Consider the following 125,873-nt stretch of genomic DNA (forward strand, 5'->3'; position numbering starts at 1 on the left):
ACTTTCTACAATGGGGTCCATTTTTCAGTGATCCAAACCACACACTTTTTGGGCCCCTCTATCTGGGTTCCATGCACTAAAAATCTCCTTGTATGGATAAGATTCTGTATCTCCATTCAACCATTCTCCATTGAACTTGTATTAATAGTCATTATCCCCACGATTTCATGTGGTGTGGTGTGGTCCACTTTGGCTTTGATTATGCTTCAATTTTGGCTCATGCCCTAAAAAGATATGAAAATATGGGTGGACAGGGTGGGATAAGACATACATCCATGGTGGGCCCAACAGAATTTACTCAGTACGTTATAACCTACTGAGTTACTCAGTAGTAGAGCTGGGCATGGGACAACTCGACTCGGCAAACTCATTCAGACCCGACTCGGTCCAAACCGAGTCGACGTCGTCCAATGCAATCCGAACTCAAACCGAGTCAAATTCGGGTCACCCAGTAACTCGACCCAACCCGAAATCAAACTCAGTACTTACTAGACTGGATTCGAAAGTCAACTCATACGTATATATAATTCCTTTTTAAAAACTCAGATATGATGCCATGTGGCTGATGGAGAGGCTGTGATTCTGGCAAGTGCACCCAGCCCGACTCGGCGCTTCTGACCGGGTCGGACTCGGTCCGGATTAGTCCAGGCCAAACCAGGACTCGGATCTGGTCAGGCATGCTGGACTCGGTACTGAGTCGGGTCGAGTTCGGGTAATGTCTATTTCAAGACCGGGTCCGGATCGAGCCCTAACTAGGTCCGACTGGACTTGATGCCTAGCTCTACTCAGTAGGCAATCCGCTTCCCTCAATCCCCAGTGTCCCCCATTGTTCCTTTTCGTGCGGCCCACCTGAGTAACAGATCAGGAGGGATGATCTAGCCGAGGGGACACGTCATGGTGGGCCCCACACAGCTCGAAAGTACAGCAATTACCGTACGTTGTATGTAACCATTTCCCAATGCATTACAACAATTCTCATAACAAATTACAGTAGGAAGCTTTCATTCTTGCTGAGATCAGACTAGAAATTAGTTTCCTCCGTCTCATAACCAACAAAACAAACTACATTTTTTAGAATCCAAACGCATAAATCCCATTTCCCAAAATCGCCTTAAATCGTTCACCAAGTATAAGATCGATTTCACAGTAAAATAGAATACAAGATGCAGGAATTACCTCATCGCAGCCGTCGAAAAAATATGGAAAATGCAGCAGATTTCTCGAACTCTCCTACGTTTTGGAGCTGCGAAAATCCCTTTTCAGCTCAGCAACCCTCTTCACACAGCAGGCCTTGGATTTTCCAGGAACTGCAGCTGCAATCTTCTCCCACCTCATACTCGCATCCTTCGGAAATGCTTTCAATGCATTCAGCAATGCAATGTCTTCTCCAGAGCTCCAATCTGAACTCTCTTTCTTCGAATCTCCTTCGTCCATTTCGACGGATGGCGACGGATCTCCATTAACGCTCTCCAACTGCTTGCTCAACGGCTTCCTCTGCTTCAAAAACTGCGCGAACGGATCACCGCCACCCGATCTCTTCTCCGCCATCGATTTCGCCGTCTTGATCACGCTCTCCAGCCCGTGCCGCCCATGGAATGCCTCCGCGATCGATTCCCACCGCCGCGGCGCCCCGACCGGATGCTTCGCGATCTGCTTCTTCAGGAGATCGAAATCCTCATCGTCCCATTCCCTCTCCTCTTCGATCCTCGGCCCTGTCTCGCCGTTGCGGGCCGGATTCTCGATCTTCGGCTCCTCCGGCCTTTCCGTGGGTACCTGAGATGGAGAATTTAGATAGGGATTGTCGGATCGTTGGGTTTTCGGCCTGCGATTGGGGATTTTCTTCCTGGATTCTTCGAGGGGCGTCGGATCGGGATCTGACGGCTGGAGAGGCTCACCGATGCCGACGCGGATGTCGCCGCCCGTGAATGAGGTTGGGGCGAAGGGCCCGAGTGCGAGAGAGATCGAAAACCAGATGAGGAGGAATTGGAGGGTTTGGGATTGAGAGAATGAGGAGAAGAAAGCGAGGAAGATGAGGAGAGAGGAGACGGAGATGCAGATTAGGGTTAGGGTTTTGCTGGTTTTCTGGATTTCGTCTGGTTTGGGGATTGGAGTCGAAGAGATGCGGGTTTGGAGAAGGAATCTGGGCCTCGTCTCTTCGTCTATGAACTCCATTGATGAGGCCTGTGAGAGGAGGTGAGGAAGCAGGGGATAGAAGGGCTTTTAAATGGTGCACTGGGAGTTTATTATAGTGCTGTTGTTTGAGGTGGCGGGTAACGTGCGCCGGTGGGGTACTTGGAGTAGGTTAGTGTGGGAAATGGGGCTGGTCTGGGCTTGGTTATGGCATGTGCAATCCAGTCTCCAGGCCCAGGCAAGTACAACACCTATTTCACGCCACGCGTAAAACACCGATTCGCTGTGGGGCTCGCCATATTGAATATATAAAATCCACTTCGTCCACCAGGTCCCCGTCCTTGATTCTAGGCCACGGGGCAAACGATCAGCGAGATCCACAGTTCTTGTGGGCCACACCAGAGGTAAAAATGGGGATAGAATGCCAACCATTTGTTTGTTTGAGGCCACCATAGTCGGTATCTTTCATCAAATCCGTTAATCAGCTATAAATCATCAATATTAAGTAAGAATATTAAAATCAGCATGATACAAAACTCATTCAGGACACAACGCATAAACTAAAGTAAGAGTTCTAATTTGATTGCCTGACTTCCAAATAGAGTTTGGGTGTGTTACGACTGAGTATTCCAGACGCGGACTGCGTCCTATCCGGCCAGTCTCTAGCCACGAGCAGGCAGTCTTGACTATCATGTATCTGTTTATCTATGTCATTCGTCCCTTTTCTATAGTATCATTTGAAGGTATGCAAACTTGAGGCAGATTCGAAGCTTAAGTCCAACTAATAAGTTGTGTTACCTTAAATGCCCATGGCATTAAATGAAGTTGCATTAAATGTAAGATTCATCGGTTGATGTGCGTGGTTCACTTGAGCTTGGATTTACCTCATTTTTTCTATTCATACTTTAAAATTATCTGAGACAAGGGATGGACGGCATAGATAAATAGATACATTACGGCAGGACTTTCGACAAAACTGTCCGGTTGTGGCTAAAGACGGGCGGGTAAAGCAATCCGCGTCCGAGTACTCCAGTCTCATATTCGGCATGCACGGTCGGGCTCAAGAGAGTGAGTCCCGCATCACGATCCATGGGAGCCATAGAGGCTTGCCCTGGCCTCTACGGATTGGTTCTAAGCAGGGGCTCTATAGGGCCCACTGTACTGCACGGGTGTGGATCTATCTTTTAAATCATTTTAACATATGAGCTCAAAATTAAGCAAATTTAAGCTTCAAGTAGACCACACCACAGGAGGCAGACCTTCCTAGGGCACACGGGGATGATGATTTGCCATCCAACCTGTCCACAGGTTCACACGAAGAGAAAACACAAATATCACTTTCTTGAGCTCCCAAAAAAGCTTTCAATGGTGAGTGTTCAATTCCTACTGTGGTCCATTGGAACCTTAGATCGGGCAAAATGGATGGTGCCCCCTTGGTCACACGTGACCTGAAGGTACACTGATGTATATGATGTATATCCATGCAGTGTAGCAGTTTTTTTCAGCTCTTTCGAGCACATGTTAAAACATATCTAAATTTCAATTATAAGCGTTTTCCTTGAGCCATGTAATATGACCGTGGAAACAAGTGAAGATGTACACGAACTGAGTTGGCACGGTTAACTTATTTGACTCGACTTGAAAAAGCTTAATTTGACTCAGTTCAAAATTCAGTTTGAGGTGACTCAAGCTAATTTTTGGAGCTTGAAGAAATTTCCAGTTGAGTTTGAGTTCATCGGAGCTCGAATCGACTTGGATCGAACCTCAATTCAAATCAAACCAATTCGGTAACTCAATTATTTTGATATTGATGTTGTTTACCAAGTATTTTATAAAACAACTCAGCGTAATATTGTTTCGGGTGCATACATTTCCTGTAAGATCAGTTGTTGCAAGGAAGGTATGAATAGAATCTTTACTCTTGCTTGGTTGGTAGACTCTCGGGAGTTTCAACACCCAGTCACGGGTTCGAGCATCCATAGGTGATAAAATCCCACTGCAACGTGAGTGTGTCGGGTGTGTGCATGTGTGTAAAAATTTTGAAAAAAAAAAAAGAAAAAAGAAAAGAAAAGAGAAGGTATAGATATGAAACAAATCACTATCAAATAAAAAAGCATTATATTATAAAACTATTCTTGTATATTAAATTTGATGCTGCCTATTGAGTGTTTGATGAAATACATGTAAATTATCGTTCTTGTTTTTCATACCGTGAGAAATTAAATGTGTACTTTGTGTTAGAAAAAATGCTGCAAAAGCTTGAACTAGCCTAAGTTACTGACGGAATCAAGTTGATCCGTGTTCAAGCTCATGTCAGCTAGTAGCTGAGCCGAGTTGAGCTGTGCCAAGCTTGCCTCAGTCCAACTCACATACAACTCTACTAACAAGTGGATGGCTAATAAATATTATAGTCGGCTATGGAAGTTTCAAGTGATGAGGGTTCAATGACCATTATTTCTCCAGGTGTGGTCCAATTAAGATTTGGATCTGCTTTATTTTTGAGGGCATTAAATCAAATGGGCTGACAAAACTGATGGATGGTGTCCATATACAACCCACATCAAGGTGGGCCCGACGGTGAGGGCAGCACCTGCTAACGTGTTACTCGATTAACACCTGATCCGCTGCCTCCGCCAGACGGGGCAGGCTGCAATCCCGTTCCGGTCTCGTCCCACACGTGTGTTCCATGGCAGAAGTGAGTGCCAACACTAGGAAGCTTTAACGGTCTTGGATCATTCTCCCGCGCACGTGGCAAAGCGTGCTGCATTTAACCTGCGCACGGCTTCCCGTTCACTCCCTCTTTCCGGCGGGGCTCTGCTTCAGCCCTAATAACGCCCACCGGGCCAGCTTCAGCTCCAGCTCTACTTCGAAGCCTAACCCTAACCCTAGAATCACAAAACCAGTCCAAAACCCTCGTCATTTCATCTGCTCTTCAACTTCAACTCCAACTCCTCACAATCCATTGGAGAGAGAGGGGCTGACAATGGGAATTCCTGCCTTCTACCGATGGCTGGTGGAGAAATACCCCCTGTCTGTCGTGGACGTGCTCGAGGAAGTCCCGATCTTCGCCAATGGCGTACCGGTCCCCGTTGACACCAGCAAACCGAACCCCAACGGTATCGAATTCGACAATCTCTATCTCGACATGAACGGGATCATCCACCCCTGTTTCCATCCCGAAGGCCAGGTATTGTTTCTGCCACCATCTTGAATTCTTGTCATATTTCATTGAGAGAAGCTCATGTGGACACTGGCAATTGAATCTGGAGGCTCATGGTGATTGGATGATTCTAACCTTCAAAAGATCTGTTTGCCAAGCTATCGGCGGGATGGTTATGGTCATCGGATTGAAATGGTTTTGTCCAAAGTCGACTATATCGGATGGAGCATTCACATTGATCGTTGAACTTGTATTTGATAAAACATTATTTGACCTTTTTGATTGAGAACATAAACTTCATATGGTAGTGTTTGGGTCGAGAAGTTCCTCTGATCCGTGTGAATTTTTCATGGTGGCCCATGAAAAGTGGCTTGAACCCAATGGATGGTCCCCATTGATGATTTGAATATCCAAGTGGCTAAAAGCACCAGTGCGCACCAACTATTCATGTGCCTGGAGTCTCCCTCTTTTCTTTTATCACTTGGAGTTGATTTGATGTGTTCTTGTGTATCTCATCAATTTTTTGTATTTGGTTCAGCCTGCCCCAAAGAACTATGAAGAGGTTTTCAAGGCTGTGTTCAAGTACATAGATCGCATTTTCTCGATGATTCGGCCTCGAAAGCTCCTTTACATGGCTATTGGTAAGTCAAACATGTCTCCAATCATCCTTTCTCTGCTAGTGAAAGAACTTTCGATACTCGTTTGCTGTACCAGACGCCTGGATGATCCAATTGTCAATTTGGGCTGTCTGACCGTTGACCTGCCATTGAATTACCACTGTAGAAATATCACATCAAATGAACAAATCCTAATCATTTGCATAGCTTGTTCTCCCATTTGATGGTTGATAAAGACTACCTTTTTAGTTACAATTCGATCCTACCATCTGGATGGTTGGAATTGTATAATCATGATTATTTTTTAGTTAGCGACAACCCATGGTCAGGGTTTCCATATGGATGGTCTAGATCAATGATAGTGGTCCATTTATCCAATAATATGTCTCATGGTGCAAATGACTTGTGGCAGATAGTTATTATTATATGCATGGATTTGAGCAACGGTCTCAGAGTGTGACTCAGCTGGGGACCGAAACTGGTCCAACTTGTCGGTCCCATTTTGGTCTTGTATTGGTCTGGTGATCATCTCATTTCAGACTGAAACAGATAGGACTCGGATGATACTGAGTCATATAGGTTGATGTTTCAAACTATGCTGATACATGTGTGCGAGTGCATATGTGTAATCTGCTTTCTCTAATTTGGTTATGTTTGTGTTGAATTACACATAGATGGTGTTGCACCTCGAGCTAAGATGAACCAGCAGCGTGCAAGACGATTCAGGGCTGCCAAAGATGCAGCAGATGCGGTGTGTTCACCATCCACCACCACCATCATTATCCTTGATGTCTTATTATTTGGAATTATGGGTTTCATTTCATGATGGATTAATTTCAGGCAGCTGAGGCAGAGAAGCTAAGAAGCACATTTGAATTGGAAGGGGAAAAGTTAGCTCATTTGGAACAAACTAAAATGTTAGACTCTAACGTTATTACGCCTGGAACCGAGTTCATGGCTACATTATCATCAGCTCTTCATTATTACATACACCTGAGATTGAACATGGATCCAGGGTGGCGTGGCATCAAGGTACACACAACAATCTATCTGTTACCATTGATTTATTCTCTCCTATTTCTTCTTTGGCTTTGGAATCTTTATGCAACTCTGACTGCATGAGAATTTCAAAGGTTATTCTTTCTGATGCCAATGTGCCGGGTGAGGGGGAGCACAAGATAATGTCGTACATTCGCTTGCAAAGAAATCTACCAGGGTTTGACCCGAATACACAACATTGCCTGTATGGGTTGGTAAATGTCTCCACCTTTTGTCTTAGATATCTAGCCGACTGGAAGCTTTTATGTCGATTTTCTTGGCTTCTTGACATGACTTTCTGAATTTGTCATTTCAGGATGCTGACTTGATCATGCTTGCACTGGCTACACATGAAGTGCATTTTGCAATTCTTAGAGAGGTTGGTATGTTAGAAGCTTTGCTCATTAAATTTTGGTCGGTCGATTCCGATTTGAGTTTCTTGTGTAGGATGTACGTACATTCCGTCAAAATGATAAGAGCCAAAAATTTGGTAAGAATGCCCCTCCGATAGCTCATCAGCATGGGAAGCAGGAGGTAAAGCAAAAGGAAGCTGCAGGCACAGATGTTAATGATGATGGTCCAAGGCAGAATTTTCAGGTTGGTATTGTTTTTCTTACAAAAAGGAAAGGACTCCAATCATCCAGAGATGTCGCTCAAAGGCAAAGAGGTCTTCAACATCATTGCAATGTTAACCAGTGTTGAGTTGCTACAGCTCTTCTTCTTCTCTCTTAATGAATAACAGAGAATTTATGAAGAAAGACTAGAAGTACTTTAGACTTTAGAGGGACTATGATACATGCAGGAAAAGGAAAATTACAAGCCAAAAAAATTGGAAGTAATAGTCAGTAAGCCAATTAACTGCCAGTGGAGTTCTTGTTTTCGTATGTATCCGGCACTAGTACTCTTGAGGCATGCACTCAACTCATCGTCGAAGGGTTGGTCCAGCCATTGTGTCTTTGGCTTGGCCTATAATGTGGCTTGCCTAGGGTCCTAGGCTTGCCACACCTATATTTTGGGCTCAATCCTGTTTGTTGAGATCAAATATGCCAATATTGCAGTGTTAAACCTTTATTTTCCTACATCTAACTGGTGATCACCATTTTCTGTTACAGTTTCTCAACACTTGGGTTCTCAGGGACTATTTAGAGCATGACTTGAGAATACCAGATTCAATGGTGAAAGTAGATCTGGAACGATTGGTTGATGATTTTGTTTTCATGTGCTTATTTGTGGGTAACGATTTTCTTCCCCACATGCCTTCACTGGAAATTTCTGAGGTGTGTATTGCTGCTGCACTTGAAGACATTCTGCTGGGTTTCTAAATTTGTGTGCATCTCTGAAATATTTTACATATTTAAGCATGACATCAATTTTTGTGCAAATTATGACTAAATATTTATTGTTGCTGATTTTGTGATAGGGTGCGATTGACCTACTAATGACTGTGTACAAGAAGGAGTTTGTTCGAATGGGCGGTTACCTGACTAATTCTTTTGAGGTCCTTTGAGCCTTTGCATTGCCTTCAAATAATTCAACATTTTGGGTTTTCATAATTGTTGCAATGCTTGCCTAACTTTTGTTAGTCCTACCTTGTCTAATGGCATGGAATTATGCCCCTCTTCCCCCATCTATTTATTGCCTTTTGATTTTTGAATCCATTTCTGCCTCATTGTTGTTTGAGGCATCCATGGTTTTTTTGTGTCTGAGCCTGCTTGGAACTTAGTGTCATTAATATTATGTTAGTACAGCAGCATACAGTGAGGAAATGCCTTTTATAATGAGTGTATTTAAATGCACATATGTGAGCTTCAATCTTAATATGAATGCATCTCCGTGGTTGCATTGCAAAAGGGTAAACTGTGTGCATGCATATTACTAAAATTTTGCATGCTAATAGTTAGGCTGTAACTGTTTAAGAAAGAAAATTAATAATTTGGTTGCAATCAATTCTGTGGGATTTGTGGGCCCAAATAGGAAATAGCAGAAATTAGTAAGAAGATGCAGGTGTAGTTGAATCATATATATAGAGAGAGTAATCACGTAGATGATTCCGTTTTGAATCTAGCCTGTGATATGTCAGAAGCTAGCTTTTATTTCAAGTACAATCCTTCCATCTTGGGTTCAGAGAACTGTCTTTTGGGATAAATTGGGTAGACACGCCGATATCTCATATTCAATTCGCTGACGATACGCTGATCACATTTGAAGCGGATTCTGAAGCCATCATAAATCTCCACATGTCTATTAGATGTTTTGAGGCTGTGTCTAGGCTGCACATTAACATGGCCAAATCCAAAGTCTTTGGGATCAATGTATCCGAGCTAGATCCAAATTCTTTTGCTCGGATTTTGGGTTGCTTGACTACCCCGCTCCCGACGTTCTTCGTGGGCCTGCCGCTTGTCATTGGTACCCCTCCATTATCTATGTGGGACAAGGTGGTGGAGAAATTCCAAAAGACGTTGGCCAGATGGAAATGTAGGTACTTGTCTATGGGGGGCAGGCTCACGCTTATTAAAGCTGCATTGTCGAATATTCCCATATATTTCAATTTTCATGTCCTTCTTTATCTGTCTGTCAGCTGTTCTGCGCTGGATCGACAAGCTGAGAAGAGATTTTTTGTGGAGCAGCAAGGAAAATCAGAAGAAATTCCATCTCCTGAACTAGCAAGAGGTCTGCGGACACTTCCAAGACGGAGGTGCAAGCGTCAAAAACCTGAAGGTGATGAACAAGGGTCTCCTGTACAAGTGGACCTGGAGACTCGGATCGGAGTAGGAAGCTTTATGGAATAGTGTCATCAAAGGGAAATATGGGTCATCGTCGGGAGATTGGTGGACCAGGGATTCTTCAGCCTACAGAGCTTCTCGCATTTGGAAAGGAATCCTTCGTTCCAAAAATTCGGTAATTGAGAATATTGCTTTTCATTTGGGGAACGGGTCGGTGATTCGGTTTTGGGAGGAGCACTAGTTAGGGGAAAGGAGTTTGAGGGATAGCTTCCCATCTATTTATCGCCTCGTTGTCAAGAAGGATAGGTCTGTTGACAGCTTTTTCTCTCAAATGGAGTCTGGTTTAGTTTGGGATATCAGCTGCTGTAGAAATCTTTATGACTGGGAGGTAGTTCATTATGCTGAGCTTCTTAATTGTTTATCCAGGGTTAGCCCGACCCAGTCCGAACCGGATAAAATTATATAGACCAAAGAAAAATCCACCCATTTCTCGATGAAGTCCCTCTACGCTACTCTTCTCCCCTTGCAACGTTGGCTTCTCCATTTATCTGGAAATATCCCGTCCCCTCAAAATATATCTATTTTGCTTGGCTGACCTCTAGGAATCGGATTCTTACCTTAGACAATCTCATGAAGAAAGGTATGCAACTTGCCAACATCTGTCTATGTTGCATGGGCTGTGATGAATCGGTTGATCACCTCCTCGTGCACTGCCCTTTCATCTCTCAGATCCGGTAGGACTTTCTTTCAAGCTTCAACGTTAGCGGTTATGTGCCAGCTTCTGCCTCCTCTTTGCTCGGTTACTGGCACGGCTTTAAGTTGGGTAAAATCAGATCTAAGGTTTGGAAAATGGCAGTTATGGCTATTTGGTAGGCGGTTTGGAAGGAAAGAAACGATAGATGTTTCAACAATGCACAAGCTTCGGCTCAAGTTGTGGGATCGAGAGCAAAAAAACTTCTTATAGAATGGGCTTCTAATGTGTCTTTTCTTAGAGATTTTAACTTTCTCTTTTTAGGCTTGTAGTGTTTTTTCTTTTTTGGCTTCGGTTCTGCTATCTCAGCAGCCCCCGTTGTTCTCTTCTTTCGTTTTTAATTTAATCCCGTTGCTTTAAAAATAAAAATAAAAATTGGGTATTCCTTCATTTAGAAATAAATGATGGTTCAAGCTGATACATTGTCTCTTTCTTTAGGTTGTTTTGATGCTTTTATTTTTTAAGGTCAGGCCTAGCCCCCTCACTTTGCTGCTTCTTTTTTGTGATATTGATAATAGGAAAATTATGGACCAGTAGCTCCCTCCTTTTGATAAAGGATTCCTATAATATGAGGCATTGCTCTGTTTTTGGTCCTGCATTAATCTGAGATTATTTAGTAGTGTACCTTGCCTTCTCTCTCTGTTCCTAAATTTGTATTTTGTATCTAGTTTATAGATACAAGCATATACACACAAGTTAACAAACCCATGACTTATTAAACTTATAGTAAAATTTCTTACTGGAGCTCGGGGACTCGGCGAGTTATATGTGTCACATTTGATAGAATTGTTCTATGCTTGCAAAGAAGTGTTGCATTAATTGAAGTGCTCTAAAAATGTTATGCCTTATTCAAACATTTTGTGATATTCATTTTTGGTTGTTCATATTCTACAGGTGGATTTGGAGCGTGTGGAGCACTTCATACAAGTAGTTGGCTCTTATGAAAATGCCATCTTTAGGAGACGTAGCCAGGTTCTGCCGCTTGCTACTCCCTATTCTTGAGACTTTCAAACACTGTGTGCCACTTTAAAATAGAAATCAACATTGCTTCCTGCTAACATATGCATTTACTATTGCAATTTCTTTAATTGGTAGAATTTCTTAGAGGAACGTAAGGAAAAAAATAATGCAGCGGCTGTAATTCTCTATGTAAATCCCATACTACATTTGGAAACTGATCAGTCCTTACAAGGTCTTAAATCAGGAGGGAGGATAATGTCAAATTGGACTTGTAATTTTCGCCTAGAAGCTTATTGTTAAGAAACTCATCTCATTGGTATGCTTTGTGCATATGCTGCTAATTGAAGTTGCTTATTCTGTTTTTTTTGGCAAACACGAAGGAGAATGCATATTTCTATTTTGTTTTATTGTTGATAGGTATCCTTTTCCTGTAGCTGTTTAATCACCTGGTTGGTTACTAAGTTTGGCAATGATTTGATTTATTTTTTTCAATTACAGAAGGAAAAAGAGATCCACTTTCAGAATTCTTCAAATACCAGGCTTGGCAGCAATGGTGGCTCTTCATCACAGCAATGTGTTGAGCAGAGGAAGGCATCGAAGGATTTCTGGTCATCTCTTAAGCACACAGGAACACCAATTGCTCAGGCCTCACAAAATGTAAGTATTCAATATTAAATTACAGGCTCTTATTTGTGATCCATCAAAAGAAATTGTGGGCGGTGAACACGTATTCAGTATTCTTCATGCTCATGGCATTTCGTTGAAGCTACAGCCTGAGGCGAAGGAGTTGCGGAGCTCAGTGAATGGATTTCATCATGTGATTTCAAATGGTTCAGAATCCAGCGAGGCGATAGTTGACAAGGTTTGTCATGTCATTTAAGATCATGATACCCAATTCCTGGTGTTCATAATTATGTGCTCATTCAAGCTTAAATTTAACAGATAAAGCTGGGAGAAGAAGGGTGGAAAGAAAGGTACTATGCTGAGAAGTTTCACGTTATCAGTGAAGATGATTATAAGATTCTCAGAAGACATGCGGTACGCTAATTTGATGATAGTCACATTTTATCATCCATTGATTTTGTACTGCATTGTACAACCCTGAATTCAAAGGAGTTTCCTTACCCATCTTTGAGTGCAATTGGGGGTATGGTGAGGAGAGGTCCCTAGTCATCTTCTTCGCTCTTTGGTTATGTTTGGGTTCCTCTTAGCTTCTTGAGGGCAGGGGCCCTTTGTTTCAGAAGGTTTCTCATCATCTCTCCTCTGTATTGCTCTTTCTTTTTGATTGGTTGTAATAAAATTTGAGTTGCTATTAAAAAATAATAATCTGTACTGCATTGGTTGATTGAGATTTTTTGTTACTCGACTTCAATTTTGCTACCTTTCTGTCCCGACTGCCTTGCCACAAGGCTCAACTCTGATGGCTACTGTTGTATTCATTTTTATCAAGTGTTTTTAGTTAGGCTTGCTCATGTTGAATGCATGTTAAATAGGCCTTTGGTTTACCAACATTTGATTTGTAGTTGGACCATTTCTTTTGTACAAGGATTTTTCATCTGCAGATTTATCATATTTTTTCTTTCTTTTCTCTTTAACAAATATAGACTACAAACAGTCTCTGGCTCATTAGATGAGCTGGAAGAGATGTAGTGTGTGTGAGTGATCCAGGGTTCAATCCTCAATCCCTGGTAATGTTACCTTTCAAAAAAAAAAAAAAGAAAAAAGAAAAAAGAAAGAAAAGAAAAAAGAAGAAAACAAATATAGAGTATATCAATCAAAATGATGCATGTGAGTTTCTGCGTGTGTGCTTCTGTCTTTTTTTTTTTTTTTTTGAGAAGTGACGATTGTATTAAAGAGAAAAAACAGCAAAACAGAAACAAAGAGATCCGCTGAGATAGCAGATCAAGGCTAAAAACCTAAGAAGAGAAAATCTCTATCATTAAGAGCTTCAACATGAGAGGCCCATTTGATTAAGGCTCTTTTAGCCTTGGACAAAACACAGTCTGCAGAGTTAGCTGAGTCATGAAAACAGCGGTTATTCCGTTCTTCCCAAACAAACCACCAGACCGCGAGAACAGCCGTCCTCCAGAGTTTTGTTTTTTGTTTTCCGATTTGCACCCTGTGCCATGCTTGGAGCAGAAAGTCAGCCTTCTCAGGCAAGCACCAAGAGATGTTGAAGGAGTGAAAGAAGCCAGCCCATATAGATGAAATAAAAGAGTGTGTGTGCTTCTGTCTAAGTGAGTTGCATGACAATTTGTGCATCTACATGCATATATGCAGGCATACATGTATCTCATGGACACAGATAGTCACACTACTGGGTACACTTGATATGTTTTCAAATGCTGTACACTTGATCTTGAGCATTCACATACCATGATTTTGTGCACACATGATAGTGTATCTGTATGCATGAATGTCACCCACATGCATGACATACTTTCCTTTATAGTGCAAGTGTACACATGCAAATGGAAGTGCATGGCAGCACGTGTATGATGTTCATTTATTTCCAGAGAGGACTTACATTTATTGCATGCAGTGAGAGTTCACAACTTTTTTCTTTTAAAAATAATTTTTGTGTGCATATGCAATTCTAAGTACATGTGCAGAATCGAAGGGGTGTGCATGGGGTATTTCTGCACAAGCGACTCCCGTCCACACATGGATCTTTATCTAGCAAGCATCTTCAACCTCACATTTGTTTGTAATCGTACATCGATGTAGAGGTTGACATGCAAATCCACAGTAATTGTTCGAGGCATGTGCATGGCCTTGTAGTGTAGGTCCATGCAGATGCCCACGCATGTGCATTCCTATATATTTCATTCTCAGCATTGGAACTCACAAAGCATGGGCAGAGTTAAACAAAGGTAGAAAAGGTATAGCCTTCATTCCTAGTGGTCAAGGGAATTTGTAAAGAAAGATCAGGAGCGTAAATTGATATTAAAATCTCAGCCCAATGATAGAATTGAAGGTCTCTCATAGCCACCTGGGAACAGTTCCAACTGGAGATGAAATTATAGCGAGCCACTTGAGATGGTTCGGCCATCTGCTAAGAAAACTGGAAATGGTCTGGTAATAAAGGGGAACTATGGCTTTTGGTAGAGGTCATGAGAAGGGATGTGATGGCTTTCACTCACTGAAGATTGGATAAATAGGAATTTTTGGCAAAATAGGATATGCGAAGACCCCAATAGTTGGGACAGGGCTGATGATGATGATGATGAATGGTAGGATGGAAGGAAGTTGTCTTTTGTGTGTGTGTGTGTGTGTGTTTTCTACTTTCAGTCTCTAATTATACAATGAAGATTCCACCTGCTAGTTGCCTATTACTTCCTAGTGTTGGTGAGTTTCCTTGCATGCAGTTCTATTTTGGTCACATAACCGCTGTTAATTAGAGTGGCTGCTTCAAATGTGTTTTCCAAAGTTTTCTAGTTAAGTGAAGCTTGTGACTTTGTTTTAGTCCTCCAAGAACTTGGACAATTATAGGCTGCTTATGTGATTACTTGCATTATTTGTAGGTCCTGAAGTATACTGAAGGGATTTGCTGGGTCATGCACTATTACTACCAAGGAGTCTGCTCCTGGCAATGGTGTGAGCTGAATCCTGTTTTGTAGGCTTTATGGTTCTATTGCATACCTCCGTTTCTCTCCTCCTTTTCTTGGCAAGTTGTGATTTTTTTTCATTGGCTGATAGTTTTGGTGACTTGAAGATGGTATTCTGTTTGTTATATTCTTGAAAAATCTGTTTCACCTCGACCATGCCTTTTTTTAATTATTTTTTTGGGCTGATTAATGGATGCTTCCATTTAAAATAATATTTGGTGTTTGCTCTTTTTTTTTTTTTTTTAAATAAAAAAAATCTGATTTAATCCCCTCACTTATTATGTAAATCTCCATTCACAGGTTTTATCCTTATCATTATGCTCCATTTGCTTCAGACTTTTATGGCCTGGATCAGTTGGACATCCGCTTCACACTTGGGGTTCCTTTCAAGCCATTTGATCAGTTGATGGGTGTTTTGCCTGCTGCAAGGTTGGCAGTTTAGTTCATCTTGTTACAAGGAGCAAACCATTGTTTTCTTTTACTTATTTTTTTAGTTATCAACTCAGTGTGTGATTCAAATGGTGCATCTGCAGTGCACATGCACTTCCTTTGTTTTACAGGAAGTTGATGACGGATTCATCATCGCCTATTGCTGATTTTTATCCTAAAGGTGGGAGTGTGCTGGAACGTTTATAACTGTCCTTAAATGTTAGTGATTATTCTTTCGTAGCTCTTACATTGTTCCCTGACTTGGGACAGATTTTGAGCTTGACATGAATGGAAAACGTTACGCATGGCAGGTAATGGTGATTTCCTGAAAAGCCAATGGGGTTGAACTCTAGTTTCATGATATTAACCTAGGTTGGTACATCCTATAGCCTTGTATACACATGCCTTGAAAAGCATTGGTGCCCAGCTCATGTGCATGCTTGCATGCCTGTTGGTGCAAATGTGACTGTATGTGCATGCATATGTTGGCTGGAGATGTCAAGATCTACCCCACAGGGCCCTCTTTGATTAAAGTGTGGATGCTTAACTAAATAGGTACATGATTATATCTTTTTCTCTGGATGGGCAGGCTGTTTGTAAACTACCATTTATCAAGGAGTCCCGCCTTCTTGCAGAAATCACAAAGTTGGAAGACACCTTAACGGTAATACTTTCTTTTGTGGGTGGCTGTTCATACCTGATTCTTCTAGTTAATCTCTTTGCATTCTTCTGAAGTGGGCAATCTCTTCTACCTGACCAAGTTTCTTGCTTCTAGGATGAAGAAAAGCAGAGAAATAGTTTGGGTTTTGATGTACTCTTTGTTCACATGTCACATCCTTTATCAACAAAGATCATGTCATCCTATAGGCGTAAAAAGGATCACCCGAAATTGCTCAAGGCCAAAATCAAAAGAAAAATCAATCCGACTATCAGGTTTGTAATTAAAACCATCACCACACTGGGCATGTTAACCACATTCAAATCCAACACTTGCTTAGCTATTGCTGTTGGTACATGAAACAACCATGCAGCCTTAATTGATTATAATTATGTAATTTCATTTAAAAATAATGCTTGTGAGAGATTTGCACTCTTATTCCCGGTCCAAAGCCTGGATAGAGGAGGAGAATTGTGTGAGGTTGGCAGTTGGTGTGAAACTCTGACATGCAATTTTGCAAACTAATGAAATGAGTCCATAGTCCATACGCATCCGGTGGAGCCCTAGTGCCTGTCTAGGACAACACCAGAACTCTTTTGCAAGCTTCTGTGCTAGGCACAAAGCTCCCTGCATCAGTTTGCCAAGGCACAGGCGCTTAGTTTCTTCTACAACAGGTGTTAGTTTGCCTGGTTCCCAAGATTCCACGGAATTAAGCTCCTCTCATCTAACGGGAGGCTGATATATGTTCATAACCATGTAAAAAAACTTTTGGAGTGAAAGACCCCATGGACTATAAATACCCTTAGCGCATCATTTGTGGGGCTATTCTCCGACTTTTGGCTGTCGAGACTTCAGACACTGGCGTTCATCTCCCAATGGAGGTGAACCTTACTAATCTGAACATTCCCATTCCTGCTGGGAAGGCTTTGCACGAGGTGTAGACCTCCCAGGAGAAGCCTAAGCACCAGGCAATAGACTTCCTAGGGATAGGACTCCCCCCCCAGAGGAAAAGATTTACCGGATTCCATTTTCCAGAGGCCAAAAGATGGTTATCGGTTCAAGGACGCAAGGTGACCTTGCTTTTTCAGGGCAGGGTAAGAAGGGGTAGAGGAAATGCCTCCGGTCCTCTTCCCCATTACTTAGAAAAAGTGAGCCACCAGTTCAGGTACAAGATGCTATCATTACCGCCTGGACAATTAGACATCCAACCCGTAATCGCAACGACCCAATTGCAAGAGCGGAGCTCTACCAACTGAGCTATATCCCCCCGAGCCAAGTGGAGCATGCATGAAGGAGTCAGATGCTTCCTCGATTCTTTTCCCTGGCGCAGCTGGGCCATCCTGGACTTGAACCAGAGACCTCGCCCGTGAAGTAAATCATCGCACCTACGATCCAACTGATTGGGACAGAATCAATCCCGATGCCCAGTTGGTTATACAAGGACACTTTGAAGACAGAAGACCATAGATTAGGACTGATATGCATCATTTACATTTGCTATTATGTACCATGTAGCAGATTGTTTTTCCTTAGAGATTATAATCAAAGGCATGTGTAGCTTGGAATGTTTTTCGTTTCCTAGATCAATAAAAGCCTCTTGACGGAGCACATTTGGGTGCATATCATCTATGGAGGAGTTAATAATTTCAAACACTATCGTAAGTTAGACATTTCAGATGATGATCATGATGTTGATGTAATTGCATTTAAAACTTATTTTCACAATACATGTATGAGGGTGTAGCAATCAAAACCCTAAAATCCATGAAATAAAAATGGTAACCAATTTTTATTAATCAAGATTGCTCTGCATGAGAATTGGCCAGTTAAATAAAAATACCAACAGGAACATGGTTGGTTCAAGAAGTATGAAAATGATTAATCTATTTTCTTGCTATGAGTTTCTTCCCTCACAAATTGATGTCATTGAGGGTTTACTTGCAGTGGAGGAATGAATGGCTACATGTATATTTCTGATAAATCTGCTTGCCCTCTGGAAATTTGTTCCCCAATTAGAGACACGGAGAAGATTTCAAAGAACCAAATCATGTGAGTTTGCTTTTTGTTTCCCGTTACATGCCATTAAACTTGAAATATATCACATGTTTGATCGTTATCTTTCGGGTTCTTGCAGAACTGTGTTTTACAAGCACCCTCCTATCCATCCCCACATCCCCAGGCCACCAAAAGGGGTCATCAAGACTGGGAAGGTAGACAATCAGTGTCTTCTTTCTTTCTTCTCATTGTAGCCAGGATTTCCAATGATTCATCCACCTTGCTTATGGTCTATTTGTTCTTGTTTTTTTTTTTTTTGAACTCAGTCGGTTTCCAAGAGGGACGTGTTACCAATACCTTTGTTATGGCATGAGAAAACAGCTGTTCTGGGACGTGTATTTTCTGAAAGGTGATCATCTCCCATACAAACCTGTTTATTTAGTGAGAAAAACTTTGATACTTGGGCTATGTGATGGATGATACCCATGCACTTAGAAATTACTTAAATATTGCACACATGGCATACAAGCTGTCAAATTAAGCATTCCAAATTATGACATCCAGTGTAGATGTATCATGAACCAAAAATAGAGGTTATTTGATTATCTGATTATCTGATTGGTAGACATTTATGGGACAGCTAAAAATGAAAAAAATAAAATCTAATGGTCCTATTTCCACAAATAAGTGTCCACGGATCAGAGGCTACAATTGTTCAACCAATCTGATCTTGGGATTGTGACTTGGTGACAGTGGACTGCACAATCTAGTCAGCTTTGTTTGAGTTAATACATACCACCTGTACAATTTCTGAATGCCTGTGTACCAAGCATCATATGTGACCTGAGTATCATATAACTCTTATTTACTTCCTTTCCCCTCTCGTCTAATTGGGCCGTATAGATTGGTGACGTGTTCTCATAATCTCATCTGGTGCATGCACAGGCCTGTTCCCAATTCTATATCTGGCTCCTGCCTGGCAAAGTTGGCGCACAAGCTTGTATCGGAATACTATCTTGCAAACAAGAAAGACACTTCGGTTGCATGCAGAACCGAAGTCTCAACTGAAGTTTCGCCTTGGCACTCGAAAGAGATGGACGGAAAGGGAAGCTGCATGAATGACACAGGCAAGAGAAGGAAGAAGTGGGATGATGACAGCAAAGCCAAGAAGAAAAGGAAGCAAAGGGACGATGACAGCAAAGCCAAGAAGAAAAGGAAGCAGAGGGACAATGAAGGCAAAGCCAAGAGAATCAAGAAGCGAAGGAAATTTTCCCACAAAGCCTAAGCACGATTACCGGTGAATCTTAGCCTCTGAAATTTTGGTAGGGAGTGGAGGTATGCAGTTCAGAGCAAGATGCTATCGGTGTTTAAGTAGCCAAGCTTTTCTTAATTTATGCGATGATCCCCATGTATTACTATTCAAGTAAATTGTGCATTCTTTTCTTGGCCTCCAATGAAAATAATTGAAAGGTTGTTTGAGTGCATATGGGAGCAGATCCCATCTGCCTGGTTCAGTCCTCCCGCCTCCTATGCAATACACAAGGGCATGTCTACAATGATCTGGACCATTCATTTTTTTAGGGGGACGTCCACAGAATGGTCATGGATCAAAAGTCACGGTGATCAGACAATCCTCAACAATGGTGTCAAACCATGTGCGGGATCTGGACTTTAGCACAGTGGATGAGACAACAGCATAGGTGGGGGAATTATTGCACGATCCAACGCTCCCCTGTTTCACCTTCCAAAAATGTGGATGATAATATCAAGCAACTAGCTGCATGTGGGACCAAGTGGTGTGTATGGCATCCGAACCATACAGCAGGTTTGCCTCACCAGGAAAGTGGGGCGCCCCAGAAATCTTGCTGATCCAATAATCAGGTGGAGCTCACGAAATGACCAAATTCTCCTTCAATTTCAACAAATAACAGAAGAAAACATGCAATCCTTCATCAGCATTGTGATGCAAGTTCAATTCAGGAGTGGTTTTCCACATTCTCCATGAAAGTCACAGTACAAATGCATGTCACAATGATTTTGCAAACAAGTCTGGCTTATTTCAGGCATTAAGAAACTGAGGAATCACATCATTTTATTTTTTATTTATTATTTTTAAAGAAATCGTGGAGATCTTTGTACTTAGCTCCAGTCTGAGAATGTTATGATATCGAGCTGCAGAAATGCTAATTTTATGGTATCTAGCAGGAGTAATGCTATGGTGAGTCGCTCGGGGTGATTCACCTCGCCCTGTTATATCAATCAAGGCAGCAGGTATGACATGAATACCTATGGGGCCCATCGTGATGTTTGAATGAAATTCACTCCAATTGGTTCGTCATTTGCTACAGATCATTGTATGACTCGATTCCAGAAATGAGGGCCATCCAAAACTCATGTGGGCTACCCAACGGGGAACAGTGGGATAGGACCCACACCATTGAGATCTTCCTAGGACCCGCCATTTGGTTTCCCTGCACTCACCTTATGAATGGGTTGGATGTCATGCAAACATCAAAGTGGGCCTCTGGAAGATTTCAACTGTAGATCTGTATTCCAATATTTGTAAGTAGTGTGGCCCACTTCAATTTTGGATCAGCACGATTTTTGGTTTTCAGGCTTGCCTCCCATGATGGGCTTCCTACGTGATGGACAGATTGGATGCCACACATACATCATTGTGAACCCCATGGGGATTTATGTTGACTGCGCTGGCTGTATTACAGGGAATCGGTTTTCAGCGAATCACTGTAGCACTGCTAGTCTAGAAATGCAAGGAAATTTTCAGTGATTGGCTACAAATCTAACAACTTCAGTAAAAATGATTGAGAAAGCTGTTCCAATAAGGTAATTCTCAAAGTTCTCAATGGGCTTCTCAACTTAATCCAGATTATGTTTGATATAACAGTACTAAGTAGCCTGTTCACACATGTGAAGCCACGTCAGCAGAATGCATGAAATGTGTGGCTGTGCACGTGTGAGTCAGAACGTGTGTTTTACTTGGAAGGGTTGAAGGATTACCCAGTGTAAACTTGATAGTCATTAAGATGATTGTTTGAATTTTTTAATCAGTATGATTTTAGAGATATAAGCCATTAACACTGGGAGTGGCAATTTAGATGATGAATATGGTCGTACACCACTGTTTTAGAAACATGAGTTTAGACCCTCATCTTTATTGTCAGGTTTTCTTTCCTCACTGCTAACATGACAGACAAGTCAACAATAGGACAGTTTTATGAGGTGTCCCATTTCTATTGATGGACATAGTCATGCATTTTCCAATCTTATGAAGTGCTTGAGTTATCTCACTAACCCCTTCTGCTGCGTGCCATGAAGAGTGCTTGTAGGGCTTAGAAACTTCATTTTTCTTCGGAATACTTGGATTTTTTCATCACAGTGGCCCACACTCATGGATCCAATGAATCCGCATTATAGAGTAAACATCAAGTGAGCTAGATATCTTCATTGAATTTGGGCCCTTGGGAGTTTTTTCTTAACAGCCCATTTTCTTCAACTGGTATGATCTCTTGATCAGCAGGCTGATGCATCTTTCACTCCAGGATAAATATCCCTAAAACTAAGCATATTTGAAAGGAGAATTTCAGACATTCCTGGAATAAATAAGAAGGAAATTGTAATAATTACATCTTCTCATTATAAAACTACCATTTCTATGGTGATTTCTCAGTAAAACAAACAATAGTAGCAAGAACTCATCATTGCAATTAGATGTAGGAGAATTGTAATCATATGACATATGATTTGATTTACCAAGAAATTTCTTTATCTAAACTAGCAGCTTGTTTGTATAGAAGAGTTCTATGGTTAAAGTATTCACTTATGTAACAATTACAATTTCTTTTTTCACTGTTTAGGAGATCTCCTAACTTCCTTTCCCGGAAATCTAACGGACTTGTTGCCATCCAAATCAAGAAGAGTTGTGATCATATCAATTCTGATTTGATTTGCCATGAAAATATCTTATCCAAATTTCGATGTCCCAGTGGAGGGTTGGGTGGGTTATTATTTGAGGAATAATAAGCTGATTTTACTAAAAAGTCCATTGTAGTTATGATTCCAATGAACAAGAATTTGGGATCAGTAACTGTGCGCATCTCTCCTTCTTCCTCTTCTCTTCTCTTTGTATTCTCCTTTCCCTTGGGATTAGATTGCTTTCTGCGCTTGTCACCAGGAATATCCCTGCAGCACCATGTGCCCCAAGCTTTGTGGGGTCCACCATTATGTATGTGTTTTATCTACACCATCCATCTTTTTTTCCAGCTCATTAGATGCAAAGCTCAAGTGCCTCCCCACCACTGGAAAAAAGCAGGGATTCAATGCTCACCATTAAAAACTTCTTGGGGGCCACAAAAGATTTGGATCAAGATGATATATGCGTTTTCCCTTGATCCACGTCTATGTGATCTTTATGAAAAGGTTGGATGGAAAATAAACATTATGGTGGGCATTATTATTACCACTGCTTCCTGTGGTGTGGACCACTTGAGCCTTGGATCTGCCTCATTTTTGGGCTCATACACTAAAATGATCTGGAAAAATGGATGGAAGGCATGGATAAAACCCATACAACACAAGTGCAGGACCCTATTCGATTCCTTCCCTAACCACACTTTGGCTGTGTGCTTGAACAGTCTCTACTAGAAGTCCAGAATTATCACATGCATTCTAAAGTATGATAATTACAACATGTCCGAGTTGTGTGGGACCAGGGGGGGCTGACAGCCCGGACCAGGCCAGGCTGATGGGCCATTTGACACAACCTGAGCTCGGGCGAAAAATATATAGGCCTGAATTTTAAGCACACAGCAGGCCATCAGCCCTCAAATGCCAAACCAAGCCAGGCCCAAAGCAGTCCAAGCTCAGAAGCTCAACAGGCCAGCCTGGCTCATTGACAGCCCATGTATAGTTGGCTTCACACAAGCGCATGCATGGAAGTAGGGGCCATTTGAGAAAACTTATTTTTGGCACCTATCATTGAACAACTGATAAAAAAAATGATGTGCGTTCATGATGATTCAAACAGTATCTTCACTGAGGAATGACAGCATTGCTACCACCACACCAATGACAACTGCTTGTTTTTATTTTGGATATTTCATGTCCATTCAAGTTGACCTGACCCGGCTAGACATTGACCGAAGAGTTTTTTAGTTTTTGATGTGTCTCAAAGTTTTAATAAACAACAGCAGACACTGACAAAAGAGTTCCCCAGTTGAATGAACAACACAATTGAAACAATGAAATGCTTGTTCTCTTTAAATATTTCTACCATGCAGCTTCGAATGTGGCAGGTCCCGCTCCCATTTGTGCTTGATTAGCTGTGTTTGTCTTGCTTTTCTTTACTTGTATCTCATCTTTTTTGGCTGTCCTCTTATGGCCAGCTTCTCAATTTTGTTCATGTGGGGCTCAAGCTTTTCATCAATCAGACCATCCGTATGTCCATGCTTGAATCTATCCTTGTGAGCATGATGATGGTGATGATGGTGATGATGATGATGATCATGCTTACGGTGACTGGTTCTTCGTCTGTTCTTTGCATCGTAGTGATGATGCCTACATTCCTGATTATGATGGTGATGCATGTGAGGTTGCCTGGTTTCTTTTCCATGCTTAGGATCAACTCTGCTTCTTTGTGTGCTTCCTTCAAATCGATCCTCCCACCAATCATGAATAGGATCGAAGAATCCTTTCTGATGTAACAGCCACAGGAGCACGGCCGCTGAAATTCCAGATGTAAAATATCATCCTTCTTTGCATTTAAAAATAAATAAAAATTAATTAAAGACGATGAACTCATGCATTGCCAACTATAGAAACTTACCCGTTGGGAAAATTGCCAGAAGCAAACCGAACAATGCAATCCAACTCAAACATATGTATTGTATGTGGCAACTGAAGTCGAAGAAACCTGAGCATTTGCTTCTGCACATAAAAGATGCCTGATCAGTAGACCATCAGCCAATGACAAATGAGGAGTGCTGCCACAATACTTTATATAGAAGAACTATACCATAGTCAACCAGAGGATATGATGTGTCCTCAGCATAGTGGGACCCAATGGTCCAATTATCTAGAATGGGTGGGGTGGAATGCTGATTAAAAGAGGAAAGGCTGAGGATTGGATGGCTAGAATCTTCTAATCTTAGAGAATATGTGGCATGATGTATCCATGGTGGGGCCCATCAGATGCAATAGTATGGTTCACCATATCATAGAGACAACTTGTACAGACTAAACACCCAAGGAGAACATGTCCTAGGATCAAGTATCATACAGCTCCTCATTTATCTAACTCAGAGAACATCAAAAAGAACTTATACGGAACATCCCATACCTGCATGTTTTTCCAGTAAAAAAATCTATCAAACCTTTCCACATGTTATTCCATAGGCTTTCAATGGATTCAAAGAAGCCATTTATGCCGGTCTTTGTTGATGATGAACTAGGAGTAATCTGTAACATTTTAAAGAGTTAAAACTGATAGAAAAAAATCATAAATGCAGAAATTTCATAAACTGATGTGATGTTACAAGCACATGTTAATAAATGATACAGAATTAATTCTCTTCTATCTACTATTGGCTACAAATGGTGAAGACTTTGAGACCCGCCACCAATTAACAACTCTAACCCTCACCCTTTGGAAACATACATCCCGCAGTTCTGCTTTGTTAGAAAATGTCCTGTTGCTGTGGTCCTTCCATGTAGACCAGCCACATAGGACGTGTTTAAAGAGGAAATGTAAAAAAATGGCTCAATCCTTCTCTATATAGAGTTTAAATATAACATGGATGGTGGGAGAAAATCAGTTTTGCTAACAGAAACTTAACAATCAAAATCGCGATTGCTTTGGTGATTCTTTTTCACTATGTAGTTGATCTATTTGTTGTGTGAGATTCTGAGTTGGGATTCACAGTCAGATATCCTATTACGGGCATAATCTTTTTCCTTCCCTCCAGTCACTCATCCCAAACCATGTATTGGATCCCGAATACCAATTTCAACCATGATATTCAAATTGCATTGAACATCCCATCTGTTTCTTTGTTCCATAAAACTTCCTGTCTTGTTTCTTGTAGAACATTTTTCTCTTCTATATCTATTCTGGCTGAAATTTGACCACTTACAAGACCTGACGTGATTTTTAGTTTCACAAATTTTACAATATTGCACATTTGATAATCTAAGGAAACAATTTAACGATGGAAAAACAACAAGGAATCAGGATTCTAGATAACTTTTGTACTGTGTCCCAAACCTGAGTCCCGTTGTCAAAGATAGTAGCTGTAGTAGTGAATTGGCATTCTGCTCTATCAATTTCATTAAAATCAGAGTCCTTCATTATAGCTGCACTCAAGTACAAAGGAGGTGAGCAACATATGCCATGTAATGAACAAAACCAAGGAACCATAAAATCCATTGCTTTTCCTTCCAGCAGTTAACTTACCTGCACACAGATATTTAGCAACTTGGTCTGTTGTTGAATAGACTTTAAATGTTCGAGTAGTAACCTCTCCTGGTTTCAGTATAAAGAATTGTTCCTGCAGACATGTGACATTGCATTTTATAGATAGTATCCTTTCCATCAGAGTAATATTACAGGGTACTGTTGCATGGCTGAGGAGCAGTTCTTGGACTTTTTGATTGGAACAAGAGACTGAGCTTATCAGCCCACTCAAAACCAAGTAAGGCGTAAACATTCAGGCCAAGTTAAACCTTTGACTTGTGAATATGGGCAATGCTCTTGGCGATTTCAGAGCTGTTATACTGTTGCTAGAAACACATTTTATCAGCTTTTTACTAGAACAATTGTAGACAGGCAAGTGATGGAATTATTCAGTAGGGCTAAATAAAATGTAATGGAGTGGGCAAGAGCTTCTAAACTCATTATTCAATTTCTGGAAAGCTGGCTTGATTTCTATCGATGCTCTAAAAAAAAGAAAAAAAGAAAAAAAAAAACATTGTTGAGAATACAGACTCACTCTTTTATTGTGTGGTGTCTTATGTTTGTTGTCTTGAGTTTTTGGTCTCACATCCGATACTTGTGGAAAAGTGGGTGTAACTTGTATGCATATAAAGGGGTTCAAGTCATCAAGTCTAGAGTGGACTAGAGAGTGTAAGCAATGAAGCACCTTCTGAATTTGGAGCACCGATTAAGTAAGACTGCCCTGATACCTCTCCTAATACAAATCTCTTATGTTTTCTCATCATTTACTTTGTTTAACTAGCATTAATTAGCTGATCTCATCATATTCATGCCAAAATAGAAACATATAAATTTTGTGCACTTACTAATTAAATTGCTCTTGACATTCCCCTTTGGAGCAAATGAACTAGCAAGGAAAATGCCCTTGTTTTTTTTTTTTTTTCCAAAAGAAACAATCAGATAAAACTCAGCCACTGAACCCTTCATGGCAGCGATCTCCAGCTGATCCCCAGCCTAGGGTAAAGGAGGGTTTATTTCAGGTAGGCAGCCGGGCATTGAACTTTTGCTTGAGAACTGCTGGTCTGAACACTTGTTCTGACGATAATAAGAACTATATGTAGTGGCAATCCCTGAAAGACCTTCATTGTTGCCATAAGTTTGCAAATCTACAAAAGTGAATGGTTGCTCATCACTCAGATATTGCAAGTTGAGGATTATTATAAGATTCCATAAGATATCTCCAATCTAAGTCTAACAGGTGTTTGTTTGTAAAAGGACAGAGGACTGCATGGAGCACACAGTTTATCAATCCAATTCCACAATCACATTTTGAAATCACCTGTTCAAGAGGAAGGAAGAAACGTGTAATGCAAGACAAGTGCTCAAAACTGTGGAAAGAAGTAAATAAAAGTGACATTGAAGATGAGAGATACCTCCATGCGATTGACACCCTTGGAGCATTCGAACTGCAGGATGAAAAATTGATTAGGGACTGAAGTTAGGATATGTCAGGAAGCTGTTATTTCGTAAATGGTTAACCAGTGGTATGCACCCATGAATATATATACATTCACCATTTGGTCAAATATATAGCTTTGGCATGCATTGGGAACATTTGCTTCATGCCAAATCAAGATTTCAGTTCCAAAGTTTTGTGTGGTTCTTATCTTTCTGTGGTTTATGGAAATCAGCATTGTGTTCCTGTTCCAGCGTTTTCTGAAATTTTAAAAATTACTCTGATTTGCAGATTCTAGACTTAGCATGTCAGTTCTCTGGTTTATCATTAAGGATAGGAATCATAGGATATATATGTATATCTTAGAATGATAACTATGTAGATTTAGGAAGATTAGGGTAAATTCATGCATATCTGTATTCTGTACATACATATCTCATCCTTAACATCACCCACAAGGGCTCCACATTATACAGAATGAAGGACCCCAATCACCTGATCCTCACAGAGGGTCTCGATGCCACCTAGGAATGTCACAATATAGAAGATTTAATGGCTGAGGGATTGGCAACCATGGGGGATCGACCCTGAGCAGCCTTTAAAACTTGGATTCTAAGATGATGTCATGGACGTGATCCATGGGATTCGACTGTGCTATAGAGAATCATTTTTAAGGTTTGGCTAAGAATAGCATTAACTTCCAATTAATGGTTCATTAAGAGGTTACAAAATGGAGTGACATGTGGCATGTTTCAGTAGAAACTTTGAATTTATATGAAGTTGATTGACAGGCACATAACACATATAAATAAGAGGTGCATTCACTACCTTAACCACTCCTCTTTAAGCCATTGCTGCTCAAAGCACACTCGGAGGTCCTTGAAGCTTAGAGAATTGTTCAAACGTCCTCCCTTCAATGCACATTGGCCCAAGGGGCCTTGCCCTGGCTCCTTTAGGGTGCCTCTTTATACATCCTGTTGGCCTGTGTATGACCAGTTGCACTGTTCTCTTTTGTCCTTGTACTCGAGGCCCAAGCAAGCCTCTGCCATTGCATCCAAAAGGCTAAGCTTGGGCATCACAAAAAGGCAGGACCCACCAACTGTATGACATGTCCACAACATGGTGTTTTGCAAGTTTGATTATCCAAAGTGTTTACTCAATGTATTAGTGCTTTCACTCCAAGTAGCTTTTCCCTTCCCCCATTTTGGTTGTTTGACTAATCACCCAAACATTGGGTGCCAAGCCAACTGAAACATGCCACCTGTTGCTCTACTCTGTAACCTCTCAAATAATCACTAATTGGAAGTCAAAGCCCAACTGAGCACAATCATAAATAACCATTGAATTGATGTATGATCAAATCTTGCAATTGCGTCGATGACATAAGCTCATATCCGAGTTTCAAGGCTGCTTGGGGTCAACCCCCTCTGTCACCAGTCCCTCATGATTGTCAAACCTTCCATATTGTGACAATATTAAGTGGCTCAACAACCCTCTGTGCAGATCAGGTGATCAGGTCCTTGGTGTTGCACAATATGGAGCCCTAGTGGGTGAGTCTTACGAACAAGATACTATTGATGCTTGGCTGAAGACCACCCTTGCTTCCTCAGCTGGCCAGTACCATCACAATATGGAAGATTCAACGATAATGAGACACTGGCAACCGTACGTGTTGACCTCAGACAACCTTGAACTTGGAACCTTGGAAGATGTCATTGATGTGATCCAAGAGATACAATTGGATGATGGTGCAACAATTATTTATGATTTGGCTTAGAACAACATGATCTCCAATTAGTGCCTTTAGGAGGTTATGGAGTGGAGCAACATGTGGCATGTTTCAATTGGACCTTTGAACCACACAAGGTTGACCGACAATCGCCTTCCACCTACAAAATAAGAGCCATGTTCACTGCTTCAACTTGCTAGCCATTACTACCGATGGAAATCATGTAGATCTTAATAGCTAGATTGGTTGTTCAAGCGTCTTCCCTGCCCTCACTTTTTCCCTCCTTCAGGCTTTATAATTTTCTCATTGACTACCTTTCGTGGGAGTTCAGTGAGTCTCAGTCAGTCAATGTTCAACTGGTTGTATTTTCTCTTGACCTTGTACTAAAGGCTGAAGCAAGCCTCTACCTTTGCGGTCGAAGATCTTTCCTTGGGGAGCAAAAATAATAGGCCTGAACATCTGTATAAAACTTGTCATTGCCAGGGTATTTACAAGTCTCATTAAACAAGGTTTTTTCACTCAATGTATTCATGTTTTCACTCCTGGTAGCTTTTTCCAGCTGTTTGACTGAAAACCCAAACAATGAATGCCAACACCTAAGCACAAAACACCCTTACACTTAATCACCTTGACTCACCCTGTATGAGAAACCGCACAAACATAGGGCATGGACACTTTGTTACCAGTTGCTCGCTTTAAAGTGCTTGAATTATCAATCTGACATGTAAGTTTTAAATCTGGTCTTGTACCCTCTCAAATGGGCCATGATTTTAGATGAGTATATTTGAAATGTTTTGGTCACAATTTTGGCAATGGCTCTCAAATGCGGGTTACCTTACTTCCTACACCCTTTCTTTTGGACTGATTCTTTATTTCCCATTTAAGTAAAACTCAGGTTGCATATTTACCACCAGCCATACATTTATTATCAAGCATTTATAGAAACTTCATAGTTCTATATGTGAGCCATATTTGATTTTATCATTCAAATACATGAGAAAATAAAAACAGTAACAAAAGTATACTTAGGTTTTATGATGTCGTAGGGGATGAATGTTCCTCTTTTTATCAGTAACAAATTTGTAATTGAAGAGAAAAGCAAGTTAAAGACACAAAAAGGGATGGACGTTAATGGACATTGGCATTACCGTTAAGCTGTATGATGCTTCCAATTGACCAGTGTTCTTAGTCGTGATTGTGGCAGTCCCAAACTGTGTCAGGGCTTCAAATGTTGGGGTGGTAACACTTATGATTTTCCCAGGACTCCTAAAGAAAAAGAAAGAAAGAAATAGACACTTTTATAATGTTACAATGCAAACACAATAATATTATACTCACGTTTAGAAAGAAAACATATCAGTTCCTTATTGGGCAGCATAAACCATTAATCAGATAACTAGGTGTTTTAAAAGAAATTTATATTATAAAACATAGTATAAGTGTAGCATTGTTTTCATGCATTTATGTACAAAAATTGAACATATGTATCTAATCATGTGTGTATTAGCAACTTATTTCCTATGTTAAGAAGTAAACAGTTATTCCCCTTTATTTGTAATTGTGTATTAGCTCAAATGGGTTCCTTGATGAAATTCAATCGCTTAATCTCCACTTGTTTTTCTCCTCGGACTTCACACGCTATCATGGCATCAAAGCCAACATCAAGTTCCAAAAATCCCAAGGTTTATTGCACTCTAGAAGATCAACTTGAAAACATAGTTTCTACAACATTTGGATCAATATCAGCAACCCCTTCTGTGACCTCAACCTTCTTGGTTCATGACTGGTATTGCCTAGAAGCTCATTATGTTGGAAGAGTTATGATCATTATTTTTCTGACTTTTCTGGCTTTTGAATTTGATGCATGTCTTAGTGTTACATTAATGATGCTCCTTAATCACATTCGCTTGCCTTTTAATTAATTTTTTAAAATGAATTAAATCTATCAATATTAACCAAATATCGTTTGTTTATGTTTTCTTGACTTGATTGTTAAATTCTTCGTAAACTTCATCTTTTTCGAACTCCTTATATCTTATAACTAGATCATAATGTTATTATAACATTCTGGTCAATTTGTAATTTACAGATAAATTTTTTATTTGTACAAACTTATCTAATTCTGAAATCATTATAGCCAGTTAGTGTGACTGATCTCCATGTTACTTTAAGTGGTTTAGGTTGTTGACCAAGTAGTGAACCAAAAGTTCAATGTGAATGAGCAATATTAAATGCTTGAACGCTTGGATAAAATGGCAACCAGTTGTGAAAGAACTAGCCAGTTACAAAGAATATCATACATAAAGTTCACAAATCTTTTCTTTTATATCAGGATTTTCCACTCTATACCTGGTTTTTAATGATATATATCCATGTGATTCAGATATAAATTAAAATTAGAAATTCCTGCATTGGAATAAAATGCATTTTCCCAACATATTATATTCATATGGAAATTGCAAAAGGATTACCAAAAGTTCCTGCATAGTCAGCCCCTAAGTAATAGTAAGGTATTTTGTAGAAATGTCATCTGAAAATGACATAAAAGTATCAACTACCTTTGATAGACATATTCTATGTCATCAGCACTGAGTTCTATCAAGAGATTTGTATTAAGAACTTCAGTGATTCCTATGGAGAATGAATGTGTTCCTGCATCCTATACATAGTTGCAAAGGTTCAACAAAGATAATGTTTTGAAGTTCAAAAGATATAGAGCAATGCGAAGAAACAAAAGATAGTAGGAATGTACTGGATGTTGGTTGATTCTTTCAAACCTTCCTTCTATGACATATTGGGGCATTTGCTTCTTACTGATGCGGTTTTGGTCAGACTGTCAGAAAAAAAAAAAAAAAAAAAGAAGATTACTAGTTTTATTTTTCTATAGATATCTAAACAATAATAAATGTAATGAGTTATGAACTTTAGTGCAAAGGATTTTGATATGGAATTATTTAATTTACTGTGGAAGGAAAAAATAAAATCATAATGACTCCTCAATCTTCAGAAACAACATATATGGAAGAAATACAAAAAGAAAAAAAAGAAAAAGAAAAGAAAAGAGGACATGACTAGATAACAACATGTAATAAAAACATGAATTCCAATATAGCAAAAACCTAATTAATTAATGGTTGGCATACTTACATCCCAAAACTTCCATAGTTGATTTTGCAAGCAACTCTCCAATGGTGAAGAGCAAAAGTTTGGCTGTGCATTAAAAGCCTCATAGCTGACACCAATTTTGTTGCATTCAAAGCCATCTAAGGTAAATCGTACTCTCTCCAACAGCATCCACTTAGAAAAATTCCTCCCAAGATTTTGTGGTTGACCCGGCCCGCCCTTTAACAAACATAGACTCTCAGCAACAGAAATTAAGTAATATAAATCGTATCTACAGGGGTTTTAATATTGAAAATCTTCCTTCTGCTATTTGCCATCTTCAATTTGTAGATGATAATCTCGTCCTGTGAGGCGGATGAGAAGATGGCAGATTTTTTTTAGCATGACTATATGTTGGTTTGAAGTTATTTCAACTTTGAAAGTGTACCTCTCTAAGAGTGAATTATTTGGTATTAACATGAACTTGGGGTTAGTCTTTCTTTAGCTGCTTCCTTTGGATGTAAGGTAGGTATTCTTCCAACCCTTTACTTAGGCTTACCCCTGTGCATTGGGAACCTCCCCTATTGTTGTGGGATAAAATCATTGAAAGAATGGAGTAGAATCTTTCTACTTGGAAGCTTAATGTGTTGTCCTTTGGTGGCAGATTGAACCCTATCAAGGCTTCTTTATCTAATTTGCCTATTTACTTTCTCTATTCCAATGTCCTAAGTCTGTTATCCTGAAAATTGACAATTTGCATAGAGATTTTTTGTGGAAAGGAGGAATGTCTGCCAGAAAATTTCCTCTTCTAAAATGGAACGAGGTTTGTACTCCCTATTCTAAAGGGGGTGCGGATATTAAACATTTGGAGGTGGTCATGAAGCTCTTTTGGGTAAGTGGGTGTGGAGATTTGGAGTAGAGAATGATAGTTTGTGGCACAAAGTCATGGCTGCCAAATGCAGGGTTTCTAATGAAGGATGGTGGACAAAAAATTCTTCTCTTTATAGAGCTTCTTTCCTTTCGAAAGGAATCGCGAGGGTAGCTCTGTTTCTTTGGGACAAAATTCATTTTTCCCTAGAAAATGGCAGGACTATTAAATTTTGGTTGGATGTTTGATGTGGTTACCCTTCCTTGGTTGAATCCTTTCGGGTTTGTTTTCTATCAGTCCAAATCTTAATATCTTGGTTTGTCAATGCTATGTTGGGGATGTTGATGGAGGGGCCTGAGCTCCCCCACTAACATCTCTTGTTCTCTGCCCAAATTGCCCATAGACCAGTAAGCAAAAAGAGCTTATGCAACTTCCTTTTTGACCAATGCCTCCTCCATGCTAGGTGAGAAGGAAAGAAATATCATATGAAAATAAACGAGTCAACAATGAGATGAAAAGAAATGTCATCACCTAACATCCATCCAAATCTATATAGACAAACATTTGGAAATTAGAAACAACTATGACAAAACCTCCAACTTCTTTATCAATAAAATATCATTATGCAAGGCTGTGTTTTTTCTGCAAATATTGTGTTATTAGGTAGGGAGATAAACTTTCAAAGCTCTTTTTAGATTGCAAAACTAAATCTAATGCTATACTTGCCATCACAAATATCTAGTACCGGTAAAAATTGGTGAAGAAATTTTAACTCGTAAACAAACTGAAAAGTTAAAGAGAGTAGTTAATGCATGAGCATTTTCACACCGGGCTCAAGTGGGGTGGCCTGTGGGATGCAGGGGCACACTCGGGGTGGGCGGCCCGTGTGAGGTGAGCCCCACCCGTGTGAGGCGGGTGGCTCGTGTGAAGCAAAACCCATGTGAAGTGGAGCCCATGTGGAGGGTTTGGCCAAGATCCTAACCCATGGGATGTGGGGCTTGGGCTATGAGATAAAGGGATTGATTCGCCGTGCTCTATCAGTTCGAGCTTTTAGAGCAAGTGGTTAATTGTCCTGCATCAGAGTGGTATCAGAGCAGGAGGTCTCGTGTTCGAGACTCCTCACCGGGGGTGATTAATGCAGGGGCATTTTCACACCGGGCTCAAGTGGGGTGGACTGTGGGATGCAAGAGCACACCTGGGGTGGGCGGCCTGTGTGAGGCAGGTGGCTCGTGTGAGGTGAGTCCCACCTGTGTGAGGCGGGTGACTCATGTGAAGCGGAAGCCATGTGAAGTGGAGCCCACGAGGGGGGTTTGGCCGAGGTCCTAACCCATGGGATGTGGGGCCTGGGCTATGAGATAAATGGATTGATTCATCATGCTCTATCAGTTCGAGCTTTTAAAGCAAGTGGTTAATTGTCCTACATCAATAGTTTAATTAGCAGTGCACTTACAACAGTCTTATATCATGAAAAATTGCTTACAACATTGTTATATCGACAATGACAACATACCTGTCTTGGAATTACTAGATAAAATTCTTCAAATGATGGAAGACTTGTATAGCCAACAAAATCTCCGATAAGGTTAACTCTTAAAAAATTATCAGTTGATAACACCGTTCTATTTTCAGGACCGACAACCACCTCCTGCAGGCAATGCATTTTCCAAGATGGAGAACATCAATAGATCAGTAACAAACTCAGAATATCGGAAATAATTATAGATCCATTTGATCAGTAACAAACTTAGAACATCAATAAAAAGGCATACTTAATGCTGATAGCCTGATACCTATGAAAATGTTAGCAGATAAAAGCTAAACCATGTTATATGGACTTCTTTTAAAAAACCAAATCCACATAAGCCAACAGAGGGAATGAAGAAATCTTACAGATCAACTGTTCTTGTTATATATTTGTTGCCTATTTTTTGTTGATAAATTTCTTTGGTATCGATAAAAAAATGCATCAATCTTCTTTTACAGCCAAGGAATGCAGTTTCACACAGATATCAAACTGATCACAAAGTTACATGTGCATCAACAAAATTTCAGCTAGTGTTCAAAGCCGACAGTTACAAAGTAATCAGTGAATTTCATCTTCTCCATCTATCTAGAATAGAATTCGTGCATGTTTAAGGAAAAAACATGGCAATGGAAATGGAAATCAATGATTCAAATATTGACCAATTCTCAAAGAAAGAACTCTATACTGATAGATTAATGCATCTACACATTAAGCATTTCAATCCTTTACACAAGTCTTCATCAACAAATTATTCTTAGAAATCTGTACTTTTTATGAATGGTTCTTAGAAATCTGTACTAATTATTTTTTATTTATTTTTATAGTGCTTCACTTTTGAAATTTTGGAGGAGCTCTACTTTTGAATAATTGGAGACCCATGCTTTTGAATAATTGGAGAGGGGAGGTACAACACATTTGGGTGTCTCTCTATCTATGCTATCTGTTGATATTACATGTTTTTGCATGGTGTTTCAAGCAACTGATCATCCTCCTTGAGTGTGATGTCCTAAATATCAATCTTTATTATGCTAAGTTTTGATGGTAATTGTGGAGAAAACCCACGTTATGATAGGATCCAACAATGTTGTTCTTGTCCTTGCTCGATAATGGATATATGCTCCGAGCATTTATCTGATCTTTGGAGGGTGTATGATGGTACCATGCCCTTACACAGTGTATATAGCTATATGCAAACATCAAGGCCCATAGGGGGTGTTGGGATTTTAATTTTAATAGGATCGATCCCACAAAGGTAACAAATATCCACAGAATATAGGAACAGTTTAGATTATACCTTATGGCCATGTGATTTGGATGTCATAGATCAATGCCATCCCTTCTCGAATTGAGGTCTCTCCTAGATCAATTTCCAATAAATGAATAGCACCAAACTCTCCAATTCTTTTATCTATAGAGCCGTAGAAATTGGATGGAGAAGATAGGCCATCAATCTGATGGGCCAAGAAAATGAAAGGATGACTCTCTCTCTCTCTCTCTCTCTCTCTCTCTCTCTCTCTCTCTCTCTCTCTCTCTCTATACAGGCATCACTAGAGAGGGAGAGGGGGACAACTACATTTGGGTCCTACTTATTCCCCTTGGTAATAGGATTTATTTATAAGGAGGAGCTGCTCTAGGGTTTCGGTGGAGCACCTGTTTTGGTATATGACTTCAAAAGCCCATCATCCTGCCTAATCCACACACCCAAATAGACCTATGTCCTTCCGCTTAACTGTAGCCACAAATCCAGGCCTTTAAAATCCAATGCAAGATTTTTAAATTGGACATCTAAAGATTTGACTACTGAAATTGAAGCGATCCAATGGCTGAAATTCATCCAAAAACCATTTGAAAAAATGTGATGGTGTTGTTCACCTTTTTTAAGCTTGATGGAGCATCCAAGAGGCAAAGTCTAGCTACTTTACCATGCCCCGGGCGACGAGTGGATTCTTTTTGAAGTACATCAGGCCTCAACTGAATCTTAACATAGAAGCCCAATAACACCTATATGTCAGCCACTAATATAGCATAAAAAAGGTGCATCAAAGCCCTAGATCAAGATCCCTGAAGTCCTTTTGCAACCTCAGTTCACAGGACAAGTCCAAGCTGGCGAGTGATCAAATCTATTGAATCGAAACATAATTTCTACTCTTGGTTAGGAGACCTGATACCAATCCATCCAATCCAAACATTTAATTGATCCTAGAACTATATCCCGATGGCTAGATGAACATCTATGCTCCCATGAGCGAATGGCATGTCAACTTCATGCCCAATGGTGGAGATTAACCCATTCCGATTCGTCATTAGTTTGTATCACATAGGATGACCATAATCAAGTCACAAAAATCCATTAAGATGGTCATACAAAATTTTGGGAATTCAAGAATATGGAACATCAACTCTCCAATGACCCATTTCACCCGTTATGTCCATTTCATTCTTCCCCAAGGCATAAAAGAGATCTCCAAAGAAATCATGTAACCCATTAAATCGCCCAAGTTTCCAATCACAACTAATTAATAAAGCACGTAGAAAAGGTGGGTTACTAATGACCCATTCCATTCATCAAAAGGAGGTCACTCATGACCAAGTTCTAATCAACAAAATAATGAAATTGGCTTGAGAGGGCACACGTAACACCAACAAGTGGAAATTACAATGTTTGAGGCATCCCCATGTATGGTCTCATGTTTGGGAGGTCTCACCTCAAGTTTATTGGTTTCGTAAGGACTCTAAACACTTAAAAGTCATAATGACATCTAGGCTATTCTCTTTTCCTAGAAATCCTTTGCCATGATTATCCATAAGAAGCTATCTGCATTCTAGATGGTTAGCTAGCTGTTTTGTCTCTCTGATAACATCCTGGCTGTTCCAAATCAGTCTTGTAGTGGTTTTAAGGCAGAGGATTACCCCATCTTTTCCTTGCTCTCTCATTTAGTAAAACTTTTCCTGCGTCTCTTCAAAAAATAGAAGATACAATTCATAAATCAGATTATGTTAGTTCAGAAACAATTACACAAATTCCATATCCCACATGAAAGTCCAAACATTCAATTAAGGGGAATCTATGCGGGTCCAGGCCTACACATGATAGGGCTGGATCAATAAAAATTATGAACCAAACGATACTCAAAGATAAGAAATAATCATCCACACATGCATAGTAATCAGTCCCTAATCCAAGTGATTCACCAATTTCAAATCAAGGAACCCTAGGGTAAGAAAAGGGGCATAAAATTAGGGATTTGAGTAATTTAGGGTTAGGTTTAGGGATTTTGGGTGAAAACAGAGTGAAAGAGAGGAGAGAGACGAACCAGAGAAGTATCGCACGCGTGGACAACAACAATGGCCCAGACGCACGTGCGTGTGATCACGGCCGCACGTGTGTGGGGCCCACTATTCAGAAAAAGGCCACCTTGGCCCTGGTCGGCTAGGGATGGACTCCAAAACTCTCAAATCTCAGCTCGATCCGATGTACGGTTTGTGCGTGGTGCTCCGTCGAAGTTTCAGCCCTCCTGTAGGGCCAGATTCTGAAATTCTGATGTGGGGAGGAGAATTGCTGCAATAGATGATTGATTCGAAGTGTAGATGATGGGGTGAGATGAGAAGAAGGGATGGTAGAAGATGGGTAGTAGAGATGGCGATGGTTGGGGGCGAATTGGGATAGATGTGGCTTCGCACCACGGTAGTTAACCCTTCGATGAAGGGAGGGCTTCGCACCCAATTAGGCTTCACAACTCAGAGAGTAGGAAAACGCAGAATTTTTATTAATCTTCAATGAATGAAAAAAGCTACAAAGGGTGCCTATTTATAAGAAAACCCTATATCCCAAAACTCGCACCATGTGCGGCGCCTATTACTTGGTGATGAAGTAAACTAAAATAAAAACCAAACAAGGAAATCTAAAGCGTTCACGATATTCTAAATAATAACAATAAACAAAACCTAAAATATAAAATCAATCCGACGAGTGGGTCATGATCATGAGATCCCATGGTGGGCTTTTCTTGACTATCGGGCCACTTTTCTAAACCAAAATTTGACTTCTAGTTAGGAGGCCCTCACTGGACGTCGTCATCGAGCCAGATTGATGGTGGGGTCCTCCTTCTACGTACGTACGTGCAGAGGATTACCCCATCTTTTCCTTGCTCTCTCATTTAGTAAAACTTTTCCTGCGTCTCTTAAAAAAATAGAAGATACAATTCATAAATCAGAAAGATATTTATGCACTTGACCAAACCTAGAATATAACTATAATCATCTATCCCCTCAGAGGAGATATGCTGGACCCATACTAACCCAAAGGTGGGCCCAACACCATTTTTTTTTTCGGAAAACATCCTAGGATGTGGAAAAAGCCTTTTTGGGTGTGTGTGTGTGTGTGTGTGTGTGTGTGTGTGTGTGTGTCTAAGGGCTACAACCACAAAATATGTGGCCTTGAACATAGGAAAGCTTTTCCGCGCCCAAGGCCAATTTTTGAGCCAACGTCAAGTCTTAATTTCTTAAGTTTTTGATGTCCAAACCCTATGATCCATAGATCCATCTTAAAGACCATCAAATTTCCTTTCTGATGAGCCAAATTTAAGCTCAACCCAATCTTCGGCAATGAAGTTAAGGTCAAAATACCAAACAGTGCACATGATCATTGACAGTTGCAGAACCTGAATTGGACCTTAGTTATGGATTCCACATGTCCCTAAACCCTCAGAATTTTTCCATGCGGACCCCAAGTTACAATCAGAAAACTGAAAGCCAAAAGGTGAGCGTGTTGGATGTATATAAGAAAAAATATGAAAATTACCATTTTGTCGTTCCATGAAAATCCAAAACCCAATTTTCATTTTCCATTGACCATTTGACTACCTTTTTACCAAAACACACCTAAAAGCCTTAGGTCGACCCTAACCTATCACCTTTTTACAAAACTACGCCTCTAAGTGAAAACCCAAAACTGCCCCTCTTTCAAACCATGAGATTCTCCCAAGTGTCTTAATCCCAACTATTCATTTGCTAGCCTCTAGAAAACTACTAGAATCTTCCTTAAACCCAATTTCCCTTCAATTCTCTACAATTTACACCTGAACTACCAAATTAGCCTTTAAAATCTTGCCACTTGTCAATCATCCATAACTGGCCTACCCTTAGAGCACTCTCAATTCTCAACCTTCCTTCAATTTTAAATTGCCACCCTCTCCTCTATAAATAGAGGCCTCTTGATACAAGAGAGGAGTCTTTGCCTCGAAATTCCTAAGCCCCAATAGCCTATTTTTTGGAGCCCAATCCCAATACTTAGAGAAATTCTGCAAATTCCATGGAGAGACAGAAGAATATGAGCAAGGGGCTAAGAGCTTGGGAATTCCATCAACCCCAAGGCCATGGAGTACAGTTCTACTCTTAGGAGTGGTGACAAGGCTTCAACAACCTTGAGAGGCAAAGGAATTCACCTATGCTTTACCCTACTTCTCTTATAAGAACATACATGGCAAGACCTTCCTTCATCAAGAAGTGAAACTTCAATCCAAGGAGTACAAATTCAAGCCTCAAGCACAAGAATTCTGAAGATCAAAGCCTCTTGGCCCCTCATCCAAGCCAGGAGAAGACAAGCAAGCCATCAACCTGCCACATTCCCAAGCCTCCCTCTTCTTTCCTTCTCCTTCTCTATTCAAATTCTTTTTTCTTTTTCTTTTTTCCTTCTACCCTTGGGGTGCAAATAGTAGGGTTTTAGCCATCCTTGAACCATACAAAAGAAATTAGCTAGTGGTGACTCCAAAATTGACCTCACAAACTTGGTAGACATTTGTCACTAATCGACAGAGATGCAAAGATAGTCGTGGGTACGAAAATGTCTCTAATGATAATCATTAATATAAGCCTCCCTCTTCTTTCCTTCTCCTTCTCTATTCAAATTTTTTTTTGCTTCTACCCTTGGGGTGCAAATAGTAGGGTTCCAGCCATCCTTGAACCATACAAAAGAAATTAGCTAGTGGTGACTCCAAAATTGACCTCACAAACTTGGTAGACATTTGTCACTAATCGACAGAGATGCAAAGATAGTCGTGGGTACAAAAATGTCTCTGATTATAATCATTAATATCCATATGATGGTGCAATAAAGGTTGGTGCCAACTTAGTATTTAAATAATGGGAACACTCTCACTATACCTACCATTTTTTGTCATCAATTTAATTTACATTAATATGCAATTTTTATATTAAATCAAATAACAATTGTGTTTATCTTATATTAAGAAATTTATATCATATAAATGGGAAAAAAAATAGAGGAAATAGATTTAAAGCATGTAAATGCAATTACTACAAAAGATACAATTGTACAAAATTGAAAAAGAACATGACAACAAAAAATAAAAACTCAATACATACAGATTGTAGTAGAAAAATTCAAGATTGTTGAGACTCAACGTACTGATTTCTTTGATCCTGTCTTCACTTCAATTCGTACACTGAAGCCTAGTGATCGCCTTCCAATACCAAAAACATGGTACCTTGAGAGAGAGAGAGAGAGAGAGAGAGAGAGAGAGAGAGAGAGAATCAATGGGATCAGTTCACAATACCCGAAGAAAAAGAGACTGAAAAGTGTGAATGCCGTAGTCAACCTCTCATACCAGGTGTAAAGGACAAGTAATGGGTTGTTGGGATCCATTGGAAGGGTGGGAAGAAACCATGTACACCATCCCCCTAGTGCACTTTCCTTTCCCATGAGGCTAACTTTATTTCCCTCAACCTACATTCACTTGTTCCCCTCACGGGCCACCATCCATCTTTGCTTGCACCTCACATGTGCCAAATTTTCATGTTCCACCATCCATTTTCCAGCATTTAATACGTGTTGCGTGCAATCGGTGTTTTAAATATCAACGATATTAGCCGATATATCCCACGATATATCTTGTATCCCACCTGTGCGATACGAAATGCATAGGCAGTGCTGATATATCCCACCTATTCGATCCAGTGAGCATTTTCAATTTTCGATACATGTTTTTGTTGTAAATCACGTTAAACCAATGTCAAATGGTTACAAATCTATGATTCTTCATGTTTTCCATGAAAATTATAGATTTGGAACTTCAATTTCGAGATTTAGGGGAAATGGGTCAAGTTGTGCACAATGTTCGAAATATTGGTATCACGTTACATATTCCACCCTTGGGATACAGATACGTATCGGTTATCGCAAGTGATATATCAGTTGTATCACGTAATGTATCATTGTTGTTCGAAACATGGGGAAATTGGTCAAAATTTACAATGAAACTTTAGTTATTGTTAAAAAAGACATCAATACACACTTCTAAATCAAACCATTACAAAAAATAAGTGCACATAATAAGTTTTCTTTGTATGGGGTCCTAATCTATGCATTGTCTAATTGAATTGATGCAAGTATATTCATATAATTTATAAATGTAAGAAGACATATGGAAACACATGCAAAACATTCAAAAGAAAAAAAGAATTACTGTATTAGGTTACATACATGTTTGATACAAAGATTACACCCAATTTGTGAGAAATTGGGAAATTTTGAGTTTTTCCAATTTTCCGCAATTCGTCCCATCTCCTCCAAATATCGAAATTAAAGCTCTAAATCCATGATTTTTATGCAATTTGACACTGATTTAACATGATTTGCAGAAAAAAAGATCAAAAATCGAACATGTGGGATATATCGCACTACCTGTGCATTTCGTATCACACAGGTGGGATACAAGATATATTGTGGGATATATCGGCCGATATTGTCGACACTTAAAACATTGGTTGTAGAAAATTGAGAATTTTTTTTATTATCAATTTCTCACAAATCAATTGCAATCTTTGTACCTAAACACAAAATTAAACATGTATGTAACCTGATCTAGTGATTCTTCTTTTGCTTTTGAATGCATTACTTGTGTTTCCATACATGTCTTCTTATGTTTATAAATTATATGAATAGACTTTGAATATACTTGTATCAGTTCAGTTGGAAAGCACATATATTAGGACCCCATACAAAGGAAACCCATATTATGTGTACTTTTTTTGCAATGTTTTTATTTCTAAGTGTGTATTGATGTCTTTTATAACAATCCCTGAAGTTTCATTGAAACATTCGACCAGTTTCCTAATGTTCCCATGTTTCCATATCCCAAGGGTGCAATACATAACGCGATAACGATATTTAAAACATTGTGTGCAATGTTGTCAAAATCGTTATATTGAATCGCAAATCATATCATAAATCATAAGATTTTTTTTACGATTTTATTAAAAATATGAAAAATATAAATAAATAAGAAAAAAAAAAAACTGAGCAACCATCCTTTTTTCCATCAATATGCACCAAGTAATACCATGTCATGATAGTATTAAGTGATTCTTATCTTTCCCTCTTCTTTTTTTCTGGTTTTTTAAGAAAATTTCCTTAAAATACATACAAGGATCATTCAATGATATATGTCCTTGTTACCTTTCTTGAATGTAGAATCACATTGGAAAAGAGGCGTTTGATTTTGTAGACCAATGAAAAAGATATTCTGATTTCTAACCATCATTCCACAATACATATAAGTCAACATGATTGTAACCAATGTTTAAAGTATCCCTGTTACTATCGAAATATCCTCAATATTATCCGTATCTCCAACTTGGCTATACCGATAACGCTGGAAGCGATACCAATAATACTGGTAGTCTTAGAAATTCTAGGTATCGGTGATGTATCGCCAAGTATCGCCCAAATATCAATATCGTCAATTTATTGCCAATATTTTCGACTGTGTAAATTCAAAGTGTTACTTGTGTCGCCAATGTATGATATCGCCAATATTTTCAATTGTGCAAATTCCATATGTCACTTGTATCACCAGTGTAGTGACACTATTTTGATAATATCGCTAGTATATCAATATTGCCAAATTTTTGTTTATTAAAAGAATTTCCATTTCAATTTTTTATGGGCACATGGCTATATGCCGTGTTTACATTGTTGACGATAATATTGATCATATCACGATATTATTGTTATCGCAACATGGGCGATATCGAGACCAAAGTCTTTCATTTCCTTTCTAATTGTTAATGATTTGTTGGCAATATATCGTGTAGTCATTCGACGTTTGCGAGCAATCCTAAGCCGAGACTTGCATACCGAAGTCGGCTCAAATAGAAACCTGTACCTTGGCAACTGCGCCATCACCGCGATTCCAACGCTGTGACTCTCGCACTGAACCGATACACAGGGTAGAAGATGTAGGCCCATGTTCAATTAAAAAAATGCCGCGCATACGAATTTTGAGAGAAACTCTACAACCTATCCCATCAATCAATCAATTAATCCCATCAATCAAGTACACATCACACATCAAGTCAAGTACAAGCAACCCATACCCTATCCCTACCTCTCTCTTACACAAGCTACCTAAAGTCAACCCTCACATCACTTCATCCATCACTCAACCCATCACTCCATCACCTCTTATCATTCCCATCACCTCACTCTCTCTCTCATTTCTCAATCTCCCAAGCAACCCAAACTCCATACGTCCAAGCTCTCTCCCTCCCAAATGCCAAGTGTGGCCCACTTTCCCTACTCTCTCATCTCCCATCTCAACCGTTGATCCATCATCTACCACCATCAAAAGTGAAGGCAAGGAGCATAGAAGGCTAAGGGAGCAAGGAGGAGGCCTAGAGGTGGGTGATCTTTGAGTATCTACGGTTGTTTTCAATTTTAAAGGCCACTTGTTGTGGGACCCACTTGATGTATGTGTTGTATCAATGGAGAGCCCATAGTGGCAGGGTCCCTCCTCTCTATCATCGTATCTCTCTCTCTCTCTCTCTTTCTTTCCTCTCCCTAGAATGAAGTGGGCCCCACCAAATCATGTTAAATCCACTCCATTCATCAATGGTGTGGCCCACCACATTTTAGGCAAATCCACCATCCGGTGGGAAGTCCCACATGCAGATATATATATAGATATATAAATATATACAATATATTATATTTATATTATGCTAATGTTATGCTAATATATGAATATATATATATATATATAGTTGGTGGGCCACGTCCATGTGGGACCCACCACCATGCATGTGTTTATCCATGGAGTGTGTATACTAACAGGGGTGTGTACTTACAAGCTAATAAAAACAAAAAAAAATGAAGGTAATGGTGGGCCACTCATGCAGGCTCCACCTTGATTTATGTATACAATCCACACCGTCTATCTCGTTGCTCAGCCTATTTTAAGCGTTGAGCCGAAAAATGGAGTCAATCCAATAATCAAGCGGGTCATACCATAAAGAATGGCAATAATACCGTTAAAACCCACCTTGATCCTTCCATTCACCAAAAACGGGCCGCATATTGGACTCATTTGGTCGGTCTTGGACCGTGGAATCCAATGGTTGGAGTGAATTCATCTGATGTGGGCCCTGCAGGGGAAACACTATAGAATTTCATATTTTCAAAAAAAAACAAAACAATAAAAACAAGCAGCAGCAGCGCTGCACGCAGGCGCTACCTGCTCCGGCGGATGGTTAGGCTGGCCCTCACGGCCCCAGTTGTGGGCCCCACCGTGATGCGTTTCGAACATCGACACCATGCATTTGATGGGTCACCTCGGACCAGGAGGCCATCTCAAAAATCAGCCGTATATGGAACTTAGGTGGGCCACACCATCTAAAATCATGTGAAGACATGCCTAAAATATATAAAATCACTTGGTGGGGCCTACCTGAAATTTGGATGCGGCTGAAACTTTGTCTGAACCCTCAGCCAAGTGGGACGCACCTAATGAGTGGGCTGGATTTGTGAACCACATCACGGTGGGCTCCCTATCCACATGATAAAAATATATATATATATAATAAAAACATATCACGGTGAGCTCCCTGACCGTCTGACCCTGTCAACAGGTTGTATGGCAAATAAACGTTACGATGGGCCCCAATCCCACCCAGGTCCACGTGGCCTTGTGAACAGATTGGATGTAAATAAACGTTATGGTGGGCCCTGGTCCACGTGACCTTATGTACAGGTTGTATGGAAAATAAACATTACAATGGGTCCAGGTTGGGGGGAAAATAAACATTACTGTGGGCCCCAAGTCTGAGTGACCTTGTTAATGGGATGGATGGAAAATAAACATTATGGTAGGCCCCACATGGGACCCACTTGTGTATGTATTGTAATCCACACCCTCCATTAGTGTGGGCTCCATCTTGATGCATGTGTTTCATCCAAACCATCCAACCATTTTGGAGATAATTTAAGGCCCATTGTTGAGGGTCACCTTAAATTGTATAAGGCCCATATTATAAGGCCCATTGTGACGTATGCAAGGCTCATGTGATTAGGCCCAACTTGATGTATTTGGGCCCACGGTTTGAGGCCCATTTGATGTATTTGGGCCCATGGGTCAAGGCCCTATAGGACGTACATAAGGCCCATTGTAGTATGATTCCACTATGGTATATGTGTTGACCCTTATGGCAGGCCGTGCCTTGGGAGCAATGATGGTTTGATGTCCACATTGTAAGGATGATGTTGGTTAAATGTCCGCATTGTCACTCTTTCCCTAGGGCCCATTAATAGGCCCATACCTGTAGCATATAGTCCGTCTAGGCCCATATTCGTTTTGATCAGAACCCATCACCACGTAACATGCTTAGTATAGATTCATGATTCATGATTATACGCATCATATGTATGCCTGATGTGAGGATTAATTGATCATTACACATGCCTTCGGTTAGATGGTTTATGGACTCCCTGATAGGCGGAGTTACCCTACATGAGTGCGCGGTATGCGCAGGATTATTGCATGTCTGATGGTATGATTCATGCACTTGCATTCGTGTGATTGTGCTCATTGTATGCCCTAGTGACATCGGGCCATAGCCTCCACAGACATATCATGGGTGGCTAGATTGGATACCGAAAATGTTTGGTTCTAGCATACGAGCGCCATAGATGTCCCTGAGTGAAAATTCCTAAACCCGATGGTACAGAGGATGACTCTAACGTCGAGACCGAGTGGATATATGAGCGCACGAGCGCCGAATACTAGGAGGCCACGTCTCTCACTATATTATGGTCGGTTGGAAAGGGGTGTGGCCTTACTCGCCCGAGAGTAGGAGGCAATATTAGGCTGAGTTTGACCAGCTCGTGAATGTGTCCGCTATCGACGTGTCGGATAGGTATTGGCAGACTATTGACCAGGTGGATAGTGAGGTTTCTTACGCTCACTTAGACTGTGCGGCTAGGAGAGCAGCAATATCATTTGGAGTGTACTAAACCCCGGTGATTATCTAGAATAAGAAGTGTACTGATATATGATGAGGATTGGCATGCTTGAATTGCATCTCGCATCGCATGGTCTTGACATGGCCGATAGCATTCATATCTTGCACCGCATAGCCTTGGTACGGCTGATTGCATTCATGTACTCATCACCATGATTCCGCATTACTCTGACCTTGTATTCTAAGCACGCTTATATTGCGCAACACTTACACTACTCTCTAAGCTTTTTATAAGCTTATGTACGATCGATGCGTGCAGGTGACGCCAAGATGCAGTTGCAGCCATAGTCTCGCCGCAGTTGGAGTGTGCAGCTGAGCTTCTGGGGTTTTGTTACTTTCGTTATATTGCATTTCCATTTCATACGCATTATACTCAAAAGTTTTGATCATAGTGGATTTTGTGATGGTGTTTTTGTGGTTATTGTTCATGGGTTATGCTTTTGGTTATGCTCATTACGAATTAAATTGATATTAGAAATCCTCCTTATAGGATCCTAGGATCGGAACCTGGTAAATGGGTGCCGGGAGCCGAGAATGGGGTTCTACGGAGGCTGTCGATCATATCACGATATTATTGTTATCGCAACATGGGCGATATCGAGACCAAAGTCTTTCATTTCCTTTCTAATTGTTAATGATTTGTTGGCAATATATCGTGTAGTCAGTATTCTGAAATATCAATGAATGTTTGGATGGAAGGTTGGATGGTTGTGATGGATGGTTGGATGGATAGATGGGATGGATGAGATGGTTGGACTAGTTTCTTACAACAACACATGCTTTTAGGCCCCCCAACAAATGGAAAGTTATTATGTATGCATTCTTTTTGCAAATTTTTTAATTCCTCAATATGCAAATGATGCGGACATCAGAGTGTACCAGTGTCGCCGTAGGAGAGCCCCAAGCCCTGGCCAAACCCAACCCACACTTTATTTGGGTGATGACTACTTGGGCTTGGCCCGTGGGCTACTTTGAAGACCCCATGTGCATAGGATGAGCATCATGAAGGCCCCAAACTAGGAGGATGCACATGGGCTGCATTATTTGGAGTGTCAGGATAGTTTTTGAGAGTTTTGTTGAGATCTGACCGTTGGATCGCGTCCGATCACATGGTGGCCCACCATATGAGCAAGTCCTTTTTCAGTTGTTAGTGTCCATTTGTGTTTTGTTATTTTTCTGCACATTTTGGTTGGTTTGGATTTCTTAGTGGGCCCCTACTTTGTTAGATTTTAAAAAGGGGCATGTTGGTCATTTTACTCTTAAATGTAAAAACTCTATTTAAGGGGGGGGGTGGGGGACGTCTAACCCTAGGGGTAATAAAGAGTACACGTTTGTTTCCTAAAGAGAAGCCTTTCTTTCTTCCATGTGACTTGGAAGAACCGTCCATGAGACTAGGAGCAAGGTGGTGAGATTTCATCTTTTTGTAGACGTGCGACTCGCTCACGTATTTATCTTCTGCAAGGTATAGTCTTTCTTTCTCCTTCTACTCCTTTAAAAACACCTCTTTGATCCTATCTAGCCTAAATCCTTCAATCCATTGCGCCTAAAACCTCGACACCCTATGTCCCTGCCTCCCACATAAAACCTACCCTAGACCCTCTCCCAATTTCCTCCCACGACCCTCAATTCCCAAATTACAAATTTATCCCACCCCATATCCCACGTGATCTTCATCTCCTCTAAACATAGTTTATGTGGTGAATGAGTATGGCAAATTCTATGTGTGTATGAATCTGCCCATGAGTATTTTGTTGATATTCTGTGCTAAGGGGTTGTTCTAACAACCTTGATATCCTGCGATTAAATCTTTATATGAACGTGTGCATGTGGGGATGATTTTTAATGAAATGACATGCATTTTTTGCTTGCTGAAATTACTGTTTGGTGAACTGTTCTGCTGAAATTATTATTTAGTGGGCTTGGCCCATAACCTGTATGCTTTGAGTTGCCCTTTGAATAATCTCCTGTGAAACATGACATCCACACATGTATCCTACATCAGCAAATATGTGTATTTTAGCATCTCCTGAAGTTTTAGTAAAAAATTCTATTGTTATCCCCATATTTCGGCAATGTTTCCTTGCATTTCTGGTTTTTGGCGATATCGTATTTTTTCCGCATCCCTGGCCAATGAAACTTGTAGCGATACCAACACATCGAACACTGATTGTAACCATCTATAAAAACATTCCAGATAAGTCATCCATCAATTTGGTGTTTTGACTAATTAAGAAGTAAGAAATCTTAAAAAGAAAAAGCTTTACAATTTAATATTGAAGAGAATATATACCAATACTGGAAGGATTGCTTTTTGGGTCACCACAAGTACAAAGCAAGGCCCACCTAATGAACAACTCATACCTCGAACATGTGTGGGGTGTCTCCTTGGTGTGCACCCATGCATCGCATTGCTTTTCTAACCAGTTTTCCCCTATCCTCTATAATGAGGACACCAGACACTTCAAAGTTTATCAAAGATGAAGGCGGCCAACGAATACATCTTTATGGCTTGATAATGGTTCATGGCACAACCAAGGTGATTTTGAAGACCTAGTTAATGGCACACCTAAGGATGATTTTGAAAACCTTACACGTGTCCTTGGATTAATTGAAGGCCTCATATTAGGAGGACACACGTGTAGGATGAGTTAGAGGACTGATATGTTATGCGGGATTTTTATTTTTTATTTTTAGAAAGCTTTGTTTTGCGCATTTTTTTTTCTTTTGTTATAGGGGTAGTTTAGTCATTTTTTTTAAAATTCGAATTTTATAAATAGGATGCTTTCTACCCTAAACCTAATAATATTTTTTAATGAAAGCTTAGTGCCTCCTTCCCCTCTTTCTTTGTGGTAAGTTCTTCTCTTCCCCTAATATCTTCTCTTCTTTTAACTTCTATTTCTAGCCCTCTAACATTCTTCTTCTCTGTCTATCCCTAGTCTTTTTCTTTATTGTTATTGACCCTGAAAATCTAAGAATTGATCCCAACCCTCTCTCAGATTTTCCAGCCGTCCCTATTCCAGAAATCCTCTTATTTCCTAGACTAGAGAAGCTGCATTGATTGTTAGATTGAAACCATGCAAGATCGGGAGACCCCATCTCTCGCCGGATCCAATCCATGCATTATTTGAATACAGTACCGCAAGATTGTGATGATGGTCTGCAACTATTGCATGTTCCCTTTATTATTATCTTTACTATGATGTGGAATGTGAATATTTCAATTGATTTGCTTAGTTTATTTCGCTGGATAATTTTTGTGCTCACACATGCATTGTAGTTTAGACCGTCCTGCATCACTCTACTTAAACATGCTTAAGATCAACATCAACATAGTTATTCATTCCATGCACATCAATCATTCCTTCACCTACTATGGGAATTACCAATGTTTTCTTTAGCCTAGTTTGTGGGTCTTTTATGTTACAAGAAATTAAGATTTATCCATAGACAACTGATGCAGTTAATCAGCAAAACAATATCACACAAATAAGATGTTAATAGTCGTACCAATCACCTGGAAATCGAAGACAATGTGCAGTGTTAGCCTTCCCCTTCAACAGTTTAGAAACTACTCAAAAGCAACAAAAGTCATGAGAAAGCAATGCGCATGCAGATAAATGCTAACAGAGAAAATTTTCATAGTGCAAAAGGTGAACATTGACAATAAAACACTTACGAAAGTTTCCACATGAGGAAGGCGCACGCCGCCATTGCCCGCAAGGACAACAAATTGGCTATTAACAAACAAATAAAAACGAAAACATAAATACCTCATTCAGAATAAGAAGTATAATGCCAAATATATTAGTCCAAGTAACATTAAAGAGGACATCAAAGCACCATTCAGGGTTTACTAGGGGAGGAGGAGATCATCATCAATTTCCCTCTGGATGGGTGACCACTACGAGGGTCCGAGTGGATCGTTTTGAAGACCCCATGTGCATTTCATGTATCTTCGAAGACCCTACACTAGGAAGATGCATGTGGGCTGCATTCTTGAGGAGTCTGGACCGTTGGATTGAGTGCACGCATCGATCAGACCGTTGGATTGTGTACGGTGGGCGTTTCGACCACTCTTAATCATGGCCCATCTTAATCATGAAGCACCTCATTGGCCACGAATAGTTTAGGATCGTTTAGATTTATTTGTTTTGAGTAAGTTTTGTCATTATTTTATTATTTTTGGATTTATTTTATGTTTTACTTGAGGTATGATTTTTCTATGAGAATTCTTTCCTTGGAGGTGTTTTTTTTTTTTTTTTTTTCTTTTGTAAAAGTCTCTTTCCATTCCCCATTCAACGGATGTATATGACTTCCCATCTATCATTTTCCTTCTCTCTTCCTTTCAATTCAAAAGATGTATTTTATCAAAACTTCAACTTTCTTCTTCGCTTCCTATCCAAAACCATATAAATCATCTTTTTCTTCAACTTTTAATCATCCAACTTCAACCCCAACTAGACCGAATCATTGAGGACCACAAAACCCCAGCCAACGACCCACACGTGTGACCATACAGCCACACGTGCGAGCCTCTAGGCTGACCGTATGAACAACCCCTCAATCCCTTCATTTCCCTTTGATTCCCCATCCTTAACCTACCTAAACCCTAAACCCTAAATCCCCAATTTCCTATTTTCCCCAAGTTCTAAAAATCCTAATTCCAAAATCACCAAACTCTAGAATCCCAATTTCCCTGATTAACCTAAAACTCCTAACCTCCAACTACTTAAATCCCTAATTCCCCTCAAATAATACCCATGCCCCAAAATCCCTTAGCCAATTAAATTTCCCCCAAATTCCTTAAAAGTCTGGGTTAGCCTACGTTCTAATCGAGCAAACCCTAGGTAGTAATAGTCCTTCCCTTTTGAAATAGACTTATTCCTATGCTAATTGGGTGTCCTTACAACCATTAGATCCTAATTTCTAGAATTCAATAATTATGCATGGAGTAGTTTCTTGATTGTAGCCTACACTGTTCACATGTTAGATTCTTGATATATTTAATGATTTTGGCGTGATTTGTGATTTTGATTATTTAATTTAATTTGCTGATTGATCTCACTTCACCGTTTATCCACATGCATGTGTGTTGCATCAACCTTTGATTTAGATGAGTAGATAGATGGTTTCAAGGATATGGTGGAGTTTCAATTCATTAGAAGTTATGAGCATAAGGTTTTTTTTTTTTTCTGATTGATATGAGCAGAATCTTAAGAATGGTAGGACTAAACAACTCTTAGATGAGGATAGTAAAATTAAAGTATCATAGAACTAATTAGCATAACCTGTTCGCCAGATAAGTAGAAGTTGGAGTTATGGTTTGGAAATAGAGAGGCATGGAAGAGGGAAATGAAAGTAAGAAGAAGTTAGGATTGAGATAGTTATGAGAGATATAAAAGGCAATGTGCTGAGCTTTAAATGGCCTGATTATAGCTGGGCCTAAAGATTGGTCCAGGACCAGACCTTCAACTGGTCCTAAAATTTCAGGCTCAAGCCTGCCCATTGAAGCCATGATGCATGTTCTTGGGTTGAGGCTGGGCCTTCATAGAAATTTTGCAAGTGGTCCGAAACTATTTATTAATCGACCTCAAAATGCGGCCCAATTTTGACCAATATTAGGTTGGACTCAATCCTAGCTTTAGTGAAGCCTGCATTACAGGGTAGAAATTTATATTGGGTATTACTTTGTGAACATTTGAAAATGTCCATAATCCCACAATGAGGAATATCAAATATGAACAAGCAAACATAACCAATAACAACCATTGAACAAAATCAACTGCAGAAAAAGGCTGCAAAATAGTGCATGTCTCACCTTAGTATGCTCAATGAAGTGACCATTTGCATCTCTCAGCCTACAGAAGTGTAGATAAAAACCATTTTCTCAGACCAAGATCAATAGAAGAGATGGCATTAGAAATTATTGCACTAAAAAGTCATTCTTCAACAAAGATCATGCGGACTGCTCAAAGAAACATTGACCCAAAACAAATCATAGTTAGATAAATATGGTTCAGACCATTACCAAATTTTCTTTGTATTGGGAAGCCAAAGGAACTTCACTTATGATAATAAACTGAATGTAATTATCATCGTGATAATTTTCTCCCAGTGATTTGTGATCAGCTAAACTGTAATTATAAATAGGGAAAGACTTCTATCTTGTTTTTGCACAATCTAAAAATTTGTGGTGACTCATCCTCCTCACAATCCTAAGTTTCTGGATGGAGCATATCCCTAAGATCACACTGATCAATCAATCCTATGTTCCTAATCATCCAATTACTGGTTCTCAAATGGATGGTTAAGAGTAAAACAGTGAGTCGTCCAAATTCTAAGAAAAAAATCAGATATTTCATATCATCACCAATGCAATTTTAGTCTATGCACCATCTGCAGTTCAGCGATTTAGACTGTCTGGATTGCCATACAACTATTCCATGTATATGGTTGAAGTCTCCACTCATTTTTTTTAAGTTGTGGAAAACTAACATGCAAGTCTAAAACAAAATCATGATATAAAATCACCATTGTCATCATAGCCTTGCCCCATGCTATAAATTATTAAAGAAATAGTATAAAGCTGTGTGCTATTGTTGTAAATAAAGTAAATATTGGATTGCACTAGAAAACCAAATTATATACCCCAGGGTTCAAAATATCTTGAGAGTATCCTATAGTGTATGTATTTATCATGATATATTACGGATACAATACCTTCTGATATTATCAACCTTGGTATAGTAGTATTAAATCCCATTAAAACTACCTTAGGGATGTATTAACAATGCCATTCCAATATTGTGCTCTTGTTTCAGCAATATTCCATAACAGTAACAATGGTGATGCAGGATGCGTGATCTAACTATTTGGATGCGGGAGATTATTAACAGATTAATCAAAGTAAATCAAATATGATAACATGCTATCCTACTATGATTAAAAGAATACAAAAGAGGTAATAAAATTCAGATTTATATTAAATTCACAATCCCACACAAGAATGAATCATGTAAGCATGAAAACCTAAGGCCCAATGAGAGATTGGAACTTTCACATTAGCATAGGCATGGTTCTAATTCAAGGGGCAGATTTGGCGCAATTCTAGGTTTGGAAATTTGGGGATTTGGGAATTAGGACCAGGGAGAATTAGGGTTTGTAGAGAAATAGGGTTTTGAGAACTAGGGTATTGGGTTAGGGTTTTAGGCTTAGGGAGCAAGGATTAAGAGGGAGGGAGGGAGAGAGAGAGAGAGAGAGAGAGAGAGAGAGAGAGAGAGAGACTGGTCGTACGGTCACACTTGTTCGGATGTACGGTCCAGGGTTTGGTCCGTATGGTCGTACAACTTGAATGGGCTGGGTTTAGATGGTTTTGGATGTGATCAGGATGAGTTTTGGTTGAGAATAAAAAGAAAATGAAGAGGTGGAGAGAAATAAAGAGGGATTGAGAGAGATGGAGAAGGAGAAAGTACAAGAAAATACCTCAATTGTCGAGAATGAGAAAGAAGAATAAGATAATGGGCTTCACACCCTTGGATTCACACTAAAATAGCCTCTTTTCACAAGAGATTCTCACTTTTCACATGAGAGAGGATGCTTTTTCTAAGTAAAAGATAGTTTTTTTTTTTTTTTTTTCATTCCAAAATCTAAGGGTTAGGGTTGGACCCTTTATAAATAATGCATTTTTTACAATAATGCCCCTCACTTAAATAAAAATGTCTCACATGTCCTATGACGCCATAAAACATAAATATGCTAATCCTAAGCTATGAATAATCAATAAAAACATAAAATATGCTAATCCAAGCACTCATGATCAAAGTGATCAAGGATCACAATGGATCCAACCGTCCGATCGAAGGATCCACATGATCCAATAGTCTAATCGTCGTGTCCTCACGATTTAATAGTCAAGACTCCTTTCAACTAAGCAGCCCACATGCATCTTCCTAGTGTAGGGTCTTTGAAGATGCACGATCATGCATGTGGAGTCTTCAAGGCCGTAGTGCGGCCCACTCGGGCCCATGTACAAGTCATCAAGTTGAAGTGAAGGCTAGACCGACCTCCTCCTCCTCTGGTACACTCTAAATGGTCAGATGTCCTCATCAAGTGGCCATAATAGTCACCACCATTACCTTTATGATATAGGTCATAATGGCTGTTACGACTCATGTAACAACCGTTACAGTCTCTTTTTTATTGAAAGAAAAAACCCAAAAAAACATGTATCTGCCCTGTAACATTGGAAAAAAATAATCCAAAAAACCTATATTTTCCCTATAACAGACCATTACAGAGCTATTACGGCATGTATAGGGGGCATAACGGGCCGTTAATGACAATTACAGGTTATTTTTCAATAACGGTTGTTATGACCCCATAACGTTTAAAGGTTGCCACCATTACCTTTAGGGTGTGTTTGGTCCGTGGGATTAAATGGTATTGAATTGTATTAGATGGGATTAACACCATTATTGCATAATGATTGCATGTCTGGAAATACCAGGTTATTTTGGCCATCCAATCCCATGTTTGGGATAAAATTCTTGCTATGGGAAAAACATTGGATTAAGCAAAATCCTATTTGGTGGACCATGGAATTGTAATCAACAAACCAAATTCACAATTGATGTCGGTCACTTGTACACATATAAAACCAGAATGTCAAGTGTAAAGGGTGTATATGGATGGACGGCATGGATAAACACATGCATCAATGTGGGGCCCACATGTGTAGTAGATTTCAAAATCCACGGAAATCCCACATGGGACCAAATGCAATTCCATCCCAACCTTTCCCATCCTCCCCAAGCGCCCGATGGAATTTGCACGGGACCAAATGCAATTCCATCCTACCTAATCACATCTAATACCATGCGCCAAACGCCCCCTTACGTAATGGCCTTCACAGCCCCATAATGGCCTTTACAACACAACATGAACAATACAAATCAATCTAAAGGATGCTTTTCAAAACAATTTGTTTTTTTTTTAATTTTTTAATTTTTTTTTAATTTTTTCATTTTTTAAATACAATCATTTTTGTGGTATTTCCAAATGAATTTATCGCAATAGAATCCAACACAGTATGATACATTCAAATATGATAAAAAAGCAAACTACGCCCACAACTCAGAACCAAGATGAGATCATTTTTAGTGTGGCATTAACAAAGAACTCTGAAATTGGGTAGGAGACCAAATAGCTAGAGTCTCCAGTTGAAAATGACTCTTGTCATTAAGGCAAGATGGTACAAGGCAAAAGAGACCTCCAAATTTTGAGTTCTCCACTCAAAGTTAAGGGTATTTTAGTAAAACCCTCCACTAAATTAGTACCAACAAGTCCATGCTAGTCATGCTAGTCAAACAACTAAAAATTACTTCTTCTTTATAAGATATCAACTCATTGTCACGAATTAAGCCTCTAGAGAAGGTAGATTTCCTTCAAGAATTTGAATGTAAAATTGTGGCAAACCAACTGGATAATGAAAATAGAAAGGTCGGTCACAATATCAACACAATTAAATTCAAAAGCTAATTATCCAACACCATAAGCAAATCAGAAAACATAATAGACAGAATTACTCACCTCTCGCATATTTTAACAACATTAGCGCCAGCATCTGGCTCACATTTGCGTGTCTTGACAAAATGCTCCACCGGCTTATAAGAAACATCCTGGAAGAATATATTAAACTGGATGGACTAAGCAACTTCACAGGTGACTTGAAAAGAAAGGGTCAATGGAAACTGAATTATGATGTACAAAGTAGGACTCGATAAATACTAACACAATTGACAAATTGTTGACAACTATAACAATGAATTGTGTCCTATCACCTAATCAATTCCCTTGTGCAGATAAAGAATGATAAAAAGCAAAACACTGAAGGAAAGCATCAAGACCATAGCTTGAAACATGAATAAATGAATGATTGATTTAGCTGAATGTGTAAACGTGCACCTATTGCAAATCAAGCCACTAAAAATCTGTGAAATGTGCTGAAGGATGTAACTAGTTTACTCATATATAAATGCAATTATGCAATGCAATCATTTAAAACAGTCAACTACATACAAAAGCAAACAGATAGAGCAATAAGCGACATGGCAAGGTCCAACAGTACATAGCACTAAACATATAATCAGTGATTGCCAATTGTCGAGAGTAAATGATTATGCACAAGGAAAAGCAATTAATGCCAGAGAGTGATCCAAACTGCTGATATGATGAGGCTCACCTGGATGGTCCATGCACCAAAAATCCCCTTGACTGGAAGATCTAAGGCATCAAATATTTGTCCTTTCTTGGAAGAATGTGGACCATTGATGTATTTTCTTTCTTAATTGTCCTGCTGGCCACCGATTGAAGACTTATAATTTCCCATTTGGGAGATTCTTGGTGCATGGGCCATCCACAATGGAGCCCATAATTTAAATGATTTATTGGTTTGAAATCTTTGACTCACTGAAACATGGATTCCACTTGAACAAACTGAAAAACAAAACATGCTGTACAAATTTTCAGCATGAGTGGTGTATAATGCCTCAGTAAGCTGTATATGCACAGTCATGTTTTCTTATGAAAGTGAAATTAAAAGGTGACAATGAAAAAAAAAACCTACATAACTCAATGGAACTGCCGCTTAGTTTTAATTCTTCTGGCCATGTCTCAAAGCCATCTTGCTATGCAAGATTTTAAAAATTCTTGTCAATGTCAAAGAAAGCATCCAAAACTATTTCACATGCTCTAGCATATCATCCACACTCAAATGTCAAGAAAATGAATTAAAAGGTGCTTAAAAGCAAATGGTTACTTGATGAAAGTTACAAGGCACACATAGATTGATAGGCTACCAACTAGTTAGTTATTCGTAAGATTACCGTACGCGTATATATGTTATCTCATACAGGGCATATGCGGCGGATTTGTTGACTGTTATGACTGGTGGTGTTCGTATGGTTTTCATCCTGCGAGTGGTGTGCTCCTCCTCTGCCTCCACTAGTTCTGCAACAATAGAGGCCTCTCTGCCACTCTGAAAATAGGAAATGTGTCATATCTTTACATACTTTAAAGTAAGCAAATAAGGGGAAATATTATATGCACCCTGTGGTTTTTTATTTTATTTTTATTTACACCTTTACTTTCTAGTTTCGGTATTATATTCGTACAAAATTTTACTATTCTAAAACCAAAGAACTGAGCGGTGTGTAAACAACTTATAGAGTTTTGAAGTAAAAGTTGCAGTAAATTAACATTTTGAAAGAAGAAAGAAAAAACAGGCACATTTGAGCTATCTAGGGAAAAAATGCCATCCATCATGTGCGCAATGCACCATCATACATATCATGTACTCCCACAAAAATCGAACACATGGCAAAGCAGTCAGGTGGACCAGAAAGTTCATGTGGTTGGCCCCAGCAGTTGTAGGCCACGGTCCAAAAATCACATGAATCAGACTCTTACTGATGCATTCAAGCCACACCATATAGATTGAAGATTTAAACAACTTTGATGGTCTAGATTAATCTGATGGAAGACCGCTAATGTGTTATGGACCACATTAGTAGTTGTCCTTAGTTGTTGAGTTTGATTATACTAGTTTTCCTCTATTATTTCGTCATATTTTGGTGGGCCACTTTCCAAGTATCAAACTATGTCCAAATGATATGAAATTGCTCAATTTGAAAGCCTATTGGGTTAGCTTTCAAACGAGCCCAAGATCTTGTGATTTTGATACTATTTGAGTGAGTTATGACTAATTTACATAGAGCCTATAGTGGTATGATGGGATTCAATGGTATTTTAGTCATTTTTAATATTTTAGTGAAATATATTGTTAGGATTAGAAGTAATAGATGGTTAGGATTATATTAGGAATTCTCTTGCTTTAGGAAAGATTCTATATACATGTAAAGACTCTTTTCTAAGGAGTGATGATGGAATTAAAAAAGAGATATTTCTCTTGTTCTATAGCATGTGGTGCTTTCTCTTTAGCATGCATTGCCTACAATAGAAGAAGAGTGGGGCTTGATTGCAATTACAGACATAACTAGTACGTTGTTAGATATTAATCCAAAACCCTTATTTTTATCTTTTTCTTGTGCCCGTGAAGAAATTTAATGGCTTGATATTCAAGATAAAGGCACATATCCAAATCGATATTATCTTTATTCAATTTGTTTGCGTCTTTTTCCGTATTAGAGCAACTTCCATTCCTTACGATTTCTTTTCATCTGTTTTCCTTTTCTAATACCCAATTCTTCCACATCTCCAAACCCTAAAATTTTTCTAATTTCCAATTCCCTGTTTACAAGTTTCCCAATTTCCTTCACCTAAAACCATCATTTAACAAAACCCCAAATTTCCCCATTCCCAAACCCTAAATTTCTTAATCTCCCCAAATTTCCTAATCTGACATCACAATTGTGCCAAAATACCCAAAATTTCCAAAACCCAAATTTTCAAAATTCCAAAATTTCTCTCAACCCAAACATCCTATTTTTCAAAATCTCCAAATTCCCTGACCAAAAATAACATTTTCTCTAGATTTTCCCCAAATTAGAACCCAATTTCAACCCTAAATCCAAATTAGTCCTTTATCATCAACCAAACCAATTTTAGAAACTCAGGTGACATGATGAAGACGCTCCAACAGATGATAGAAGAGTTGGATGTCGTGATGGGTCGGGTGCCTACTAATTCCCTGCTCAATGAAGTATTTAAAACGAAAGTAGCAGTGGATGGAAACGTTGTTCAGATGATAATCGATGGGAATAGTCATGAAAGCTTTGTAGCGGAGAGAGCAACCAGAAATTGTTGTGGTTGGGATATTTTCCCAAGTATGAAGAACACACTCTTTGACGATATTTTTTAACCTATTCCTTCCAAGAGAAGTATTCTAAAGATGAATGGTGCAGAGTTACTCCCAAGGACCATTGTCACCTAATACTTGGAAAACCATGGCTAAGACATCAAAAGGCCATCCATGATGAGAAAAGAAATACATATAAATTTGTTAGGGATGGAACAAAATTCATGATAAACCCGATGTCTAAAGAGCTCTAGTCATCTTCCACATCTTTAGGAGAGGAAAGAAAGAACTAGAGCTAGAACAAAAGGAAGTGAACCAAGTGAATGAAATCTAAGGAAGCGGTGCAATTCAAAGGAAGAGTTTGCTCGTGATGTCCCGATCCAAGGTTATTCTCATGAGGAATCAACCATTGAATTGATCAATGAATCCACGAATAGCCTTACTGATGGATGAACAACAGAATCAGATGAAGGATAAACTGAAATAAAAGAGCTAACAAATAAAGAGCCAATGGATTGGAATCAAAGGATAAAACGGTAGAAGACTCAAGCACCTAGGTGACCAAAAGGATGAATTGCTCAATGATTGTATTAGCAAATTCTAGGGTGCATATCAAAGTTGCGATGGATGCTTTAGTCCTTCCTCAATGATGATTGAAGGACACAGGTCAAAGGCAAGCAGTGACAAAGATGTTACTGAGACGACCAGAAGCCAAACAACAAATGAAACCGTGATTGACATTCCAACCAGGTCTACAAATCCACTCTTGCAGAAAAAGTGGAAGTCGACGCCCAAGACATGGAGGACATCAAACAAGCAAATGAAGGAATGGTGTAGTATATGACACTACTACATGAACAACATTCTGATTCAGTTCAAAGGCCTTCACCATCAACTATCACTGAAGTTGAAGAAGACACGTTATAAGCTGGGTAATTGCAATTAAGTCTGCCTACTTTAACTCAAGGACAAGTTTTTTCGAAGCCAGGGGGAATGATACATTCAAGCCACATAAGCTGGCCGATCAAAGATAGGACCCATCCAAGGGTCATGATTAAAGAAGATATAGACAATCTAACCGCCTAGATTGAAGATTGAACAACTTTGATGGTCCAGACTGATTTGATGAAAGACTGGTGGCCTAATTTGTGCTATGGACCACATTAGTAGTAATCTACTTAGTTGTTAAAATTTGGTTGTACTAGTTTTCCTTTATTATTTCATCAACATATTTGGTGGGCTACTTTTTGAGTATCAAATGATGTATGACATTGGTCCATTTGAAAGTAATTTGAGTTATCTTTCTAACAAGCCCAAGATCTTGTGATTCCATTATTGTTTGAGTTATGGTCAATTTACATTGAGACTATGGTTGTGATGGGATTCAAGGGTATTTTAGTCATTTTTAATATTTTAGTAAAATAGATAGTTAGAATTAGAAGTAATAACTAAGATTATATTAAGGTTTTCTTTTGCTTTTAAGAAAGATTTTACACACACATCTAAAGACTCTTTTCTAAGGAATGACGATGGAATTAAAAAAAGGGAGATACATTTTTCTTGGGCATTGGCATGTGTTGCTTGCGGTAGAAGAAGAGTGGGGTTGATTGCAATTAGAGGTGGGCAGGATCCGACTCGACCGAACCGGTCGGATCCGATCCGACCCGAACCGAAAGCCAAGGTCGTGTCGGATCGAGTCGACCCACTCGGATCCGACGCCAAGCCGAGTCGAGTTTGAGTCATGTAGTAACTCGATCTGATTCGATCTGGTCGGATCCGGTCGATCCGATCCGATCCGATCCAGACCGGAATCGGGTAGTATAAAGTCAGATTTTACTTTCTTTTTTTTTTTTGAAATTTTTTTACCTTTACCCTTCTTCTACCCGAACCCTAACCCTACATGAGCCTACAGATGAACCTACGCGGCACTGCAGCCCGAGCCGACTTCCTCTCCTTCCCTCCTTTCTCCCTTTTTCTCTCCTCTCCTTCTTACTCTCCTCCTTTTTCTCCCTCTTCCTCTCCTGATTTCCCTTCTGTTTCCTTCCTAGCACCAAAGTCTCCGGCTCAGCTTGACTCAACCCAGTCCGAATTGACCGAACAGACTCAACTCGATCCGACTCGGTTTCCCTGACCGAGTCGGACTCAGTTCGGGTCAGGCCAACAAGGAATCGGTTCGGATCGAGTTAGCCTTGCTGGACTCCGTCCCAAATCGGCTTGAGTTTGGGTTAGGTACTTGCAAAAACCAGATCGAGTCGAGTTGGACCTAATCCGGTCTGACTCAACTCGATGCCCACCTCTAATTGCAATTATTGGCATAGTGGCTAGTAAGTTGTTGGTTGTTGGATATTAATCCAAGACCCATATTTTTATCATTCTGTTGCGTCCATGAAGAAATTTAATAGATTGATATTCAGGTAAAAGGTATGTATCCAAATATATATATTCTCTATATTCAATTTTCTTGCATCATGTACCCATAGCGTTTGCACAATTGAGAATGTCCAACTGGTTAGATTTTTTAGCAATGGTCCATTCACAGTGGGTCCCATCACACAAACAGTCTAGATCGACAACTGTAGTTCCAGAGGTACTGTTCTCATCAGAGAACATGGTGAGCAGCATTACACGATGAACAGATATTTCACCTAAAACGAAAGGAAAATAGTGAAAAATCAACAAATGAACGGTTTGGATCACTGAAAAGTGAACCCTGCATACAGAACCTATTGCATCCTAAAACACTGATCAGGTCAGGCATTTCGTTTTATCCCCGGAGACTCACGATAATGATGAATAGTGTAATTATAAATCATTTCAACTGCAATTTAAATATTTCCAGTGGCTGAATGTACACTCACCGATTCGCTCGGAACTGCCATGTTTACAACGATCTTCTTACTACAATCCAATCTGTCGGAACCCGAAAGCTTCTGGCATTTCTCGATCTTTGATTTCGAAAGGATCTCAACGGATACAGCAGATTTGGGAGCGAGGTAGCAGAGGACAAAGAAGAAAATCAGGAGCGTTTGCCTTCTTGGCCGCGTCATTCTCCAAATTCGTAGAGAAAATGGGAGAGATGTGAGATTTGAAGAGATTGCAGTAGTCTTCACGAAGATTCAAACCCTAGGGGAAAAAAGAAGAAGAAGATGCTATTTCAGTATTTCTGAGAGAGAGGTAGAGATGGCAGTTACGAAGTTTGAGAGTGTGCTGGTGTTGGCGGTTTTTTTTTTTCTCTCTCTCTCTCAAGCGAGTAAAGCGACGCACTTAAAAACGGGAGCGAATTAGGTGTGCCCCTGCCCGGGGATATGTGGAGTCCACGTAGATGTTCATGCCAAATCCACTCCGTCCATCTGTTTTAAAATATAATGAAATATAAAAATCAGGCGGATACAAAACTCAGGTGGGCCATACCATACGAAAAAATAGGCATTGAACGTTTGGGATGACAGAAGTCTTGTATCAGGATGATAATTTTGATTAAAGTTTATCTGAGTGGTAATAACCCAATGAACGGTTTGGATGGCATATAAACGTCATTATCAGATCCAGGAAGGTTTCAATGGTGGACGGTTATGTTTCCGTTATTTCGTGTGGTATGGCCCACCTGAGTTTTGTTTCAGTCTGATTTTTAGGATACCAACCCATTCTAGTCTTTTAAAACAGATGGACGGAGTGGATTAATCACGAACATAGATGTTGGCCCCACAGCTTGCCCGGGGTCACAGGCAATCCGCTCTCCGCGTATTAGGCACTGCCCCCAACCAGGACCTAGAGACGAGCGGTCGTGTCAGGGGTTCCGGGGGGCACCGTGATCTATATGTTTTATCCACGCCGTCCATCTATTTTGACAGATCAATCTAGGGTATGTTATAAAAAAGAGGCAGATCGATGGCTCAAGTGGATCACACCACACGCAGCAGTGGGGATTGAAATCTTACCATTGAAAACTTCGAAGGCCCACCGTGATGTTTATCTTCCATCCAACCTGTTCATAAGGTCACATAGATCTGTACGAAGAGAAATCATAATATTACCTTCATCCAAAACTTCTGTGGCCCAAGAAGTTTTCAACGGTAGGCTTTAAATCGATACTGCTTCATTTATGTTGTCAACTTGACCTTTCGATCTACCTATTTTTCGGGCTGATGCCATAAAATGATCTTTCAAAATAGATGGACGGCGTGGATAAAATAATATAGATCAATTTGGGCCCCACAGAGCCCCTGACATGACCGGCCCTCTCCAGCTAGGTCGCACCCCTTGAAATCGCCCTCTCGTACGTGCCAAGTTGGCACGTGTGATGGATCCCCATTGTTCGTAAGACGGTCCTCTGGCTCTCAGCATCATGGCTGTTGTCTTCTTTTACAGTTTGTGAGTAACCGCGTATCAACCATCATACCCTGCAGGAATATCAAATGACTCGCCATGAAGATTTTGTAGCCGAAACAATATTAAACCGGCCCAGTGATTTCGGGACCTGATGCATCAGAACGCGAATGGTGTTCGGGAGAGGATTAGGTGCGGCCCTTACGGCCACCTTGATGTATGTATTCGGTATCCACGCCATCCATCGGTTTTGGCATATCATTTTACGGCATCAGCCCAAAAATGAAGAAATCGAAATATCAGGGAGGACCGTATTATGGGAGATTTGGGACCGTATTTTGGCAGGCCCAGCATCAACGCATTCCAGCAAAAGGCATTTCAATTAAATTGTCCAATCGATCAATCTGAGCTGTACATTAAGTTGAGAAAATGTTCCATCTGCCGCCATGCAAAAATCACACTGATTGGGTGATGAATCCATAAAAACAAGTAATTCTTTAGAAACATAAACAATCCATAACGAATAGATGGATCGAATTAGTGTTTTGTGTAAACCATCTTAACTGTCCATTTTTAATGACACTGATCAAATGGTCTATGTAACATTATGAACAGGTTGGATGGCAATTAACCATCACAGTAAGCCCTAAGAAGGTTTCAACAGTGGGTGTCACACTGCTCTCTCTGTGGTGTGGTCCACTTGAGAATTGGATCTGCCTCAATTTTCTAAAATGATATGGCAAAATAGATAAACGGTGTGGATAAAATCCACACATCACGGTGGCCTCTCAAAGGTCTGTCCATTCCTAGCTAGATACGGGCAGGGTAGTACCCAATCTGCGTCTCTACACATTCATGGCATCCAGCTCGATGGTGGAGCTAGTTGAGATATATCCTTGTAGAGGAATGATTTTAGATGGAGCTCACTTAAACGAGCCAGAGCTGATTAGTTAGACGGTCAAGACTATCCCATTGATGCATCTTTGTGCTGTGAACCGTCCATCGTGTCCAATCTGGCTTCCCCAGGTGGCCCATGTCCAACTTGGCCAGGAAGGGAACGGATTAGGTGCGGCCTGGGCCTCACCCAAGAAGACGCGGATTAGCTACTTACAGGTTGAGGAGTCAGACTCACTACTGAAGTAACGTAACCGAGTTGAGGGATCATCTTAGGACGTGAGCCAAATAATGAGTAAGATCCAAAGCTCATATGTACCCCACCACAGAAAACAGTCGAGGAAGTACCGCCCACTGTTAAAACCTTCTAATGCCACAAAAGTTTTTGATCACGTTGAAATTTGTGTTTTCCCTTTTTGAATGTCTTTTTTAACTTATGAACTGGTTGAATCTCAAATAAACATCATGGTGTACATTACGCAGGTTTCAACAGTGGACATCACTCTCTCCACTGTTTTCTATAGCTGGGTCCACTGCAGATTTGGATCTGCCCCATTCTTTGGTTCGTGCCCTAAAATGATCTCTCCAAATGGATGGATGGTGTGGATACAACACAAACATGGTGGTGGGTGTAATACTCCGTTTAAAAAAAAATAAAAAAAAAAATAGTGGGTTCCACTGTTGCCTATGGTGTGACCCACATGAGCTGTGGATGGCCCTCATGTTTAGGCACATGACATAACTTTGATTGGCAAAACTAATGAACGGTGTGGATTTATCACGAGATTACTGTGGGGCCCATTCTCTTAAACAAAAAAAATAAAAATCAAATCACAAAGTGATGTGCGTCACCCCATGAAAACGAGTTATCCTCCACGACTCTCTCTCTTTCCCACTTCTCCACGGTATGGTTGCAGATGTGAACCCATCCATCATACATGCCATCATCATAGTGGGACCCACTCCTCAATCTAAACCACCAACTCACTTGACATTATTTTTATATCCTATTTTTCATGCTATCTATAAAAAATTATAGAGAAAATCATAAAAGAAATATTATGAGAAGAAAAAAAGAGATTTAGAGAAGGGAGAGTATCCGTGAAGGTTCAACATCGAGTTCATGACTCACTGACTCAATCCTCAATGATGCGTTGTCAGTTTTTCCAGCATCCCTTGCAACTATTCTAGAGAGAGAGAGATCCTGAGTGGAGGTAGCGTATATCGAGTCGTTCCACCAAGTTAACTGAATCTACCGAGTGTAACTCAGCTCGCTGAGTACGGGCTAACCTGAAGATCCTTCTAAAACATTTGATTTTTATGGAGATGGATGCATTTATATGAAGTTCTACTTCCCAATTCGGGTCGAGTTTAGAGTTGGTCAATCCAAGTTAGTACACGTAGAAATCAGCATCACTTCAGATTATTTTTATCCCATCATACTATTTTTTTTTATAATAGGTGGGTGATCATTCTCTATTGAAAAATTCATAAGTAATTACCTTATATAATCTGGACATTGAGATATTCTTTATTTGACAGAACTAATATAGATATTATTTTTTTCCATTTAATATTATCTAGTGGTGATAATGAATATTCATTCTTTGAACATAGTCACTATATCTATCATATTTCCTTGTAAGTTAGATGCATTTTTTGTGAGCTATTTTTTTATGCAATGATTCTTACGGGTGTTCTACCCGGGGTCATTCCCGAAATGATCAGCACGACACAGGTGCTCTGCCCAGGGTCATTCCCAAAAGGATCTGCATGGGTGAAGGACCAGTACACACGGGTGCACTGCCCTGGGCTTTTGTCCCTAAAAGGTTATACCGGTGCTCTGCCGATGGTCATAACCTGAAAGGATCAACACCGGTGCTTTGCCGTGGGTCATCCCCTAAAAGGATTAGCATACATGAGTGTTTTGCCCACTCCAAATCATAGTATTTTTAGAAAAGCTATGTTAAACAATTTATTCGTTTTATATTCATGTATGTCAAATTATTAATTATGATTTTAAATCCAATGCTCGCCTTATTTTGATTAATATGTCGAGGTTAAATTTGGTAATATTTGTGAGGCTTTCAACTCGAGATTGATGTGATCCTATTGAGTTGTCAACTCATTATGTTTTAACCATTTCAGGTTATGAATATTTTGAAGATGTAGGATACTACTATTAGTAGTGGAGTATTGAATATGGTTGGATGCACGTGGCATGTCATTCTACATAAAATCTATTTTATTTTATTTTAGAACTCTGAATGTAGTAATATTTGACTTGATTTTCTTACTTCAAGTTAAGTTAAATAATTATGCATCGATGTAGTAACAGATTATTTAATTAGTTATCTTAGCATGTGTTTGGATTTTAAAATTGTGGGCTATGATGGGAGAAAATGAAATACATATATAACTATCATACTTTATATTTATATTTATATTTTTTTTTATAGGTCACGTGTCTGGAATTCGGGTCCTGGACACCCTATTCGGGTACCCGAATTTTAGGGCGTGACAGTGGGACCCCTATAACTCAGTAACGTCACTTCATTAGCCAGTCTCTACTCAACCTGTCAGTAGTTAATCCGCATCCCACCCAAGATGGTTCGGTTCTTACCGTAGGGCCCACCCGAAAATGAAGAAGAAACAAATCTCAAGTAGACCATACAATAGGAAAAAGTGGGGATTGAAGGCCTTACATTAAAAACTTCCCAGGGCCTACTGTAATGTTTCAGTAGTGTTTATTTCCCATCCAACCTGTTTGCTATAGTCGATTAGCTTGATCCAAAACTTTCATGGCCCATTAATGGTCAATCACAGTTGTTTCGTATCGAATGATCCATTTGAGAATTAGATCTACTTCATCTTTGGGCCCATACGCTAAAATGTACTGGCAAAATCGATGGACGGCGTGGATATAGCATTCTTACATCAAGGTGGGCCCACGTGCGTCTTGGGTAGACCGGAGCCGCATCTAATCTGGTAGCGCCCTTCTTTCATTCAAGAGAAATTTGCGACCGTGGACCCCACCTTTTATCCAGTGATTTTTTTGAAGCAATACAAACTTAACTAGAGAACTTAGACCTTCCCATACGGACAATGAATTTGAGGATGAAAATACCCCTCCTTTCATGGAAACGGACTAGGTACTCCGCCTGTCACGAGCCAATGACGGATGGTCGGTGGTCTATGGGCCCCATCATGATGTATGCTTTTCATCCATGCCGTCCATATATTTTTCCACATCATTTTATGGTATGAGACCAAAAATGACGTATATCCAAATCTCAAGTGTACCACATTACAGGAAACAGTGTTGAATGAGCGTCGACCATTAAAAACTTTTTGGGGGCCCACTATGATGATTGTGAGAAATCCTCCCCACCTAAGTTCATTCATAGGGTCACAAAGACCTGGATGAAGAGGAAAAACAAATTTCATGATGATCCGAAACTTCTGTAACCCCTAAAAGGGTTTTAATGGTAGACGTTCAATTCCCCACTGCCTTTGACAGTGGTCCACTTGATAGTTATATCTATCTTATTTTTCGTCTCAAGCTTTAATATGAGCTCGCCAAATAGATGGACGGTTTGGATATAACACATATCTCATGATGGGACCTACAAAAGTAATACAAAAGGAAAAAAAAAAAAACACAGACGATGGCAGTGTTGCAGTAGTCTGGCAGTTTTTTTTTTTTTTTTTAAGGAGAACTTTTTGCCCCTTACATTTTTCTCTAATACATAATTATGTAAATATGTATATATAAGTATATAAAAATATTTTTTCATCTTTTAATTCATTTCTTTGTCTATTTATTCAACAAGCATATCTCCTGAACTAGAATGTACTTAACGTACCACATATGATTTTGGGGTAGGAGAAGCTAAGTTAGCTAACCAAGCCTAGTTATTTTCCAAGATTCCATCAGGTCGATGGTTGAAAATCCATTTTATTCACTTCGTAGTCAATTTCAATCACTTCGCGGTCAAACTAGAAATTCAGCGGGGCAAAAATGAAATTGAGCAGGGCAAACTAGAAATTAAGTGGGGCAAACTAGAAATTGAGCGGGGCAAACATGAAATTGAGTGGGGCAAACATGAAATTGAGCAAGGTAAACTAGAAATTTAGCAGGGGAAACATGAAATTGAGCGAGGCAAACTAGAAATTGAGCGGGGCAAACATGAATTTCAGCAGGGCAAATATGAAATTGAGCAAGGCAAACTAGAAATTTAGCGAGAAAAACTAGAAATTGAGCGGGGCAAACATGAATTTCAGCAGGGCAAATATGAAATTGAGCAGGGCAAACTAGAAATTTAGCGAGAAAAACTAAAAATTGAGCGGGGAAAACATGAAATTGAGTGAGACAAACATAAAATTGAGCGGAGCAAACTAGAAATTCAGCGGGGCAAACATGAAATTCAACGGGGCAAACTGGAAATTGAGTGGGGCAAACATGAAATTGAGTGAGGCAAACTAGAAATTGAGTGGGGCAAACATAAAAATGAGCGGGGCAAACTAGAAATTAAGCGGGACAAACTAGAAATTTAGTGGGGCAAACATGAGGTCTGTGTTAGGGATCAAATGCATTTTATATAAGGGAGTGGCTATGGAAGAGAGTTCACCCATTGTAGAACTCTTTCACTTACGTCTTCCCAATCTCTCATGTACAAGGAGAGAAGTCATTCTTCAATACAATTCTATCTTGAGTTGTCTATAGTACTTCATGCTTATAAAATCGTATATACATAATGTGATTAATTTAAACCAATTATTGCATTACCAGGTGAAAACATGCCATACATGGCCGATGATTCCAACATCCTCTAACTTGGGATAATCATGATATTCTTCAATGTACAATGTATTATATGGTAATTCATTAATGATCGAGATTCTATTAGATATTTTAATGGATCCCATAAAGTATCTTGAATTATTTGGTCGATTGGAACTATCGACAGTAGACCACAGTAATCATCACCTCATTTATCAAATTGGGACTAGGCGTGATCACAATGTTAACATTTCCAACGACATAAATACTGAAAACATTAGTGTAAAACATGAAAATCTCATGCTAGGTGTAACTGGCATGCACACTTTTAAGTGGTCTAATTATCTCTATCAAAAGATGTCTTAGTTTCAATCATAGCCATTCATAACTATTCATTTCACCTTATACATGCATAATGAGTATATCTTAATAAACAAAAATTGAAACTTGAATCAGCAGTTAAATCTTAATTTACTGAAATGCATATGCCAACTTAATATTTGTACTCGCACTGAACATGAGCATCCTACGATACAATTATCAGATAGGGTTTACAAACAATATTTAACGATGACAGATCATCTTTCTTTAAAAGAACCTTAGTGTATGCTCATTTACACTGCATTATCGATTTGAAAACCCATGAGAAAAATCCTATCTTTTTCTTTTTTAAAAATCCTTTCAAACCCTCCTCTTTTTTTTTGGGGGGTTAGCTTGTTACTACAATCCAATGTCAGTGCACACTCCACTATTAGCCACCCCCACTAGGGAATCGATACCAAGACTTCAACGTTGAAACGAGGCATCTTCACTTAGTCTACTACTTGAGATATGGTCCAGGGTGTAATCCTTTCAAACCCTTAAGCATGTCTAGCAGTAACCCTAATATCGATTACACCAGTATATATAATCAAAACTAGAAATAGAAACAAATTGTATAAAAACAATCAAAACTGTGTAACTTATCTATCCATCGAGTCAACTGGTCAAAATGCTTTGATCAATCGGGTCGACGTGTTAACTAAAGTTTTCGATATGTCGACAACTCCAAAAATTGTCTACATTTTTTTATCAAAAATTTAAATTCTTTGATAACCTTTAACCTTCATGTTTGCCCCGCTCAATTTTCGGTTTGCCCCGCTGAATTTTTAGTTTGTCTCGCTCGATTTCATGTTTGCCCTGCTCAATTTCTAGTTTGCCCCACTCAATTTCATATTTGCCCCGCTCAATTTCTAGTTTGCCCCACTGAAATCATGTTTGCCCCGCTGAATTTATAGTTTGTCCCACTAAATTTCATGTTTGCCCCCTCAATTTCATACTTGCCCCACTCAATTTCTAGTTTGCCCCGCTGAAATTCTAGTTTGCCCCACTGAATATAATGTTTGCCCCATTGAATTTCATGTTTGCCCTGCTCAATTTCTAGTTTGCTCCGCTCAATTTCACTATTGTCCCGCTGAATTTTCAGTTTGACCACAAAGTGATTGAAATTGACTACGAAGTGAATGAAATGGATTTTCGACTATCAACCCGATGGAATCTTGAAAAATAAGTAGGTTGGTTGGCTAAATTAGCTTCTCTTACCTTAAAATCATATGTGGTACATTAAGTAAATCATTCTAGTTCAGGAGATATGTCTGTTGAATAAATAGATAAAGAAATGAGTTAAAAAATAGAAAAATATTTTTATATACTTATATATACATATTTACATAATTATATATTAGAGAAAAATGTAAGGGGGGTAAAAAGTTCTCCTTGAAAAAAAAAATAAAAAATCAGCCTTTTTTTTTCCCCTTCTGTGTTGGTTTTGTGGGTCCCATCATGAGGTCTGTGTTATATCCAAACCGTCTATCTATTTGACGAGATCATATTAAGGCTTGATACAAAAAATAAGACAAATCTAAGTATCAAGTGGACTACGCTGTAAAAGGCAGTGGGGAATTGAACGTCTACCATTGAAACCCTTTTAGGGGTTACATAAGTTTTGGATCATTATGAAATTTTTTTTTTACTCTTCATCCAGGCCTTTGTGACCTTATGAATAGATTGGATGGAAACTAAATGTTATGGTGGGCCCTACAAAATTTTTAACAGTGAAAATCAATTTTCCTGCTGCTCCGTGGTGTGGTCCAGTTGATCTTTGGATATGATTTTTTTTTTTTTTTTTTTGATAATGCTCGGAAATGATCTCGAAATATGGATGAACGTTGTGGATATAATAAATACATAGTTGTGGGGCCATGTAACTTTGATCTCTTTTGAGCCGTTCGTACAACTCTCCGTTGGAGGAGCGTTAGCGCTCGCCTTCGAAAGGGAGGGAGGGGTATTTTCGTCCTCATATTAGATGACCGTACGAGCAGGTCTAAGTTCGCAAGTTAAGTTTGCATTGCCTCATAAAAACCGCTGGATAAAAGGTGGGGCCCACAGATTTCTCTTCATTCAACGGTTCACATAGGGCATGTGCAGTCCCTCTAAGGTATGCCGCCACTCTCTCCTCCTCCCCTTTTAACGACACCCTGAAACTTAACCTCCGCTCAGCCCTCCAACCCAAATGCTAATAGGGCTCCCCTAAAACAGAGAGCCGCTAATGCTAAAATACGCCGCAGTGCGCTGTTTGCTCTCCCCTATCGTCAGCCACAGGCTACTCCTCATCTCCACCTTCTCCTCTTCCTTCCATCTGCCCTTCCTCCCATCCATCGCACCGTCCGTCGCCCCCGACAACCATCACCTCGACCTCGATCCCAAAGACATCGCCTCCTCCTTCAAGGAATGGTTCCGATCCCGCGACGAGGACGATTCCCTCTTCGATCTCATCTTCAAGATCCTCACCACCCACGACGATTCTGCGGCGGGCCCCGCGCTCTCCCGCCTCGGCCTCTACCTCTCAGAGCCGTTCGTCATCCGAGTCCTCAGACACGGACGGTCCGACGTCCTCCCCTGCCTCAAATTCTTTGACTGGGCGGGTCGCCAGCCCGGGTTCCGCCACACCCGGGCGACCTACCATGCCATCTTCAAGATTCTCTCCCAGGCTCGCCTCATGTCCGTCATGCTCGACTGGCTCAGGGCCTTCGCTCACCAGACTCAGCGCTCTCGGGTCCGCTTCTTCGACACGCTCGTCATGGGCTATGCTGTTGCTGGCAAGCTCGAGGTTGCACTCCAGCTGTTCGGCAGAATGCGCTTCCAGGGCCTCGACCTTGATATCTTCACATACCATGTCCTTTTGAATGCACTCGTTGAGGAGAAAAGCTTCGATGTCGTTGACGTTGTCTCGAGGCAGATTACGATGAGGGGCCTCGAAAATGATGTCACGTGTTGTATCCGAATGAAGAATCTCTGCAAGCAGAACAGGCTTGACGAGGCTGAATTGTATCTGCGTGAGTTGGAGACAAACCATGACTTTATCAATGAACACATCCTCAGCGTGCTCGTTGAAGCCCACTGTAAGCAGAAGAAATTTGAGAAAGCGTGTGGCCTGATTGAGGAATTCGGGAAGTCTGGTAAGGTTCGGATGGGACCCGCTTACAGAGTTTGGATACAGGAGCTGATCCATGCCCGGCAGGTCGATACTGCAATGGATTTCTTTCATAGTAAGAGTAAGATGGAAGGTTATGTTCCTGAGGTTTTCTGCTATAATATGCTGATTTGTGGGCTATTGATCGAGAATAGGCTTGATGAAGTGTATGATCTGTTTGTTGAAATGAGGGAGGGGCGGATATCGCCAGATAAGCTGACCATGAATGCGGCTCTATGTTTCTTCTGTAAAGCTGGGATGGTTGATGTGGCAATTGAATTGTATACTTCAAGGCTGGAGATTGGGCTTACACCAAATAGCTTGGCGTTTAACTGTCTGATCAATGCACTTGTCGGGGATGGGAGCACCGATGAGGCCTGCCATGTGTTAGAGGATTCTTTGAAGCAAGGGTACTTCCCTGGAAAACGGACGTTCAATATTCTTGCAGACGCGCTGTGCAGGGAAGGGAAGTTGGATAAGATGAACAAGCTGGTTGACATTGCTCTGCAGAGGAATATCAAGCCAAGCAATGCTGTTTGTGTCCAGTATATATCTGCCCTGTGCAAGGCCGGAAGGGCAGAGGAGGGCTATATGGTGCCTGTGAAATTTAATCAAACAGGTAGTGTCCTGAATAGGTATACTTATGTTAATCTCATACGTGGCTTTAGCAATTTAAGAAGGGGAGATATGGCTTTGAGGCTTCTGCTTGAAATGCAAGAGAGCGGTCATGTTCCAACCCGGAGCTTGTATCGAGCTGTTATTGGTTGCCTTTGCGAATTGGGTAATTTGGATCAGGTTCTGAACTTGCTTGACATACAGTTGTCATGCCACAAACATGATCGTCGCATTTACAACTACTTCATCGGCGGGGCTGGGCACGGCAGGAAACCTGAGCTGGCAAGGGAAGTGTTGGAGAGGATGGTGAATAGAGGCATCCAACCCAATATAGAAACCAACATTCTCATGCTGCAGAGCTATTTGAAAAGCAAACGGATTGCCGACGCTCTGAATTTCTTTAACGACTTGTGCAAGAAACAAGAGCCCAGCAACAGGCTCTACAATATTATGATCGTGGGTCTTTGCCAGGCAGGCAGACCAGAGCTGGCACTAATGCTGTGGGAGGAGGTGAGGGAAAAAGGAATAATCCCAAGCCTCCATTGCTATGAGGAGCTTGTACATGTGTTATGCACAGCTGGGAATTATGATATGGTTGTGAAGGTCCTTAAGGACTTTGAGGAAACTGGTCGTCAAGTCTCTTCTTTCATTTGCAATGTTCTTTTGTTGCACACTTTGAAGAATCGAGAGCTTAACAGAGCTTGGGTTCAGTCAGGAGACATAGATGGGGCAGCGGCTCAGTCGAGAAATTTGATGCTTGGGCAGCTTGTGGGTGCATTCTCTGGTGGTATCAGAATGAAGGAACATCTTGACAACTTGGAAGAAGTGGTCGAACAGTTCTTTCCAGTTGATATTTATACTTACAATATGATAGTGAGAGCACTAACAATGGAGGGGAGAATGGACTATGCCTGCGAGTTATTTAATAGGATTCGGAAGAAAGGTTATGAGCCTAACCGATGGACTTATGACATTATTGTACATGGTTTCTGCAAACATGGTAGACGAAAGGATGCTGAGAGATGGATGAAAGAAATGTACCATAATGGATTTTACCCAACTTGGTGCACAATTGAGATATACAATAACATGGAAATCAACATATGATTCTGAGGATGATCATTGTCATGCTTTTTACAACCTTTCACTGTTTGAATATCACAGCTCGTGGTGATCAGCTAGAAAACAGGTAATCCCAGACTTGTATATTAATCTTTACATGATTACTCCAGTTCTCTTTCAGCATTGATTGAATACAGTTCATGATTCATTGATCGTGGAGAGGGAAACTTCTTACAGTCTGGTGCTTTCTTTGTCCATGATTCTTTGTAAAGGTTTGCTAGCCCCACTTGCACCTTCACCACACACACCTTAGCATGCGGCACATTGCCAAACTGGCAACTGCAGTGGACATCCGGGCAATTCATAAGGTGGGTCTCACAGTGGAAATGAACCTGGCAGAAGAATCAGGCCAGGCCAGTCCAGTCTAGTCATCCAGCGGGCCAGCCTAGGGTTGCAACTTGGATTGTGTGCATGGTCATCTTCGCTGCAATACCCACCTCACTCACCTGTTAGACGTCTCAAACCTAGGGTTGGGTTCAACCTGAACCTGACTGGCCCAACTCAAAACTTTGGGTCAGAGGTTGGCTTGGGGGCTGAAAATCCTTGACTCAACCCCAGGTTTAGTTGGGCTTGGGTTGAGGCCTCGTGCAACTCCACCCAATCCAAACCAACTTTACATGCATTACATATAGATATAAGTTATGACTTATATACATGATATAGAAATAAAATCATGGCCTGCATGGAAAATAAGGATCATGATTGGAACTGTCCATGTTATGGATTAAACAAAGAAAATCAACAGAAAATTGAAGGGGCAAGATAACCGAGTTAAACGAAGTGTTTAACCAAGTCGATTCATTAAACCACAAAGCTAACCAATCTCACCCAATCTGTGAAGTCGACAACCCTGCAAACTTAAGAGATAATGTGGCCCAATCGGAAATCGCCCTTTCCATTTTATCCAGCAGGGCAGCAGTTAGGACAGTCAATGGGCTGAGCAGGCTTGGCCTACTTCGGGCCAGGCTGGTTTTGAAATACCAGGCCTGAGGGCCAGACTGGAGCCTAAAATGTAAGCCCATTTACTAATCAGGCTGGGCGTAGACTGCATTTAAGAGCCATCAGCTTGGCCTGGCTCAACCCATTTTAGGTTTCAATGGCAATTTGTCAATACCATGCATGATTGGGTACGCCAAATGAACATCCTAGATCATGCACGAAAGAGGGTGGCCAGCCTTAGGCTTGAGCTGGACTGGGGTCTGGGCCTGGCCCATGCACAATCATCGTGGGCCAGGTTCGCCTGTTTGTCTTGGCCCATCAAGGGCCTTGGCTGGATTTGGGCCTGGGTTTTACTTTGCAGGATGGGCTTGGACAGACCTCATTCTGTCCCGAACCTGGCCTGTTGGCAACCCTAGCAGTAGTGGGGATCTGAATATCTTTGAATATTCTGGAGTTCATTTATTTTCCAAATCTCCCAGCAGATAGCAAAAGGCACCATGCACCAACGAGTCTTGCCCCTGCCAATAAGAGGACTGGACTCCAACTGAAGAGCTGCTCCTCCAAAGTGAAGGAACAGACGATGACTTCTTTCTTCGCTTCCTTTGCACATAATACATCTGGTCGGGAGGAGCATACCAGGGCATTGCAGTTTTTTGACTACTAACTTTTGTCGAACTGCTAACCCCATAAATGCTGCACTTCTTGTGCACGCGTGGGGTTAACAGTTTGGTGCAGTGTACTTTCTTGTCACTTGATAAGTTTCGAAGGGATTATCTAGCTATGAACCTGCCGGAAGATCCCATTTCCAAGATCTAGTGTCTACTAACAATGGTGATAGGTGAACCTTGCTGAGCAACGCATGAACTGGAGGGCATGGAAATCTTCCATTTCTTCATCTTCCAAATTCATTCTTAGAATGATTGGAATAATCATAGGAATTAACTAGGGCCTGCATGCTGAGTGGTCAAATGATCGGAATCATCCATGTTGAGGACTTTATGCCATGTTGCCCACAGTAACAAAATTATGCTGAACGGATGATTTTGACCATCACCATCTTCAGATGAAATTTGAACATTAACTTTTCTTTCTAAATGGCCATTTTTTTTCATGCAAGTTTAACTTGCCTAATTAGCAAACCAACATTACTTTTGGTTAATTGCATGTTCATATTGTGCACTAGCTAGCTGATGAATGGCCTGGATGGCTGACACATTAATTGATTTCCAGATGTTTGATTTTATTTGTCAGAGTACTAGTTGCTGGTGTCAACCCTCCCCAACCCAAATTATGTTAGGGTTGCCTCAGATTGGGTAGCTTGGGATGGGTTGGACCTCAGCCTGTCCTCTTGAGGTTGGCTTGGGCTCGGGTTTACCCTCACGCCAACCCCCGACATGCCTGAGTAGCATCCCTACCCACACCTGCCAGATTGGCATCTGTACCACCCGTTTTGCCAGCGAACCTCTTCATTTGCATCCATGGGTTTGTTATCATTTTCCCTAATTTTTTAAGTTTATAAACGTATGGTATGGGACTGTTTTTAGTCTCTGTAGTTGGTTTCATGTCAAGAAACCTGCAATATCACTGGTTGGAACTGCTTTTTTGCTTGAATATCCTACTGTTATAGTTTTAACTGTGGAAAGCATGTGCATGGTTTATTTTATTTTATTTTATTTATTTTTATTTTTTACACACGCACACACACGCCCACACACTCACGCCGTAGTGGGCTTTCACCACCTATGAATACTCGAACCCTTGACCGGGTGTTGAAACTCTGTCAGCTAACTATAATGATGAACTGTTGAGGTTTCAGCTCCCGATTCTCTTTGATCTCATGATATCTACACTGTTGATGTGTTAATACCCATCAATACTGATTGCTATGACTCTTCAAAAAGCCAATTTTTACATGTGCAACCAACTTGTTCATTTATTTATTTATTTTTTTAGACATGAATTTCTTTTAAATAATCAGCTAAGCTACCATCGCAAGTGTAGTTCTTTTTTTCTTTTCTTTCTTTTTTTCCCCTGTAGTCTGGATTACAGTGTGTTCATGCAGGACAGAAACCAGTGCATCAGCAAGACTCAAGCCTGGTTCTCACATCTAGTAGGGGCAGAACCAGTACATCTTAGCGGGATTAATTCTTGCATGGGACATTATCAATTTCTCTGTTATGCCAATTTGCTTTCTAAACTTCCTGCGGAACAAGGGAGTCATCAAAGTTGATTCTAGGGTTGCTCTTGCATGGCCGTCAGTGGGCGCCCATGTGAGGTTGAGGATCTGATGGAAGAGGTGAGGGACTTTTGCGCAGGTGGTGTGTTCGCACATTCAATGCGATGCAACGAGAGAGCGGATAGATTGGCTAAAGGGAGGTTTCAGAAGAGAGGCAACTAGCATTATCAAATTTAGTTGCTAGGTGGGGATTATCCCTGCGACTTCAGGAAATGCAATCAAGCAATGAGATGCGTTGTGTGATGTATTAGGGATGCACCCTTGTTGTACTTCATGTTTTCTGTTTTTAAATAATAAAATGACCCATTTATTAAAAGAAGAAGAAGAAGAAGCTATTTCTCACAGACAAACACGCAAGAACAACGAAGAGCCATGGTGGATAGGTTGTATTCAGTTTGTATTATAATATTCATTCATAGGATTTTGTAGAAGCCTCTTAAGCTTTGACACCTGATTCTGTTGTCATATGTGGTGCGCCCCGCCCCCCTGTTGATGATTGTTTCATTTGTGAACAAAAGAGGGGGAAAGAAAATGATGACTCCAACCACGAAAGCTAGAGGTGACCATCTCATCACCTTGCCTTGCACAGGCAGCTACATCAAGTGCCACACAAAAAGCCAAAAGACAGCCAAATACAAGCCAGGCAACCCCATCTGGCTACCCCACCAGGAAATCACCCGAAGGCAAGAGCTTCCCAGCCTCTCTGAATTGAAGAAACCAAGAACCCAATAAAGTCGGGCAGCCCTAAAATCCATTAAAAAACCAATGAAGCATTTTCCAACTGAGGGAGGTATAAGAGGAGACTGCCTTCAAAGATTGTAGAATTTCTCTCTCCAAATACCCCATAACACAGCATTTGGGATCAGTTTCCAGACAAAGCTTACCCTTTCTGAAATTGGACCAGCAGTCCAGCCTGTAATGGCATCAAAAGATCAATCTTCCTGCTAACCACTGAATTCTGAACAGCTGAAAGAAGAAATCCCAGATCGCTTGCTCTGACCATGAATGCAGAACATCTGAACTCTTTCTGAGTGCTGCAATCAAGAAAAAAACATCCTCTGTTGCAAACATCTACTGCGTTTCTCACACCGTATATGTGGATGTTAAATGGCTGAATGCTAGTCATGGTTTTACTTCATCTGAATCATGTCCTGTGTGGTTTTGGTGCATTGTTCAGGTGCTGATTTTTCATTGCAGATTCTTTTCGGAGCCTTTGTTTTTTGTTTGGTTGTTGTTGTTGGTTTATTTTTTTAAAAATCCAGGGGAACTAGATTAGCTGTACCTTTGCTCTCTCTGATATTGTTGTGAGGATGTACAATACAAGCAGCTACCTGTACCCACTACATCAATCTGAGTTGGCACTAAATTATGTTAGAGGCAGTCAGAGCTTGTGGGTCGCAGTTTTAAGTGTTGGAGATTTCATGTGCCTCATTTTTACAGTGTTTGCATTGACAGCATGCTGTATCATACTTGATGCAAAATCATAAGCAATCAAATGCAAGGTTAGAGAACTACTATCATTACCTTTATTCATCAATAAGTAGAGAAGTGAAAATGTTCCAGCAACGTAATCCTTGTGTGGCCGTTTGGTTATTATTAGAGCTGTACATGAACCGAGTTAGCTCGGTTAACTCGCTCGACTTGAATCAGAAAAGCTCGATTCCACTCGGCTCGAAACTGAGTTTAAGTCGAGTTGAGCTGATTTTTTGAGCTCAAAAAAATTTCAAGCCAAGTCCGAGCTAGACCAAGCTTGACTCGACTCGAATCGGAACTTGACTCGAACTTGATTCGGTTCCAATCAATTTGACTCGGATAGGGTTCACTTAATATAAATATTTGTAAATATTTATGTTTAAATAAATTATATAAAAAATATCTATATTATATATTATATACATTAAAAATCTTAAAATCTAAACTCGAACTCAACTCGTAGGCTTGAACTTGAACTTGGCTCGAGCTGGTCTGAGCCAAGCCAAGCTGTCCAGTCAAGCTTGAGCACCAAGCCAAGCTGCGTTCGAGCTGGGCCAATCTTGACTCGGCTCGTGTACAACTCCTGTCATTCTATCCTTGGCTGCAGGCAAGCCAAATTTTGTAGCTTGCTATAGTTGTAGGAATGTCGGTTGATGATAAAACTGATTTCTTATTTTGAATTCATTGCACTTCTAATCTTGGAATTATTCTTCTTCTTCTTCTTCTTATTATTATTATTTTTAATGCTAAGCAGAAGGTCACATAGCTAGATAATCTATACTTTCCATGCATGCCAAAAGGGGAAATATCATATTTGGCCAAAGCATCAGCTGCAGGTTGTCTTCACAGAAGATGTGAGGAGCACATCATTTTGTAATTTCAGGAGATGCACTACAGTGTGTAGTGGCGTTTGGATCGGTTCCTGCAATTGCAATTAGGAGTCACACTTAGTCCTAGATTTTACATGCAGAGCTTGTGTCTAGGAGAGACCCAAAAAATAATGCTGTGGCCTTGGCGAAATTGAGAGCTTCGTGCAAGTGTAAAGACATTGGGAAACCCGCGATGTATTTTGCATCTTGATCTGATCTATAAAGTTCTGTTGGAAATTATACATAATAAAATATTTATGTAAAATATGGAAACCGAAAAATCAAAGATGGTCTGAACTAAGGACAGGCTGAAGCACGTCTAAAACGCTGTCCTTAAAGCGTTATTTGCCCCTACTCAAGTGAATTGAGTATGCTGATAGGTTACAGGCAAACTACTTCTAAGATACGACGAGCCTGGTGTGGGTCTGCATTCAGCAAACACGAAGGCCCACCAAATGGAACTCTTGTACACACTATCTGACAGAATTACAATAAAAGAAAAATCTCAAAAGAGAAAAGAGAAGAGAAGAGAATTAGTGATTTAGACCACTGCACTGGTCAGTTCTTCAGCCACTGGTTCAGTTGAACCATTCTAGACCACACCATTGGTCTTTTCTTTAAGCAATGGTTCTGATTAATCCTTGCTATATTGCTGATATTTTGGTCTGTAGGAGAGGAGATGCTTTGATTCGTATTGGTATTGCTGGAGTGTGGTGAGATGGTTTGGAAACCCACCTAGACATTGTTTATATAGGCTGTAGTGGTTGGGGGTTATGATCCAGGGAAATAAATCCCATAACTGTTTTCTAGCTGCTAGAGAAAACTAGTCGTTTTATGGCCGTTTTCTGACTGTTGCGCATAGGCCATTAAGCTGCTGCATGCTGACTGTTGTAAGACAGTAGCTAGCCGTTTTCTAGCTGTTAGGCTAGCCGTGGAGCAGTTACAGCTGGACCCTGCACTAATTGCACAACTGTTGCAGATCTGCTGGAACAACTCTTTTTTCAGCTTTCTATATATTCAGAGGGACTCTCATTCAGTCCTCTAGTTTTCATCCAGCCATCCATCCTCCTTAGCCACTTAGTCGCACCGCGACTCGCACACGTCTCACTCTAGTTCGCTCAAGGTTGTGAAGGAGGTGCGCACTAGCGCCTTTACAACCACACTGCCTCACATGCACATGCCCTCACACCGAGCCTGTGACCGTGACCTAGACCGAGACCGAGACCAAGACCGAGCCCGAGCCCAAGCTCGAGCGTGTGCACACGGCACGCAAGTTCCATTCTCCTTTGGATCATGTGGGTAAGTATTATAATACTCCACCATTTTCATATAAACCACTTTTTCTTCTCTCCTTTTTCCAATGTGGGAATATTCCCAAAACCCACAAAAAGGTGTTTTTCAAACACTTTTTATATATTATATTAATTTTATTTTAAAATATATATTTATAAAATCAATATTTTTTGCAACAATCCGCCACTTGATTTTTAAAAAATATATTTTCTCGATAAAACATTTATACTAGAATAATTAACTTATATGCATAAAAAAAGATATTTTTCGATTTTAATCTTCCCTTAGTGTAAGTATCTTAAAACTCTATCGAAATGACTGGTAGCTGTAGCGTTGAACCGGTTATTCCTAGATAACAGAGGCGAAGAAACCACACACATATTTGCTATGTGTTTGTTAGAGTTCCTACAATCTTGCTCAGCACAATTAATGGACATGTGCTTATCCTAATTCATAAACGATTCCGAGAGAAAACTCTTAACTCTCATGAGAGACGGCACCATCTCTACATTCATATAGGTGAAATCCTTCCAGTGTCTTCATTACTATAAGACACTTGTCCTTTAGACTGAAATTCATTAAGAGTTCTAAGACTCAACTCTCTCTCGTAACGCTCAACACTTATTTATTATGGATGAGGCTTATAATTTAGTACTGAAACTTTCCACATATCGGTGACTTGATCTTACCCATTAAACCCAAAATTAGAGATTTTCTGATTTTAGGTTGGGTTACCATCACTGGTGGAACTTTGGTTGAAGAGTTTTAACCCCATCCTTCTAAATGTAACCTTTACTACCTCTCTCGGTAGAGGTTTAGTGAAAGGATTTGCCAGGTTATTGCTTGATTTCACATAAAAAATAGCAATGATTCCATCTCGAATTAATTGTCTAACATAATTATGTCGAATACTGATATCTCTAGACTTACCATTATATGTGCCGCTATATGCTTTAGCTAATGTGGCTTCACTATCATAATGTAGTGACACAGCCGATATAGGCTTTACACAGAAAGAGATTTATAATAGAAGATCCCTTAATTACTCAGCTTCTTTGCCTGTTGCAGCCAAGGCTATAAATTTAGACTTTATAGTCGAGTGCATTATGCAAGTTTGTTTCTTGGATCCGCAAGATACAGCTGCACCTCCTAGGGTGAATACACACCCTGTAGTAGACTTGTTGTCCCCTGCACTCGATATCCAGTTCACATCAGTATATCCTTCCAATACGACAAGAAATTCTGAATAAAATAGTCCTAAGTGTTTGGTTGTTTTTAAGTAACTAAAGACTCTATTGATTGCATTTCAGTGTTTAGTATTGGGGTTACTAGTAAACCTACTGAGTTTACTTACATCATATGTGATATCAGGTCTAGTGCATTGCATAGCATACATAAGGCTCCCTATAGCACTCGCATATTTTAATTGTGCAACTATTCTTCTGGTATTTTCTTTTAGCTTCATACTTGGATTAAATGAGGTTTTTACTTCCTTTATATTTAGATGGTTAAACTTGTTTAGCATCTTCTCAATATAATGAGATTGACATAAAGCATAACCCCCACAATGTTTTTTAACTTTGATACCTAAGATGGTATCAACTTGTCCAAGATCCTTCATTTTGAATACGGAAGATAAAAACATCTTTGTTTCAGTCACACCTTCTATTTTATTACTTATTATTAATATATGATTAACATACAGACAAATAATAACGATACAACTACCATATACTTTAGAATATATGCATTTGTCAGCTACATTATGCAAGAAACCATGAGATAGTATTTTGGAATCAAACTTCTCATGCCATTATTTTAGTGTTTGTTTTAATCCATACAAAGAATTGACTAATCTACATACTTTGTTTTCATTTCCTAGTAGAACGAAACTTTCAGGTTGTTCCATGTATACCTCCTTATTTAGGTCACCATTAAGGAATGCGGTCTTTACATCCATTTGATGGATGTGAAGATGTGTATGGAAGCTAGCGCAAATAATATCCTAATGGATGTTATCTTAGCTACAGGAGAGTATGTGTCAAAGTAATCTATCCATTCTTTTTGTATAAAACCCTTAGCTACTAGTCGAGCTTTAAAGGTTTGGATAGTCCCATCAGTGTGATATTTATTCCTAAATACCCACTTACAATCTATGGGTTTAGAACCTGGAGGTAAGTTTACTAGTTCTCATGTTTGATTTAATAATATGGATTCCATTTCATCATTTATGGCTTCTTTCCAGAAAGCTGAGTCTCTAAAAGATACAATCTCTTTATATGTTTTAGGATCATCTTTTATAGTCATCAGTATAGGTATTGTTTTTATAACATTTTTTCTATCTCATTCTGATAGAAAATGATGTGTTGTGAGTCTATATAGTTATCTTTTAGACTCTTTTCTATTCTTGTCCTTTAACTCCTACAAGGTTCAACAGGAGTTTTTACTATCTGTGGTTCTGTGCTATCTAGTTCTTTATCAGGAGTTTGGACTTCATTATCATTTGACTCCAAGGATAGTGAGTTCTCAAAGAACTAAACGTCTCTTGATTCTATTATTGTATTAGACTCTATGTTTAGAAGTCTATAAGCTTTACTATTTTGTGTATACCTTACGAACGCGCACTTAATAGCTCTTGGTCATAACTTAATTCTTTTTGGATCAGGGGTTCTGCAATATGCAAGACACCCCCACGCTTTTAGATATCTTAGGTTAGGTTTTCTACCTCTCCATGTTTCATATGAAGATTTTTTATATTTTTTAGACGGAATTATATTTAATATATGACACGCTGCAAGTAATGCCTCACCCCATAGACTTAGTGGTAACTTTGTTTTTATCAGTATTGAGTTGACTATCTCTACTAATGTTGTATTCTTTCTTTCAGCTATTCCATTTTGTTGAGGTGTGTATGGCGCAGTACATTGATGTATTAGTCCATGTTCTTTATAAAAGTTATCGAATTCATTTGAGAAGTATTCTCCTCCTCTATCACTACGGAGAATTTTTATCTTCTTATTTAGTTGATTCTCTACTTTTGCTTTATATATTTTAAATATGTTCAATGCTTCATCTTTGCTCTTTAATAGATAAACATACACATATCTAGAGCAATCATCTATAAAGGTTATGAAGTACCGTTTACCTCAATGAGTAAGAATGCCGTTTAACTCACATATATCACTGTGCATAAGATCCAATACTTGAGACGATCTTTCAACACTTGGAAAAAGTTTCTTCGTCATTTTAGATCGTATGCACACTTCACATTTATCTGTGTATGAGATTAAACCATTCTTAGCCAAGAACTTCAAGGTATTATACCCTATATGGGCAAGTCTATCATGCCACAGTCCAGCGGATTCAACCATATATGCAGAAGTGCTACTTTTATTCAGAGAAAACTTAACCATCCTGTTATAAGCATATCCTTTTCAGACAAAATTCTCATTCTTTGACAGAATCAGTTTACCTGACTCGTACACCACCTTTATGCCTGGTTTACCCAGAAGATCCCCAGAAACTAAGTTTTGCCTCATGTCTGGGACGTGTAGTACATTAGTCAGAATCACTTTCTTCTTAGAGGTGAATATTAGTTCGACAGTTCCTTTGCCGACGACCTTCGATCGGACTTCATTACCCATTTGGACTTCTTGACCATCGGTCAATTCCTCATAGGTTTTGAAGGTTAATTTGTCGTAACACACATGTACTGTAGCGGCAGTATCATACCACCAATCTGGAACTTTGCCTTGGATGATATTCACCTCAGTGATCATAGTCACAATATCCCCTTTTTCTACCTTACTTGTCTCTTTTTTAGATTTGCGATATCGGCAAACTCGAGCATAGTGCCTAATTTTTCCACAGACATGACATGGGCCTTTGAACTTTTCGTTCTTCTTTTGGACGTTTTTCTTGAATTTTCCTTTATTGGGTTTCAGAAAATTGTCCTTCTTGCATGCTAGTTAATGCTTCTGTAAAAAGGCTCATATTGAGTTGCATGCTATGATGCTTATGATGCAGTTTTATCCTTGAAGAAAAAGGGAAGAAAAATTTGTCCACATAGTTATAAAAAAAAAATTCCATAGCTATTCCCCTCCATCTGCTAGTTACAGGTATTTATTGGTTCCTTTTATTTTATTTGTTTTTTGGTTATTTTTTTATTTTGTTTTGTAAACTTTTGTCTTTGCATTGGTAACTGAAGGTGGAGCAGGTGGAGCATTGGTAACAGAGGGGGGCTTTGCTGCTTCATATGGGGATGGATATGGACTTTATTCGGTATAGTTGTTTTTGCAGGAAATATTTATGACTGAAAATTTAATTTTAGATAGTGTAACTTAGATTATGAGTGTATATATTGTTATATTACTCGACCTCTATACATGGCAGGGTGTTGCTGACAAAGGTCCTCTATATGACATGAGTTCTGGTTCTTGGGGTGCATTTAAGAAGTCTCGTCTCGGGCGTTGTTGAAGTCCGTTGATTTTTTTTTTCCCTTCTGCTTTTCCTTGTGTCTCAATCTGTAAATTTTTTGTCCATTATGTAACCTTTCATTCTCAGGCCCCTATAAATGATGCTGGTTGTAAATGATTTATAGGTTGTGTTTGAATGCTAATTTAATCTTGTAAAGGTCTTTTGATTTAGAAGATTCAACTTAGCAGAATTTTTAATCATTTCTATTATTTTTTCTTTTACAATGTAAATGATTTACTGGCGTTTTAAATAGATTTTAGCAGCGTTTTTAATCTCTTATTAGCATTGTTACAGCTTTTTACTGGCATTTTTAAAGTTTTTACGGGCGTTTCGTACAGTTTTTTCGGCGCTTTTATAATTTTTACCGATAGTCTGCAGAGTCGCTAGTAAATGATAATAAGCACCGGTAAAGGCCAACTTTTAGCGACGCCCCCTTTTTGCGACAGCCGCCCGACCGCCGGTAATTCTTATATCGGTGTTTTTTTTGGACTTTTAGGGGCGGGTTTTCGCCGCCGGTAATGCCTATTTTTTGTAGTGTCCCATAATTGTTTTCTGACTGTTGTGCATGGGCTTTTAAGCTGCTGTATGTTGACTGTTGTGAGATAGTAGCTAGCCGTTTTCTAATTGTTAGGCTAGTCATGCAACAATTACAGCTGAACCCTGCACTAATTGCACAGCTGTTACAGATCTGCTGTAACAGCTCTTTTTTCAGCTCTCTATATATTCAGAGGGACTCTCATTTAGTCCTCTAGTTTTCGTTTAGTTATTCATCCTTCTTAGCCACTTAGTCGCACCGTGACTTACACACGTCTCGTTCCGGTTCGCTCAAGGTTGCGAAGGAGAATGTGCGAAGTGCAAAGTGTGTCACTAGCGCCTCTACAATCACACTGCCTCACATGCCCACGCCCTTGCACCGAGCCCGTGCTCGAGCGGGTGGACATGCAAGTTTCATTCTCCTTTGGATTATGTGGGTAAGTATTATAATACTCCACCATTCTCATATAAACTATTTTTTCTTCTCTTCTTTTTCTAATATGAGACTATTCCCAAAACCCACAAAAAAGTGTTTTTCAAATACTTTTTATATATTATATTATTTTTATTTTAAAATATATATTTATAAAATTAATATTTTTTGCAACAAGTTCAGTATGAGAGAGTTGAGGCATGGGAAGGACCATTTCACAATTATCCCTGGTGTGCCCTTTGTTAGTGTTATGTCCATTCAAAAGCCATTGTGATGATCTTGACCATTGAGTTAATGATTTTGTTTGTAGATCATGATGATCATGGTTTATGTATGGACATGTTATTAATGCCATATTTAATATATGGATCTACCTTAAGTGTATGTGAAAATCAGTTAAAGGAGGAGAGGCTTTCCTCTGTTGAGTTGGAAACTTGAGTCTGAGTAAAACCACTGGCTAAGGGAGAGTTGTGTTCACACACGCATGTACTAAAATGCTCTCCCGGAGCCCGTTCTCATGGGAACTTTGTGAGAACTTTTAATATGGGATGTGCATGATTTTATATATATATATATATATATATATATATATATATATATATATATATATATATATATATATATATATAGATATATATATACACACACACACACACACACACAAACACACATGAACTAAAATGCTCTCCCGGAGCCCGTTCTCATGGGAACTTTGTGAGAACTTTTAATATGGGATGTGCATGGTTTTATATATATATATATATATATATATATATATATATATATATATATATATATATATATGTTTGTATATATGATCATGGTTTATGTATGGACATGTTATTAATGCCATAATTAATATATGGATCTACCTTAAGTGTATGTGAACATCAGTTAAAGGAGGAGAGGCTTTCCTCTGTTGAGTTGGAAACTTGAGTCTGAGTAAAACCACTGGCTAAGGGAGAGTTGTGTTCACACACGCATGTACTAAAATGCTCTCCCGGAGCCCGTTCTCATGGGAACTTTGTGAGAACTTTTAATATGGGATGTGCATGGTTTTATATATATATATATAAAACGGTGGGCATTCAATCATCACTCATCCTTGCGGTGTGGTCAACTTGAGATATGGGGATTGGCTTTATGATTGGGTCCATCCCCTAAAGTGAGCTGTCCTAGATATAGGACCCATACATCAAGGTGGTCCCACTTCATGGCCGCCCCGAAGTTGGTGTTTACCAATCCTCACCGTGTATCTACTTTTGCTGTATTTCTTTTCAAATACGTGGAATCTCTTCCCCATTGGAAACTCCCACCTCCCTTTCTTCTACTTCAAGCTGTTGGGAGGAGAGTCGTTGAAATATAGTAGAGTGGGGCCAGACATACAGATGGAAGGATGCGGTTTGGCTGGTGACCCCAACACCAGCCGGCTAGCTGGTGTCAAGCTCTATGGGCCTCACCATGATGTACGCCTTTTATCCACACTTTCCATCCATTTGCTAGATCATTCTAGGGCATGAGCACAAAAATGAGGCAGATCCAAAAAGTGGGGATTGAATGCATACCATTGAACTTTGGATGTTAGTCTTTGTGGCAAAAGTGGACCACACCACAGGAATCAGTGGGGACGCAGCAAGAAATCCCGATACACAACTCCCCCCATGTCGGGTCACATCACAAGTCTGTCTGTCGCGGTAGGGTCTCCACGCAATCCGCTTCGGGCAAATAGGGGGTATTGGGTCTTGGATTTGGTGGATCCTGGGAACCACCGAGCTTGATGGATCCGTGACTGTGGGCCCACAGTGGTGTATTTGTTTTATATCCGTTTTTTCAACTCATTTTAGGGCAAGAGCCCAAAAATGAAGCAAATTCAAGTCTAAGGTGGACAACAAAACTGTTTCCTATTACTATTAAAAACTTCTTAGGAGCTGCAAAAGTTTTGGATCAAGCTGACATTATGTTTTCCCTTTCAACCAGGTCTGAGTGGCCTTATCAACAGGTTGGATGGTAAATAAATATTACAGTAAGCCTTGGAAAGTTTTTAATGGTGGGCATTCAATCAACAGTGTTTCCTATGATGTGGTCTACCTGAGATTTGGATCTTCATTTTTGGGCTCATGCCTTAAAATGAGTAGGAAAAATGGATGGGCAGAGTGGATATAAACTCATGCAAGATGGTGGGCCCCACAGTTATGGATTCAATGATCGGTGATTCCCAGAATCAATTGAATCCACATTCAGGAATTGCATGCTCCCTTAACTGGAAGATAGTGGAGCCCATCATAATGTTTCTTAAATCCCCCCTTCATCAGCTCATTCTATTACCTGAGCTAAAAGGTGAGGCAGATCCAAAACTCAAGTATGCCACATTATAGAAAATTTAGGGAGGGAAATACCTAACGTCGAAACCTTTCCTTAGTCCACCGTGACATTTATATGCCATTCAAACCGTTCATATCATTCCAAAATTCTTTACCATAGTTTCCTGTCACATGATCCTCTTGCGTTTTAGATTTGCTTCATTTTTGAGCTCATTGTTAAAATAATATGAGCTGAAAAAAAATGAATAGACAGGGTGAATTTCTCACAAATATTATGGTGGGCTAGCTTTTGACCGAGGTCGGTGTGCATGTAATCATTGTTGATTTCGTAAATCAGATACGTCCAACCATTGATTTGAAATAGGCATATATGTGTTTATCACCAAGTGATAGTCTGCTAAGATGATGGGTGGATGGGATCTTTCAGTCTAGGAGAGTATTTGTCCACGTCCAATCAACGGTGGCACGAGATCAGATCTTATTAGAACTGATCTATCTGGCCTTGGTCTCTATCTTATGAGAACTAAAAGTCATTCTCCTTTTAGCATCAAAAGAGGAGAAACCCGGATTCATAGAAGTGGTAGACCGAGTGAAAGATGCCTTGTTTCAACACTGAGGTCTTGGTACCCTCTGTTTTATGAAAATTGGAAGTTAATTCTATTTTAGATGAAACAATGCTTCTAAGTTTTCAATTAGGGCCTGTTTGGAATTACCACAAATTAGATAGTCGAAGGTGCGTCGATGTGGCATAGTTTTGTGGGGTCCACCATGATGTATCTGTTATATTCATACTATCAATCTGTCTCGTGAGATCATTTTATGGAAAGAGAAAAAAAAATGAGGCATATATAAAGTGAAAATTGACTACATCACGTAAAGCACTGGGGATTAAACGCCTGCCATTGAAAACTTCCAATGATCCACGAAAGTATTGGATGAAGCTTATATTTGTGTTTTCCCTTCATCTACGTATGTTTGACCTCATAAACCCGGTTGGATGGTAAATTAACGTCATGGTAGGCCATAAGAAAGTTTTGACGGTAGGCATCATTGTCTCATTGCTCCTTGTCATGATGTAGTCCACCTGAGATTTACATCTTTATCATTTTTGGGATCATGTTCTAAAATGATATTGTAAAATGGATGAACAGTGTAGATATAATGCATGTTGGACAAGTTATATCCACATGTATCTAATCATGGTGAGTATTACATGCATTTCCAATGTCAAAATTAAAGCTGGAGAATGGTATTACATAGAACCTTACTTTGAGCTATTGTCGTAGCGATAATTATTACCAATTCACTGAACATTATAGCGCATTACTATTGTAGTCACTAAAACAAACAAGCCCTAAAGGATATTTGTAAGAATGTCAATAAATTGAGTTTGGGCCTAACAAATGCAAAATTTTAGATATGCTCAACATAAAAACCCACCCAAATAGTTCAAAATGCAGCTAGAAGCTCAGCCTATAGAATCATAAATGCCTCCCTTTCATTGTTTGATAACTAGAAATTATTCTCTTTTAAGCAACCAAAAGAGAAAAGATTATTTATAGGTTTAGGGTTAGGGATAATTGGAAGTGTTAATTTTCTCTCTATATTATGACAAATGTAAGCCATTCTCTTTTTAGCAACCCAAAAAGTAAATGGTATTCACTGGTTTTCAGTTAGAGAAAATCGTCAACGGCCACCTTTATTTTACGACTTACTTGTAAGCTTTTCACTTTTCGGGAACCAAAAGAGGAAATGTATTTTTATGTTATGCCTCCGATTGTTTCATGACATTTGTAAGCTTTTCACTTTTCGGCGGCCAAAAGAAAATGATGTATAAATGTCTTCAATTAGGAATAACTGTAAACATATCCACTCTGTTTTGTGACCGTTGAAAGCCATTCTCACCTTAACGAACACAACATGTAACGGTATTTATAGATTTTTAGTTAGGGATAATTGTAAACACCTCCCTCATGTTTTTACGACAATAATTTTTAGTGGCCAAAAAAGGAAATAATATTGATAGGTTTTTAGCAGGAGATAATTGTCAAAACCTCCCCTTTGCCTTACAACAATTGTAAACACCACTCCTCTATTTTAGATCATTACATGCACCTTTTATTTGTTAGAGGTGTTAGAGGAACCTTTATAAAATGATAAAAATACCCTTATTTAAGTTGTTCTTGCTTGCATGTAAGGGCCATCATTATGTATGAATGGCATCCAACCCATTCACAAAGATTGCTAAACCATAAGAAATTCCAAAATATCTAGCTAATCTAATTATCAAGCCGAACATACCTTATATTGCAATAGACAACCACCCAAAAACCTTCAAATTTAAGTGGTAGTCCACATGATGTTTGAATAAGCTTAATTTTTAAGATTTCTTATTTTCATGGTGGAGTGACCATGTTACTAGTTTGAATAGCATGCTGGTACTATGGTAAATCCATACCTTAAAAAAAGTTGTATAATGGGTGAAATGCACAACTAAGATGAAGGTATTATTATTATTATTATTATTTGCGGGAAAATGGATGAATCTTTAAATTAAAGGGGATGTATGTAATAATCCAAAATATCAAGGGGGTGTTTACAATTCTCTTTAAATGTAAGGCACAAATATTCTTTCAATTCTGACAAGTGGGTACATGTTTGAGGACGGGATTAGGTGTTACCTGGGTCAAACTTTAGTGGGTGTTACCGTTTCCATGGGCCCACCTTGATGGTGTGTTATATATCTACGCTGTCCATCCATTTTTTCAGATCATTTTAGTGGGTGGTCCCAAAAAAATAAGCATATCCAAATCTGAGGTAGACCATACCACAGAAACAGTGGTTATTTGCCCACCGTTAAAAACTTTCCCAAGCCCACTATAAGCGGATCTGTCATGTTTGTTTGCCATCTAATTGCTGATAAGGTTAACCAGATCTAGAAAAATGGAAAATAGAAAGATCAGATTAATCGAAAACTTTTGTAGCCTACAAAAAGTTTTAAATTATCATACATCACTTTCTCCAGTGGTGTGGTCCACTGGAGATTTGGATCTGATTAAATTTTGGTACAACGTCTTAAAATGATCTGAAAAAACGGATGAACGGTGTGGATATACGATATATTCATCAAGGTTAGCTCCACACGGTAAGGGTAACAGCCACTGAGGTGTTACGTGGATAACAGCTCATCCGCTCGCGCATGGTCCTGCCGCCGGCTACCAATTTCCGGACCTTTTCATCTGACGTGTGCAGGTGTAGTATTTCTCAAGGAATGGTCAAGATTGCCCCAGATATTTTGAATCCCAAGTGGGACATCAAATACTAATGGACGCTAGTATTCTAAGCACGTGTCGCACGATTGGGCCAACATGCCGAGATGGTTCGATGGTTGTAACCAGGAACAAACTTACGACCGAACGGATGATTCTGACCATATTGGTGTGCGGATTAATTTAAAACATTAAAAGGAAGGTTTTCAATGGTTCACATGAATCTTCATAAATCGAAGGTCCAGATCATCTCTTAAGCGTGATTAGCTGACCATGGCTTATTTATGATAGTACGGACAAAATGGACGGCGCAGATTACCCGACTATTCACCATCGATGCGACACATCCTTGCGATTTTGCTGCGGGCGCGGCTTCGGTGGTTCCCCGGATTCACCAAGGTGCGTGGGACCCCTGCCTGTGGGGCCCACCTTAATGTATGTGACTACATCCATACCGTCCATCTATATTGAAAACTCATTTTTAGGGCATGAACTAAAAATAAAGCAGATTCAAAATGTCGGATGGACCATGGTATGGGAAACAGTAGTAATTGACAATTAAAAACTTCTTGTGGGCCACAAAAGCTTTGGATTAAGATGATATTTATTTGGTCTCTTCATATAGGTCTTTGTGACCTTATCAACAGGTTGGATGGAAAATAAACATTCCGGTGGACTCCATTAAGCGTTTAACGGTGGTGATTCAATCACGACTGTTACAATCTGCTTTTTGTCTCTACAAAAACACAACAACGCGTTACTTCCTGGTACCACTTCACGCCACGCACAGGTATTTTCTTTTCTCTCGCTAGATTTCTTCAATCTTTTCTCTTGCTTGATTTCTTCTGCATGTTGAAGCAGATTGTAGGTAGAGTCATCTTTCCATGGTAGAATAGGCCCAAAATCAGGCCACCTGAAACAAACTTCAGGATGGCCCACATACACATGCATGCACTACGGATCATTGGTGAGTTTTCTTTCAACCATGATCACTTAGGACGTGGTCCTGATTTTCTGCCGATTTAGCCTTACAGAGGTTGGGAGCCACCCACCATGAAGATTGCATGTCTCGGGAATTGGGTTGATCCGTTCATTAGGTGGGCCAAACCTATATGATGAGTCACGGCACTGGCTGTTCATTTATTTCAATGGTGTGGATTGCATGATGAGTAGATCAGCACAATTTTCTCATTAGGAGAAAAGAAGAAGAAGAGAGAGATGGGCTATACACGATCAGTTAGCATGCAGCTGGATGTAAGTGATGATCAATGAACGGTCTTGATTTTTGAGTCATGTTATCTGAACGGTGGATTCCACTTCATGCATGTTTGCTAGTGTTACACATGTGGTACATGTGCCACGTGTGAAGGTGCATGTTGGGCTAAAATACTGTGCGTTGTGGTTGAATCCCCTGTCGAACCTGACTTACACGTGGTACAAATCTCGTTTTTGGAAACTACTCAGTTAGCTTGGTCCGCGGAATACTTTCATCGTATTTAATAAATGTCTAATCCAATGCATCAGATAGCTTAGACCCATCACGAGGATCTCTATATGCAAAAATCAGCCCTATCCACTAGTCAAGTAGGCCACACCACAGAAAACAACCAGTGATAACTAAAAAAGATACAGACTATTCGATGAGTGGATATGGATGATTCTTGCAATAAGGCTAAGCTATTGAATGGGTTGGATGTCGCATGAAGTAAATAGATTGGAAGTTATCTCCTGTGTGGAACATTAGTTGTGATCAAACCGACTGGACTTAGGACCTTTTTATTTATTTATGAATTTATTTACATATACGTACATATATACATATATGTATGTATGCATGTATTATTTTAAGGGATTTTATCACAAAATAATTCTTTAAGAATTCTAATTTTACCAGCTCATGTTTTTCAAGAAGGTAAATTATCAAAATTCGGTCGGTTCTTTTTTTTTTTTCACTAAAAAAAGTGATGAGATGGAGATTGTGGGCCCACGTAATATGCATATTACATCCAGCTTATAACATGTTTATATGGCATCCAACCCGTTCATGAGGTGACCCCACCTAGCATGAGAAGGGTAACATAATATCAGCCTGACCCAAAAACTCCTCTGGCTTGAATCTGCTGCTTTGGTTTTGAATCTTATAGCGTGATAAGATTCAAAAGTGAGGGAAAGTGAAAGTGAGGCACGCGGATTTCCTGTGAAAGCCTTTCGCAGGAAGTTTGGGGCCCACCTAGATGTTGTTGAGAAATCCAACCCGTTCGTCCGTTTTCTGAGATTATTCAACCAAAAATGAAGTGGGTCCAAAACTCAAGTGGGCATTATGGGATGGAAATTTGAGAAAAGAAATGTGCTCCAACTTAATTTTTATATGCAAGTCATTCTCACTGGGATTGATTGCAGAAACTTAAAAAATTTATCTGAAGGAAAGCTTTTGTGACCAAAATGTTTCAACAGTGGTCGCTGAATCCTCATTTTTTACTGTCTGTGTGTTTCACTTGATTCGCACGGCATATTATAAAATGATCTCTCAAAACAGATAGACGGCGTGAATTTCTCTAAAAACATCACAGAATTTTCTGCGAAAGCTGCGTCCGAAAGTGAGATCCTCTATATACATGCCAGCGATGTTCTCTTATCACATCCACGCCATCCATCCGTTTTGGGAGCTTATTTTAGTAAATCAGCCCAGCTGGACCACACCACAAGAAAGAGTGGTGATTGATCAGGTTCACCTGACCAGCATGATAAGACTTTCCAAAAATAATCCTAATCTAAAACTCACGCGGTACACATTGCGCCTATTGTTTCTCGTGGTGTGGCCCACCTGAGTCTTTTATATGGCTCGCTCTTACACAGCAACCTAGAACTCCTTGCATTCTCTATATATTTCACTCGTCTTTCTCAATCTTTCTTTTTTGACAGTTATGGATATTACTATGGGAGACGATGCAGTTCAACATGAACCAGAAAAAATGGCGAAATCTCTAGCATCTGATCTAATCTTTGATATTCTGACGCGGGTACCATTCATATCTTTATTTAGTTGCAGATGCGTAAGCAAGTCCTGGCAAAGCATCACTCACGAGCCATATTTCATACGCCAACATTGCAAAAGAACCAAGACCATCTCTGGATTTTTCATCCAAAGCACGGTGCGCAACCGTTACAAATCCACATTCATCTCTCTCTACAACTCACCTGAGATTCCACAGCCATCAATCTCTTTCCTACCAGAAAATGTAAGAATAATGGCATCATCGCCACTCGGTTTACTTTGCTGTGTCAGTCAAGAACATTTGCGGATCCCACGTTATTACGTGTGCAAGCCAGCCACGAAAGAGTGGCTACAGATTGCCAATCCCATGACTAGATATTTCACAGAGAGGATGGAGATGGTGGTTCAATCGATGGAGCCTCTCTGTTACAAGTTGGTCCGGTTCTCGTGGCCCAGGCTCACTAAAAGTCACTTATTATGTGAGATATTCAACTCTAACCTGTCGGCTTGGAGTTGATCAGCGGATATAAGCTTGCCTGGCTTAATGTTACTATTACCCGGTCCAGGGGTTTTGATCAAGGGCAATATTCATTGGATGACTGATGAAGATTATATCTTTGCCTTCCATGTGGACAGCGAGAACTGGACGACGATCTCATTACCTCATGAAGGACCCGAATTAAATATTCAGAACCGTGTCCACATCACAAAATGTGGAGAACAACTTTCTTTGATTTATTATAGTCATGTTTGGATGGAAGTGTGGATGCTAGAGGATTACTCAAGACAAAGATGGGAGAGGAAGCAAAGGGTCATATGGGAAGCATGTTATGGAGAGAATTGTTCATTACTGGGTTTCTCTGCTACGGAAACCGTACTACTGCAGTGGATCTACAATTTCATATGGTAAGTCCAAGCCACGTTACATAAAAATTACATTGAAGTAGGGCGGGGCACACAGCTCGGTGATCCAGAAAACTGAGCCTGTGCCTCACCGGCCTTTCATGGATGGATGAACCATGCCATCTCCTTTGCTGACAACTGGGTATGGTCCATCTGCCTCACTTGTAAAAACTACATGATGGTTCATTTTCGTACCAGAGAACTTCCCTGCTATGGACGGCTCTACATGATGGACCGGACTGGACCTGATTTTGATGGTCTGGGTCCTTCTTTTTGGACCTGTCATTAAATCAGGTTGAGTACTGGTTTGGCGTTTCCGAGCACTGAGCTAAATTCAGGTATGTGGGTTTGGGTCAGTTCAATAACTTGGACCCAGTTAAAAGTGGTTCAAGTTGAGTAGGGTCTATACATGCTAATTTTAATAGACCCGGCCCAAACCCTTGTGGACCCAACTGCCAATGAAACTAACATCCCCCAAGCTATATCATCATACATGTCAGAGAACCCACTTACACTTCCACACTTGTGCCAAAGTGGCCCATGTGTGTGCAATCTAATCCATCCATTGGGTTAGGCTGGCTATGTAAATGATCTTATTTTCCCCAAACTCAACTAGAAATTTAAATCTAAAGATCCGATGGGTACCTTAACCTGATTGGATCCTTATGTCTTTAAGAGGAAATCCGGATTGGCAAGACATAAACCTAGTTTGGGGAAAGTAGAGTTGAATCCAACCCGTGGACGACTGTATTAAAACTAGCAGAAAATTGGATTTTGCACAAGTCTATGTTATATCTTTAACAAAGAAAACTCTGCGTTTTGGTTTCCTATCTCTCGTACATGGGGACATTCCATATCATGCTAATCTAGGATGACCAAAAGATAGGCATCATCAGATGGTAGCCCGAAAATTACCATGATTAAACCAATCTAACTATCTCATGTTCGACTATCGAATAGACCCTTAAAAGCAAAGGTGTCAATCGTCCAATTGGTGGGAATTTTGGACTGTTCTCCATCCAGGGCTTATGTTTGGACGGTCCAGATCCCAATACACTATGCCATGCACACGTGGATGCCACAACTTAAAAGGTAGTGGTGAACTCGCACAGTAGTCTCTCCTAGCCCATGTGGGTTAGATTTATGGACTTCATCTGCATTTTATACCTACTGTTGTTGTAATTTCTTTTATTTTGTTTTCAGGTATAACTATATGAAGGAGGAGTATTCTTCAATTAAAGTGGATCACCTTGCTGCTTAGTCAGTATATTTTTTTGAATCAGACATGATTCCTCTAAATATGAGTAGATGAGTTTTTTTTTTCTTCTTCTTCTTTTCTGAGACATTTAAAATTTTGTTTTTTGTTTTTTTAATTTACTAGTTAACAGTTCACAACTGTTTTACTTTTAATCATCAAAACTAATCATATGAGGCTCGCATTAGAGCTTATTTTGCCCATATGTGAGGCTCGTTATTATGTATAAATGATATACGGGCCCCTTGTGTGCGAAAACAATCAAGCTAATCAAAGTGAATGATGGGCTACATGCACTTAAAAACCTTTAAATTTACATGATGGGCCACTTAATGGTTGGATTAGCTTGATTTTTGGGTTTTCTCATTTTCATTGAGTGACCATGTTGATGGATTAATTGCAAAATTGTTGATTTCTCAAAGATAGCCATGCTAATAAACTCTGTAAGGAAATTTATAAATCTTTAAATCAGAGGGGAGGAACTCCCAATATGATAATTTGTTTTGATTTTAAAAGACCCTCTCATTTTGAAGATTTGCCACATCTGCAGTTGTTGTTGGACGTGTATTACCTACTGAACCTGACAGTAGCGAGCTAGCTACTGAAGTGATGTCACCACATTCTGTGGGCCCTACCATAATGTATGTGTTGTATCCACAGTACTGTCAATCCATTTTGAGTGATTATTTACGGGTACAAGCCAAAGAATGAAACAGATCCAAAGCTCTAGTTGACCCCACCACATAAAAAAGTGGGGATTGAATGCCTACCATTAAAAACTTCTTAATTAACTTATTCCACCTAACTTAGAAATAGGTTGGATCTCAAATAAACATCGCAGTGGCCCTGGGAAATGGTAGCAACACTAGTTGGATCTCAAATAAACATAATGGTGGCCCTAAGAAGGTTTCAACGGCGGCAGTCACTGTCCTTAATGTTTTCTATGATGGGTCTACATGAACTTTGGATCTGCCTCATTCTCTGTCTCATGTCCTAAAATGATCTATCCAAATAGATGGACGGTGTTGTCCCTATTTGGATTTCGGGAGGACGGGATTAGCTACTCATACCAAGTTCCATTTGGAGAGATCATTTTAGGACATGAGCCAAAGAATGAGCAAATCCAAAGCTCAAGTGGACCCCACCACACCTATTATTTAAAACTTGTTGGGGACTGAAGTTTTCGATCAAGCTGGTATTTGTGTTTTCCCTTCGTCCATGTCTGTGTTAACTTATAAACAGGGTAGATCTCAAATAAACATCATGGAGGCACTAAGAAAGTTTTAACACTGAGAGTCACTGTCCCACTGTTCTGTGCGGTGGGGTCCACTTGAGCTTTGGATCTGCCTCATTCTTTGGCTCATGCCCTAAAATGATCTCTCCAAATGGATGCAGAGTGTGAATACAATACATACACCATGGTGGGCCCCACAAGTTCAGAACTTGTGACGTCCGTCTAATGCACATCCTTTTGGAGTGTGAATTTGAAATTTTTGAAAATTTAACCAATCCTAACAAAAAAAAAAAAAACGAGTTTTCAAATCCCTTGTCCAATTCCCTCTTGGTTGATAGTTAGGGTTGCAAATTATCTTGGTAGGAACGGTAAAAGTTCAATTGCACATTTTCCTTTTGTTTCCAGAGGTCAAGGTCCCTATTAGTTCAAACTTTGCTGGTAGATGTTGGTCCTGTAATTGGTCCATCCATGCCATTGATCGGATGGTCCTCATCATGGATGGACCATTTCCAGAATATCCTCTCAATTGGTGAATTCTAACCTTCCCACGGTTGGCATTCAAATACATGCCTAAAAAGAAATGCAAGAATAAAACACATTCAACAGAGGAAATTAAGACCAGAGAATCATTGGCTAAAATCTTTCAATTGGTAGATTTTGTGGGAATGGTCCATCCATGATTGGTGCTGTCAGAACAACGGCTTGGATAGTCCAAGCTTGCCTGAGTGGGAGGTGTGACTTGCCATACCGAACCAGATCAGGTCCGACCGGTCCAAGTTGACTTGGATAAGTCATAGGCAACTCGTCCTAAGTCAAGGAAAAAAAATAAAAAATCTCTAATCTCAAATACAGTCACCTATATTTTTTTCTTCATCTGAATCTTTGCTTCGTGGTTCGGTACAATGTTTAGAGGTCTTTTGTGATATTGGGGTGAGGATGTTCACCATAAATTACAAAGGAATCATTCTTCTTTGAGAAGAACTTTGATACTCTGGCAGTGCGTGATGCTATAAATGTAGGCATTAAGAAATTGCATGTGGCAAACAGGTAAACTAAAGCAAACCGTCTAGATTGCAAGTCCAGCATTAAATGGTTCATACATTGAAAATCATTATTTATGGTGTTGCAAGTCCACTATGATCAATTCCTTTATTTGTGTTTGCAAAATCTCTCATCTTTTCTGATAATGTAAATAATTAGGCAAACTTGCTCTTAAGACAAAATTAATATTGTTTTATATATCTCGTATGGGAGGCAATTTATTAAGGAGTTCATCGAACATAATTACCTTAAACTCTTGCAACATTGGTTTCAAATCCTCTGGAATATTTACAGGCTCCATATAATTTTTCTTTTCAACTAATGCATCTAAATCTCTTATCCCCTTAGGTTGTTTAACAAAATCACATTTGGTTATGAGAGATTGTTCCTCAACTTTAGAAATCTTGAGTTGGTTTTCCATTCTCATAGAAACGATGTTAATCTTTTTCCGTTTTCATCGGATGAGAATAATCTTTTTCCGTTCTCATAGGTTTTTTGTTAGGAACAATCATAAACATCTACCCTCAATTTTATGACAATTGAAAGTTATTTTCTTTTAGCAACGAAATATGAAAAGATAATATTTCCAAGTCTTCACTTGATGATATTTGTACAATCATCGATGAGTTGAGCTTGGGCTAACAAATGCAAAATTTTGAATAAGCCCAACAAAAAAGACAAGCCCAAATAGTTTAAAACATGGCCAAAGCCTAGCCAGTTGACAGCCTATATAATCGTAAACACTTCCCTTCTATTTTATGACAACTAGAATTTATTCTCTTTTTAGTAACCACAAGAGGAAACTTTATTGATAAGTTCTCAATTATGGATAATTGGATATATCGGATATATCTCCCCTCTATTTTATGGCAATCGTAAGCCATTCTCTTTTGCACCACCCGAAAAGGAGGAGGTACTTTGCGGTTTTCAGTTAGAGACAATCATCAATGGCCCACTTTGTTTTATGACATTTGTAAGTTTTTTCACTTTTAGGTGACAAAAAGAGGAAATGGTATTTATATGTTTTCAGTTAGTAACTATAAACATATCCACTTTGTCTCATGATGCTTGTAAGCCATTTTCATTTTAGCAAGCAAAAGATAAAACACCCTTGTGAGCCATTCTCCTTTACACCACCCAGAAAGGAGGAGTTACTTGGCGGTTTTCATTTAGAGATAATCGTCAACGGCCCCACTTTGTTTTATGACATTTGTAAGTTTTTCACTTTTCGGCGACAAAAAGAGGAAATGGTATTTTTATGTTTTCAGTTAGTAACTATAAGCATATTCACAATTTGTCTCACGAAACCTGTAAGCCATTCTCATTTTAGCGAACAAAAGATATAATGCCCCTCTATTTTATGACAATTGTAAGCCATTCTCTTTTACACCACCTGAAAAGGAGGAGGTACTTTGCAGTTTTCAGTTAGAGATAATCCTCAACGGCCCACTTTGTTTTATGACATTTGTAAGTTTTTCACTTTCTGGCGACAAAAAAAAGGAAATGGTATTTATATATTTTCAGTTAGTAACTATAAACATATCCACTTTGTCTCAAGATGCTTGTAAGCCATTCTCATTACAGCGAACAAAAGATATAACGTATTGGCTGAAAACGCATTAATAGGTTTTCGGTAAGGGGGTGATTGTCAAAACCTCCTCTCTATTTTATAACAATGGTAAACACCACCCTTTTATATTCAATTATTATAACCACCTTTCGTTTGTTAGAGGAATATTCTTTATGAAATGACAAAAATACATTTTATTTGTAGAGTTTCTTTTTATTAGCATGTGAGGTCATTGTTTGGTATGAATTGCATTCAACCCCACCACGTAACAAATTAAATGCATAAAATATCCAGCTAATCCAATTATCAAGTAGATACACATTAGATTTTAATAGACAATTACCCTAAAACTTCCAAATGCAATCATTAAGCCACATGATGTTTAAATAAGCTTGATTTTTAAGGTGTCACATGTTCATGGTGGAGTGACCATGCTATACAGTTTAGATGGTATGTAGATACAATGGTGGGCCCATACATCTACAAATAGTTGTATAACATATAAATTAATCAACTGCTCAAAGATAAAGGCATTATTTTCTGGTAGGAAGATCCTTGAATCTTTCAATAAAGGGAATGTAGGTAATAATTCAGAATATAAGGGGGTGTTTGAAATTATCTTAAAACCTAGGAGGTGTTTACAATTATCCCTTTCAGTTATGGGACAGTGAATGGCTCTTCTGCCCACTGCCAATTCTAGACTCTCTCTTTTTTCTTTTTGTCTTTTTATCTGAACGTGTACAGTTGTAAAATTCCTCCAGGAACGGTCAAGATTGTCCCATCAACAGCATTTTTGAGTTCTAAGTGAAACACCCCATACCAATGGGCGGTCAGTATCCTGAGCACCTGTCGCACCATTGGGCCCACTTGCCAAGATTGTTCCATGATCGTAACCATTAGAAGGAAGGTTTTCAATGCCCACATGCATCTTCATAAATCTAAGTTCAGGGTCATGGCAATGTCTTATTTATGATGGTACCGACAGGGCCAGGGTAACCATTGATGCCACATGTGCTAGTAAAACAAGGAAATAGGATTGCGTACTGAGTTACTCAGTACGACGACTTTATCGTACTGAGTAAACTCAGTTGGGCCTACTATGAATGTATGTGGGTTATCCACGCCGTCCATCCGGTTTTACAGATCATTTTAGTGGTTGAGTCTAAAATACAAGCATGCACAAAGGTCAAGTGGACCATATCAACGGAAACAGTGGGAATAATGACTTCCACCATTGAAAATTTGCTAGGGCTGACGGTGATGTTTATTTGTCATCCAACCTGTTCATAAGATCACACAGACATGGATGAAGGGAAAACACAAATATCAGCTTAATCCAAAAATTCTGTGGGCCCAAGAAATTTTCAATGGTAGAATTTCAATTCACACTATTTCTTGTGGTGAGGTCCACTTGAGATTTTGATATATTTCATTTTTGGGCTCAAGCCATAAAATTATCTTTTAAAATGGATGGACGGAGTAGATAAAATATGTAGATCACAGTAGACCCCACAAAGTATACACAGTACGCTTATCGTACTGAGTTACTCAGTACGCAATCCGCTTCCTAAAACAAGAAATCGGATTGCGTACTGAATTACTCGGATAATTCAGTACGCTCTTATCGTACTGAGTAAACCCAGTTGAGCCCACCTTAAATGTATGTGGTCTATCCACACCATTTATCCATTTTTTCATCTAATTTAAGGGGTTGAGCCTAAAATTGAATCATAGCCAAAGATCAAGTGGATAATACCACAGGAAACAGTGGGGATAATGATTTCTACCGCTGAAACCTTGCTAGCCCCACAGTGATGTTTATTTGCCATCCAACCTTCTCATAAGATCATACAGACATGGATGAGGGCAAACCACAGATATAAGCTTTGGTTCAAAACTTCTATGGCCCCAGATAAATTTTCAGCCGTAGAAGTTCAATTCAAATGTTTTTTGTAGTGTGGTCCATTTGAATTTGTATATGCTTCATTTTTGATTTCAACTCCTAAAAGTATCTGGTAAAATGAATGGACGGAGAGGATAAAATAAATAAATTATGGTGGACCTCACAGAGTTTACCCAGTACGCTAAGCGTAGTGAGTTACTCACTACACAATCTGCTTCCCGTCTAGCTGCGTAAAATCAGAAGTGGATTGATTGCGTACTTAGTAAATTCTGTGGCCCACCGTGATCTATGCATCTTATCCACTCCGTCAATCCATTTTAAGGGATAATTTTGAAAAAAAAGAAAATAAGTATACCCAAAGCTCAGTTGGAACACACCATAGAAAACATCGTGAATCTAACGTCTACCGTTGAAAATTTCTTGGGGTGCATAGAAGTTTTGGATCAAGCTAATACTTGTGTTTTCACTCAATCCATGTATTTTTTATCTTATGAATAGGTTTTGATGACAAATAAACATCACCGTGGGCCCTAAGAAGGTTTCAACGGTGGAAATCATTATTCCCACACTTTCCTGTAGTGTGGTCTACATGATATTTTAATATGCTTAAATTTTAGGTTCAACCCTTAAAATGAAATATAACAACGGATGGACGGCATAAACATATTATATAAATTCAAGGTGGGCCCTAACATAGTTTACTCAATACGATAACTGCATACTGAGTTGCTTATTACGCAATCTTTGATTTCGGTAAAACCAAAGCGGACGGACGGACGCGGATTTCCTGCAAAAGCCTTTCGCAGTGAGTTCCTTCGCAAGGATGGTGGGTGGGCCTACTTCAACGTATGTGAGAAATCCATTCCGTCCATCTGTTTTGAGAGCTCAATTTGGAATAAGTGATCGAAAATTAGGTGGATAAAAAACTCAAGTTGGCCACACGAGAGGGAAATTTGGGGAAAGAAATTCCTACAGTTGAGACCTTCCTAGGCTCCACCTTGATGTTTATATGTTATCCAAACCGTTTATAATGTCATTCCTAATGGGATGAAGTGAAAACCAAAAATAGATAGCCTGATACAAAATTTTTATGGCCATGAGAATGCATCAATGGTTCTTACTGAATGTCCACCGTTTCCTCTCGTGTGGCCCATTTGAGTGTTGGATATACTTAATTTTCGGTCTTAAATTCTAAATTGAGCTATAAATTAGGATGGACAGGGTGGATTTCTCAAAAACATCGAGGTGGGGCCCCCCTAGCATCCTTGCACGGGAACTTCCCCCAAAAGGCTTCCCCAAGAAATCTGTGTCGAAGTTGGACTTGGTCTACGCATCTACTATGTTAGTAACTAAAATATTTGGGCTGAAAGTTGGGCGGGTTGAACCCAACCGACACAACATTAGGTTGGGCTTGGACAAGATGTATTGAGGTTTGAGCTATATAAACAATACCAATCCGATAAATCTTAGGTCGGGCTCGGGTTGAGGTATTGGGTTGTTCGATCCAACTCAACCCAAACCCAATTAATATATAAATTACTTATAAATTATAATTGAGTTTGAATCATATGAATTGAAGACATAAGAAATTCCAGTGTTGTCAGGCCTAATTAGTATACATCATTTTTTCATGACTCAAGCTAATAAGAAATGTTGGATTTCTCTCTCCCAAATAGATTGTGTGCTACATGACACGACTTTTATATGAATAATTATCCTATATTTTAGCTTGTTTGTTTAGAATAAATGAAAATTTTTATGATAAATAACTACATATATAATTAATATAATCATAAATATATATAAAAAAGGACTTAAAATATGATAAATAAATGCAATTATTAAAATATTAGCATGTATCCACCTTACCGAACCTGCTTGGGTTAGGCTTGGGTTGAGAATTCTCAATCAGAGGTTGGGTTGGGGTGGGTTAAGATTGAGGTTCACGAACCTTGGGTTGGGCTAGGGTTGAGCACCAACCCACTCAACCCAGCTCTTTCAGCCCCCAAAAATACACTATTCTACAAACGTTGCGGTGGTATCAACTTCGGTGTATGTATGGCATCGAACGGTGTAAAAAGCTAGCCCAACCGGAAACGGATTGGCTACTCCCCCTGCCACGGGGATGGTCGGTGCTCTGTGGGCCCACCATGATGTATGTGTTTCATCCGTTCCGTTCATCCATTTTTACAGATCATTTTAGAGCTTTTTACAAAATATGAGAGGAATATAAATCTCAGGTGGACCACACCACAGGAAAACAATATTGATTGGATATCCAAAATAAAAATTCTCCTAAGGCCCATTGTACTGTTTCTTTGAAATCTAATATGTTGATTAGGTCATACAGACCCAGATGAATGGAAAAAACAAAAATCAGCTTGATCCAAAACTTTTATGGCCCCCAAAAGGTTTCTAATGGTCGACACTCATTCAACACTGTTTCCTGTAATGTGGTCCACTCGAGATTTGAAAATAACTCATTTTTGGTCTCATACCATAAAATGATCTGGAAAAAGATATGGACAGCATGGATGAAACACATACATCATGGTGGGACCCACAGATCACCGACCACCAGCCATTGGCTAGTGGCAGGGGGAGTAGCCAATCCGTTTCCAGCCCAACCACAAAAAGTGGGACCCTTAAAAAATCAGACCGATCCAATCATCATGTGTATAGGTTTTTGTGTAGCTGTCCATTGTTCTGGGTGTCCACCTGATGATTATATACAGACAAGATCATATGAAAATACAATTATTATCTCAGGATTATTTGATTCATTGGTTGGATCGTATAAAAACAACACACGGTGGGTCACACCAAAGAAAAACAATAGAGCACCACCCAAAATCATTAGATTCAAGCTGTGGCATACATAAGCTTTGATCAGCGTTATTTTCAAATATCTCCAGTACTGGCAAACGAAAACCCTTTTGGACGGTTTGGATGACATGAAAATATCACGGTGGCCCCAATCACAAGCGTAGTAGATTAATGTTGTTATACAAACGTTGGAAAGTATCCCGCGTAATATTTAAAATCGTACGGGGATTCTCTGGTAAGCGTTTGCGCAAAGTTCCTGCGTATGAATTGTAGGTGGGGCCCACAGTAATGTTTATTATAAATCTGTCCCGTCCATCCTCTTTTCGAGCTCGGTTTCCTTTATGCACCAAAATTCAGGCAGATCCAAAACTCAAGTGGGCCACACAAAAGGGAAAATTGGGAAAAGATATGCATAACGTCGAAACCTTCATGAGCTCCATCTTGATATTTACATGCCATCCAAACCGTTTATAAGGTCATTTCCACCATAATGAAGTGAAAACATAAAAAACCTTGTACTGATATAAAACTTCTGTGGCCATAGGAATGTGTCAACGGTGGTCATTAAATTCCTACTGTTTCTGTTTGTATGGACCACTTGAGTTTTTCATACGCCTCATTTTTGGTCGGTTGTCCTAAAATAAGGTCAGAAAACGGATGGACGGAGTGGATTTTTTACAAATATCATAGTGGGACCCACATAGATTCCCATAGCAGAAACTTTATGCCAAAGGGTGTAACAGGAAATCCGCGTATTTTAGAAGTGTCACATTCACTGTATATAAAACGTGAAGAGGTTGTATTTCAGGCCCATCGTCACGCCACGAGCATCTCCAGTTTGTTGAAACGCCAAATACAGGTTTTCTCTTTACTCTTGCTTCTTCCTGGGTTTCTTCTGTTTTCTTTACTCTTGCTTCTTTCTGGGTTTCTTCTGTTTGTTGAAATAGAGTGTAGGTTGAGTAATATTTCCATGGAAGAATGGCGTCAGCAATTTTCTTCTGTTTGTTGAAATAGAGTGGAGGTTGAGTCATGTTTCCATATAGCCACCTGTTGCCTTGCCTCAATAGTTTCAACATGAGCTCATGGGTTTAAGCACCCCTCGTAATGAGAGTGTGTGTTTGAAAAAAAAAAAAAGAAAAACAAAGAAAGAAAAGAAGAGTGTAGGTAGAGTCATGTTTCCATGGTAGAATGGGGCCACAAGCAAGCGCATCTCAAGAAAATTTCATGATGGCCCACCTACATGCATGCACTATGAACATAGTTCATTGGCATGTTTTCTTTCAACCATAGTTTATTTTATCACTAAGGGTGATCATGGATCTGCTGGATGCCAACTTAGTATGCTGTCCTGATTTTGTGCCAATTGAATTACCTTTCAAAAGTTGGGACCCGCCTAGCATGAAGAGGCTCGGGAATTGGGTTGATCGATTTAGTAGGTGGGCCAAACTTATATGATGAGTCACATCACTGGCTGTCCATTTATTTTAATGGTGTGGATCATGTGATGAGTGGATCAGCTTAATTTTTTGGATTAGGAAAACAGAAGGAGAGATGGGAGACATGATCAGTTAGCATGCAGCTAGATGTAGGTGATGAATGAACGGATTTTATTTTTGAGTCATGTTATCTGCACGGTGGATTCCACCTCATGCATGTTAACTAGTCTTACACATGTGGTAAGGTGTGCGACTTGTCAAAGTGCATGTTGGGTTGGGTGTCAACCGGCTGGATTAGGACAAGAGCTTTGTCTGAGTTCGGTCTGTATTGTTCAACATAGGCCAGAATCCTAAAAATGAGGAAGATCTAAAAATGTCAGGTGGACCATATTGGAAGAAAATAGTAGTGATTGAATTTCCACCATTAAAAATTTCTTAGGGCCCATTGTAATATTTATTTGACATTCAATCTGTTGATTAGGTCATACAGACCTAATTGAAGGATTCATAAAAAAACAAAAATAAAAATAATATAAAAAAAACAAATATCAGCTTATACAAAAGTTTTGTGAACCAAATAAGTTTTTAATGGTGGACGTTTAATCAACACCAATTCCTTAGACATGATCCACTTAAAATTTGAATCTACCTCTCTTATTTTCTTTTTTTTTTCCCTTCCTCATTCACCCACACCACATGGGCACTAGATCTCATGATCTCAGTGTGCGATTTGTATCTACCCCATTTTTTGTCTCATTCCATCAAATGATCTTGAAAATGGGTGGATGGTGTGGATGAAACACATACATCACTGTGGGGTCCATAGAGCACCGACTGTAGCCACCATCTACTGACAGCGTCAGTAGCCAAACCGCATGCATGTGGGCTTAGGAAACCTCTATATCCAGCATCCCTTTCATTAATTAGAAACTTCAAACGTGTATTCCTGAAATGATTCTAACTCTTAACCTGCCATTAATCTCTACATTCTAATACTCAGTTCTTTCAATCTTTTGTTTTTATCAGAGATGGAAATTGCTAAGAATGCAAATGACTCAACGAAAGCTGGTCCTAAAAAGGAGAAAGAATCTCTACCATATGATTTGATACCTGAGATCTTAACAAGGGTACCATTCGAATATCTACACACATGTAGACTTGTATGTAAGGATTGGGAAAGCATTATACACGAATCCAGTTTCATGCAACTTCATTCTGAAAGAACACGGACAATATCTGGATTTTTTATCCAAAGGATTGTCTCTAACCGATTTAGAAAGAGCTTTATATCACTCTATCAATCACCCAACATTCTGCAGCCATCTATCGATTTCCTGCCTGAAGATGTAAGGATCATGGCATCGTCACGGCATGGTTTGCTTTGTTGTGTTAGTGAACAGATCCAAGAGGGCCGAATTGGAAAATACTGGCAAATCCCACGATATTATATCTGCAAGCCTGTCACCAAAGAATGGAGACAGATCCCGAATCCAAAGACACGGTATTTCACAGAAAGAGTTGCGTTGGTAGTCCAGTCATCAAAACCTCTTCATTATAAGTTAGTCCGCTTCTCCTGGCCTAGGCACACAATGTCCTACCTACAATGTGAGATCTTCAACTCTGACTCATGGACTTGGAAACGATCAGAAAATATACCATTACCCGATCTTGCATTGTTATTGCCAGGGCCCGGTGTTCTAATTCAGGGTGAAATTCATTGGTTAACTACTGAAAATTCAATCTTCGCATTCAACACTGACAGTGAGAGCTGGCGGATGATCGCTTTACCACGAGAAGGGCCGAATTATCTAAATGGTCATGATCGTGTATATGTGGACATTACTGAATTCAAAGGGAAGCTTGCTTTGATATACTCTAATAATGTTTGGATGGAGCTTTGGGCAATGGAGAACCACTCAGAGGAGATATGGGAGAGGAAGCAGGCAGTCAGCTTCTCACGAGCATTGCAAACAGAATATCCTTTCTTTTCCTTATTGGCTCTCTATGCCACCGAAATCCTGCTGCTGAATTGTGCATACGATTTTATATGGTATGTTTAGCAATTATATCAAACTCAGGTGGATAGAAGATAGCATGGATAGGTTGGGGATAATAGTTTGTGATTTAGACCATTGAGCTTGTGGCACCCATGGTGGTGAGCCATGCCCAAAGAAATTCCATAGATTCCTAGAAAGAAACTTGCCAACAGTACAAACTCAATGGAAAAACGTCAACCGATTGGGAGGCTTAGTATCTTCCAATTTGTAAGATTTTGAGGGCATGGCCATGATATACCATGATGAGGCCAAAAACAATGGCTCAAATAACTTTATGAGAGGCCCCAATTATACAAAATAGGTGCACTTTTGTAGGGAAGTTCCCTATTCAACATTAATAGGAAACCTTGCCTAAAAAATATTCTAAAGAAAAAACTAAAAAAAATATTTTAAGGGAAATAAGCAATTTCATTTGGTACAATGTTTTCCTATGTTTTATTTTGCCAAAAAAATAATAATCATACATTCCTGAATATTATTATTATATTTTTTAACTTTTATAATTCTCAAGTATAAGATTTAACATGAATGATGAGATAAATTAGAGATTTATTCTAATAAATCAAGCATATCACTAAAAATATATAGCATTCATTTTACTTCATTTCTCAATAATACCTTCGAAAATAATTAAATATTAATAGTTGTGGATTGCTTTCTTTTTTTCGTGAATTCTTTCTTATTAAACCCGTTCTAAAAACATTAACATTTCAATAATTGGCATGCAAATAGCAGAGGAAGCCATTTTTTGGCCCCCTACTTTTGATGGCATTGTAGATAAGGATCATTGTTGACTAATCATAGCCTGAACATGTTCGTTGACTGAACCTTTCTAACCATTTCATATGCACCATCAAATAGACAGTTGAAAAAAATGGTTAGTGGTTCAAATTCAATGACATAAATAATTGCCTAAAATCGAATTTTGGATTGTGATCATCCATAATGAGGCTTATGGTTCCGACGGTTCACATCCCCATGAAATATTATGACATGCACACGTGAGATATCACCACTTGTTGACATCACAACTTAATAAGTGGTCGTGAAATTGGATAGTAGTTACATAATTAATATTTCATGCCTAGTTTTGAACTATAATGGAGTTTTCCTCGTATTTATTTTGCAGGTATAACTTTGAGAATGATACGTATACTGATGAGATGAAATGGGATTATTTAACTCCACAAACTGCACTACCTTTTGAGTCTGACTTAGTTCCCTGCAATATGTGAAGTAGATGAATTTTTCTTTTCTTTTCTTTTTCTTTTCCTTTTGTAAGCTTAGGTTATTTACACATCCTTCCAACTGAAACTACAAATGTTTAACGCACTATATGAAGCATAGATGAAATTTTCTTTTCTTTTCTTTTTCTTTTTTTAAGCCTAGCCTATTTACACATCATTCCCGCTGGAATTAGAAATGTTGTATGCAACACAATCTCTATCATAAAAAAGAAAAGAGATCATAAGAGAGAAAATAGTGGCTAGAGAATGAGTAGCTTACATTTTTAATGCTTCAAATAATCCGACGTATATTGAAAATTACTCTTATGTTCTTTCTAATCTTAATGTTGAGAGCTCTTGTAAAAACTAATTGTTGGTATAAAAATGTCTAAAACTATTGACGTTATATATAGATATGAGAAATGCTCCAATGCTATGAAGCATTCTAAGTTTTAGTGCTTAGTTGCATTAGGTAACTTAGACAATTCAATAGATCGATATAGATTGTCCATAAAGTGTACAATACATTTCAAAGGCTAATAGCAAATATAGGACGTGAGTTGCCTGTGACCCACGATGTTCTTATAGTCTGAAGTTAGGTGGAGCCCTCCGATATGTCTGTGAGAAATCCACTCTTTTCATCAGTTTCTTCAACTCATGTTAGGCCATGATCCCAAAAATGAGCCACATCCAAAAGATAAGTTGACTTCGCTACAAGAAACGGTGGGGATGAAACTCCCACCATCAAATCTTTTGGGGGATAAAAGTTTTTGATTAGGTTAATATTTGTATTTTCAGTTCATCTAGATTAGAATGAACTTCTGAAGGATTTGGATGACATATAGACATCATGGTGGGCCCCAAGACAATTCAATGGGGAGCATTTCCTTCCACACTGTTTCTTACGGTGTAGTCCACTTAATTTTTTGATATGGCTCTTTTTTTTAAGGGTAACATTACCAGGGATTAAACCCTAAATCACTCACACACATTGCACTGTCTCTACAGGCTCATCCATGCCATCCATCCATTTTGGACCATTATTTTAAGGCATGAGCCAAAAAAGAGGCTGATCCAAATATCAGGTGGAAACCATCGGAAAATCGTGGTGATGGAATGCACACCATTAAAAACTTCCTAGCTTGATCCAAAACTTATTTCCCGTAAGAAGTTTTTAATGGCAAGCATTCAATCAACCAATGTTCCTATGGTTTGGCTAAATAGATGGACATCACGAGTAAAACAAATACATCATGATGGAGCCCACAGAGCGCAGTGTGCAATCCCCATCCCCCAACCATAATCCTCCCTCATTAAGACCTAAAAGCCAATCTCCTTTTAGCAACCAAAGGAGAAAACAATATTTATAAGTTTTTTGGTTGGAGACAATCATAAACACATCCCCTCTATTTTATGACAATTGAAAGTTATTTTCTTTTAACAATGAAAAAGAAACAATAATATTTACAAGTTTTCAATTAAGATATTTGCATGGCTGTTAATGAGTTGAGCTTGGGCCTAGCAAATGCAAAATCTTAAATAATCCCAATAATAAAGACCAGCCCAAATAGTTCAAAACACTGCTAGAGCCCAGCCAGTTGACAACCTATATAATCGTAAACACCTCCCTTCTATTTTATGATAACTAGAATTTATTCTCTTTTTAGTAACCATAAGAGGAAACATTATTTATAAGTTTTCAAGTATGGATAATTGGATATATATATCTCCCCTCTATTTTATGACAATTGTAAGCCATTCTCTTTTGCACCACCCAAAAAGGAGGAGGTACTTTGCAGTTTTCAGTTAGAGATAATCGTCAATGGCCCACTTTGTTTCGCGACATTTGTAAGTTTTCCTCTCTTCTGCAACGAAAAGAGGAAAAGGGGTCCTTACTCTTATCCAGGTGGTAGACTCCCAGGAGTTTCAACACCGGGTCAAGGGTTCGAGTACCCATCAGTGGTGAAATCCCACGGCGTGCGTGTGTGGGGTGTGTGTGCATGTGTTAAAAATAAAAAAAATAAAAAATAAAAAATAAAAAAGGAAATGGTATTTCTACATTTTCAGTTATGAACTATAAACACCTCCACTTTGTCTCATGACGCTTGTTAGCCATACTCATTTTAGCAAACAAAAGATATAACAGTATCTGTGGAAAACACCTCTATTATGTTTTATAACATTCTCCTCTTCTTCTTCATTTTTAACCAAAAGCCGAAACAATATTGATAGATTTTCAGTAAGGGGTAATTGTCAAAACCTCCCCTCTATTTTATAACAATGGTAAACACCACCCTTTTATATTCAATTATTATAAGCACCTTTCCTTTGTTAGGGAATCTTTATGAAATGACAAAAATACGTTTATTTGAAGAGTTTCTTTTTATTTTCATGTGAGGCCATTGTTTGTATGAATTGCATTCAACCCCTCCACCATGATCGCTAGATCGTAACAAATTAGATGCATAAAATATCTAGCTAGCTAATCCAATTATCAAGTAGAATACACCTTAGATTTTAATAGAAAATTACCCTAAAACTTCCAAATGCAATCATTAAGCCACATGATGTTTAAATAAGCTTGATTTTTAAGGTGTCACATTTTCTCAGTGGAGTGACCATGCTATTCAGTTTAGATGACATGTAGATACAATGATTGGCCCATACATCTACAAATAGTTGTATAATGGATAAATTAATCAACTGCTCAAAGATAAAGGCATTATTTTCTGGCAGGAAGATCCTTAAATCTTTGAATAAATAGAATGTAGGTAATAATTCAAAACATAGGGGGTGTTTGCAATTGTCTTTAAACCTAGGGAGGTGTTTACGATATTATCCCTTTCCGTTACGAGACAGTGCATGGCTCTTCTGCCCGCTACCTAGGGGGTGTTTACGATACACACGGAAACGCTCACCTGCGAACCAGTTCGTACGTACTACGTACGAACTTTTTTGAGAACCCATCATACGTGATGTGGATCCAAAATCTGAACCGTTCATGTGAAGCAACACCTCCTGAAACCCTCCACGCCCAAGTTTTACTTTGATCTAAAACTTTGGTGGGCCATGAAAACTGAAAACAGTTTCCTCCCTTGATTTTCATTTCTCTTTTCTATGGCCCACCAGAATATTATATCAGGGTGAAAATTTGCCACACAGGGTTTTATGGGATTGCGCATCACATGGACCGTTCAGATTAGACACCCATAGCACGTGTGCAAAGGTACGCACGTGCGTAGGTGCGCAGGGGAGCATGACTCATATATATATATATATATATTTGAACGCCTACATTTGTAAAATTTCTCTAGGAACGGTCAAGATTGTCCCATCAATAGCATTTTTGAGTCCTAAGTTGGACACCACGTACCAATGGGCGGTCAGTATATGGCTTATTTATAATAGTACGGAACGGACCAGCGCAGCTATTGAGGCGACGCATAGTAGCGATTTTGAATCGCCACGTGTGTAAAACAAACTGTCCACTTCGGTAAAGCCAGAAGTGGATTGGGTACTGAGTAAATTCTGTGGCCCACCGTGATCTATGTATCTTATTCACTCCGTCAATCCATTTTAACGGATAATTTTAACACTTAAGACCAAAATGAAACACACCCAAATCTCAAGTGGACCACACCGCAAGAAATAGTGTGAATTGAACGTCTATTGTTGAAAATTTCTTGGGGTTCATAGAAGTTTTGGATCAAGCTAATACTTGTGTTTCACTTCATAAATGCATTTTTGATCTCATTAACAGGTTTGGATGTCAAATAACAATCACTGTGGGCCTTAATAAGGTTTCAACGTTGGAAATCATTATTCCCACACTTTCCTTTGGTGTGGTCCACTTGATATTTGGATATACTTTAATTTTAGCCTCAACTCCTAAAATGAACTAAAACAACGGATTTACAGTACGGATATATCATATATATTCAAGGTGGGCCCAACAGAGTTTACTCGGTACGATAACTGCATATTGAGTGGAGACGGATTGGCTACTCCCCCTGACACCAGCCCCGTGGCTGGTGGTCGGTGCTCTGTGGGCCCCACCATGATGTATGTGTTTCATCCCTTCCGTTCATCCATTTTTACAGATCATTTTAGGATTAATAAAAAAAAATGATAGGGATATAAATCGTAGGTGGACCACACCACAGGAAAACAATAATGATTGGATATCCACCGTTAAAATCCTCCTAAGACCCACTATACTGTTTATTTACATCCAATCTTTTGATTAGGTCATAAAGACCCAGATGAAGGGAAAAAAATAAATACCAGCTTGATCCAAAATTATTATGGCCCCCAAAACGTTTTTAATGGCCAACGTTCATTCAACACTGTTTCTTGTAACGTGGTACACTTTAGATTTAGATATCCCTCATTTTTTCTTTCATATCATAAAATGATCTATAAAAATAGATAGACAGCATGGATGAAAGACATACATCATGGTGGGGCCCACAGAGCACCGACCATCAGCCAATTGCTCGTGGCAGGGGTAGTAGCCAATCCGTTCCCATATTGAGTTGCTAACTACGCAATTTGATTTCGGTAAAACCAAGGTAGAACTTAGTTTGCGCATCTGCTGCATTAGCTTGAAAAGTAATCATTCTAAGGTGTATATATGGCATCTAACGGTATAAAAAGCTAGCCCAACTACAAAAACTGGGACCCAGACCAATCTAATCATCACGTGTAGGATTTTGTGTAGCATTCTATTGTTATCTTTAGTGTGACCCACCTGATGATTATATACATATTAGATCAAATGAAAATAAATCATTATCTCAGGATCATTTGATTCATTGGTTGGATCGCATAAAAACAACACACGGTGGATCACACCAAAGGAAAAAAATGGAGAACCACCCAAAGACCTTAGATTCATGCGTTGGCATAAATATGGTTGGATCAGCCTTATTTTCGAAGAGGCTTACTTTTATCGTGGGAAAACCCTTTTGGACGGGTTGGATTACATGAAAACATCACGGTAGCCCATTAAATAACAGTAGCAGAAAGATGTTGTTATACGGACGTGTCCGGTCTAAAACCGTACGCGGATTCCCTGTGAAAAGGCTTTCGCAGGAAGTTCTGCGTTGGGATTCTATGTGGGGCCCACCGTAATGTTTGTCAGAAATCTTTCCCGTACATCCTCTTTTCAAGCTTGGTTTACTCCATATTACCAAAATTTAAGCTGATACAAAAGTCAAGTGGGCCACACAAGAGGGAGAATTGAGGAAAGATATGTATACTGTTGAAACTTTTCTGGGCTCCATCTTGATATTTATATGTCATCCAAACCGTTTATAAGGTCATTCCCACTCGGATGAACTCTAAAAATGAAAAACTTATCCTGATACATAACTTCTCTGTACATAGTAATGTGTCAACGGTGGTCATCAAAATTCCCACTGTTTCTACTTGTATGGCCCACTTGAGTTTTGGATCCGCCTCTTTTTTGGTCAACTGTCCTAAAATGAGCTCAGAAAACGGATGGACGGAGTAGATTTTCTGAAAAACATCAGTGTGACCCACATAGAATTTCCAGAGCAGGAAGTTTAATGCCGAAGGATTTAGCAGGAAATCCTACTATAAAAGCGTCACATTTATTATAAAACGTGAATAGGCTGTCTTTCAGGCCCATCGTCATGCCACGCACAGGCATCTCCTGTTCGTTGAAACGCCACGCACAGGTATTCTCTTGCTTCTTGCGTGGTTTCTTCTGAAACAGAGTGTAGGTTGAGTAAGATTTCTACGGTAGAATGGTGCCCACGATTTTTTGCTGTTTATTGAAATAGAGTGGAGGTAGAGTCATATTTCCATATCGGCAAACGTTGCCTTGCCTAAGTGGTCGACTCTCTGGAGTTTCCACACGAGCTTACGGGTTTGAGCACCCCTTGTAGTGAGAATGCACGAGTGTTTGTTTGTGGATGGAAGCGGATTGGCTGGTATTTGTTATATTCAAATTGTCCATTCATTTGGCAAGCTCGTTTTAAGACTTGAGCCGAAAAATAAAACAGACCCACTAAATATTTAGTGTATTGATATCAGCAAGTTCCGTGGGTAAAATCATGAGGTATTTGTTATATCCAAATCGTCCATTCATTTGGCGAGCTCGTTTTAAGACTTGAGCCAAAAAAAAAAAACAGATCTATAGATCCATTGGACCACACTGCAAAAAACGGTGGGAGATTGAACGTCTACCATTAAAACCTTTTTGGGGTCACAAAAGTTTTGGATCAATATAAAATTTGTTTTTCCTTTTCATCCATGTATTTTTAGCCTTATAAACATATTGGATGGAAAATAAACATTGTCATGGCCGTAGGAATTTTTTAACGGTGAAAATCATTATACTTGCAGCTATTTTTCACCACCATCTTGGTGCTGGCGTATGCAAATATAAGACTGATTGGACGACCAAATCCAACCTAGATCTAGCCTTATTTTATGCAGCGATCCATTTCCCAACCAATGGATAGGATGATTAGGATTGGGCAACAGAAGCAAATATTTAGAATGATAAGTAAGCAGATACTGGTTGCCGATCCTAGTGGGGGTGGCTAACAGTGACGTGTCAACTGACAGTTGAGTGTACAAACAAGCTGACAAAAAAACATTTAAAAAAAAAAAAAAACATCCATAATGGTTGCTACCAAGTGGATAGATCTAGCTATTGTTTAGACCTACCAATGTACAAATGATTTTGCTATCTATATTAGAGGCCATCGATTAGATACATTTTTTATTTTTTTTTTTACACACGCGCACGCACCCCCACACACGCCATAGTGGGATTTCCCCACCCATGGATACTCTAACCCTTGACCTGGTGCTGAAACACCCAAGGGAGTGTTTGGCGCATGGTTCTAGATGGGCTTAGGTGGGATGGAATTGCATATGGTCCTGTGCCAATATCACTCCGCGTTTGGAAAGAGTGGAAACGCTTGGACTTAGATCAGGTGGGATGGGTTCCATGCCAATTTCATTCAATGTTAGGATTAGCAAGTTGTGTAGGTCCTAACATTATGCGTTGACTATATCTACACTGTCCACCCATTTTTTAAGATCATTTTAGAGCATGGGCCAAAAAATCAGGTAGGTCTAAAGCTCAAGTAGACCCATCATAGAAAGCAACGGGTATTGAATAATTATGTTGAAAACTTCTTCGAGGCCACCCAAGTTTTGGATCTGCCTCATTTTTAGGCCCATGCCATGAAATGAGGTTACAAAACAAATGAACGGTTTAGATTCTTAACCCTTGTGTTATTCCCAATAATTTTAAATGATAATAGATATATCTATTCAATGTACTACTGTATTACAAACAAAGCGTGGAATTAAGCTTACCCATGGTACTGGGGACAATCCCTACCATAGGTAATAAGTATGTTTCCATATGGGAAAGGATTAGGTAGGATGGGATTCAAAAAACATAATTATTTCCCATGGGAGGGATTGTCCCCTATTGCCGTTGCCATGTGATCAGATTAATTCCATGCTTCGTCGATGATATGGTGGTACATTTGAATGGATATACCCACCATCATTTGAAATTATTGAGAATAGCATACATGTGTTATATCTAAGCCGTTTATTTGTTTTGTAACCTTATTTTATGGCATGGGCTTAAAAATGAGGCAGATCCGAAACTTATGTGGCCCCAAAGAAGATTTCAACGGTAAGTATTTAATACCCGTTGCTTTCTATGGTGGCGTCCACTTGAGCTTTAGATTTACCTAATTTTTTGGCCCTTGCTCTCAAATAATCTCGAAAAATGGGTGGATGGTGTGGATATGGCCCACACATCATGATGAGACCTACACAACTTACTAATATTGAGTGAAATTGTCACGGGATCCAATGCAAGTCCATCCAATCTAAATCCAAGCTTTTCTATTCTTCCCATACATGGAGTGGAATGCATGGTGGCCCATGCAATGTGTTTTCTGCCTAATGGATGGTCTAGATCAATTGAACGGACTGTTTTAGTGTCCCAATGCAACTGGCCACATTATAACTGATCGTAACCTCAGAACACTGGCGCCATCTGCTCATCATTTCTTGCCCCTCGGCCCTCGCTACGTTTCAAATCTATAAAGCCACGACGTCGACGACCGATCATGGCCGTTCGATCAAAACCGTCCAATCCCATTCTCCGTCCAACCTCTCTCTCCCTCGAACGAATCCTCAAAACCCAGCAAAACCTCAGAAAATCCTCTCCACGAATCTGGAGAGAAGAAGAAGACGAATGCACCGATGGGGTGCGCACGTTAAAACTCAGCCACCCCATCCTGCGCATTCTAGAATCCTCCACTGGAACAATCTCGGAATTCAACCAGATCCACGCCCAGCTCATCGTCTCCGGCCTCTCCCAACACTCTCTCTCAGCGGGCCGCGCCATCAAGAAGCTCTGCAACTCTCCATCCTCCCTGGGTCACGCCGTCTCTCTCTTCCTGCACCTCGACACGCCCGACGCCTTCGTCTGCAACACTATCATTCGATCTTTCCTAAAATTCAATGGCCCTGATAAGGCGCTCAGCTTCTACCACCGCCAAATGCTTGAAAAAGACGTCCCGCCTAATCATTACACCTTCCCCCTTCTAGTGAAGATCTGTGCCGATCTGGGTTCAATCCAGGAAGGTGAGAAGACCCATGCCCGGATCGCGAAGCTTGGGCTGGAATCCGATCTGTTCGTGCAGAACTCGTTGATTCATATGTACTTCTCGTTTGGGAGGATCAAGTCTGCATGTCGGGTGTTCGATGCAAGTTGTGAGTCAGACATGGTCACCTGGAATTCGATGGTTGATGGATACGCGAAGAATGGGCGGATTGATGATGCTCGTCAGATCTTCGACGAGATGCCTGAGAGAGATGTCGTGAGTTGGAATGCGATGATTGCAGGGTATGCGGCTACTGGGGATTTGAAGAGTGCCAAGGAGCTGTTTGGGGCAATGCCTGTTAGAGATGTAGTTTCTTGGAATTCTATGATTGATGGGTATGCTAAGATTGGAGAAGCTTCACTTGCTCGGGAGCTTTTTGATCAGATGCCGGATCGGAATGTGGTGACCTGGAATACTATGTTGGCTCTTTGCGTTCGGAGTAAAGATTATAGAGAGTGTCTAAGATTGTTTGATATGATGATGGTTGAAGGAGAGACAGAGCCGAATGAGGCAACCCTTGTCAGCGTTCTGACTGCTTGTGCGAATTTAGGCATGCTCGATAGAGGAAAATGGGTTCATTCCTATCTCAGAGAAAATAGAAAGATCGAACATGATGTGTTACTATTGACTGCTCTACTGACAATGTATGCCAAATGTGGGGATATGGATTCGGCAAGAGAAATCTTTGAGAAGATGCCTGAGAGGAGCGTCGTGTCGTGGAATTCTATGATAATGGGGTATGCAATGCATGGGCATGGCGAGAAGGCACTGGAGGTGTTCTTAGAGATGGAGAAAAGAGGGCTGATGCCAAACGATGTCACTTTCATATGTGTCTTGTGTGCCTGTGCCCATGGAGGGATGGTGTTGGAGGGGTGGTGGTATTTCGATCTCATGCGCCGTGTTTACAAGATTGAACCCAAGGTCGAGCACTATGGTTGTATGGTTGATCTCCTCAGCCGTGCCGGTTTGTTGAGGGATTCGGAAGAGCTTATAAAGAAGATGCCAATGGAGCCAGCCCCGGCCTTGTGGGGTGCTCTGTTGTCCGCTTGTAAAACCTATTCAGATTGCAAGCTTGGGGAGATTGTGGGAAAACGCCTTATAGAGTTGGAGCCGAGCGATGTCGGGCCCTATGTGCTGTTGTCAAATATTTATGCAGCAGAAGATAGATGGGATGATGTTGAGAAGGTGAGGAAGATGATGAAGGAGAAGGGTTTGCAGAAAACTGCAGGGCTTAGCTTGGTTGATCTTAGTGGGCCTGATTCCATGTCTTTTATGCAAGAAACTTCAGCCCATAAGAAGAGCATGGTGTATTCCATGTTGAGTGAGATGGGTAATCAGATGAAGTTGTCATGTAGAAATTTTGTTGTGACAGGCAGAGAACTCTAGGTCGTGTTTTGGATGCACTTGTAAATTGAATTGCAGACATTTCTAGCTTTAAAACAACATAATTGCAATTTGAAGCCAATCCCTCAGCATGAATGCTATATACTAAGGAAATTATGTGGTTATCTCCACTCTATTAGGCTAATAATTGCAATTCTATTCAATAGTGCATCCAAACACACCCTTGCCCTAAACAATCATTATGCAAACTGTATCTTTGTTGCATGTTGTATAGTATAATTGAAAAGAGATAGACATATCAGGATTCTTTTTCTATTCAAAATCAAAATAAATCCGATTAGAAAAATGCTCCAAAACTACGAGTGATTGAGTGAAGGCCGAAAGCGTTTGTGATTTTTTCTTAGATTTGTCAATGTTTTTGTCGTCGGTTTTGAAGATCTTCCATTTATACAATAGTTATTTTAGTTTTTATTCAGATTGAACAATTACTTTGACAGTAAAGGTGTTTGCTTTCCACCCATAGGTAGGAGAATCAATGTGAAAAAAGTAAGGGGTAGTTATTCAAGAATCTTGCAGCCTATGATGCCTGATAAACAGGCACTATACATGCATCACACAGTTAAATTAAAATGCCCAAATTTGGGAACCCACGCTAACCAGGGTGTGTTTGGTTGAACCTGATATCATGAAGTTTCTCGATGTTTTTACACCAAATTGATCATGAAGTATCTTGATATTTGGCCCTAATCCACAATCTTGAAATAAGATTGGTTGAACAATCATAACCTCTGATTCATGCATGCTTGTTTGCTGAAATAGGACCTTTTGATTTGTTTATTTTTTCTTTTACCGTCCAATAGATGTGCACCAGTCTATAGTTATGTTATCAAGTGGGTCTTTTAATTTGTGATGGATCTAAATGGGATCCATAACTTGGCCAGTTCAATTTGAGTTTACAATTTCTCAGTGCCTGCATATCATCTGTCACATTCTACTGGAGTATGCATGCTAGGGTGCTTATATACCTATTATGTAAAACTAGAAGGCCAATGCACAGAATGGCTTTAAAGCTACCCACTGCTTGCTCAGCGAGCTTTAGCTTCAAAGCCGTGGCGCACATTGGCCTTTACCTCATAGATGGTCATAAACATTTTGAAGCAAGCTGAAAATTGCTTATATAGTCAAAGGTGCTAGCACACAACAGCATTTCAGTCAGCAAGCAATGGTAGTTAAAAAGCTTACTCGTAAAACACGCTACTGCACTTACATTTTAAAGCTGGCTTAAAAGCTTATGATGTAAAATATGCTTGCATATTCATACATTTTTCAGCTGGTTTCAAAGCCCGGCAATAGTGATGGTGTACAGAAGCAGTGATGCATGAGCCTTCAGATAAGATGACATGCAAGAGTAGAAAACTCTTCTGACAACTGAAAAAAAAAAAAAAAAAATCATTTATGTTAGTGTCCAACTTCCTCTCTTCACTCTCTTAGTCTACCTTTCAGTATGTAATCTGGTCCATTTGGGTTTAAAGAAACTATAAAGTACTTAGTAGGCCTGTCAATGGGCAAGCCTCAAGCCTAGATTTTGAACTGGTCGAGCTGGGTTTACCAGGTCAGGCCTATTCAAAATATTGATTTTACCTTATCCCATTGCCAGCCATAGTATTTAGAGAGAGCGAAACCCATTACTACAAAATCAAGGGACAAACAGAAGAATACTGCAACATGTTACTAAGATAACTGGCCTTTTCAATTCAGGAACTGACAGTCCTTCGAAACTAGAATCAATTGCAAATCCTCACCTAAGCATAGATTATCCCACATTAGATGCTATGCGCTGAAACCAGAATGGTTTGATTTAAACTTAATTTCAATGGATGTCCCTTCTGGAAACAATGGCAATGGAGTGGATGGTCTCACAAGGAATGACAAAGGAGAATGTGTGGCAGCATTTCAAGAAAACTAGGCAGTCATCAAATCGAAGTTGAAGGTGATTTAGAACAAGGGTTATGTTTGGAAACCATGCATTTCATGTCAAACTATGGAAAATCAAAAGGTGTTTTACTTTGATGTGACCATTTGTGTTGTTTAGATCGCAAAAGGAAAGTAGATTCCACCAAACAATTATTATACTTTTTTACAATTTAAATTCTTTACCCAAAAACTAGGGAGTATTGGAAGAGATATAAGATTTTCACTTGATATCCAAACAAGAAATTGAGTTGTGAATCCATGTTCAATAGTTCTTGTAGAATTCTCAATTAAAAAAGAATCTTTCAAAATTACCTACATCAGTTCATATTTGTGAGGTAAGAAATAATATTAAGCTTATCTGATGATCTTACCATAAGATGGATGGACATTTAAAGGTTGTTAAAATGAAAAAAATAAAAAATAAAAAATAAATAAAAATAATCCAACAGTCTTAATTCAATAAACAAATGCCTGAGTGAGAGGTCATCATTACTTTACTGGTATGATTTCAGTTTGTGAATTGGGGGCGATTTGGTTGCTTGAAAAAGTTCCACCGGCACAACCTTGTCCACAAAGGGTATATATCCATTGTTTGTCGACGACAACATGTGGACATGACATTAATTTCAATATTGATAACGTCTAAAAAATAACTAGTCATTATTATGAATTTAACCATCCAAATTCAGTTGATTTTAGTCCAGTTTTCATAAAATACTCTAAAAAGCAATGATTCTTGTATACATGTATGTCATATGTGTTATATTTGTCATATTAACCACGTGTGTAAATGTGTTGTAAGTGAGCTCATTTATATTTAACTTGTTAAGGTGTGGAGCCAGCACACCAAAGGGTCGCTCGACTGGTTGAGGGCCTGGCTCGACCGGTTAAGGAGGCTGCTCGACCAGTCGAGCGGTGCTCGACTCAAAGTCCAGCGAGCTTATGTTTTGGAATTCCACGGTGCTCGATCAGTCGAGGTTACGCAGGTTGTGTGCGGATTTGGTGCGGACTACATAATTTTGAGGCGGTTTTCGCAGAGGTGTGGAATAGAAGTTGTCTAAACTATAAATAGGGGTCCTAGGGTTATTCTAGGGTATGAGAAAGGGTTTTCTAAGCTAGGCTAAGGGTTATCTCTATGCATGGGAGCATCGAGAAGGTTAGTATATTGATTGTAATCTCATTTTTTCTTCATAGTGGAAGTTTGCACCTGTGGTTTTTTACCCTTGTTAGGGTTTTTTCACGTATATTTTGTCTTGTAGCTTGTTGGTATGCTTTGATTCTACTTCTAAATTATATTTCTTCTTGTTTATCGTTTGTGGGTGAGACCGGAGATTGGATCTCGGTTCACTTGTATTGTTGGCGTGCTGCGCAACAACTGGTATCAGAGCTATTGGTTTAGTTCAAGTGGGAGAGATGACGGAAGAAAGGAAGACTAGAATTGAGAAGTTTGATGGTTCAAACTTTACCTTTTGGAAAATGCAGATGGAGAATTTATTTATATCAGAAGGACCTCTATATTCCTTTAAAAGGAAAAGAGAAGAAACCAGAGAAGATGACAGATGATGAATGGTTTTTCATGAATTGGAAGGCTTTAGGAACGATCCGACTCTCTTTGTCTAAGAGCGTCACCTTCAATGTATCCAAAGTGAAAACTGCAAAAGAATTAATACATGCCCTAGTTACGATGTATGAGAAATCCTCAGCGTCCAACAAGGTTCATCTTATTAAACGGCTATTCAACATGAAGATGTCAGATGGCGGGAGCGTGGCTGAACATCTAAACAAGTTCAATATAGTCACGAGCCAATTGAAATCCGTTAGCATCACTTTTGAGGACGAGGTGAGGGCGTTATTGATCTTGTTCAGTTTGCCAAATAGTTGGAATGGTTTGGTGATTGCCGTGAGCAATTCTTCAGGGTCGACAAAAATGAAATTTAATGATGTAGCCGGTCTAATTCTTAGTGAAGAACTTGGAAGAAACGCATTGGGAGTTTCAGGGGATTTGGGGAATGCTCTAAACGTTGAAGGAAAAGGAAGATCGCTGAACAAAAGAGGCAATAAACACGAACGTTCTAAGTCGAAGAAGAAGTTCAAGGGACCGAAAGACAAAGACAGGTGTTGACATTGTGGGAAGAAGGAGCACATAAAACGTGATTGCAAGATGCTTAAGAAATAAGAAGGAAACTGTCACGCTCTAAATTTGGGGACGGACAGCTTCCGTGATGCCCAGAATTCGGCACTCAACTTCCATACAAAAAGTCCCAAGTTCGGCGCACCATAAGGAAGATTTTTGACTGATTTTTAACTATATATATACATAGCAATACCTGAGCATAAAGATCCATAATCAAATTACCAAGCAACACTCTCCAATAGAAATTCTGATTGTTACAAATACAATGCCTTCCAAAGGTATACAACATCATTATTGCCAAATCGAAAAATAGATGCAATGCATCGAGAAAGCAAAGTCTTCCAAGCTAGTCCAGCCCTGAAAAAAAAAAGGAGGCTTAGGCAAAAAGCCTAGTGAGTACACACGTGTGTGCAGTGTGTCCTACATGCAAGCAAGATAAATATGCTACAAGGAAATCATACCACAGCCATAACCATATTACATGCATCCGTAATCACATCATCGTCATCATATTGTCATGCCATAATTATACAATATCGAAAATACTGACAAGTCCGTAAGTCATACAATATCAGAGTACGCAATATAAATCAGTTATGCCAATGAAGAGTTATAAAGAGCCAAATAACAGATGCTAAGGATGCGATGCAATATACATTCCTAATTAGTAACACAAGTAGCGTTAGTCATACCATACGCCGTGGATGTAATGCAACGTGCAGTGGGAATGGAATGATCATGCTGGAGTGTGAAGTCGGGATAGTAGTACGTAGTATCGCAGGTTATGGGGCCTATCACAATGGACTTCTATCCAAACTAGTCTCATACTTAATTTAGATAGTCAGACTTAATGTGTTAAACTCCTGATCTCAGGTTAGTCGCGC

The 125,873-nt window shown here is 39.5% G+C and overlaps 6 protein-coding genes across 9 annotated transcripts; 4 read left to right on the plus strand and 2 right to left on the minus strand.

The window, feature by feature from the left end:
• Nucleotides 1–1,230: 1,230 nt before the first annotated feature.
• Nucleotides 1,231–2,172, minus strand: LOC131233734 (transcription factor MAMYB). The gene has a single exon (XM_058230519.1). The coding sequence runs from the start codon at nucleotides 2,170–2,172 to the stop codon at nucleotides 1,231–1,233; it is 942 nt and encodes a 313-aa protein (XP_058086502.1).
• Nucleotides 2,173–4,910: 2,738 nt separating this feature from the next.
• Nucleotides 4,911–19,583, plus strand: LOC131233907 (5'-3' exoribonuclease 3-like). 3 transcript variants are annotated; one of them, XM_058230752.1, is made up of 23 exons: nucleotides 4,911–5,317; nucleotides 5,829–5,931; nucleotides 6,582–6,658; nucleotides 6,748–6,939; nucleotides 7,041–7,160; nucleotides 7,262–7,324; nucleotides 7,393–7,542; nucleotides 8,058–8,222; nucleotides 8,366–8,443; nucleotides 11,314–11,391; nucleotides 11,878–12,036; nucleotides 12,146–12,241; nucleotides 12,322–12,417; nucleotides 14,904–14,974; nucleotides 15,288–15,416; nucleotides 15,521–15,597; nucleotides 15,687–15,727; nucleotides 16,006–16,080; nucleotides 16,192–16,349; nucleotides 18,019–18,123; nucleotides 18,209–18,284; nucleotides 18,396–18,478; nucleotides 19,015–19,583. In XM_058230752.1, the coding sequence occupies exons 1-23, from the start codon at nucleotides 5,114–5,116 to the stop codon at nucleotides 19,352–19,354; spliced, it is 2,736 nt and encodes a 911-aa protein (XP_058086735.1). In that variant the 5' UTR covers nucleotides 4,911–5,113; the 3' UTR covers nucleotides 19,355–19,583. The 3 variants fall into 3 exon arrangements, with proteins under 3 accessions (XP_058086735.1, XP_058086736.1, XP_058086737.1); XM_058230753.1 differs by having other exon boundaries at nucleotides 12,152–12,241; XM_058230754.1 differs by lacking the exon at nucleotides 5,829–5,931 and having other exon boundaries at nucleotides 5,178–5,317.
• Nucleotides 19,584–23,137: 3,554 nt separating this feature from the next.
• Nucleotides 23,138–62,546, minus strand: LOC131233050 (protein HAPLESS 2). 2 transcript variants are annotated; one of them, XM_058229624.1, is made up of 18 exons: nucleotides 62,184–62,546; nucleotides 57,400–57,546; nucleotides 56,100–56,188; nucleotides 52,330–52,369; nucleotides 50,188–50,245; nucleotides 50,019–50,079; nucleotides 40,624–40,702; nucleotides 34,182–34,316; nucleotides 31,849–32,043; nucleotides 31,454–31,534; nucleotides 31,260–31,360; nucleotides 29,850–29,967; nucleotides 26,950–26,982; nucleotides 25,538–25,631; nucleotides 25,349–25,437; nucleotides 24,425–24,543; nucleotides 23,912–24,012; nucleotides 23,138–23,809 (listed from the first exon to the last, which is right to left on the minus strand). In XM_058229624.1, the coding sequence occupies exons 1-18, from the start codon at nucleotides 62,370–62,372 to the stop codon at nucleotides 23,430–23,432; spliced, it is 2,109 nt and encodes a 702-aa protein (XP_058085607.1). In that variant the 5' UTR covers nucleotides 62,373–62,546; the 3' UTR covers nucleotides 23,138–23,429. The 2 variants fall into 2 exon arrangements, with proteins under 2 accessions (XP_058085607.1, XP_058085608.1); XM_058229625.1 differs by lacking the exons at nucleotides 25,349–25,437; nucleotides 25,538–25,631.
• Nucleotides 62,547–71,800: 9,254 nt separating this feature from the next.
• Nucleotides 71,801–74,752, plus strand: LOC131232661 (pentatricopeptide repeat-containing protein At1g71210, mitochondrial). Its single transcript, XM_058229055.1, has one exon. The coding sequence runs from the start codon at nucleotides 71,916–71,918 to the stop codon at nucleotides 74,559–74,561; it is 2,646 nt and encodes an 881-aa protein (XP_058085038.1). The 5' UTR covers nucleotides 71,801–71,915; the 3' UTR covers nucleotides 74,562–74,752.
• Nucleotides 74,753–108,610: 33,858 nt separating this feature from the next.
• Nucleotides 108,611–110,874, plus strand: LOC131233735 (F-box protein At5g49610-like). Its single transcript, XM_058230520.1, has 2 exons — nucleotides 108,611–109,632; nucleotides 110,769–110,874. Exons 1-2 carry the CDS (start codon nucleotides 108,611–108,613, stop codon nucleotides 110,872–110,874), a joined length of 1,128 nt encoding a protein of 375 aa, XP_058086503.1.
• Nucleotides 110,875–118,908: 8,034 nt separating this feature from the next.
• Nucleotides 118,909–121,194, plus strand: LOC131233351 (putative pentatricopeptide repeat-containing protein At5g37570). Its single transcript, XM_058230041.1, has one exon. It carries the CDS (start codon nucleotides 118,998–119,000, stop codon nucleotides 120,921–120,923), a length of 1,926 nt encoding a protein of 641 aa, XP_058086024.1. The 5' UTR covers nucleotides 118,909–118,997; the 3' UTR covers nucleotides 120,924–121,194.
• The last annotated feature ends 4,679 nt before the right edge of the window (nucleotides 121,195–125,873 follow it).

The sequence above is a fragment of the Magnolia sinica genome, chromosome 18 (assembly GCF_029962835.1).
Source record: "Magnolia sinica isolate HGM2019 chromosome 18, MsV1, whole genome shotgun sequence".
In the NCBI taxonomy this organism is placed as follows: Eukaryota; Viridiplantae; Streptophyta; class Magnoliopsida; order Magnoliales; family Magnoliaceae; genus Magnolia; species Magnolia sinica.

Excerpts from the sequence above, each read along its gene's own strand:
- LOC131233734 (XM_058230519.1), bottom strand. The coding sequence starts at position 2,172 with ATGGAGTTCATAGACGAAGAGACGAGGCCCAGATTCCTTCTCCAAACC.
- LOC131233735 (XM_058230520.1), top strand. The coding sequence starts at position 108,611 with ATGGAAATTGCTAAGAATGCAAATGACTCAACGAAAGCTGGTCCTAAA. Across the intron at positions 109,633-110,768 it reads TGTGCATACGATTTTATATG|GTATAACTTTGAGAATGATA; the intron begins GTATGTTTAGCA and ends TTTATTTTGCAG.
- LOC131233907 (XM_058230752.1), top strand. The coding sequence starts at position 5,114 with ATGGGAATTCCTGCCTTCTACCGATGGCTGGTGGAGAAATACCCCCTG. Across the intron at positions 14,975-15,287 it reads GGAGTCTGCTCCTGGCAATG|GTTTTATCCTTATCATTATG; the intron begins GTGTGAGCTGAA and ends CTCCATTCACAG. Across the intron at positions 15,417-15,520 it reads GGTGTTTTGCCTGCTGCAAG|TGCACATGCACTTCCTTTGT; the intron begins GTTGGCAGTTTA and ends GTGCATCTGCAG.
- LOC131233050 (XM_058229624.1), bottom strand. The coding sequence starts at position 62,372 with ATGACGCGGCCAAGAAGGCAAACGCTCCTGATTTTCTTCTTTGTCCTC. Across the intron at positions 56,189-57,399 it reads ATGAGATAACATATATACGC|GATGTTTCTTATAAGCCGGT; the intron begins GTACGGTAATCT and ends ATATTCTTCCAG. Across the intron at positions 24,013-24,424 it reads TTTACTGGAAAAACATGCAG|AAGCAAATGCTCAGGTTTCT; the intron begins GTATGGGATGTT and ends TTTTATGTGCAG.
- LOC131233351 (XM_058230041.1), top strand. The coding sequence starts at position 118,998 with ATGGCCGTTCGATCAAAACCGTCCAATCCCATTCTCCGTCCAACCTCT.
- LOC131232661 (XM_058229055.1), top strand. The coding sequence starts at position 71,916 with ATGCTAAAATACGCCGCAGTGCGCTGTTTGCTCTCCCCTATCGTCAGC.